The 142,912-nt window shown below is 51.5% G+C and overlaps 1 protein-coding gene across 1 annotated transcript; it reads right to left on the reverse strand.

Annotated features, from left to right (window-relative positions):
- Positions 1–20,190: 20,190 nt before the first annotated feature.
- LOC128829306 (vasoactive intestinal polypeptide receptor 1-like) lies at positions 20,191–90,950 on the reverse strand. Its single transcript, XM_054014681.1, has 13 exons — positions 90,874–90,950; positions 79,784–79,862; positions 56,566–56,673; positions 54,101–54,201; positions 53,075–53,172; positions 42,374–42,506; positions 42,089–42,242; positions 39,744–39,804; positions 37,437–37,503; positions 37,153–37,244; positions 22,917–23,046; positions 20,868–20,909; positions 20,191–20,283 (listed from the first exon to the last, which is right to left on the reverse strand). Exons 1-13 carry the CDS (start codon positions 90,943–90,945, stop codon positions 20,191–20,193), a joined length of 1,230 nt encoding a protein of 409 aa, XP_053870656.1. The 5' UTR covers positions 90,946–90,950.
- Between the last annotated feature and the right edge of the window lie 51,962 nt (positions 90,951–142,912).

A 142,912-nucleotide genomic window follows, 5' to 3' on the forward strand; every position in this document is an offset into this window, starting at 1 on the left:
TAAAGCACAGTGGCTGGCTACAGCCCCTATGCAGGGTTACCATCTTTTGAAATGCAAAAAAAAAAACCGGCAGCCCCCCGCCCCACAAGACAAGCCCGCTGCAGCCTCAAACCCCAACCACAAGGCAATTCTGCAACCTCCCCACAACAGTATCTAGAGAGATAACACATATAGAGAAGATTGCTGACATCCCACGTCTCCTTACTCTTGTGTGACTCAAACCCTCTTTCACACACCCATGCGGTGCGCTTGCATGTTGGTGTGTAGACAGGTGCTGTATTTCAACGGTTTTTATCTGTTATCATGTAAACTGAGGGAGTGGGAACACTGCAGCATCTCTGTCTGGACACAGACACTTTGAACATTAGCTAGCCTAGTGCAGTGTGACAATAACGCAAGTCTTTAGACCCACGTAAAAAAAACCTGGCGAATTAAATTATTTTTCTGGCAGCTACACAAGGTAGTTAAATCGGAAACAGACTGAGAAAAGTTACAAAGGGCTCTCACAAAACTGGGTGACTGGGCAACAAAATGGCAGATGAAATTCAATGTTGATAAATGCAAAGTGATGCACATTGGAAAACATAATCCCAACTATACGTATACAATGGTGGGGTCTAAATTAGCTGTTACCACTCAAGAAAGAGATCTTGGAGTCATTGTGGATAGTTCTCTGAAATCATCCACTCAATGCGCAGCAGCAGCAAAAAAAGCGACCAGAATGCTGGGAATCATTAAGAAAGGGATAGATAATAAGACAGAAAATATCATATTGCCTCTATATAAATCCATGGTACGCCCACACCTTGAATACTGCATGCAGATGTGGTCGCCCCATCTCAAAAAAGCTATACTGGAATTGGAAGAGGTTCAGAAAAGGGCAACAAAAATGATTAGGGGTATGGAACGGCTGCCATAGGAGGAGAGATTAATAAGACTGGGACTTTTCAGCTTGGAAAAGAGACGGCTAAGGGGGGATATGATAGAAATCTATAAAATCATGACTGGTGTGGAGAAAGTAAATAAGGAAGTGTTATTTCCTCCTTCTCATAACACAAGAACTAGGGGGCCACCAAATGAAATGAAGAGGTAGCAGGTTTAAAACAAACAAAAGGAAGTATTTCTTCACACAATGCACAGTCAACCTGTGGAACTCCTTGCCAGAGGATGTTGTGAAGAACAAGACTATAACGGTTGAAAAAAGAACTAGATATGTTCATGGAGGATAGGTCCATCAATGGCTATTAGCCAGGATGGGCAGGGATGGTGTCCCTAGCCTCTGTTTGCCAGAAGCAGGGAATGGGCAACAGGGGATGGATCACTTGATGATTACCTGTTCTGTTCATTCCCTCTGGGGCACCTGGTACTGGCCACTGTCGGAAGACAAGATACTGGGCTAGATGGATCTTTGGTCTGACCCAGTATGGCTGTTCTTATGTTTTGAACTGGCAAATCCATAAAAAACCTGCCCAGGCCGGTTAAATACTAACCCTATGGGACCATCTGCCAGCAGAGCCTACCTTTTTCCACCCCCAACGTACCCCCTACACTAGCTCTACACCAGCCAGACTCCTCAGTACAAAGGGAATGAGATCTGGAGGGTGACTATGTCTAGCTTGACTAAGGGACTACAGGGGTGGGGAGGAAGAGACCCAGTACTGGACGGGTGCTCGCCCCCGGGAGGAGAGGAATTCCTTAGGATGCTGCAGGGGAAATATCTCGGACAAATGGGATGAGCCTGCAAAGGGTGGATTTAACCGGAAAAGCAGAAAAGGCTTCCTGGGAGCCAGCAGCCTGGGCTGCAGAACTGTGGTGTGGGGCGTGTCGTACAAGTCCCAGGAGGTGGGGCGCTGAATCTGACCAACCAATGTACTAGGCAACATGCTGCAGAGGGATGGCCTACCAGGCCCTCGACGGTGATCTAGAGGCCTAACAGGTCTTTCCCTTCTTTCTTTTCCATGGGGCTCCCTCCAAGTCTGAGCTCTGAAGATTTGCCTGAGATAAAACCTCAATTTCCCTGCTGCAGCTCAAGGGCATTCCTCCCCCGTGCCAGGCCCCTGCCTGGGTCACTGAACGGTAGGCCACAGGGACAGGGTGAACTACCCTCCTGCACCCCCAAAACTGCAGGGCTCCCCTCAGGCTGCTCCTCCATGTGCCAGAGCCAGCTGCCCTCTGGGCAGCAATCGGGTGACTCCCCCTGTGCCTCAGGATCCCCTCTGGGCCGTTCACTACTGCGGCCCCACACAGCTTCCACCGCGAGAGGCGGGAAGCTGGGGGATGGGGGTGTGGAGTGCCCTCTATTAAACTGCCTGCCTTCACATTGGATCGAGAGGAGAGAGATGTAGGGCTGACGGGGAGAGCAGCCTCAGGGAATTAGCCGGGCAGAGGACGGAGGTGTGGGTGGCCATTTTGCTGCTTGTCAGGGTTGGGTTATGCTCTCAGAGTTGCTGTTTGTTTGGTTTGGCAGGCCGATTTTTGAGCTCCGCTATTAGATACCGGCTCGGGATTATTTCTGGACCGTGATTTGAGCTGGGCTTTCAGGCAGCTTTCAGTTTTCTTGCTTGTTTCTATAGAATCACAGAATCACAGACGTGTCGGGCTGGAAGGGACCTCGGGAGGTCAGTGAGTCCAACCCCTGCGCTGAGGCAGAACCAAGTAAATCTAGACCATCCCTGACAGGTGTTTGTCCAACCTGTTCTTATAACACCTCCAGGGATGGGGATTGCACAGCCTCCCTTGGAAGTCTGTTCCAGAGCTTAACTACCCTGAGAGTCACAAAGTTTCTCCTAATATCTAAATCTCCCTTGCAGCAGATTAAGCCCATTTCTCCTTGTCCTACCTTCAGTGGTGATGGAGAACAATTGATCAATGTCATCTTTGTAACAACCCTTAACTGAGGACGGTTCTCAGGTCCCCCTTTTGTCATCTTTTCTCCATGCTATACATACCCATTTGTTTTAATCTCTCCTCATAGGGCAGGTTTTCTAAACTGATGAAGTGGGTTCTAGCCCACGAAAGCTTATGCCCAAATAAATGTGTTAGTCTCTAAGTTTCAGAGTAGCAGCCGTGTTAGTCTGTATCCACAAAAAGAAGAACAGGAGTTCTTCTAAGGTGCCACAAGTACTCCTGTTCTTCTTTTAGTCTCTAAGGTGCTACAAGGACTTCTCATTGTTTTTGCCGATACAGACTAACACGGCTAGCCCTCTGAAACCTTTAACATTTCTGTTGCTCTTCTCTGGACTCTCTCCAATTTGTCCACATCTTTCCTAAAGCGTGGCACCCAGCACTAGATGCGGTATCCAGCTGAGGCCTCACTAGGGCTGAGTAGAGCGGATCAATTGTCTTTCATACAACATTCCTGTTAATACACCCCAGAATGATATTAGCCTTTTCGCAACTGCATCACACTGTTGACTCATATTCACTCTGTGAACCACTATAACCCCCAGATCCTTTTCAATGTTACAACCACTTAGCCAGTTATTCCCTAGTTTGTAGTTGTGCATCTGATGTTTCCTTCCTAAGTGCAGTACTTTGCACTTGTCTTTATTGAATTTCATCTTCTTGATTTCAGACCAATTTTCCATTGTGTCACAGTCGTCCTGAATTCTAATCCTGTCCTCCAAAGTGCTTGCAACCCTTTCCTTTTATAAGCATGCTCTCCACTCCATTGTCCAAGTTATTAATGAAAATATTGAGCAGCACTGGACTCAGAACTGACTCCTGTGGGACCTCTCTAGATACACCCTCCCAGTTTGACAGCAAACCACTAACTGAGTACGGTCTTTCTGAGTACGGTCTGAGTACGGTCTTTCAACCAGCTGTGCACTCACCTTATAGAAATTTCATCCAGACCACATCTCCCTGGTTTGCTTGTGAGAATGTCATGTGGGATGGTGTCAAAAGCCTGGTTAAAATCAAGGTATATCACGTCTACCACTTTATTCAGGTTCGATGGTTTCGTACCCACCAGCCACCAGCAGATGAAGAGACGCCCTCCACTCCATCCAAATGGCCACCAAGCTGCAATTGACCTAGGACTATTTTTGTCCCCAGCTGTTGGGATGGAGAAAGCCACCCCCGTTGTTCTTTGCAGGAGCTGGCACCTTTGGGGGAGGTTCCTGAATGTTCTCTAACGATTTTGCCCCAAGCCAGGAAGCTCTAGAGATGAGATTCTAAGGGGCCATGAAAGCATCCACCTCAAGGTGCACAGTAGAGCTCAGCATGTTGAGCCTACCCCCGAGCACCACAACAGCACTGACAGACACCTCTGCACACGTTCCCTGCCTCAGAACCACAAAGCCTGAATCCTGTGTTACACTCAGGTTCCTTTTCACTGTTCTGGCCTTGATGTAATTCCGGACCAAGCCTCGAGGACATCTCAGCCTCCCTGACCTCATTAGCTCTTGTCACCAGCTCTCCAGATAGGGACCTCAGTTCTTTGTTTTGCAGCAGTAATGGCTTGTGTCTCTGGTTGGTTTTCATCCCAGCTGGGATCGGATCGGCTCAGACCGAGGTCATGTCTACACTACAAAATGAAGCTGACCTAACTTACATCGGCATGCCACCGCCGCAGTAATTACACCAGTTGGGCGTGTCCACACTTTGCTTCTCGTGTCAGCAGGGTGCGTCCTCACCAGGAGCCATTTTATCAATTGCACTGACAGTGTGGGGCCTTGTGGAAAGGCTCCTGGAAGCCATAATAGTCGCCATAAGCAAGGCAGTGTCTAAAGTGACACTGCATTAGCCTAACTCCATTGACTGTGACTCTACACCACTCACGGAGGTGGCGTCATTAAGTTGGTGTTGCAGCGCAGTTGTGTGGGTGGGATCGAAATCTCAGTGCACATTTCCATAGTTAGGATGGCATAAGCAGCCGTGCATGGAAGGGGGAAGTCGTAATTCCATCAGCCTTTTTTTTCCCCAAGCATCAGTTGCCTCTTTGCAGTGCTAATATCTCCCGGGGCTCCAGTCCCTTCCATCCGCACAGCCCCCAAGTGCTTTGCAAACTTCATAGGCAGAAACCACGCCACCCAGAAATGCAGCCACCTCTGGGTGACCCAATGGCCCAGCAATGCTCTGAGAAAGCACCGAGTGCCACACCCAGCTGTAACCGCAGGAGGGAGGTGGAGGATGTTGTGCAATCACCAACCACACCGAGGTATGGCCCACAGCCAGGGGTGCTGGAACAAGGGAGACCAGGGGGCCTGACCTGTCCACTTTTTGCAACAGGACCAGCCCCCTTCCCCTCTCTTCCCCATGAGGTCCACCCCCAAGCCTGGTGGAGCTGCCTAGGCAGTTGTGAGGAGCTGTGCGGACCCTCCACCTGCCCAGGGTGCGGGGGGGCCTGTGAGCAGCTCCCGGCCTGTGTCCCCACCTCCCAGGCCCCCCACTCAAGGCAGGTGGAGGGTCTGCACCAGCTCCCACAACTGACCGGGCTGTCGCTCCAAGGTGCTGCACCCTGGCTGGAGCCGTGTCAGGGTAAGAGCCACATGGGCAGCTATGGGGAGCCTGGGTCCCTACACTTGCCCTGGGTGGGGGGTCCAGGAAGTGGGGACACGGTCCGGGGGCTGCTTTCGCCCACCCACTCTGGGCGGGGGGTTTGGGCTCCCCGGCTCTGCTCTGGCTTCCGTCTTCGCCGGGGGTGGGGCCTCTGGGGGAAGAGGAGGGGCTTTGGGGGTAGGGGGGCCTGCCCCCCCCTACACTTTTGGGAAGGCTCCGCCACCCCTGCCTGCAGCACCCTGCTTTTGCTAGCACACTCCCAGGATCTCCAGTGACCCGGGTTCAATGCTCATATCAGGAAGTGCTAATCAGTTAATTTTCCATCACTTAAGGGGAGCCTGGGTCCCTCCACCTGGCCACTATCCCCACCTAATTTTCAACGAGGCACCACAGACCCACCCTGAAAAATGCTCTGCACATTGCCCTACAGGCTGGGAAGCCACCTGACAACTTGAGATGGGAGCCTATGCCCACAGCACCCTCCCCATCCACTACACAGGGCATCATCACCCCACACTGCCCCCATTTGTTTTCCAAATACTGCCCATGCAGCAGGCTGCTCCAGGGCCTGGCTAGACAACTCAGTGCTCCATGCTGCCCAATCCCCTAGACCCTCCACACCCTCGCCAATGGGCTCGAGGCCCGCTCTGTATTAGCTAGCTCAGAAGGGTGAGGGCAGGTAGGATCTTCCTACAACAAATCACCCGCTGTTCTGAGCTGCTCCCACTGCAGTGCAGCCCCTGGCACAAGGCAGAGCAGTCCCCTGCGCCGCTCTAACGTACTGCAACTGCCCCACATCGGCTGCATGATAGCTTAGAACTGCCAGGGCACGGGTGCTCCAGCCTCTCTTCCTCACACCCCCAATTCACACCTCGTACCCTCAGCCACATCTGCAGCACACCCCTTCCCCAGGAGCTGCTGCTCCTGCTCGGGGAATCCCCCCAGGGGCTGGTGTATGCCCTGCACAGTCCCAATGGGCCACACGAGTATTTAGGTGCCTAACTCGCACTGGTTTCACTGCTTCCTTTCCCCATTCACAGTATACCTCAGAGATGGAGAAGATGATCCCGTGGTGTCTCCTCCAGGGATTTCTCCAGCCAGGTTTTAAACATCTCGTGCACTGAGGATCTGATCTGTTCCCAAACTGACTCCGTCTCCATCAGGATCAGGACCGGGGCACAGACAGAACTGCACTTCCTTCATGCATTTAGTGTATTTATTTGCAGACCTTTTTCTAGTCCTCAGCCCCACCGGGTGGGAGTTAAAACAATTGCCACTGGGGGAATTGACCAAGAGGCCACAACAGAAGTTAAAGGCTGGCTTCCAAAAGATAGTGGAGAAAAGTCTTATGGATCAGGGCAACGGCCCCAGGGATGCAGCAGGTTCCTGGTACACAGGAGGTTCCTGGCCCCTTGCATACACAGCAGGTGCATGCCCCCTGCTGCATAAAACAGGTGCCCAGCCCTTTGCATGCACAACAGGTGTAGGGCCTCTGATGTACACAACAGGTGCAGCACCCCTTGCATCTGAGGCGGATTCATAGCCCGTGCATATACAGGATGTGCATTACTGCTTGCAGAGTTGGTAGTTGCATGGCCCCTTCTGTATGCAGCGGGCACGTGACAATTGTCATTAGGTGTGAGTGAGTCCCATGCAGAATCTATCCAATCTGTGGTTTCATCCCTCTTTCATCCCCTTCCTTCTTGTCTTTCTCAGTCATCCTCTCTCTTTTCCCCCCTCCCCCTCCACACGCCAGTCCTTTATTTCCCTTCTCCCCGTCTCCTAATTCTGCCTCTCTTTACCCCCCGCCCTCTCGATGTTATCCCATCGCCCGGGGGGGATCGGCTGCCTGTGTACACACCACACGCTGCAGGCTCAGGGAATCTTTGGCTGGGAACTAGGAGAGGATTCGCAATGGCTTGAAATGGCGTCTTCTCCTGGCACGGCACCTTATGCCCTTTCGCAACAGCGCAGAAATTGTTCTCTCCTCGCCACCTTCCCCGCGAGGGGCTCTTCGCACTTTCCCACGGGGCCCAACTCCAGCGCCGGAGAGGGCCAAGGGATCTCTTCCACAAAAGGAGGCGCAGCAAACACTCCCCACCCAGGGCAGCCTGAAGACCTTTCATGCAACCTCCAGCTTGGAGTGGCCAAGGTTTATATTTAGAAGGCGAGGAGGAGCAGCCAGGAGCCGGGGGATTTCTGACTTGCAAGCCGTGTTCTGAGCGGGGTGCTGAATTCAGCGAAGGAAGATGGACCAGAAGTGTAATGTCGGCCCCCACCCCTTCATGGGAACAGCCAGTTTGCAGTCACTGGGGTCTGGGTCCTGGTGGGATTGGTTAGTCCCCAGAACTCTGCTTGCTGCTTATTGCCTCTCTCCGCGGGGCCCGTCTCCTCTTTCCCTAACCAAGTCTGGAGCCAGGCTCGCCTGACGGCAGAAAAAGCACAACCAGGCGGTCTTTCTCCAGACACTGCCGAGCCCCCGGGACGGCGCCGGGCTGAGTTCCCAAGAGCAGGGAGCGAGAGTCCTCAAGCTGCGCTGTCATTAGGCAAAGCACAGGGAGAGCGGGGGCTTGTTAGTTTGTACCAACCCCCGATCTGTGCTACTCTGGGGGGGAAAGCTCCGAGACACTGACCGGCTGCCTGGCAGCAAGCCAGGGCTTAATCGGTGACTTACTTTTCGATGGAAAAAGCAGCGTCCCAAGGAAAGAGCTTTTAGGGGCAGATTGTCACTCTCCTTCGACTCCAGAGTGTGAGTGGCTTTGGCTCCGCTGGTGCCTGCTGGCCGGACAGCTGCTGCTGTCAGATGGTCACGAGTGAAACCTGAGGACCTGAGGGGTTCTTCAGGTAGCATCGGTCTCTCTCGGCTCCGGCATTCGCCCTCTGGGCAGCCAATCAAGTGGGAGGCAGTTCCCCTGACTGCAGCCCCATCGCAGGGTGCTGGAGAGAGGGGACAGGCTCCCTGGCGCGTGCACACAAGGGGGACCCCTCAGCCCAAGCGGCTCCTGAGTGATCCATGGGGAGCAGAGTTGGGAGCAGTTCACTAACTGCATCCCAGCGAAAGGCCGATCCAGCCAGGCAGCCCCTTGGCTCAGGGCAGGATCTGCTGCCTGGTGAGGCCGCTTCAGACTAGAGCTGGGCAGCACCTGGTTTTTTGGTGCAAGAGCCAGGCCAAACTATAGAAAACAAATCCAGTTCCGGCCGCGCCACAATGACATTTTCTTTTCATTTTTCAGTGAAACGAAACAACAAAATTCACTTCAGCCCAAACCGAAAGGCGTGTCCTGGGTTTGAGTTTGGTACCGTCTTCTTTTTTAAAAATAAAAGAAAATGGAAGTCAAATTTCCAAGTGAAAGGTAGTTTCAAATCGAAGGCTAGAAATGTTGCATTTTGATTGTTTCTTCTTTCTTTTTAGGGGAGGCAAAAAAATGAACTTGGCATAAACTATTGCAAACGATTACAGTTGACCTAAAGATGTGCTTTTTGGGGGGGAAAGTTTTTTTTCCCCAAAAGTGTGGCCCAGTTCCCCTCCCAACTGAGTCTGGCACCTCAGGGATCCCACAAGTTGGTACCAAACAGGAGTGGGGTAAACTAAGGCCATCAGACCCCCTCCAGCTGTTCTAACATGAAGAGAAATGGCATGCAAACAGGCAGGGCAGTATGACGAGACAACTGTTAGGTAGGGGGTGTTCTGAAGCCACTGCCCTTCATGCCGACCAATACTGTCTCATTGCCTCCTTGCCCTGCCCTGTCTGTCCGTGTCTGTCCGCCTGCCCTCTCTTGTTGTACACACCGATTGTCAGCTCTTTGGGGCAGGAACCGACTTTTTGGTGTGTGTTTGGACAGCACCTGGCACAACGGGGGGCTGGACCATGGGTTCCTAGCTGCTACCTGTATAGAAAAAATACATACTAATGGCTGGAGGGTCAGGCTGTAGATTGAGAATGTACCAGCTCTGCTCGGATCCAGGTCTAACACTGAATGGCTCCCAGGGGCCAATTCTCCTCTCATTGCTCCTGAAAGAAGCTGTCTGGTCTCAAGGACAGTCATGCCGCAGCACCCAGCTGTCTGAGGAAACCAGGAATCCTGGCCCAGAACAAACTCAGGTCTTATGTTGCAAGCCCCATAAATGGATGTGCCTCAGTAAGTGCCCCCAGAAGCAATGAAACCCTACAAGGGAAGGGGAAGGCACCGAGAGTGTTCTATAGAATAAAGAGGCTGCTCATAATATCGAGCTCTCATATAGAACTTGTTATCAGTTAATCTCAAAGGACTTTACTGAGGAGATGAATCTCATTAGCCCCATTTTAGAGAGGGGGAAACTGAGGCACAGATCAGCAACATGACCTGCCACATCTTGAATACTGCATGCAGATGTGCTCACCCCACCTCAAAAAAGATATATTGGAATTGGAAAAGGTTCAGAAAAAGGCAACAAAAATGATTAGTGGTATGGAACGGCTTCCATATGAGGAGAGATTAATAAGACTGGGACTTTTCAGCTTGGAAAAGAGACAACTAAGGGGAGATATTATAGAGGTCTATAAAATCATGACTGATGTGGAGAAAGTAAATAAGGAAGTGTTATTTACTCCTCCTCATAACACAAGAACTAGGGGTCAACAAATGAAATTCATTGGCAGCAGATTTAAAACAAGCAAAAGGAAATATTTGTGCACACAACGTGCAATCAACCTGTGGAACCCTTTGCCAGAGGATGTTGTGAAGATAAGTTCATGGAGGATAGGTCCATCAATGGCTATTAGCCAGAATGGGCAGGAATGGTGTCCCTAGCCTCTGCTTACCAGAAGCTGGGAATGGGCGACAGGGGATGCATCACTTGAATATTACCTGCTCTGTTCATTCCCTCTGAGGCACCTGGCATTGGCCACTCTCGGAAGGCAGGATATGGAGCTAGATGGACCATTGGTCTGACCCAGTATGGCCGTTACTATGTTCTAATGTTTTGCTAGAAATTTTAAAAATCAGGACTGTTTAGAGAGGCCCGGGGAGCAGTCCCTGCTCTTCCCGACTCAGAGGAATCTTTGAATCAGGCTGGGCTAGGACCCGAACCTGGTTCTCCCACAGTCCAGTGAGCTATCGCCAGGCCGTGGGGACACAGACTCCTCAACTCAGGGTTTGAGCTGAAAAGTAACATTCGGACACAATTCGGTTGTCACAGAAGGTTTGGGGCTTGTTCCACAGCAGACCAAAAACAAATGTCAGAATCTCAAAAGTTGCTGTGAAGTGGGACTATCACTCACTAGGCAGCTCTACTCACCAGTGCCCGGCTCCCACCTCATGCTCACCACCAAGAGGTGCAGGGCACTAGTGTGCACTGGATTGGAGAGCAGCCTGTGACACGACAGGACAAGCTCAGCACTGTGCAGGCTGAAATGTGAATGGGAATATTGGGTCCCCCTTCCTTCATTGCCTGCTTGCTTTCCGCCCCAAGAGCACGGGGTGTCTCCAGGGTCCTCACTGGGGGCTCAGCATAGCTCTGCGTAGACCAAGGCTGCTTTGGCCTGGAATGGCCATTCTGAACCAAAGCAAAGGAAGCCACATGGATCTCACCTTTCAGTCTTTGGAGCAGTTTCTGCTTCGCCACGGCACTTCCCCTGGCTCAGATTAGGGGTTGTTAGCTAAGACTGTAAAGCAAACTCATTAATCTCTCTCTCTCTCTAAGTTGTCTTGGTACCACTAGTTGGGACACAACACCACACCCAGAAGGTGTGTGGGTTACAATGCCAGTTGCAGCTTTGTGACTGGACCAGTGACAGCTCCTGTGACCCAGACCGGGATAGGAATCAGCTTCCCAAGGCAAAGTAAGTTATTTAGTACAGCCCCCGGAGTCCCTCGGCACACGGCGAGCTCTACCTGCACTCCCCTCCCCTCTGCCAGGCAGAGAATATTCCCATTGCAAACACCTGCATGCATCTCCTGAAAAATGAAGGGCTAAATTCTACTCTCAGTACAACGAGCAGGGATCCAGTGGGGGAAAGGCCCCGAGAACACATAGGACTGGAAAGCCTTCCCTGGCTACGCTGGTGTGTCTAACTCTCACAGGATGCAAAGGGGACAGCAGAGCTCTCACTCAGGAGAAGCACAGACACTAGGTCACCCAGGTCTTCCAGCAGCACAGGTGAGGCACGTGTGCTCCCAGCGCTGCCTGGCCTCCAGGTGTCTCTAGCTGCCTGTGGAGCTGACTGCCTGTGGGGCAGAGGGCTGCCTCCAGGACTTGACTGGGATCCTGTCTAGCTGCTGGCGAGAGCTGCTGTGAGTACCCTGCCCAACCAGCCACAACGAGAGGGGCCAATGGGAGAATGCAGCAGGCCCAGGCTACAGGTTGTGAATGCACCTGATAGGGGCTTCCCCAGGTGCCTCAGCGTAACAAGTTGGCTTGCCCTTCCAGGGCCGCCCAGAGGATTCAGGGGGCCTGGGGTCTTCGGCAGCGGGGGTCCTTCTGCTTTGGGACTTTGGGGCACTTCGGCGGTGGGTCCTTCACTCACTCCGGGACCCGCCGCCGAAGTGCCGCCGAAGACCCAGAGCAGAAGAAGCCCTCTGGGTCTTCAGCAGCGGGTCCTTCACTCGCTCCGGGTGTGTTTGGTGGCACTGAAGGATCTGCCGCCGAAGACCCGCCGAAAACTCTCGTGGGGGCCCCTGAAAACTCTCATTCTCATGGGGGCCCCTGTGGGGCCCGGGGCAAATTGCCCCACTTGCCTCCCTCCCCCCCGGGTGGCCCTGTGCCAGCCTGGCCTGATTGCTGAGGAGGAACACCTGAGGGGGGTCAGGTGCTCCCCCTACAAACAGCAACAGTGGACTACAGTGGAGGAGGGGATTGAGAGGAGCCAGAGCAGAGGCAGCACCAGCAGAGAAACCTGCAAAGGGAATCACTCCAGGCAGGAAAGACTTGGCAGTGCCTTAACCAGAGGGTAACTGGTTCTATTGTGCTCGGGAAATTGCAGGTTTATTTTGAGTTTAGTTTCTGTCAATAAACCCAGACCCCAAGAAGGGGCCTTGGGAACAGCTGCAGAAAAGGCTGCGTGAAGATTATTTAAGAAGCTCCTTGAGGGGGAAACTGAGGCAGGCAGCCTATAGTGTGACCTCAGACCCTGAGATGGTGTACAGGAGGCAGCCAGCCTGGTGACTGTCAGCCATAATGAGGAGGGGGGAAATGGCCAAAGGGAGGTGGCCCTCAGGCCAATGGAAAATCCTGCCACGCTTGTCCCAGCTCCAGCTCCAACCAGCCTCACAAGGACTTTCAGTGAGCTGGGCTGCCTGGCAGCCATGCCCCTTGTGAGAGGGAACCAGATGCGTCTGAGAGAAAGCAAGAGACCTTCTCCCTGGTCTACCACGGGGAAGCCTTGGGCAAAGGCAGGAGGAGGCGAAGGGAAGAACCTGCTCCAGAACACCTGTCTCCAGTCATTGCCAGTGGTCACCCTGCTGCAGCCCAATGGAGAAGAGTGTCTCCACCCCTGGAGCAGCAAAGCACAGAGTGCACCCAGCATGGTCGCAGCTGTCCCTGGTACGTGGAGTCACCCATGTGTCTTTCCTCGTAACATCATGCACCTGGCTCAGGCCACGCTAATGAGGCTTGTTGGGTCTCACTGTGGGGTGAGAGTACCTGAGGGTGCCCATGAGCCCTGGCTGAATCCTCCCATCTTGGGCCCTGCTCTCCTGCCGATGGTCCGTACTCAACAGCTACCCAGTCACTTCAGTCAAGGCAAAGGGAGTCAATGCAGGTGTGGCAGGTCCCTGTTGGTCACCACAAGTCAGACACCAGCTCTCGGTGCTTATTGCTGGCTCTTCTGGCCTAGCAAGCCAGCTCCTAGCATGGCCATGGGGCCCATCAGCAATGGCACAGACGCGTCACTCTGATCCATTAGAGCAGTCACGTCCACCCCAGGCAATTCTTCACCCCCAGGGCTGAGCACCACGTGGCGAGGAAGGCTCACGTCCCCCACCAAGTCGGGTGGGGGCGCAGCCGAGGGACAGATGGGGGTGGCGCAGAGAGGGAGAAGATAGGTCCCACGTACCCGTCAGAGGAGAACACCTGTCTTTCCCTACCCGCCTCCCAAGGGCAGTGACCCTTGTTTGCTCTCCTGCCTCTCCAAGGGCAGGCTCTGTCTCGTCCCTCAGAGCAGCACACACTCCTCTCTGGGGCACCAGTCAGTCACATTATAACTGCATTGACCGAGGTGTTGAACTAAGAAGATTCCAGGGTGACAGATTTCAGGCTGTCTCCCCCAAGCTGTGCCTTGCAGCTTACAGCTGGTCTGTGCTGTCTTCCCAAAGAATCCCTGGAAGACACTGGCCCTTCTATATAGTGGTGATGCAAAGCTCCTTGTCCTTTCCAAAGGCACCCTGTGCTACTGGTGCCTGGCCTCCCATTAGCCCCTGCCTGGGCATGTCTGGACTTGCTTCTTCCACCCTAACCCTGTTGGGAGCCTCCTTGCTGCAAAGAAATCCACAACTTTGGCCTCACCCTGACCTTAGAATTGCCTGGCTTTCTAACCGTTATTTTGCTGATAATGTTTGTGGAAGGCTTTTTCCCCTGTATACTTAGACTGTGGAACTCCCTGCCACAGGATGACAAAAACATCGCAAGAGCCAAAGTAGGACTGAACATTTATATGGATCACAAGAATAGCCAGAGGGCAATGGTTAATGCTAACAAGGAACACTGGAAAGGAGGAAAAATGTCGTGGTTCAGACTTTAAATCAGTTTCTAACTATTAGGGACCAAGACGAGACTTATTCTGGGGGGCAGATTATCCCACATCGGCTACTTCAGGTTTCCTCCTTTGTCCTCTGCAGCAGCTGGTCCTGGCCTTGTCAGACACAGGGCACTGGACTGGCTGGACCTTGACGTTTCCACCTATTCCCAGCCTTAACTTTAGTTTACCTTACCAACGTGCTCAGTCTAGAACTAGAAACGGATGCCTGGCCGCGTTCCCTGAGTACACACATCCTGCAGAGAATATCAGCTGCACCACAGGAACGTTAATGAGCCCTGGTGAAGGGTCTAGCAAAGGCCATTCAGAAGATACCCCTCCTTTGTGCTCCAAATGCTGCCATAGTCCTGCAGGCGCTGCTGTGAGACAGGCTAGGACACGGCGAAAGGAGGCCAAGCTGAATGGCGCTATCCCTGCTGGATCCCACAGACACAACGGGTAGGAGCACCCCGTGCCAGAATCTGGGAGCGAGGCGTTCACACGACTCTCCCCCTCCCATGTTGTTGCTCGTCACATGGCAGACTCTTAGCAGCTGGGCGTGCGCAGCACCAGGCCCAGTGAATGCCCTGTGCAGGCTCCGGAGCGGGACGTCTGGGCACGCAGAACAGACTTGCTGGCTCCCCGTGTCCCAGCTGCGAGCTCCGCGGGACAGCTGGGTGCTGAAATGGGCTTGTGGCACATCACCAGTCAGCAGCAGGTGACTGGGGATGGGAGCATACAAGGGGGAGGGAGAGAAGCACTGGACGTTTCTGGCTCAAATAAAAGCCGGCCTGTGAGTGGGACCTTTGGCTTATCCCCCATCCCAGTCTGCTCATTAACCCCCTAGCAGCCTGGTCTCTGGGGCAACAAGTGGGGAAACCCTGGCTCCCCAAGCTCTCCCTCAGTGCTGGGTGGGACCGGGTGCCAGGCACCTTCCTCTGCAGGTGCTCTCAAGTCCCCAGAAGAAACACTCATTGACTGCTCAGGACAGCAAGAAGAGGGTAGCAGTCAGTGCTCCTTGGGGGTTGGACAGGGCCCTCCACTTCAGCTGCTCGGGGTACTGCTGCTCATTCCACAGCCCATGCAGCTGTATCCAGTGTCAGCGCTGGCTGGACTGCGACAGGCTCACAGTGCCACCTGCCGGCTCCCAGCAAAGCCCTGCACCGCTCCCCGCACTAAGGACGCAACCCAAGCAGCCGAAGGGTCTTGTGAAGCCAGGAGGCCGCAGCGTGCACTTGCCAATGAGGCAGCACCAGGAGGTGGCTCAGGTCCTTGTACCACCAAGTCATCTAATGCTGATGCCTGAGCCTTGTCTGTACCAGGGCCTTGAACAACGCCCCCCCCGCCCCTACTCCCCCCCCCCCGAGGGGCTGCCCCCCGCAGGAAGAACAGCCTGGAAGCAGCCTGGCGTAGGTGAGAACTCAGGGAGTCAGGGCCAGACTGGTCAGGGCAAAGAGTTCAGCAGGAGATTCACTGAGGCAGGACCATGGCCCAGGCTCCTTCCCGTTCATCTGTGGATTGGGCCCAGTGTGCATCAAGGAGAGGCTGGGCCACCCAGAGTAACCTGCAGGGCCCTGGGGCCCCAACCCCCTGTCACTGCAAGAGCCAGGGCATCAGTGGGAATTGAAGCACACAGCAGGCCAAGCAATGCAGAGTCAGGGTCTGTCTGCACTGGAGCGGGAGGGGTGGATGTACCCACGCTAGCTCCACTGGCACTAGTGCGTGAAAAGTAGCAGTGTCGTCGCCCCATGTATGCTCCCTAGGTCTGTACCTGAGTGACTAGCCCATCCCACTGCTGGTGTCTGAAAATTACCCCCCTTGCTCCAGTGCACACGTCCCGTTAGGGGCTCCCACAAGTGATTCACTACCCACTTGCCTGTGTGTGTTGTGTCCTTCCTCTGACACCTCGTCTTGACTTAAAGATGGCGAGAGACAGGGAGTGCACCCCATCCTTGGACAGGTGCTGCTGTGGGTTAGCTCAAGCTGCAGAGGGCCATGCTCTCTGTGTCGCAGAGCCTAGGATTGGTCATTTGCTAAGAGCGTGAGAACAGTTGCTGCCAGGCCCCTTTGCGACGTGGTTCCATTGTCGGGGAAGGTACGTTGACACCTGCAGACGTCTGTGCTGTGTGGCCAAGTTAACACTGCTGCGGGGAAGCCGACATTCCCGACACCCTGCCCCTAAATTCCCCAGCCTAGCACAGCACAGCGGTAGGTCTTTGCATTGAAATCACTCCTACGTGCACAAATAATTACAGAAGAAGAGCTTTTAGTCACCCGGGCTATAGCTATGGCTACAGAGTGTGGCAGTACGGCCTAGTGGGGAGAGCACTGGGTTGGAGTACAGAGACCTGGGTTCTAATCCCAGCTCTGCCACTGGCCTGCTGAGTGGCTGGATCACTAGAGCTATTGATCTGGGCACAGGAGTGCGCTAATCTGTCTAGGGAGGAAGTGTGGCCTAGTGTATAGTATACAGCACTGGGAGTCAGGACACCTGGGTCCTGTTTCTGGCTCTGCCATGGGCCTGTGGTGACCTTGAGCGAATCACTTCGCCTCTCTGTGCCTCAGTTTCCCTGGCAATAAACTTGGGATAATAAAACTGACATCCTCAGTTAAACACTTTGAGACCTACTGATGGAAAGCTGATTGATCAGGGCTGGCCTAGCCCCAGGCCTTTAAAGAGGCAGGCCAAGGGGCCACAGGAGCTGGTTGTGATACTATGTCTGTATTAGATACTTACTTGCCACTCTCCCACATCCTAGCAAGGCAGGGCAGGACTATTATCCCCATTATACAAATGGAGGGGGGGATGTGACTCTCCAGCAGGCTGGGGACCCTTGGGAAGCTGTACATGGGCAACACTGATTTTATCTCAGGCTGGGCAGCAACAGGAAAAAAAATAGAGACATTGAAAATCAGCGGCCACGTCACTGTGTAGCTCAAAGGCCAGACTTTGTTGTAGCTTTTGGCTCCCTCTAGGACTGAGGTGCTGAATGCCTGGGCTGTGGGGGCTCTTCTGAGTGGGCCATAAAATTAAACAGTTTCATAACCCAGGAGAGAAGAAATCATAAACAGCTCAGGGATTAGGGAAGCCAGCGGCATGGTCTCACAAAGGACAAGTCTTGCTGGACAAACGTGACAGGGGCTTTGCAATGTTGTTGTAGCTGTGTTGGTACCAGGATACCAGGCTCCAGGTACCAGGAGCCAAGGTGGGAGACAGTCACAGCGTTGGTGGGTGAAGGGTGAAGGGTGAAGCCCTTGACACAGGATGTATCTGGGACATCTTTTCAGAATGCCCAGTTGGTTACCTACACAGGCATTTCTTTGGCACCTCTAGAGCAAGAGACAAGAGCGGCTGACGCTGTAACACAGTAATGTCTGAAGCAGCTTTATTACATCAGCATATAAAACAAGCCCAGAATAGGAACGGCTGGCACAGTTTAACTCCTGCCTGGTGCCCCTTGTAGCCAATGATTTTAGTTTATTATCCAGTTATTGGGTGATGTTATGATTAATTACCATGTCATGTTATATATAAGCATTGTATGGTAAATCGAGTTAAGTTGTAGGATGATAGAAGTATAAACTTGAACAGTAGTTAGAGGGAATCAGGGATTAGATAGCTAAGTAAGAAAGGCTGAAATGCAAGACTTGTAGGCTGAGACCTGCAAGATTTTAGCTTAGCTATTTTAGGCCCTGGAGCTAAGAAATGCTGACAGAAGTAAGTGACTGAAGAATAACCCGATGCGCTGAGGTGATGGGAAAAGAGGCACTAAGGGGTAACATTGCGAAAAATTAGCTGGAAGATTAATTTTAAATCATAAAAATGTGGTAGAGGCACATCTGTCTCCCACATGCATCTGATACAGGTTGTGCGTCAATGCCAATGAGAATAAAGAGAACCTACATGACCTAGACATGACCTTTTTTGGATATTAGGAAAAACTTTTTCACTAGGAGGGTGGTGAAGCACTGGAATGGGTTCCCTAGGGAGGTGGAGGAATCTCCTTCCTTAGAGGTTTTTAAGGTCAGGCTTGACAAATCCCTGGCTGGGATGATTTAGTTGGGGATTGGTCCTGCTTTGAGCAGGGGGTTGGACTAGATGACCTCCTGAGGTCCCTTCCAACCCTGATAGTCTATGATTCTATAGAAATCGGGGTCCCTTCTGTTTTTAGAGGACCAATAATGAAAAAGAGGGGTGACACATGTACATGCACGGACTATAAGTACAGGCAGAATCACATTATAAAAAGGGGGTGCCCGGAGCGGGAAAATTGAGCTTCCTATGGGCAAACTCCAGCAGGAAGCATCCCTGTACTGGTGATCAATCCATGAGAGACCCACCAGATCCTAATGCTGTCTAGGAGGATATGAGTCTGGCTGCAGTTAGAACTGGTGCCTGGATCGATCTAGGTGTTGTACATGCTTTGGTAACATTAATAAAATGGATACAAGATAATAAACCTTCTTCTTGTGATTGTCTGTTACTTGCTTACGGCTTCATATGTTCCTATGAGCGCTAGAGCTAGAACGGGCAGAGAGAGCTCTGCTGAACTGTGGCCGTCAGAGCCGAGCCCTCGATGGTGTAATAGAACAGCACTAAAATTACCTTTAAATAAAAATAAAGGCTACATACACCCTGATGGTGTGGGAAGACTGGTGATGATGATGGCTTGACACAGGGCCAGATTTTCAGAGGCATTCAGCACCCAGTGTGCACCCAGCCTGTGGTGCTCAGCTCTGGGGAGAGCCCAGTTCAGTGTCTCACCAAATCCTGCTACAGGGCGAAATCAACCCCATGCACAGGGCCTGCATGAAGCCAAGACATCATTAAAAGCCTAAAAAAGTGGGACTGAAGCAGGACCTCGCCCTAATGCTGGCTTCTTGCACAGGAGCGAACCCTGTCCACTCTGATTCCAACTGCCGGGTGTGGGAAGCCTGTCCTGTGGGCAGGGACAGGGCTAAAAGAACCAAAGCCAAAGGGTGACGTATCAGCCAGCGGTAAACAGCAAGGCACACAGCTGGGGATGTGTGTTGTGCAAGGGCAGGCCTCAGCCAACATCTTCATTACTGGGCTGGGCAGAGGGAGAAAGCCACATGCTGACGAACTCTACAGATGGCACTAAGCCAGGAGGAGCTGTGAGCACCAAGAAGAGGAACAGGAATCACAGAAAATAAGATTCAGCTTGAAAACATGCAAAGCCACCCGAGAAAAAGTGTCTTGGGGGAGAGGAGAAAAACCTGCCAGTAATCAGGCTGAAATGCCTTGGGAGTGAGTGTAAAGGACAAACACACTATGGCAGCAAAAGAGAGGCCTTCGGGGCAGGTAGCGCATCATGGTGCAGGAATACAATTGCCTTTCTCTATATGGCCCGGGCAGGTCACATCAGGCAATGCTGACAGCTGCATCCCGTGCAGCTCAGGACCAGAAAGATGGAGAAAACCCCCAAATATTTACAAGAAGGGTAACACACCTGCTAAGGAGACTGGCGGGTTGGATATGTGTGAGGGATGTGAGTCACAACAGCTGAGAGCAGGGTGGGGGCCCATGGCAGGGAGGGAGAAGAGTGAATTAGAGCAGTGCATGACTTATAACTAGGAGGAAGGCAATGAATGGAGAATACAGCCTGACTCTCTGGAAATTTTTCCCAAGTGCAAAATCTTTGCCTGTGTGGCATTTCCCCGAGGGAAAGGGAGGAAGGTCTGTTTCTTGGGATACTGAACACAAAGCTGGACAAAGCCCTGGAGAATAGAATGCAGAGTACGACCCTGCAGCAACCTCTGGGGAGGGGCTAGAGTGGATCTACAAGGTCTTTTCCCTCAGTCCCCATCTCTGTATGTTTGGCCAAGGAAGCTGAAACAAACTGGGTGGCAAAGTGGAATGCAAGGCACTGCCCTACTCCCCGCTGGGGCTGCTGCTGCGGGGCACGGAGTAGCGGTCAGGCTTTGGGAAGCTGTTTATCACCAGCTCTTTCCCTTCTCAGGCTGTAAAGTCTTGGGTCACCAGGTTGAAGACATTGCTCTCCATGGACGACTGCCATTTGCCCCAGTTCCTCTGGATCTCAGCCTGCACCTGGAACAGCCCAGCAGAGAAGCACCTTGGAACAGCGCTGGGAAAAGCTGGGCCTTCCCCACTTTGAGCTCCACTTCAACCCATAGGAAATGGAGGCCAGTACCCAGACCCCTCCCCCGAGGACTCATTCAGGTTTGGCAAAGGGCTTTGAGAGCCTCACAGGGAAGGGTCCACAGGGATGCAGAGTCTCATATCTACAGGCCAATGAAAGGTGGCTTTTTACATCATCAGCTCAACTGATTTAGGCTCCCAGTGTCAGAAACTCCCTCCCCTTGCACTCAGGGAGCTCCCTTTAACAGCTACAGATGGCAACAGCTGGTTGGGCTGGAGCCTAGGAGGGACGTGGTTATAAGGACACAATCCCTGTGCTAGACACCGCACTGGGGAGGTTCATTAGAAAAGCCTCCTGCCCTGCTAAAAGGAACCTTGAGACAATGCAGTGTGTGTATCCTTGTGTGTATATGTATACATGTGTGCACTGCATGTATCTGTGTGCATGTGTTCACAAGTGAATTTGTGTGCACAGGTGCATGTGTTTGTGTATGCGTGTGTGCACACGTGTGTGTTGAAGGGAAGTCACTCACCTCCCCATTCAGGAAGCAGTACAGCAGAGCCACCAGGAACCCCTGAAATACAACAGCAAGGGAAGAAGTTTCACAAAACAAACATGTTGCTGCATTTCTCCACCCTCCTGGAAAGCCCCAGGACTAGACTCCTCCCAGGGGAGTTGTGTCTGGCCCCACATGGCCAGCTCTGAAACCAGAGGGCAGATGAGCCCAGGACCTGCCTCTGGGAGCCTTTCTGAGACCCTATGAGCTAGGTTCGTTATTTGAGAATGGAGGTGGGCTTCTGATGATGGGCCCACCAGATCTGCCCTGGGACTTTGTCTCCTACTGTGTTTGCCTGGAGGGATCTGCTCAGAATATGGCCACCGCCAGAGTGGATGAGGGGGTTCTAGGCCTGCAGACAGGAGTCTCTGGGGGAGAGCGTCCCTGAGGGGTTCAAGAGGGCTGCGCTGGGAGGCAGGTCTTCCCATTTTATCCCCGAACAGAAGACTGGCTGTGGCCTTTGGCTGGTGGTCTCTGGGCAGTGGGCCACAGTATAGGTGCATGCATATTGCTTAATAGGGTGGATCTCTCTCTTTGCTTTGGTCTCCCTGAATTATAATTACACCCTCCCTGTGCTTGATGCCAGGCTGGGGAGGTTCACTGGAAAAGGCTCCTAAGTGGAATTCGGGTGCATTTGTGGAGTTTCTAAGTTGCCGGAAGAGAAGTTAAAGAGTCAAATGTCTGAGGCTCAGAAGATTAGCGCAAATCTGAATCAGGGCACCAGAAGGTGAGGAGGCCAGAATCGGGCGGCACTTCGGAAAAGACGGGCATTAGGAGCCACAGCTAGACAAGGCCAGAGAGAAGCTCAGTGATCACATCTGGCCTGGCCTGGTGTTCATTCTTTTCTATCTTAGGTTTTCCTGTGGCGCTCATTACATCACATCTAAGGGCTGGACGAGTGCAGTAGATCTTCTCCTCCTGGTTTCAGCCATGGCAGGTAAGCATGAGCCTGCAGGTTTTTCTTGCAGCATCTTCCCAACTAAACTTTGATTTAGTCTAATCTTCTAGAGTAGCTCATTCCACATAGAGTGCCGTGTCTCCAACTCTTGGATGTGATGCTCTAAACTTGGTTAGTTGTGTGGCCCGGAGGAATGCAGAGGTCTCATAGAGTCCCGGATGCAGAGCTGGTTTCTGATGTAGCTGGGTCCTGATCCACGGAGGGCTTTGGAGATCAAGACCAAGGCCTTCTGTGGTCACCAGAAGTGAAATGGGGACCAAGGATGGGTGCAGGGTGCTGGGGTCCCACTGACCTCGGCTCAGATCCTCAAAGGTATGTAGGCTCTCAACTTCCATCTGAGCCACTTCTCATGTGCAACACAGGTATCAGCTGAAGAGGGAAAGTCTCCTGTATCTTATTTACCTGGGTATCCTCCATGCAGAGAGAGGGTCCCTGATGCTTGAGACAAAGAAGTTGGCAGAAGTGGGATGCAAATTTCACCTCTTAGTCGCCTAGCATTGTGGGTAACACAATATGGCCGTTTTATTGATGCTGTTACAAATACTGTGTGGATGTTTAGCTAAAGAAGGTGGTTGCTGCTGTTTGGGCTTAACTATTCATAGCAGCCACATGGAGTTTATCTGGCTGGTTTGCAGCCCTCACAGCAATGATACATTCTGTTCCTTGGTAAAATAGGGATTATGCCTGGGGATTCTGGGTAATTGCATCGGGGGAGGGAATCAGGGTAGTACTGAGCTGGTTACAGTCACACTCTGGCTGTTAGTTTGACATGCAGCGAAAGGGTGACGCTCCGTTTGCATTCATGGACAGTCAGACGTCTTCTTCGACTGTATTCCCCCCTCTTATTTTGTAGTTGTTCTCTTTCTTTAAATAAAAAAATAAGAGCCCATTTCCTGCCTCTGTCAGCCTGCGGCATTCCCCTCCCTGCCCTGTTTTGATGTGTGGACAGTGCACAGGGTGCAAGGGGCTGCACATGGGTGGCACAGGGAGAGAGAGTCTGGGCCCATGTTCACAGCTGTGGCTTCTGTTATTGCCTCTCTGTGCCAGCTGCTCCCTCACTCTCATACCTGATAGGAGCCAAGAACCAGTTCGAAATAGAGTCTTGCTTCAACGCCAATATGTTCCGGGAAGAGGGCGAACACCACGTAGTGAACCCCAAAGAGGGGGATGAGAAGCAGTGTGGATTTTGCCAGTCTCCTGGGAAGAATCAAAGTGACAGGTTCTGGTTATACAAGAATCGCTGTGTTCGCACTGTTAGTGAATTAAAAATGCTCTCCCCTCCAGTATTCAGTTTTAATACTTTCCCAGGTAATAGAGCTATCGGGAAAGTATTAAAACTGAATAGTGCATCTGGCCTTTCTACATCCGTTTAAGTGACACCTCACTAGGTTTGTTGCAGAACAAGTGTCACTTGGGGAGGGGTCAGGAAAAGTGACCCAGTAGTTGGAGCCATGTTGGTTCCAGGATATTAGAGAGGCAAGGTGGGGAAGGTGATATCTTTTATTGGAGCAACTTCAGTTGGCGAGGCAGACAAGCTTTCAAGCCACACAGAGCTCTTTTTCAGGTCTGGAAAAGGTCCTCAGAGTGTCACAGTTAAATACAAGGTGGAACAGATTGTTTTGCATAAGTAGTTAACACACTTCAAGGGACCATTCAAGGTGAAGTGGCCTGTTAACATTCCTCCACTCATAGGGGGAAAAGGAGAGAGAAAAAATGAAATTTTTTCAGTATTCTCCCACAGTATTCTTGCCGCCAAGTTAAAGAAGTATGGGCTGGATGAATGGACTGTAAGGTGGATAGAAAGCTGGCTAGATCGTCGGGCTCAACAGGTAGTGATCAATGGCTCCATGTCTAGTTGGCAGCCGGTTTCAAGCAGAGTGCCCCAAGGGTCGGTCCTGGGTCCAGTTTTGTTTAATATCTTCATTAATGATCTGGAGGATGGTGTGGACTGCACTCTCAGCAAGTTTGCAGATGACACTAAACTAGGAGGCGTGGTAGATACACTAGAGGGTAGGGATAGGATACAGAGGGACCTAGACAAATTAGAGGATTGGGCCAAAAAAAACCTGATGAGGTTCAACAAGGACAAGTGCAGAGTCCTGCACTTAGGACGGAAGAATCCCATGCACTGCTACAGACTAGGGACCGAATGGCTAGGTAGCAGTTCTGCAGAAAAGGACCTAGGGGTCACAGTGGACGAGAAGTTGGATATGAGTCGACAGTGTGCTCTTGTTGCCAAGAAGGCTAATGGCATTTTGGGCTGTATAAGTAGGGGCATTGCCAGCAGATCGAGGAACGTGATCGTTCCCCTTTATTCGACATTGGTGAGGCCTCATCTGGAATACTGTGTCCAGTTTTGGGCCCCACACTACAAGAAGGATGTGGAAAAATTGGAAAGAGTCCAGCGGAGGACAACAAAAATGATTAGGGGTCTGGAGTACATGACTTATGAGGAGAGGCTGAGGGAACTGGGATTGTTTAGTCTCCAGGAGAGAAGAATGAGGGGGGATTTGATAGCAGCCTTCAACTACCTGAAGGGGGGTTCCAAAGAGGATGGAGCTCGGCTGTTCTTAGTGGTGGCAGATGACAGAACAAGGAGCAATGGTCTCAAGTTGCAGTGGGGGAGGTCCAGGTTGGATATTAGGAAACACTATTTCACTAGAAGGGTGGTGAAGCACTGGAATGTGTTACCTAGGGAGGTGGTGGAGTCTCCTTCCTTGGAGATTTTTAAGGCCCGGCTTGACAAAGTCCTGGCTGGGATAATTTAGTTGGGAATTGGTCCTGCTTTGAGCAGGGGGTTGGACTAGATGACCTCTTGAGGTCCCTTCCAGCCCTGATATTCTATGATTCTATGATTCTATGAAATGTTGAGGGGAGGTGGTGTTAGTGGGTTAGTGTTGTAATAAGCCATAAATCCAGTTTCTCTATTTAGTCCATGATTTTTAGTGTCTAGCAGTTATGAATTTAAGCTCCCACACTTGTCTTCTGAAGGTTGTGCAGGTCGCCTTTGAGGATGCGGCCTGAGAGGTCATACACAGAGTGATCGCTTTTTGTGAAGTGCTCACCCACAGGTGAAAGGGTATTTTTGTCTATCATTTTCCTGTGTGAGTTTGTTTGAGAGCGTAGTGATTGGTTTCACCACAGTGTTGTTGCTGGGGCATTTAGTGCACTGGATGAGGTACACCACATGTGATAGGCATGTGTAGGACCCATGGATCTTGGAAGGTGTATCATCATCATAGCCATGGGCGGCAGGTTTGTATAATTTTTGGTGGTGACCAATCGGAGCTGTCCCATCTATAGGACGGATCGGGGCAACCGCCCTAGGCTCTGCACTTTGTGGGGCCCCGTGCTTCAGGGGGATGAAGGGTCCAAGGTGGCCTGGGGGGTTAGTGGGGGGCCTGGTGCTGGCAACAGCGAGCAACCTGGCCCCAGCATGCCCCGCTACACCCTGCCTCTTCCCACCCATCCCCCACTCCACCCCATCCCCCAAGCCCCTGCCCCTGAGCAATGCCAGGAACCAGCGGGGTGGAGCAGAGTGGGCTGGGACCGAGTCACTTGCTGCTGCCAGCACCAGGCCCCCCCGCTAACCTCCCAGGCCGCCCTGGACCCCCTGTCCCCCTGATGCACAGGGCACCACCATGTTGCGTGATGGACACTTAACAAAATTACTGGACTTAGTGATGGACATTGTGGGGGGAGGGTATTATGTCATTCAATCATTCAACCCATAAAATAGCACACAATTTTCCTCATTGGAAAAAAAAACAGTAACCTAGATAATAATAATAACAATAATAATAACAATAAATTCAATTAATATAATTAATGAAAAATTTGTGTATATGAGATTATTATATGAGAAATGAAAATGAGCTTTGGGATTTTACAAAGCACTTAAATCATTTAAATACATTTGGTACCCTGAATAATGATAACACTTCTTGTAAATCATATAAATAGGGAACCCATGGTCCCCTTCCCTCACCCCATTGCTAAGGCACAGAGGTTATTGCTGGCTGCCCTAGGGCTGCAGAAAACCCTATGGGCAAAACATATGGAAAGAAGAAAATTAATTTATACAGAGGGCTGAAGGGGACTACCATAGTGCATTAATTAACACTTAATAAATACATCAAAATGAAATACATTACAGAGATAAGAACCTGTAATGACAGACTTTACTTCATGAGAAGCTCCAGAGAAAGAAGACCCAGACGGAGTAATGGTAGGGGGAATCCTAGGGAGACCAAAGGGGCTGATAGAGGGAGCAGAGAGAGAACAAGGATAGAGGCAGAGTCACTGCGGGGTTGACCAAGTCTTCTGTCTCTCCCCTGTGGGTGGAGACACTGATCACTATCACTATAGGAGGGAGCAATAGAGTGGAATGCCCAGAAGAATTAATGACTTGAGGACAATTTCCTGAAGGGACCCTTACCCTTGCAGAGCTTTTCTAGTTCCGACAGTTACATTTCTACACAGGGTGGTTTGGCCCACAGAAATAAACATCTGCACATCTTCCATGTGTTTTTGGACCAATAGAAAAAAACAGGTACAATTCAAGTGACTTTTAAAATTGCCTTTGAAACCGAGTTAACAAAATAAATGAGCTTATGAACAACCAGAAAATATACTTCTTAAGTGAAAAACTATAAATGGACTTCTTTGTGAAGAAATTGTAAGTTTTCTTAGCCACAAACTGTCTGGAACGGAAGAGTAGACTGAATTACTTGCCTCAGTGAAATTAAATCCCATGCACTGCTACAGACTAGGGACCGAGTGGCTAGGCAGCAGTTGTGCAGAAAAGGACCTAGGGGTTACAGTGGATGAGAAGCTGGATATGAGTCGACAGTGTGCTCTTGTTGCCAAGAAGGTTAATGGCATTTTGGGCTGTATAAGTTGGAGCATTGCCAGCAGATCGAGGGATGTGATCATTCCCCTCTATTCGACATTGGTGAGGCCTCATCTGGAGTACTGTGTCCAGTTTTGGGCCCCACACTACAAGAAGGATGTGGAAAAATTGGAAAGAGTCCAGCGGAGGGCAAAAAAATGATTAGGGGGCTGGTGCACATGACTTTTGAGGAGAGGCTGAGGGAACTGGGATTGTTTAGTCTCCAGAAGAGAAGAATGAGGGGGGAATGTGATAGCTGCTTTCAACTACATGAAAGGAGGTTCCAAAGAGGATGGATCTAGACTGTTCTCTGTGGTAACAGATGACAGAACAAGGAGCAATGGTCTCAAGTTGCAGTGGGGGAGGTTTAGGTTGGATATTAGGAAAAACTTTTTCACTAGGAGGGTGGTGAAGCGCTGGAATGGGTTCCCTAGGGAGGTGGTGGAATCTCCTTCCTTAGAGGTTTTTAAGGTCAGGCTTGACAAAGCCCTGGCTGGTATGGTTTAGTTGGGGATTGGTCCTGCTTTGAGCAGGGGGGTTGGAGTAGATGACCTCCTGAGGTCCCTTCCAACCCTGATAGTCTATGATTCTAAATACCCAGAGAATTGCTGGGCCTGTGATGATGATGCCCAGAGCTTGCTCCCTGTGGCTCCCCCTCCCCATGCTGTGGGGGCACGGCCAGGCAGGTCTGCATCTGCAAGCAGGTGCCCTGCCTCAGGTGCAGCCCCCATTGGCAGAGGTGGCCAATAGGCTGGGAGCCTCCCAACCAATGGGCTGGGGGGTAGGGGGAAGGCAAAGGGGGAGATTGTAGGGAGCAGGGGAGGCAGGGGGAGGGGAGCTGTCTCTGGAGGCACAAAGGGGGGACTCTCTGGAGAGGGGTGACGGGGACACAGGGGCCGGTGAGGGTCTTTCAGGGGGGGCAGAGGGTTGTGTGAGGCGGGGGGGGGGAGTGATGGATGGATCCAGCTCCAGCCCGGGTCTACTCTGCAGGGGAAGGGGTGTTACTATAGCCCCCCAGGAAACCCCTCTGTACTGTGTATTTTATGCCAGCCCCGGGGTGCCCATCGCTGCTCCTTTCCCCTGCCCCTGGATACATCTGTCTGTCCCCACAACCCCCTGGCTGTGCCTTTGTGTCTCTGTCTGACAGTGACAGACTCCTGGGGCTGAGAGCCACTGCTTGCGGCTCCCTCCCCCCCGCTGTGGAGACGCAGCAAGGCAGCTATGGCGCCGTCCCCCGCTACTCCCATTGGCCAGGTTCCTGTAGGTTTTATGATAAAAGATTGCCACAGTCTTAAGGCATGACCTAATAAAGATTTTCAGATATGGGACCACCGCCAACTCATGCCAGGCTGACTGTGGCAACCATTTTAAACAACATTGTCATAGTCATCAAATAACATTGGTCTACAGTTGGAAATACAAGGGATGGCTTCTTGGTGTTGCCTCAGTGTAACTTTACAATTGGTGTAAGGACACATTTTGGACTAATTTTGATCGTCAACATAGTCTTGACCGAATTTAATCACATTTCTCTTTTTTCTTTCAGATGCTACATTGGTAGTGTGAAAGCTGCTTGGTGATTGGCTATTACACAGTAGCAAAAGGTATTAGATTATTACTGGCTATTACTAGTGCTTCAAAACGTGTCAGAAAGATACAAGCTTGTGTGTGCGTTGTCAGGAAGACACAGGTGCAGCGTTGATTAAGTCAGCAGAACCACAAAGAGAGCGTGTTGGATATAGCTATCAAACTCTAGCAGAAAATATCAGCTGTTTCCATAAACTGAATTCACTTCCCCTATCCACAGACGTATGTAGAGTAGATGATGGTGGTATTGAAGTGACATTGAACAAGAACAATGGACATTGGCATAAAACCTGCTACGGCAAGTTTAACAGGACCAAACCACGAGGGCTGAGTTAAAAGACAAAAAAAAAGAACTGAGAAAGCTGTGGATCACCCTGACGAACTGCAGAAGAAATACGCAGGGTTAAGTGACCAACACAAAGGACCTCCAGAAAAAGAAGCGTGCTTCGTTTGTCAAATGACTATACATCAGAAGACCACCATGAAGCTTCTACCCTCAGTCTGGGTAGCCTGCAAGTGTGTACTTCAGCTGCAAGGCCAGAGCTTGCGTGCAAAACTAAGTGCAGGGGACATAGAGGCCCAAGAGGCAAAGTTCTGTGCAAAATGTTTGATAGCTCTCTACAATAAAGTTGGGAAGAAGAAAACTGAGCAAAGCAACACAACGAAGATGTCACAGAGATTTGCCTTTGCTGAAGTGACAACATACATTGAAGAGGCAAGACTGAATGAAGATGTGTCTCCAGTGTTTAAACAAGCAGACCTCCCTAGGTGCTATACAGCTAGTAGAACACTGCTGGGTGCCACTGGCTGGGTGCATTCACAGCGCTAAACCAAAATCCCACATCCCAGATCTCCAAGCACACAAAGGACGTGATGCACTCCTTGCCTTCAACCAGGATTATCGGACATGCCCAACAAAAAGCATAACAAGGAAGATTGTGACAAAGAAGCACTTCACCTGTCCCAAACAACAACAAACATTCAAAGGGACATATTTGAAATGAAAAACGCAGTTTACTGGATCATTTGATCCAGGATGCCAAGGAAAGTCTGTGCCTGGTCACTATTGGCAACGATGTCCGTGATATTGGATGGTCCAAACATTAAAACTGAGTCCGAACAAGTTTCCATTTGTCCAGCCCCCCTATTTCGGCACAGCTGGTGCAGTGCAACAGCAACATCCGTTGCCATGAAGGAACAGAAAGGTTGTACCACAACAAAGCTCAAGCAATACCTTTCCCAGTCTACACTGGTTTGACACTTCATGCACAGACACAAAAAATAAGTGAGCTAGTAGATACATTTTTAAACTGGGATTGCCCATCTCCTAAGAGAGAGCACTGGCTATCTCTCCCAGTATGGCAAACCGTGCATGCCAGCACTTTGACGAAGAGAATATAGTCAGTCCTCTAAAGCTTTTGGTGATCTGTTCACTACTGTGGTCATAGATAGACGACAAACCCAGCTCCACCACAGCAACCGACTCCTTCCACGGAACTGGGATATTACTTTTCAGCATCCCAGTGCTCAGCTGGAGAGAGCTGTCTGGGGAATTCCCAACTCAGACTGTGAGACTGCAGCATCAGTGAAGAACCTTGAATCTCTCACACTTGTCCCTCCATTGATTGTGAAGAAAACCAGTGCTCCCATCCTTTCTGCAAATGGTGAAGTCAAGACTGACTGCCAACAGATTACCCAAGCCCTACAGGAAGAATGCTGCTGGCTTGAACCGGTAAGACAAGCAGCCAGTCTGGATACCATCAATGGCAAGCAAGACATTTCCTGGGCAGCTTACCATGCCAAACAGCCAGTGCCAGACTTTGGCTCAGCCATCACTGCTCTTCTTTGCCCCCTTCCAGCTGACTCCAAGTCTGTGGCAATGATCTGTCTTGCCATGGATGTGATAAGGAACCCACACCACGTGCCAGTGTTCACTGTGGATCAGCCCCTTTTCACCATAACCAAATGATACTAAGCCTGGCCTGCTGGGTATAGAGAGGACAATTTTGCTATTATGCTGAGTTGTCTTCACCTGGAAATGGCAAGTCTAAAGCTGACTGGAGACTGGCTAGAAGACAGCAGATGCACACAAGTCTTTGTTCAGGCCCCACTGGCCTCCCTAGGAATGGTCAGCTCCTTCCTGAAAAGTGTCTCATGTCACACATACTAGGTGTGCCCACCAAGTAGCTACCAGCAAGCTACTTCTTGCTCCAGAATGTATGCACACAGTACACAAGGTCTCGGGGAAGAGGAGTCCCCCTGGGAAATGACAAATGGTGTGACAAGTGAAAATGAGAAAACCCAGGGTTCTGCTTCTGGCATACCACACTTCATCTGGAGCTTCTTATATTGACCTATGTGCTGTCAATCCAACAGGCCAACTTTGCTCTATAGACGGAATGCCTGGGCAAGCTCTCACCCTGGTTCTTTGCCTTAGATCATACTAATTATGGTTGTTGGGTGCCGAGATAGGAGAAACCTTCACATATCCTGACACAGCTAAAAGGGAAACTGTCAGGTTCCCAAGACACAGCATGTTTTCTCTGCAATCGCACTTGACCAGACTCATGAGCAAAATAATGCCACAATCAAAGGGGCTGGTGGAGCTGCTGGCCTAACACAAAGTCAGAAGCCCTCTGGTGCTGGATGATAGCAGGACCAGAGGTGGCCAGGTTGAGAGGAGAATTTGAAGCTGTAGCGGAGAAAGGAGCCCCCTGAAAAGGTCTAACACAAAGCACCATGAGCAGGTGAAAGGTGCCTAGGTTTCTTTTGCATAACATGTCAAGGCACTTGTTGAGGTCATAGAAGACATGGGCAACCCTTTCTCAGAAGAGAGTGTAGACTTAGTTAAACTGGTCACTAAAGATATTGCAGACCCAGTTGTGATTGCGTTATGGAGGTTGAGAAGATCAGGCAGCAGCGGTACACCATGTTTGTAACAGGGATTGCAAGACAAAGCAAAGCCATCAGAGCCTAGCTAACGAAATAAACCGCCCTTGTTCAGCAGCCCCCTGCAAGGGAGATCTCCAAGACCATATTGCAGTTTTCCTCCTTGACAAATGACTGCTCCCCTTCTCGGACCTGTACATACCTTGCCAAACACATGATGGTCACTGGGATATTTCTCTTAGCGTGAGAATCAGGCATGCTCCCTTTCATTGTCTCAGATGGGCAAACTACAGCTTGGCAAGCAATCTGACCTGATGGCTATTCTGGAAGGGCTATGTTCAACTGCAAGATACAGCTCCGGCAGTAGATGCCTTAGTTTTTGAGGGGGCAGCTCTTGTGAAGATGTTGAAACCCATTGCTAGCAACATGTTTGCTGACAATGCTATGAACATTTTTATTCCCCACTTCGAGACACAGCTACAGTGTTGCAGGAGGGTGGGATGTTTGCATTGCCCACAGTCTCAAGGCCCAGACCAGAAGCAGGAGCAGAAGGGAGTCAAGAGGAGCACCAAGCCTTGCATCCCTCTACCACTAAAACTGGCAAGAGTTTCTGTGCATGAATGAAAATAAAAATGAATCTGCTGCTTCCTTGCATAGTCTATTACACAGTTAGCAGTAGAAGGCAAAGAGCTAATTACCACGGATGGTCAAGATGTACACCACAGCCCTACCTGTGATAAGACCAGTCTTTCCCCAGGCAACCATAAGGGAGCAGATAGCAGAATGATGCTGCTGCATTCAATCAAAGAGGTACTCCAGTGTTCATATGCACAGTTGACCCCGATGGCATAGTCCTTACTGTCACATGTTATGTTATGTTAGCAACAAGAAGAAAGTCAAGGAAAGTGTGGGCCCCTTACTGAATGGGGGAGGCAACCTAGTGACCGAGGATGTGGAAAAAGCTAATGTACTCAATGCTTTTTTTGCCTCTGTCTTCACGCACAAGGTCAGCTCCCAGACTGCTGCACTGGGCAGCACAGCATGGGGAGAAGGTGACCAGCCCTCTGTGGAGAAAGAAGTGGTTCGGGACTATTTAGAAAAACTGGACAAGCACAAGTTCATGGGGCCGGATACGCTGCATCCGAGGGTGCTAAAGGAGTTGGCGGATGTGATTGCAGAGCCATTGGCCATTATCTTTGCAAACTCATGGCGATCAGGGGAGGTCCTGGATGACTGGAAAAAGGCTAATGTAGTGCCCATCTTTAAAAAAAGGAAGAAGGAGGATCCGGGGAACTACAGGCCAGTCAGCCTCACCTCATGGAAAAATCATGGAGCAGGTCCTCAAGGAATCAATTCTGAAGCACTTAGAGGAGAGGAAAGTGATCAGGAACAGTCAGCGTGGATTCACCAAGGGCAAGTCATGCCTGACTAACCTAATTGCCTTCTATGAGGAGATAACTGGGTCTGTGGATGAGGGGAAAGCAGTGGATGTGTTATTCCTTGACTTTAGCAAAGCTTTTGATACTGTCTCCCACAGTATTCTTGCCAGCAAGTTAAAGAAGTATGGGCTGGATGAATGGACTATAAGGTAGATAGAAAGCTGGCTAGATCGTCGGGCTCAACGGGTAGTGATCCATGTCTAGTTGGCAGCCGTTTTCAAGCGGAGTGCCCCAAGGGTCAGTCCTGGGGCCGGTTTGTTCAATATCTTCATTAATGATCTGGAGGATGGCGTGGACTGCACTCTCAGCAAGTTTGCAGATGACACTAAACTGGGAGGAGTGGTAGATACGCTGGAGGATAGGGATAGGATACAGAGGGACCTAGACAAATTAGAGGATTGGGCCAAAAGAAACCTGATGAGGTTCAACAAGGACAAATGCAGAGTCCTGCACTTAGCACGGAAGAATCCCATTCACTGTTACAGACTAGGGACCGAATGGCTAGGAAGCAGTTCTGCAGAAAAGGACCTAGGGGTTACAGTGGACGAGAAGCTGGATATAAGTCAACAGTGTGCCCTTGTTGCCAAGAAGGCTAACGGCATTTTGGGCTGTATAAGTAGGGGCATTGCCAGCAAATCGAGGGACGTGATCATTCCCCTCTATTCGACATTGGTGAGGCCTCATCTGGAGTACTGTGTCCAGTTTTGGGCCCCACACTACAAGAAGGGTGTGGAAAAATTGGAAAGAGTCCAGCGGAGGGCAACAAAAATGATTAGGGGGCTGGAACACATGATTTATGAGGAGAGGCTGAGGGAACTGGGATTGTTTAGTCTGCAGAAGAGAAGAATGAGGGGGGATTTGATAGCTGCTTTCAACTACCTGAAAGGGGGATCCAAAGAGGATGGATCTAGACTGTTCTCAATGGTACCAGATGACAGAACAAGGAGCAATGGTCTCAAGTTGCAGTGGGGAAGGTTTAGGTTGGATATTAGGAAAAAAATTTTCACTAGGAGGGTGGTGAAGCACTGGAATGGGTTACCTAGGCAGGTGGTGGAATCTCCTTCCTTAGAGGTTTTTAAGGTCAGGCTTGACAAAGTCCTGGCTGGGATGATTTAGTTGGTCCTGCTTTGAGCAGGGGGCTGGACTAGATGACCTCCTAAGGTCCCTTCCAACCCTGATATTCTAGGATTCTATGATTCTATGATATGTGCAAAGACCTCAGATCCCTGCACTGTGGATTGGACGTGTACCTGCCCACAAGACAGCTTCTTCACTCGGCCCAAGCAAGTCAAAGGCATTCCCAGTGTTTCATGCTGATTCGGGTTGTGACGCAGCATCTGCTTTTTCTGGAAGAGGAAAGAAATCTCCCTGGGTGCCCCAACAGGCATCTGTCCCCTGTTTCCACGAGTTTGTCTGCTGCACCACAGTTTATGGCGGATGGAACGATGTCTCTGCTGCAGTGCCTAGTGGTGCCTCTGCACGACAGGACAAGTGGCACAAATGCTGCTGGTGTGGCCCACAAGAGGCTCTTGAGACAAGGGCAGAGCTATGGAATCCCTCCACTGACCAAACCTGCACTGGTTCAGCACAGTGGGCGAGCTGCATACCAAGCAGGACGCTGCTGGGGTCAGACTCCTGAGCTCCCCTCCCCCAAGGAATGGAGATGGCTGGGAGGCACTGAGGGATGGAGCCCACTGTGGACAACCCTCCCGGAAGCACAGGATTATTGTTGTGAACTCCTAAGATGGGGCTGCAAAATGGGGTGCCAGGCAAGGCGCAAGCATGGCAAGGCAGCACTGAGCCCTTGTGGTGGGGAATGTGATGTTTGAACATACCGAAGACTGTGAAAGAGACTTTCTTGTTTCTTATTTGTTTTAGGCTGCCTATTTACGTACACTGCCTTTTCAACCTTTGAGACACAGCGATATCCTGCTATACCAAGATCAGTCGGGAATATTGTTATTGGCAAGGAGAAATGTAACTTTCAGTTTGTGAACAGAAACTTGTCAACGTTCTGTGTTATTTTTCTATATAACTAATATTTTAGTAAATATTCCCTGGTGACACGCTACAGAGCATGTACTGAAATATCAAGAACTAACAATCTCAAGCCATTGCAATTCATTGCTTTCATTTTCAGGACACCTAAGACAATAGGAGTATAAATGTACAAAAATAAAACCGCACTGGGATGGTTTAATTCCATAAACGATCAGTATCAGAAAAATAGCAAGTAGGAAAAAAAATGAATTCTGAATTTAAAATGGCTGCCACAGCCAACATGGCATGAGTTGGTGATGACTATCTGAAGATCTTTATTAGGTCATGCCCTAAGGTTATGGCAAATTTCACGCTTTTATCAAAAATCCACAATTTTTTTAGAAATCTGATTGGCTTTGGGGCCCCAATTCAGGAAGGCGCTTAAGCCCATGCCTGAGAAGGAGTTGGCCCATTGGAATCCATGCCTGGGGATGTTAGTAAATGGGAAAGGGTTCAAACAGAAGCTGCAAGGATGATTCTAGGTCTGGAAAAGACTGAAGCACTCAGTTTGTTTCATTTACCCAGGAGAAGCTTAAGAGGTGACTCGATGATGATCTATAGTGAGTTTCTGAAAGTCAAAAGCTCTTGAATCTAGGAGACAAAGGCAGAGCGAGCTCCAGGGGCTGGAAGCTGAAGCTAGACAATTTCAGACCAGACATACGGTGCAGTTTTCTTAATAGGAGGATAATTAAACATTGGAACAACTTACCCACTCCCTCTCTCTAAGCTTCAGCACCCGAGCTCCAGCCCCAACTTCAAAGCACTGTCTCTACAGCTATGAGCCCCACTAGCCCAAGTCTGTTGACCCGGACCAGGAGGCTTACTCCAAAACGCTGTGTAGATGGACCCATACGGACAGTAGGGTCTGAGGCCGAAGGAAGGGCGATAGTAACTGCCATGAGGCTGTGCACTTGCTTAACTCAGCTCATGGTGGTTCTGCATTTTCTAAATGGGTTTGATACCATTTCTGTCAAGGGATGAAGAGGGTCAAGTGGGTTCCCGAGGGAAGAGTTTTAAGGAGACGCTTGGAGGAAGACAGTGAGAGGAAAAATGTACCGCCCCAATATTCAAACTACAGCTTCTTGACACAGCTCTGGCAGAGAGCTCGAGTGTGACACCTGGCATGGACATAAGCCATTTTCAGTCCTCTGTGGGGGCTTTCCTTGTTTGGGTTTGATTTAGCAAAATGATAGCTTACAACTGCTGGAAAATTCTGTATTGAATACAATGTAGAAAATATTATGGCTACAGGCGCCACTTGGGGCCTGCAACTCTCTCATGTGAGCAGTTTCATTTCACGTTTTACTTGCATGCGTAAAGGATGCAGGATCGGGCCCTTTCAGGCTGATTAGGCCTCAACTGGAGTATTGTGTCTGGTTCTGGGAGCCACATTTCAGGAAGGATGTGGACAAATTGGAGAGAGTCCAGAGAAGAGCAACTAAAAGGATTAAAGGTCTAGAAAACATGACCTATGCGGGAAGATTGAAAAAACTGGGTTTGTTTATTCTGGAAATGAGAAGACTGAGAGGGGACATGAGAACCATTTTCAAGTACATAAAAGGTTGTTACAAGGAGGAGGGAGAAGAATTGTTTTTCTTAACCTCTGAGGATAGGACAAGAAGCAATGGGCATAATTGCAGCAGGGAGGTTTAGGCTGGACATTAGGAAAAACTTCCTGTCAAGGTGGTTAAGCATTGGAATAAATTGCCTAGGGAGGTTGTGGAATCTCCGTCATTTTGAGATTTTTAAGAGCAGGTTAAACAAACACCTGTCAGGGATGGTCTAAATAATTCTTAGTCCTGCCATGAGTGCAGGGGACTGGACTAAATGACCTCTTGAGGTCACTTCCAGTCCTATGAGTCTATGATGGTTGGAGATGTAACTATCTAACCTTCATGCAGTATTAAGGTAGGTTTTTTAAGACTTTATGGCCCAAAGTTTCTACTGTGGCTGAGATCCATGTAGCACTGGGGATCTATTAGGGGGTCCTGATAAAGCACTGGATTTTATGAGCTGATGAGCACAGACCCCATCACAAAGCCTCCCTCTTTGGATAGCACCTCACTGGAGTTACCACTACTTAGCATTTTCTGTTCTGGTCCTGAATCCATGACATTGATTGGGGACAGATATATAAATTGGCGCATCTCCATTGCAGTCAATACTGATACAAACTAGGGATCTGGCTCTATCTGTAGAAGATCAGTTTCTCTGCAAGCTTTGGAAAGCTCTGATACGGGGTTGAGGTGTCGTACAATCACACCCCTTATGACACCCCAACCCTGTATCAATCACACCCTGTACGGCACCCAACCATAACAGCCACTGGTCTGATGAAATGCAAATCCTTGGGAAGGACCCTGGCTGGCCAAGCCAGGCCTAAGCGCTATGCAGGGGAAGGGATCACATTTCCTGGGACCAGACTACTGGGGCAGAGAGTGTTAACGCTTTGCTTACATATACTGCTGCTTGTAGTTTTTGCCGACGTCAGGGGATCGAATCTTCTGCACTAACATTCGGATCACATTCAGAAATATGAGGAAGTTCATCTTGCAAAAGGAAGAGAAGGTTTGTCTCAGCCTCGAAATAGAACTGACCACCCAACGACATTCCGGAACCCACAGGCTGGACTCCTCCATCTCCCTGCAGGCATCCCAGCCTCCCAGGCACGCTGCCCGTCCCTTCTCACGCCACTCGCCTGGCAACCCACGCGTTTACAAAGTAAGACACGGCATACTCACAAAGATGGCAAAGAGAATGGGAGCCTTGATCACCCACCAGTACAGACTGGCATAGTCATCCCAACACCTAGGAGAGAGCAGGGAAAGCGCAGAAGCATTACCAACTCATTGTGCTTTTGCTCCCTGCGGCAGGGGTTCCTGCAAACAGCTCTGGCCTCCATGCGATTTTGGAGCTAACATTGGCACTCGTGCGGGTCTGGATGCCTCGGGTGCTGCTAACGAGCTACAGAGCCTTTCAGCTGTCAGTCACCAGCCCGAATCCAGTCCAGCTCAGCAACTGTGAGCAGCTGTTCCCAACTAATGGCTGTTTGGTGGCCTCGTATGCGTCTGACAACTCACAGCCTTATCCATCATGTTGCAAAGTCGCCACCACATTTTGCACATCTGTAAGCTCTTCAGGGCAGGGACTGTCTGTGTCTGTGTGTGCGCATGTGAGATCTGGGTTGGGTCCTACAGTGAGACCTCCTGCAGTGGGAGCCACAATTGCCTTGCACACTATCCATTGTGAGTTGGTGGTGGAGTAACTGTCACACACACAGGAGGGGAGGGGGGAGTTCAAAACTCAGACAGAGCAAAACACACAAGTGAGTCTTCGTTTAAAATCTCACCATTTTTTAGCCAATCTCGTGATTTGGGAGGGTGGGAGGGGGAAGAGAGGGCTCCACTCATTATGATGCTGTCAACACTTGGGAAGGTCCCTCCTAGCCCAGCCCAGGACAACTAGGAACATTAGAGAGGCAAGAAAAATGAAACACGGCAAGCGGTCACAAAGTGGTAGAGAGGGAAGGGTGGAGCCTGAAATGAATGGGGGAAGGGTCAGGGAGATGAGCGTGGTCACCACTGGCAATGGGCTGGGAGGTGGGCGTGGCCATCTAGCTAACCTTCTGGGAGAGTCATGTCATTTTCACATTGCCAATTTTTTCACCACAAAACCAGAGGTTCGGGTGTGAAAAGGCAGTGCAGCCCACTGGGAAAGCAACCTGGGGCCAGTCCATTATCAGTACTGCTTAGGGTTTGTCTGCGCAGGGAAACGGACCGGCATTGCTAGAGCAGAAGAGCTATTAGTCCTTCTCAGGCTCCCTTCTTCTCAAAAGTCACTAGTGGATCCCCACAACCACCCGCGAGGTAGGCCAGCGTTATCTCTGCTGTACAGGGCCCGGGTCTTCTTTTCAGGGAAGCCCCTTGACACTGCACTGGCACTTCAATTCATTCTCATGTGGCCAGGGCCAGCTCCAGGCACCAGCCTAGCAAGCAGGTGCGTGGGGCGGCCAATGAAGAGGGGCAGCACGTCCGGTCCTTTCGGCGGCGGGGCCGTCACTCCCTTTGGGAGCAAAGGACCTGCCGCCGCGATCGCGGCTTTTTTTTTTTTTTTTGCGCTGCTTGGGGTGGCAAAAATGCTAGAGCCAGCCCTGCATGTGGCCAGCACGGCATAAAGGGGCCTGAGACTACATGAGAACCCAGCCCAGCAAGTTTAAATGAGTGCCCATGTTCTAACCACAAAGCTTTGCAACTCTTCGAGGCTGGGACGCTGTCCCTAGTGTGTATGTTTGTACAGTGCCCATCGTGAGGGGGCCTGATCCTGACTGGGGCCTGTGGACACCACCAGAACAGAAAATAGAGAATAAAGCAGCGTTGTCCCTCTCTCCTCCCCTCTTTCGTTCTGCCAGTCAGTTTGGGCAGCCCCAGGGTCCATGGTCGCTCTGGGGTGGCAGGAGCCCATAGTGAAATGCTGGCCCCATTGAAGTCTGTTAAAGCCCTCACTGACTTCAGTGGTGTGTCTACACTGCACCTGGCAGCAAGCCTCCCAGCCTGGGCCCACAGGTTCACATTAGTGCTCTAAGAATAGCTGTCTAGATGCTGTGGCTCAGGCTCCAAAGCCTTGGGGGGAGGAGGTGTTAGAGCCCAAGCTCCAGCCTGAGCCATGTCCAAGCAACGCTTGCACAGCTATTTTTAGAGCGCTTGGACTAGCCCCAGATCTCAGACCTGGGCTGGGAGGTTATCCAGCAAGACCAGGATCTCATGTGCAGGATTTAGAAGCCTTGGCATGGTCAGGCTGGGGGGTCTTGGGGGACATTCCCTTTGACAATGGAAATCAGTTTTTAGCTGTCGGAGCAGGAAACCCCCCTGGATTAGCTGTTGGAGCAGCGCCCCCCACCCCTGGGGTGTGTAATGGCTGCTCTCTAGACCTGGAGGCTCCATGTCGCTCATCTGGCTCCAGTCATGCCCCACAGGACCTGAGCTCATTGGGGACGCACAGGTTTTAATGACGTCCCTAGATAAAGGGGCTGGGGGATGGGCAGTTCTTACCCATGGTTGTCGTATTGTAGCCGGGTGAAGATCCACAAACTCACAATGAGCATAGGGACACCTGCAAGGAAAGAGGCCAGTTGTTCTCCCACAGGATGGCAGAGTCCTATTGTGACTGAAGGAGGGAGCTTCCATTCTCCCCCCCCCCCCCGCCCGAGCATGGATAACAGATCCTGGCAAATCCACAGCACTTCCATCTCCAATGGGAGAGAGTCTCTCCTGCCCCTCTCTGCCCACCACAGACCTGGTGTCAGGGAAATTGATGCTCAGGGGATGCTTCCCACGCTGCTCAAAGCTTGAACCTCTTGGTGTGGAGCGTGGGACACGGTGTGGCATTCGTGGGCAGGATGATGTGGAATCATAGAATATCGGGGTGGAAGGGACCTAAGGAAGTCATCTAGTCCAACCCCCTGCTCAAAGCAGGACCAATTCCCAACTAAATCATCCCAGCCAGGGCTTTGTCAAGCTGGGCCTTAAAAACCTCTAAGGATGGAGATTCCACCACCTCCCTAGGTAACCCATTCCAGTGCTTCATCACCCTCCTAGTGAAAAAGTTTTTCTTAATATCCAACCTAGACCTCCCCCACTGCAACTTGAGACCATTACTCCTTGTTCTGTCATCTGCCACCACTGAGAACAGTCTAGATCCATCCTCTTTGGGGGGATAGCTCAGTGGTTTGAACATTGGCCTACTGAACCCAGAGTTATGAGTTCAATCCTTGAGGGGGCCACTTAGGGGCAAAAATCTGTCTGGGGATCGGTCCTACGTTGAGCAGGGGGTTGGACTAGATGACCTCCTGAGGTCCCTTCCAACCTTGATATTCTGTGATTCTTTGGAACCCCCTTTTGGGTAGTTGAAAGCAGCTATCAAATCTCCCCTCATTCTTCTCTTCTGCAGACTAAATAATCCCAGTTCCCTCAGCCTCTCCTCATAAGTCATGTGCTCCAGGAGGTACACTCTTCCTGCTGACGGCCATGCCGACCGCTGGAGAGCTGGCAGAAGAGGTTCACGATGCCAGGCAGCCACCACGCAATCAAAAAAAGGCAGCAATACATGGACTCATACATGACAGTATGGTCCAGTGGTTAGAGCAGGAAGCTGGGACTTTGGGGAGGCTTGTCCCACTGACTTGTCATGAGACTCATTGCTGAACCACTCTGTGCCTGTCTTTCCACCTGATCCAGTATGAGGCACCTAACCCTGGCCCTGCCCACAGCTCCTGGCTCTGATCCCAGCAGCTGCAGCTGCTCCTGCTAGAAGCTACATGCTCCTCTGTCCATGATAGTGAACATGGGATCCATCTATCCATCCCCATACACTCCCATCCGTCTACTCTGATCTTCCTTTGTGAAGCATGTTGAGATCTTCAGATGGTTGGTGGCTGAAAAATCTGCCATATTTTCATCTGTCCTGTCTCCCCCATGACCCTGCCCTATACACAGGCCCTTGATGTACTACATCCCCTCCAGCAGCATCTGGGTCCTTTGTTGTGCTGGGTCAGGAGTGGGACTTGAAGTTTTTAGAACAAAAGATTTTTTTCATTGAAAAAACAGCCTTTTACCGAATTCTTTGTGATAGACTGTCACCATTAGCTACACTGTCTAGTCTGCATGACAATTTTAGTGACTTCTTTGTCTACGCTTTTTTCAAAATCATCATGGACATTTTTCATTTACCAGTTCTTTAACAAACGAAATATTTCAATAACAATTTCTATCAAAATGTCAATACAAAAATGTCATGAAAAACAAAAAGTGGGCCCATTTTAGACTCCCTGCAGCAAAACCAACTTCAGCTCCAGTCAGTGGGGTTGGCCCACACCCAGCCCACCCTGTGAAAATAACAGTCAACCTAAAGAAAGGTGGGCTCTCTCCAGAAGGACTAACTCTGCAGAGAACTCATACATTATGGCAGCATCCAAGGGCCCCAGTTGCTAGATGGTTTACAAACATCTTTGCCCCAAAGATCCGGGGCGAAATCCTGGCTCAGTTGAAACCAATGACAGAACACCAGTTGTTCTATGTTAGATAATTACATGCCCCCACAATTAACAGTCTTTATACAAAGCAACAGAGGGTCCTGTGGCACCTTTAAGACTAACAGAAGTATTGGGGGCATAAGCTTTCGTGGGTAAGATGCAAGTCTTGCATCTGAAGAAGTGAGGTTCTTAAGTGAAGTGAGGAAGAAAAGTTTTCTACAAAACAGTTTCAGCTCTGCTTCGGTGTACAATTGTCAGCTAATGGGCTGCTCTGGGAAGATTCCTAGAACCTTTGGCCCTTCTTTAACAGTCCTCGCTATGGACATCCCGGGTTTAGTGCATTTCACCAGCATTCGCTTTACTCACCCCAGCCGATGAGGGTGTACCACCAGAAATACCTCTTGTCAGAGGTGAAGGTGAACAGCAGCAGTGTTTGCAGGTACATCCCCTCTACGAGGAGCCAGTAGAAGTTGGCCAGCACTGAGTACTGGAAGAAGGCAATGGCCACTTTGCAGTTCACCTAGTGAGGGAGAGAGGAAAAGGTTCACATGGGCTCTTCTCTGGGCCTGTTCACCAACAGGTTGATGCAAGAGCACCAGGCCAGCCCTGTCCCTGGAAGGAGCCAACCCCATCTGCTGAGTACCCTCTTACTGTGGACATGGTGCAGTGATCGATGGACTCATCCGCGAAGAGCACGGAGTCTTTGATGAGCACGGCAGCTCCCCGCGTTAGGAAGGAGGCGAAGAAGTGGATGTGGATGGAATTCCTGGTGCAGTGAAGCTTCCTACAGAAAGAAGAGGATCCCAGTGACTTGGAGCTGGCTCTGCATTCTTCATGGCAAACAGACATACGGTCAGTGGCCAGCTTGCCACGGCCTTCAACCCTAAGGGCGCAATTCAGCACAGCCCACGGGAGCTTGTGGAGCTGCCCTAGGGATGAATTTGACACGAAATGTGATTGAGATGGATACAACACCGAGGGCCATTACTTCATAGAGTTTAAGGCCAGAAGAGACCATTAGATCATCCAGTGCGACCCTCTGCATAGCACAGGCCGTTACATTTCACCTCGCTCCCCATGTACGGAGCCCAATGACGTTAGCTAAACTAAAGCGTTTCAGTCCTCACAACACTGAGCAGTTGTGCGGCGCCAGCAAAGACTTGGGAATGGACTGGGTGAGATATAGCTGATGATCACCGCAGTCAATCTATGCCCCAGGCTACAGAAGAAGGTGCCCCTCCCCCGCTCTCCCCCAATATCCCTCCATTCTGCTCTGGGGAAAATTCCTCCTGACCCCAGATCTAGCAGCTCAATTTGCCCCTGATCATGCGAGCATGACCCAGCCAGGCATCTAGGCAAAAGATTTTCTGAACCATCTCAGAGCACTGGCCCACCCCGTCTGGTGTCCTGTCACCATCTGTGGCCAGTCCTCGATTCTTCAGAGGAAGGCCAAAAAAACCCAGACACCTCTGGCCCATTGTGCATGGGATGGGGAGGGAGGAATCCTTCCTGATCCCTGCAAGTGCCCAGCTGACGCCCGCAGACCTTGTCTAAGCAAGTGCATCTCTACTGACTGCAAAGGGTGTCACCCCACTTACCGCAGGGTGGAATTGGATCCAGTGAGAGCAAAGGAGATGGTTGTTATTGCTGAGCCTGGGGAACGGGAAACAATCTCTGTTCCACTCCCTGAGGCGAATTAGACCCAATCAGCTCCTCAGTGCACACAACAGAGCTCTGTGCTATGCTCTTCCCAGGCCCAGCAGTGCTGGGCTACAACCAGGCTCAAGTGGCTGGTGGTGGAGTACCCAACCAATACAGTGGAACCAAGTGATGGTCCATAGGAATGTCACCACTGGAGCGGTGCCCACAGCAGCTCACCCGCTTGTGAAGCGCATCAATTGCATGCCAGCCCCTGGTTCCTGGCACCATGATGCTGCCTGGGGCTGTTTCACTTGATGCTCCATCTTGGTCCTGTGCTCTGATGGCCATGCGCCATCTCTGCTCACTTCCCTTGCGGCCATGCCCTTGCTGTCCTGTCCATGTGGAGTGCATAGTTTGGGGATGGCGGGCGGACAGAGCACAAGCGCCTTTTCTGAGGACAAGAGTTTAGTAGGGTTCCAAAAGGACTGGACAGTCAGAGATAGGGAGAACTCCCACCGCTCTGTCAGCGAGGACAGAACAGCTAGGAGCTTAGGGAGGGATGTAAACCTTCCTTCTCCAGAGCACTGTCCAGCCTCTGACTGATGGGATGTCAGAGCTGGGTTGTGGGCAGCTGGCCCAGTGGCTAGAGCCAGAGCCAGATTTCAGGAATCAAAGTCGTGGGTCGATCTGAGGTCAGGAACCAGTGGCCAGTCTCAGGAGCCAAGGCCAAGTCAGGAGCCGAGACTTGGGGCCAGGAGATAAAGCCAAGGTCACAGTCAGAAGCAGGAGACAAAGCTGGGTCAGAAAGCGGGCATCAGAGCCAGGAGGGAAAAGGCAAGATCAGGAACCCGAAGCAGTGCAAGGAAGCAGGGTCTGTACCAGCAGCTAGCTGGGGAACCACCTAGTTGCACAGACAAACTTCCTGTAGCCACCCCAGGCTTAAGTAGTATGTCTGGGCCAATCAGGAATGGCCTGTAAGTCAGGCCCACCACGGGTGGCATGTCCTATGGTGTAGGCTGCTAAGGCTTATGACCTGCCAAGTGCTTCCACTACCGCAGCTGCTAATGCTAGCATGGAAGTGGTTGTTCCCTGGAGAATCTGTAGACCCAGGTTCTAGACCCAGGTCCTTACATTGTGGCCACTCTGGGGCATTGCTGGCCTTTTGTGAAATGCAGGGACATGTATGTGTTGGGCCAGATCCCAGGACTGCTCCTCAGGAACATACCCATCCCAGTCCACAAGATTCCATGATTTACCCCGCTTCATCTTGGAGCACCGTATGACCCAAGCTAGGTATTCCTTATGGCCCTGGCAGAGGGGGGATGCGTATGGCTGGGAAGCAGGTTCTGCTGAATGGTTTCAAAAGGGAGATATGGGAAACAGGTGTCAAGTATCAGGGGGTAGCCGTGTTAGTCTGTATCTACAAAAATAACAAGATACCTTACAGACTAACAGATTTATTTGGGCACATGGAGACTCCATGTGTCAGTATATAATGCCTGCATCTGTAACTTTCACTCTATGCATCCTAAGAAGTGAGGTTTTTACCCACGAAAGCTTATGCCCAAATAAATCTGTTAGTCTTTAAGGTGCCACCAGACTCCTTGTTGTTTTTATGGAAAACAGGGTGTATTTTGAGCAGTCTCAGCAAGCGGAGTTTAACAGTGACGGAGTAAATTAGTAAACCATGTCTAGCTGGCAGCCGGTATCAAGCGGAGTGCCCCAAGGATCGGTCTGGGACCGGTTTTGTTCAATAACTTCATTAATGATCTGGAGGATGGCATGGACTGCACCCTCAGCAAGTTTGCAGACGAAACTAAACTGGGAGGAGTGGTAGCTACTCTGGAGGGTAGGGATAGGATACAGAGGGACCTAGACAAATGAGAGGATTGGGCCAAAAGAAACCTGATGAGGTTCAACAAGGACAAGTGCAGAGTCCTGCACTTAGCATGGAAGAATCCCATGCACTGTTACAGACTAGGGACCGAATGGCTAGGCAGCAGTTCTGCAGAAAAGGACCTAGTGTTACAGTGGACGAGAAGCTGGATATGGGTCAACAGTGCACCCTTGTTGCCAAGAAGCCTAACGGCATTTTGGGCTCTATAAGTAGGAGCATTGTCAGCAGATCGTTCCCCTTTATTCGACATTGGTGAGGCCTCATCTGGAGTACTGTGTCCAGTTTTGGGCCCCACACTACAAGAAGGATGTGGGAAAACTGGAAAGAGTCCAGCGGAGGGCAACAAAAATGATTAGGGGGCTGGAGCACATGACTTATGAGGAGAGGCTAAGGGAACTGGGACTGTTTAGTCTGCAGAAGAGAAGAATGAGGGGGGATTTGATAGCTGCTTTCAGCTACCTGAAAGGGGGTTCCAAAGAGGTTGGAGCTTGGCTGATCTCAGTGGTGGCAGATGACAGAACAAGGAGTAATGGTCTCAAGTTGCAGTGGGGGAGGTCTAGGTTGGATATTAGGAAACACTATTTCACCAGGATGGTGGTGAAGCACTGGAATGGGTTACCGAGGGAGGTGGTGGAATCTCCTTCCTTAGAGGTTTTTAAGGTCAGGCTTGACAAAGCTCTGGCTGGGATTTAGTTGGGAATTGGTCCTGCTTTGAGCAGGGGGTTGGACTAGATGACCTCCTGAGGTCCCTTCCAACCCTGATATTTTATGATTCTATGAGTTGGCAAATCTGAAATGGTCTGAGATATCAGTGATCTCCTTCACGAAATGTTTGGTGTGAAGATGTTTGGTGGATAGTCAAATCTTCTGGCCTACCTTGAATTCTATGCCTGCCAGTCTCTGGTGATCTTCCTATCATTTGTAGTCTTCCTTTGCCTCTGCCAGGTGTTCCTTGAGTTCTTCCTGGATATAGTGGATTTGCTGAACCATATCACAGGCTGCTGAGGTGTGGGAGGCAATTGGGAGTATGAGGTAGAGGCATCACTCCTCAAACCTGAACTTGATTGTGAGTGCAAACTTTGTTGAGAATCTTGTATTTTTTTCCAGGAGGACAGTTTCAGAAAATAGTAGGCAAATGGATGCAGTATCCCTAATTGGTGAAAAAGGGGCTTTGGCTTGTGGAAACATGGTCAGCATTGTTATATGCGAACTTGGGATATGGGAAGAGAGTGGATTGAAACAACACTCCAGCACTCCGTTTACTCTTTCTGTTTGACTAGGTGTGGTACACAGATGACATGCAGATACGGATGTTTAATAGTTGGAGAATCTTGCACCAAAAACTGGAGATGAACTGGGACCCTCTGTTAGATCTTATGTGGTCAGGGATGAAAGACATGTGCAAACAGAAGTTGAGCTGTGGCTGTGGGCAGTTGGGCGCAAGGGAGGAAGTGTCAACAGATCTACTACCATGAGCATAGTGATATATCCATTCAATTCAGGGAGTTCTTTGATAAAGTCCATGGTGGTCATTCCCTAGGTTTGAAAGGGCGTTTCTAGGAGCATAAGGGTGCTGAGGGGTTTTATGCACAGAACTTGGGCATGAACACATATATCGCTGGAGTTGATATTGATCCAAATATTTGTCTACCTCTTGGGCCACCAGAAGAGGCGAGAGGTTAGACATAAGGTTTTAGAGTGACTGGAATGGCACACTGGGGACATCGTGGCATATCTGGAACACTTCCAACCAGGGGCACCTTTACAGGATGTAGATTCAGCTGCTAACATAGCTTATTCCATCTATCATGGTATGCAGTCTCTTGGTATTACCTCCGGGTTGCTCTGGGGAGGCTGCAACCTTCTGAGCCAGCAGGTCACTTTGGGAAGCCAGCCAGATCAGAGTAAGGAGATCCTGTTGCATTGCATCATTGAGGAAGCTATGGGGTTTCAGGAGGAGGGACTTTTCCCCAGGTAGGGGTTTCTTCCTCCTTGCAGTACTGTCCTCCCCTTTGCGCAATAGGACGTCCACTTTGCCATTCTTGGTTTCCAATTGATATGCGATGGTGAAATCAAATGGGAAAATAATAGTGCCCAACAGAGCTGTCTTTGTTTCAGGGCTTTGGTCTTATATAAATATTCAAGGTTCTTGTAGTCTGTGTATACCTATATTAGATACTGCCCCTCTTCCCCCTCCCCCTCGAGGTAGTGGCATCACTCCTCAAGTCTGAATTTGATTGTGAGTAGTTCTTTGTTGAGAATCTTGTATTTTTTTCCAGGAGGACAGCTTCAGAGAATAGTAGGCAAATGGATGGAGTAGGTGTTGGGGCCTGTGGCTCTGGGAGAGTGCTGCCTCAAAAGCCACGTTGGATGCATCAGCTTCTACTACAAATGAGCAGGGTGGTTCTACGTGTACCACTGTGGGACCCTCAATGAAAGCAGCTTTGAATCACTAGAAAGAGAGCTGAGTCTCAGATGTCCAGGTGAACTTGGCAGGCATTCAGAAGAGGGCCATAAGGGGTGGTATGTGCCTCAAGAAGTCTGAGCTAAAGCACTGATAAAAGGTTGTGAAGCCTGTGAATCATCATACCTCTGACACTCCATGGGGGCACCCAGTCATGGATAACCTCTTTCTTTTTGGTATCTATTGGATGCCTGCTGTGAAGAGGATGTACCTAGGAACACCAGGGATGTCTAGTCAAATGAGTAGGTCTCAGGTTTGGTGTACAGGCCATGTTTCTGGAGCCTCTCTGGTATGGCCCAGATGTGCTGGTCAGTCTGTTTTAGTCCTCTGAGAAGATGAGGATATCATCCAGGTAGCCTACCACTGGGCTCTTGGTATAGAATATCCTTGAATGTGTTGTTAATGAAGTGCTGAAAAGTAGCTGGGGCATTAGTGAGGCCAAATGGCATGACTGAATATTCAAAGTGTCCATGGGGTGTTTGGAAAGTGGTCTTCCACTCATCCCTTGCTCGGATGTGTACTAAATTGTAGGCCCTTCAAAGATTCTGCTTGGTGAACACCTGAGCAGATCATACGTGGTCCAACAGTTCCAAGATTAGTGGCAGAGGTTATCTGTCTCAAACCATCACTTTGTTTAGTGCTTGGTAGTCTACTCATAGACCTTAAGATCAGAAAGGATGATCATGATCATGTAGCCTGACCTCCTGCACTTTGCAGGCCAGAGAACCTCACCCACCCACTCCTGTAATAGATCTCTAACCTCTCGATGAGTTACTGAAGTCCTCAAATCATGGTTTAAAGACTTCAAGTTACAGTGAATTCACCATTTACACTAGTTTAAACCTGCAAGTGACCCATGCCCCATTTTGTGGAGGAAGGCAAAAAACCCTCAGGCGCTCTGCCAATGCGACCCAGGGGAAAATTCCTTCCTGACCCCAAATATAGCGATCAGTTAGACCTTGAGCATCTGGGCAAGCCCCACCAGCCAGATACCTGGGAAAGGGACCCATCTCTCTTCTTTACAGAAAGAACAGTAGCTCTGGCAGGAGATGTTGAGTGACAGCTGAATCCCTTAGCTAGGTTCTCCTGGCTATACCAACAGAGGACTATGAATTCCAGCTCTGACATCGCATAGATCCAGCCATGTGGAACTTTGGTCTGGGCTGCAGTCTATTGGACAGTTGCAGTCTCAATATGGGGGCGGTGCATCTGCATTTCTTTTTTCAAAGATGTTGGCATAGTCTTGATATTTTTTAGGAACATGGAGGGTCATCTCTGAGGAGCGTATACTCTGGCTGATGACTCAGCAGGGGGTCCAGACAATGCTTGGGTTGCTGTTGTGTGGCAATGAGACCCAGGGTCCAGGGATTTGTGGTTCACAGTGCACAGGCAGACCTACCTGCAGTATGCGGAAGAGAAGATAACCTTTTGCTCTCAGACGGATGCATGGATTGGTTACGCCAGCCAGGTTATGCCAAAGATCAAAGGGAAATGAGGGGAATGGATTATACTAAACTGCAATACTTCTTGGTTCCCCTGTATCACAGCCTCTGTTCACAGTGACACGGTCTCCTGAGTCACTGGTCCTGAGGAAAGGAGGGTCCCATATATTGTCACCACAAAACCAGGTGTGGTTTCTGTTGGGACAAGAATTCGCAGAGCCCAGGCCATCTCTGCATTCATGAAGCTGTCAGCAGCACCAAAGTCAATGATGGCCCACTGTGGGAGAATTCTCTGGGCCTTGCCTGGGATGTACAGCTGAACCAGCAACTAGTGGTGTGGTGAGAGTCTTAGTGACCCGGGACAGGTCCCAGACAGGGTTTGGGAGGCATTCCAAGGGGTAGCTCTGAGGTTTTGTGCAGGTCTAGCTCACCTACGGGGCCTGGGATCATTTGTTCCTGACCCCTGCTAAGTAAGGGTTCTTAAGGGATACAAAGCAAGTGTGCGGCGCACCTTACCATAGTAACAGAATAGATTGTTGAAGAAGAAGAACAGTGACGATGTGACAGTCAGCCACCTTCAGGTCAGGTCCACTTGCATAGTTTCAGGATTCTGGTCTGGAGGTGTTGGAGTTGGACCACTCTTCTCCTCTCTTCGCTCATGCAGCCAGTTATCAATGTGAAGAGTCAAGTCCATGAACGCAGTTAAGTCCATGGCAGCCTTCACCTGAGCTAACACATGTTTGATCTCTTGGCTGAGCCCTGCCCTGAACTGGCACAGCTGGGCTGCCTCATACCAATCGGTACATTCAGGAAGATGAGGAAACCAAATGGCATATGTGGCAGCCAGCCTCGACCTTTGCTGGAGTTTCTCAGTGGCAGCTGTGGCTGAGTGGGTGAGATGGAGGATGTTAAAGATGGTAGAGAAGGCTCTTAGGAAGGCATTTGCTTTGCTGCCCTGCTCCAGTAAGGGAGAGGCCCAGTCTAAGGCAGGCCCAGTCTAAGGCATCTCCCAACAACAGCCTTATCACCATCCCCATCTTGGCCTGTTCAATGGGGAAGGCCTGAGGACAAAATATGAAGAGGAAGCAGACTGGTTCATGATGCCTCTGAACTTCCGCTGGTCCCTGTCAAACCGTTCGGGCAAAGGCATGGCGGGGCTTTGTTCTGGGGACACGCTAGTGCCCCAAGCTTGGAATGCAGCATTTCCCACCTGCACATGGGTTACCTGGTCACATCAGATTCTATTTTCTGACAACATCTGCATCACTTGAGCACGTGAAGCCTGATTTTCTGCCTATATTTAAACAATCCACTCCGGCATATCCAGAGACCCTTAGACTTGTCTGGGCGCTGAAACGCCTTCTTTCCTCGCCAGGGCGTTGGATGCAGTGGGGTTAGATGGTCTGTGCAAGCTGTCAGAGCCAGGTCGTGGGCTGCCGGCCTCATGGCTAGAGCCAGAGTCAGACCATCAGGAATCAGAGTCGCAGGTCAACGTGGGATCAGGAACAGAATCTGAAGTTGAGGCCAAGTCAGGAGCCAAGAGGCAGGGCCAGGAGGTAAAGGCGAGGTCACAAACCAGAAGTCAGAAGCAGGCGACAAAGCCGAGTCAGAAACCGGGTATCAGAGCCAGGAGGGAAAAGCAAGTGTCAGGAACCAGAGTGAGGAAGCTAGGTTGGTAGCAGCAACTACCTGGGGATCCACCTAGTTGCACAAACTTCCTGTATCCTCCCCAGGCTTAAACAGAATGTCCAGGCCAATCAGCAATCAGGAATGTCCTGTTAGTCAGCCCACTGTGGCTGGCACAGCCTACGGTGTAGGGACCTTTGAGGCTCGTGACCTGCCCAGTGTGTCCACTGCCATAGCTGTTAGGTGCTGGCATGGAGATGGTTGCTGCCAAGGACTCTGCAACCCCATCTTCTTGACCTGCTGCTCCTTACAAGGGGTGAGGAGGAGACTTTTCCTAGGGGCAGGTTATCCCACTGTGCACCTTCCTCTCAAGCAGCTGCTTCTAGCCCTGTTGAAGACAAGACCCTGGCCTAGATGGACACTGGTCTGATTCAACCTGCCACACCCCAGATTCCTAAGCAGCCCCTCAAACTGTATCCTGTTTCCCTGGCTTGCCCTTGTCTAGCAAGGCTGTTTGTCAGCAATCACCCAGCTTTCTCCTCCCTTAGCTTCTTTACCTGGGGAATACTTGGGGCATAAGTGCTAGATGCCATTAATAATTCCACCATATAAGCAAGCTGGGAGGGGGAAAAAGTTAATTTTTAGATCTATACCCAGGGGGCTTGAACTCTCAGCCTTTATAGCAAGAGGGCAGCTGTATCCGCACAAGGCCCCAACACTGAAGAGCTCTGGTTGCTAATTAGCTACAAGATGCATGTCTGTTAGCCCACAGCTACAACAGACAGAGCACTCTGAGGACAGAATCATTCAAACATTGCCCATAAAGACTGCAGAGTTCAGGTCACACCTGTTCCCCTGGAGGCCGTTTCGCAGAGGGGCTTCACTTCTTCAACTAGAACTGAGAAGAAAAACATGAATTTCTTTCATCTCTGACGTGATGTGAGTGACTGACGCTTGGCAGTGTCAGGGTAACGCCAGCTGGGTCTGCAGGAGGTGGCAACAGGAGCTACTCACATGACTCTGAATAAGAAACAAATGTTCCAGATTCCACTTCTATAAACTGTCCCGCCTAGGCTGGGCAGTGCTATCTGGGGATTTATTATTATTCAAATAGCATCTAAGTCAGGGGTTCTCAAACTGGGGGTCGGGACCCCTCAAGGGGCCGTGAGACTATTACCTGGGGGGTCGCAAGCTGTCAGCCTCTACCCCTAACCTTGCTTTGCCTCCAGCATTTATAATGGTGTTAAATATATGAAAAAGTGTTTTTAATGTATAAGGGGGGTCGCACTCAGCGGCTTGCTGTGTGAAAGGGGTCACCAGTACAGAAGTCTGAGAACCCTTGATCTAAGTGAATTGTGTCTGAGTCCACCCTACCTTCACCTCCTGCCATCATGGAGATGAGCGAGAAACGCTGCCAGATCAGAACGCTGGAGCTCACCTGCACTTTGCACTGGGATGAATGACAGCTCCAAGGGCAGGTCAGTGGAGAATGGGGCCCTTCGTAGCCAGTGCATCTTGGACTCTGTATGGAGTGGAAGGGCTGATCCTGCACATACTAGGTTCTTGGAGGAGCATGGACTGGAGCAGTTAGCCCAGGGCATTGTTTGCACTGCTGTGGCCACATCAGGCAAAGCTAGCATGTGTATGTCTCCCCAAGCTGGAGATTATCCCCCCAGCTCCAGTGTAGATGGACCCTGACCCTGCAGCAGATGGGAGCAACCAGGGCACCGGAACGGGGGGGATAGGTGGCCATGGCCCCACCACTTTTAAAACCCTTTTTTACCGGCCGTAAGGAAGATTGATGGGGAGAGGAGGCAGAGAGGAGTGAGCAGGGAGGAAGGGGCAGTGCAGGGGTGGGGCCACAGTTCAGGCAACAGTAGCCCTCCCACTTTAAGGAAGCTTCCCCTGCTCCTGGGAGCAACCTGTGACTGCAACAAGCCACTACCACCTGGAATCAGCAGCCTGCAGACTCAATGTCCCCACTCTGTATCTGTGCATTGGTGGGTCAAATGGGGGGCAAATTCCCCTTTGCCTGTAAGCACCCCTGTTTCCTCCCATCAGTAAGGGTCTCTTCCATCTCCCACGTTCTCCCCATGCTCCCACGGGCTCAAATCCACTTGCTATAGCCCCTGCTCTCGTTGGCTTCTGTCACTTCATGGCAAACTCCTGGACCCCAGTGGCTGTGAGCAACTGAGACCTGGATCTGGCCCGGCAGCAGGCAGGGTGTTCGGCTACCTCCTGCCCTCCCACAGTGCACGGAGCTGTTAGGACCACAGCCCTACCTGAAGCAGGAGAAGATGCCGATGGCCAGGAGCAGAGCAGCCAGGGAGGTGGAATAGCCACAGGTATAAAGCACCTTCACGGTAGCAAAGTAGGCCCCCTGAAAGAGAAAGGCACAGCTGAGTTAGCAGGTCAGCGCGGCAGTGCCAGGCAGCTGTGCGGGCACTAGGGCATGGCTGTGGAGCCGGGAGCACCACTGACTCTCTGGACACGCTGCTCCCTGACGCGCAGTGGGGCGGAGAGGTGGGGTGGAGTGGAGGGAACATGCTGCTGACAGACTTTGGGTCTTGCTGTGTTCATGCCATCATCTATGAGGGCCCCAGGGGACCAGGCCTGCCCCCTAGAGCCCTCAGCAAACGGCGCACCAGCCCCAGGGGACCTGGCCTGTTCCCTAGAGCCCCCAGCATCCTGCCCACCAGCCCCAGGGGACCCGGCCTGCCCCAGAGAGACCCCAGCTAACCATCCACCAGCCCCAGGGGACCTGGCCTGCTCCCTAGAGCCTCCAGCTAACCACCCACCAGCCCCAGGGGACCTGGCCTATCCCAGAGAGACCCTGGCTAACTGCCCACCAGCCCCAGGGGACCTGACCTGCCCCAGAGAGACCCCGGCTAACCATCCACCAGCCCCAGGGGGCCTGGCCTGCTCCCTAGAGCCTCCAGCTAACCACCCACCAGCCCCAGGGGACCTGGCCTATCCCAGAGAGACCCTGGCTAACTGCCCACCAGCCCCAGGGGACCTGACCTGCCCCAGAGAGACCCCGGCTAACCACCCACCAGCCCCAGGGGACCCAGCCTGCCCCAGAGAGACTCCAGCTAACCACCCACCAGCCCCAGGGGACCTGGCCTGCCCCAGTTAGTGGAGCTCAGTTTGGTGCAGATGTGGGCTCTCATCAGTATTTAATTAAATCTAGGCTGGTTCATTTTTAACCAACTATTCCATTAAGTGGCAAACCCCAGAGCCCCCTGCGCAGCCTTGCAATGGGGATACCAGCCCCCGCCCCACTCCTGGCCCAGTCTTGCTGCACTTGCCTTGGCTTCTGTGTCCTTATTGCTGCCATCCAGCTCGCAGGCATAGTACGGGGGGCTGGGGCTGCTCCAGCCAGACTCTGTGCAGTTCCTGCGTATCAACACTGCATCGACAAAGTGAAGCTCTTACAAGGACCTTTCCCTCAACCCCCAACCTCCTTGCCAGCACCCAGATCCTGCCCCGGCCCCCTGTAGTGTTTCTGCTTCGATGTCAGTTTCTGGTTCTCAGCCATGCCCCTGAGGCTTGAAGCTGGGGGCCCCATCCTGGATGCCTGGCGCTGACAACCCTGCTGTAACTGGAGAAGAGGGATTTGGAGGGCACTCGACGCCACTCATGCCCAGCAGCGCGGTGCAGGGGGCAATAGCATGGGGTACTCTGTTCAGAACTGCCTTCCCCAAGGAGGCCTTCAAATAGGGGAGTCACCAGTGCCAATGCGAGAGGGGCTAGGGACTCTTGGCAAATGGTGTGGCCCCATGGGGCAGGACGTCAGCCTACAGGAGTCGGGATGTCCCAGACCACTCAGCACTGGCCTAACCCTGCTCCAGCTGGTGGCATTGGGAACAGTAAAGCCAATACCGAGAGCTTTTGGGAATCCCACCTAGCACAGAAGAACTAGACTGGAGGCCATCACACAGCCCTCTGTGTAATGCCTATGGATTAGCCCCAACATACATCACACAGCATATATACATCCCAAAGACCATTTCATCACAGCCTCAGTTGCTGGTAAGATTCTCAGCAAGTCTCCATCTCAGCTGACCTGTCCCAGGCCTACGCTCTGACCCAAGGCAAACGTTTATCAAAGCCCCAGAGCATTAATAAATTATACTCATTTGCCCCTGCGGCCGATCAGTCAGTTTTCTTTGTGCTCTGACAATGCTGAAATGGGTGCACTCAGAACCTCGCTTGGCTGCAGTCAAAGCCCAATAAGGGACTCTTGCTTTGCTACTAGGACAGAACAGCTTTGAAATAATGATAATATCTGATTCATATCTAGCACTTCTGAGCAGTAGATCTCAATCTCACAGTGCCAAGGAGGTCGGCATCATTATCCTCATTTTACAGATGGGGAAACTGAGGCACAGAGCAGGGACGTGATTCACCTAGCAGAAGAGCCAGGAATAGAACTCAAGCTTGCTGTGCCCCAGGCCAACATTCACTCCATTAGGCCCCACTGCTGCCTACAGGTAACTGTTTTAAGGTGCATGCCCAGGGCCCCACTGCCCATCAATGCAGCTGTCCGGAGCCAAAGAGTCACACTGCACACGTCAGGAGATGTGTGCATCACACCAGGCTGAGAGGAAGCAGAAGAGCTTTGCTCTCTGGTGGCCTTTACATCAGACCTTCCTGCCCCCAACTCACTGTGATGATGGTGTTTGGAATTACCTCCTTCTGCCCTGGTCCCTGCCCCTTTAAGGTGGGCTGGAATTTGAGAGGCCTGCCCAGAAAGGTGTGGGGAACTGGGCTGGCACTGCTAGGGCCCAGCACAACTGGCAGCCTCTCCACTGTCCACGGCAAGTGTCCGGCTCCTAACGGTGCACAGCACCCCAGAGTGTTCAGAGCCAGAGTGTGCACTAATTGACTCCAAGGGGTGACTCGATCCCATGCAGCCTCTTCTGACCCTGTTATGAGCCTGGAGCCCTCTCTCTCTCTCTGTGTTTGTCTCTCGCTCTGTCCAGAAGGGTCACTCCACGTGCAGGCAGACAGAGGGACTACCCTGGGAGGAGCCCTCTCCTTCACTAGGGAAGACCCTGGGAGTGGGCTGCTGGGTGGCTAGACAGCCCCTTTCCAGGCATCAACAGTGGGAAAGGCCTGGCTAGTTAGGGGGCTGGCAGGATTAGAGATCCCACTTCTTCTTCCAGCCCAGGAGAAAAGGGGTGCCGGGGGAAAGACAGGGGTGCATGCTGAAGCTGCAGAGACTAAGGGCTGGAGGACTGGTGCTAGAAGCAGCCTGTGGGCCTGCTCCACATGGTGCCACAAGCCAGAATCAGCCAGAGCCCAAAGGAGAGGAGGCACCTGACTGTTGGATGGATGACAGATGCTGAAGGGGCACTCGCGCTGTGTCTCTGCTGATGAAGGGTTGGGGTGATTCCTGAGTCCCTGCCCTCCCCAAGGGCAATAGGAGCAGCCTTTGCTAGAACTGAGCAAATCACTGATTGAAATGTTTTATTCAATCAGAAACTGAAACAGCCAAAGTGAAGCTTTTCGGCTTTTCAAAAATATTCTTCCATTTTTTTTCTATTCACTGAATTCCTCCCAAATTCGGGAACAGTTTCAGAGTCCCGTAAAATACATTTTTGTGCAAATGCACTATTTGCTGAAAACAGTTCACCCCCCAGCTCTAGTCGCCATCCCCAGCAAGAGGTGGGAGTGAGGAACTAGCTACCTGAGCACAGAGCCCCCAGCACAGTGGCTTTGAGGGATACCGGCCCCTTTACTAGAGGGCTGTGGGGTGCCAACACCGCACCTTGAGATTTCTTGAATACTTGAAGGACCTCTTGACAGGTCACTGCTTGGGACTGGCCAATTGACACCGCCGGCCAGCAGCTGACGCCATCCCACTCCCTCAGGCAGCCTGGGAGAACCAAGAACAACATTAGCATTGGGGGTGGAAATGAGCAAGTCACCATGTGGCATCTGGAGAGCGTAGCCATCATTTGGTGGGGACCAGGGCAAGTCACCCCCAAAAGAGAAAGGGGTCTCCTCATCAGCTGCTACCCCATGGCCTCCCCTCATTAGAACACAGCATCCCCACCTGCAGAGCGGGTTACCCAACCGCAGTTCCCTTCTCCCAGTCCTGGGCCAACTCACTGCAGTCAGTAAAGGAGAAATTTCACACCAGATCCTCAGATAGGTGTTAGAAATAAAACCACTGCTGTGTCAATGTGCTGTCATTTAAAGTGAAAGCCAAAGGCAGGTGAGGCTACAGTAGCCTCAGAATTTGGATGGTGGCTGCCCATCTCTGAGAGCGGGGGTACAGTTGCTCTATAAGAGGAGAGCAGCTGCACTGTAGCAAGCTAGTCTTTAAAGATTTGATCCCCCTGGCTCCTTCCTCATCTATGCAACCCCCCTGTGGGAATTAGGATGCATGCAGTGCAGGGGGTGTGCAGCAGACTGGGTCATTCACCTATGCAATGAGGATTCCTAACTCCATAGGAAGCCAGACAAAATACAGATCCCCTAAAGCCAATGGGAATAAACTCTGCTCAAAGGAAGAACAGGAGTACTTGTGGCACCTTAGAGACTAACAAATTTATTAGAGCATAAGCTTTCGTGGACTACAGCCCACTTCTTCGGATGCTCAAAGGAGCAGTCATTTCTTTTCTTGAAGTCTGACAACAGCTGGATTGGCTAAGTCAGGGTCATGCAGCCCTTGACAATCACCCAGTAGTCCACCCAGTACAATACCAAGTACTGTTATTCCCCATCATACCGATGGAGGCACTGAGACCCAGCAGTTAAGTGACTGTCCCAACACCACACAACTCAGTGGCAGCCCCAGGACTAGAACTGAGGAGCTTGTACCTGCCACTGTTATGTGTCTTCTGCTAGACCATGGCTCTGGGGTGGAAAACAGCTTCTTGTTTGCAAAGGGAAGTCATGCAGTCAAATAAGGTTCCCCCCTAACAGCTAAGCTACAAGATCCCCCAAGAGCACATTCACTTTCCTATAGTCCTCGGTGTTGGTTGGGTTTGGTCTCATTTGATGGCACTAAGAATAATTCTGTCCTACTTGTTTGATACCATGGTTACCACTGACAGTATGTTGTGTCTCATGCTCTTTATACCACATAAATAATGCGAAGAAACCATAGGGTACAGCTGGGTTCCACAGAACCATATGTACCAGAGCTGTGTGAAAAGCAAAGTCTCTGTCCTAGGAGAAATTCTGATATTTCAACAGTTTTTTGGTCCCAGATCAGGGCAAAAATGAAACAGTAAAACTTTCCTTGGAACAAAGAGTTCAGAAAAATTGTAATTCATAAATGACAAAAAAATTGTTGAACGCAGTATAGTTGTAGTTATGTCAGTCCCCCGATATTAAAGAGACAAGATGGGTGAGGTCACATCTTTTATTGGAGCAACTTCTGTTGGTGAAAGGGACAAGCTTTCAACCACACAGAGCTCTTTCTTGGGTCTGGGACTGGAAAAGGTACTCCCAGCATTACAGTTTATGGCTTATTACAACAATCTGTAACCCATTAACCCCCTCATTTTGTCCTATGACTGCAGAGGTGTAAATGGACCACTCTCCCTTGAATGGGCCCTTACAATATCTGCTAACTACTTATGCTAAACAATCTGTTCCACCTTTCATTAAGCTGTAACACTTTGAGTACCTTTCCCAGACCTGGAGAAGAGCTCTGTGTGGCTCGAAAGTGTCTCTCTCTCACCAACTGATTGGTCCAATACAAGATACTACCTCACCCACCTTGTCTGTCTAAAATGTTTTGTTACAAGTCAGTTCAACATTAAACTGCATCTGCTTGATATACTGCAGTTCATCATATGGGCCCAGCTCCCAGGCCACACTACATCTCCCATGATGCACCAAAGTTATGGGATTCCCATGATGCAGCACTGTGGCTTTATCAGAGGGGAGACTTTGGTGCATCATGGGAGATGTAGTCCAGACAGGGAGCCCAAACTACAACTCCCATGAGGTACTGTGACAGCTCATGCAGACAAATTAATATCGAACTGGCTCGAAACTAAATGTTTTGATTTAGTTCAACAAATTGAAATGTTTCAATTTGGGCCAACCTGAAACAAAATGTTACATTTGGATTTTGTCAAAGGAAAATCAAAAAAGTTCAGCAAAATTGAAATTTTTCCGCAGAAAATTTTGATGTTGTGAAAACTGTATTTCCGTCTAAAAAAAAAAACATTTTGATGGAAAATTTCTGACCAGGTCTAATCATAACAATAATAATAATACCTAGCACTTATCTAGCACGTTTCATTAGTAGCCCTCAAAGTGCTTCATAAAGGAGGTAAGTATCATTATCCTAAGCCAACTCTTGTGTTTACTAACCCTACGCAAACATGGCAGGCCTAGCTACCTAGAGCAGCAGGATGTAACTGGTTTCCGGAGCTTCTAAAAACCAGAGGACACTGTGAGCACCACAAAAGGGCTCACAATCTATTTAAAGTGATATTACCCTATTCCTATACATGTGTGGTGCCCAACCTTATTACACAGGAGAGCCTCATAAATCTAAGCATAACCTTGTGTGGGCCAAATAGATTCTACATATTTTAATATTTAAAGTCACATGCATTGATATATATATTAAGTTCAGCTCATATCATAGAATCATAGAATATTACAGTTGGAAGAGACCTCAGGAGACCTAGTCCAACCCCCTGCTCAAAGCAGGACCAACACCAACTAATTCATCCCAGCCAGGGCTTTGTCAAGCCTGGACATTCCACCACCTCCCTAGGTAACCCATTCCAGTGCTTCACCACCCTCCTAGTGAAATAGCGTTTCCTAATATCCAACCTAAACCTCCCCCACTGCAACTTGAGACCATTGCTTCTTGTTCTGTCATCTACCACCACTGAGAACCACCGAGCTCCATTCTCTTTGGAATGTCCCTTCAGGTAGCTGAAGGCTGCTATCAAATCCCCCCTCACTCTTCTCTTCTGCAGACTAAACAAGCCCAGTTCCCTCAGCCTCTCCTCATAAGTAATGTGCCCAGCCCCCTGATCATTTTCGTTGCCCTCTGCTGGACTCTCTACAATTTGTCCCACATCCTTTCTGTAGTGGGGGACCCAAAACTGGATGCAATACTCCAGATGTGGCCTTGCCAGTGCCGAATAGAGAGGAATAATCATTTCCCACGATCTGCTGGCAAAGTTCCTACTAATGCAGCCCAATATGCCATTAGCCTTCTTGGCAACAAGGGCACACTGCTGACTCATATCCAGCTTCTCATCCATTATAATCCCCAGGTCCCTTTCTGTAAAACTGCTGCTTAGCCAGTCAGTCCCCAGCCTGTAGCGGTGCATGGGATTCTTCCGTCCTAAGTGCAGGACTCTGCACTTGTCCTTGTTGAACCTCATCAGATTTCTTTTGGCCCAATCCTCTAATTTGTCTAGGTCACTCTGGACCCTATTCCTACCCTCCAGTGTATCTACCTCTCCCCTCAGTTTAGTGTCATCTGTGAACTTGCTGAGGGTGAAATTCATCCCATCATCCAGATCATTAATAAAGATGTTGAACAAAACTGGCCTCAGGACCGACCCCTGGGGCACTCCGCTTGATACCGGCTGCCAGCTAGACATGGAGCCATTGATCTCTACCCGTTGAGCCCGACGATCTAGCCAGCTTTCTATCCACCTTACAGTCCATTCATCCAATCCATACGTCTTTATCTGTATTTAGATAAACAATACTGTACATAGAAACAACCTATTTACACACTTGTGTAAACTAAAATGTAAACATGATGAGAAAACGCTAATGAATCGGCTGTTAGTATATTGTGTTGAAGCAGTTCTGTGGCCTTATGAAATGCTCTGGTGGGCCATGTATGGCCCGCGGGCCATAGGTTGGGCACCCCTGCTATGCATGATATAATCATCCTGTATGAAACCAAGGGCTCGCCAATGCAGCATAAGTTTGGGTTAGTTATTGGACTCTTCGAGCACGCAGGCAGCTGGAATCATCCCTGCAAAATCAGAAGTGTTCCTGCTATCCAATGTAGAGGAATGTGATTATTTCAGATATGGACTGACTCTACTGCCCTGAACCTTTAACCTTGGCTCTGTGGATGAGGGGAAAGCAGTGGATGTGTTATTCCTTGACTTTAGCAAAGCTTTTGATAGTGTGGAAGCAAAAAACAAAAAACTGACAGGAAGGGGATGCAATGCATGACAGTTTGTTAGCAAGAGTTAGGCTAACTGTAACCCTAATAACGCGAGATTTGTAAAAGCGAGGAATGTGTGAGGTGAGTGGGAAAGAACTGTGTGAAAAATTGTTGCAACCTTGTATAAATAATATGTAAATAATATGGAATGTAGACTAAAAGTCTACATTAGTAAGCAAATCTCAAAATAACCTATGTATAAACAAAATGCAGCTGTTGCTCATTATTGTCTATAACAAAAAATATAAATGCTCGCTGTAATTGTTTACCTGTTAAAAAACCTGCTTAGCTCTCTCCCTCTATAAAATTAATAATAATAATAAAAAAATAAAGCATCTGACTTGCTGTACCCAAACAAAAAGTAAAAACTGTTATTCTCCAACAATAGGGTCTCCCACAGTATTCTTGCCCCCGCTCCCCACCTAGCTACGCTACTGCCTGGAAACCCCTCCATTTTGTCTTCAATCCTGTTTCTGACCTCTGGAGGAACCTTGCTACAAACTGAAGCTCTGAACAAAAGCCTGATTGAGCCATCCCAGCTGGGGATGTTCCAGAGACTTGATTTGAGCCTGCAGTTTATTCCATTACTGCTACAAGCCTGAACTTTGCCATTACTGTATGTAATTGATTCCATTTAACCAATTCAACTCTCATCTATATTTCTTTCTTTTTATGAATAAACCTTTAGATTTTAGATTCCAAAGGATTGGCAACAGCGTGATTTGTGGGTAAGATCTGATTTGTATATTGACCTGGGTCTGGGACTTGGTCCTTTGGGATCAGGAGAACCTTTTTTCTTTTACTGGGGTATTGGTTTTCATAACCATTTGTCCCCATAACGAGTAGCACTGGTGGTGATACTGGGAAACTGGAGTGTCTAAGGGAATTGCTTGTGTGACTTATGATTAGCCAGTGGGGTGAGACTGAAGTCTTCTCTGTTTGGCTGGTTTGGTTTGCCTTACTAGTAAAGGAACCCCAGCCTTGGGCTGTAACTGCCCTGCTCTAAGCAATTTGTCCTGAATTGATACTCTCAGTTGTGTCCCGCCAGAGGCAGCATCATTACAGCCATACACTTTTGCTAGGGCTAGGATAGATCCTCAGGCACAGGGTGGGATGCGTCATATGCAGTCACCAGCGGGCTCCACAGTTAGGGCCGGCTTTTCCACACAGCTCAGCATCCAGTTGCTGAGCACTTCTGAGAATCCAGACACGTCTTTAGTTGTCTGGGTGGGGACTGAGCATTTCTGGGCCTCTGGCCCAGGAGACAGAGCTCTGGAATTGTCAGTTCCAGAAGGTGTGTTATGAGGTGCCACGAACACAGCCGTTCTCAAACTGGCTGGTCATCTGGTGCTGGCTCCTCGTTTCCAGCTGCAAACCGGCGCAAGTACGTGGCATCCTTGCCTGAGACTGCTGGTTCATGGCAGCATGTTATGGGAAAGGGGATGGAGCCACATGACAGTAAGCAAGTGGGCAGAGGAGACCTGCATGATTGTGAATGGGAGGTGCGCACAGTACAAGCTCTCAACTATGACATGGCCTGGATTATGAGAGGCCCTGTCACAGATATGCTTTCACCTCCTACCCCCGCTGGAGTGCTTCCCACCAGCCCTGCCCTGCCTGCACTCCCCCCATCACACCTGCTCCAGGCAGCTGGCAAGGTCCATTCCTGGCCCCCTTGCTCACCTGGCCATGGGGTCTCTCTGCATCCAGCAGCCTCAACAAAGGCCCCCTTTGCACAGAGCTCCCCCTACCACACTGGGACCTTGGCAACAGGAGGAGGTTGGTAACATCTCTTTAAGGTGCTTCATTTTCGGTTTTTACCAATTCTTACCCAAAAAGTTTTACAAAAGCCATTATTCATCCAATTTTCACCCAAATGTTTGACATGCCAGAACTCCCCGGACCCAGCTCCCAGCTCTGGAAGGCGAGAAGGCGGCTCAGGAACCTCTCCTAACAGAGCAGAGGTTCAAGTCAGACATTCTGGAATGACTCGAAGCTGGTGTACGTACAGTTGTCAATCCACCCCCACCGCATACTGACTCTGCAGAGAGCACGGATGGTTATCTGCAGTCAAGCAAATAAACGTCAGTGAACTGATTTTCATGCTAACATGGGTTGAAAATGAAAATCGGAACATAAGAACATAAGCAGGTTTTTTTTAAGTTTTGGAAAAAGCAAATGCTATTTACTCAGAAAACTGCTCAGTGAATTGTTTGCACCGATTTTCACCTGCATTTTAATTTTTGTAGTAAACACTGATACATTCCCCGGAAATTTTAAAGAAAATAAAAAGCAAAAATGAAGGGCCTGACGTGCTGTACACTGAGCTCTGCAGCATGGGTCAGCAGCTTGTTAATGGCAGGCAGAGCAGGTTTGCACCAGAAATTTACTATAAGTGTTACCCCCCGCCCCAATCCTTCCTCGGCCTGTGATGGTGGGGGATCTTGCCGGGCAGGAGCGGGGAATGGGGAGGAACAGGGCAATCTGTGCATTCCTTTCCCTATTCCAACCTGTGTCTGCATAACCCCAGAAGGAGGCAGCACAGCTTAGCAAAGAGACTCCCCAGCTGGCAGTGGCCACGCTTTGCTCCTCCCAGCTCTGCTGGGCGCTATGTGTGGAGAGCAGAGCATCATGGGTGCCCCGTGTCGTTTGGAGAGGGGGAAAGAGTCTGCTCACCCAGGGTCATTTGGTTGTTGCACCATCCTCTGTAGTAGCTGGTGTGACACTCTACATCCCAGGGGAGCACACTGTGACCTCCATCTTCATCATTTGCATATAATTGTGATATTGCATACAAAGCATGCCCTGTAAGGTGTCATGGTTTCCCATGGTTATGATCTGCTGAAACCCACTATTCCATCTAAATATGTGCATCATTCATGCATATAAAGTTATGAGATTGTGTTATATGGTTGTCACTAAAATATGCTGTGGGTTTGGGAAGTGCCCAGATACTGGATCCCCAGGTGTCGAACAACCATCAACAACATTGTCCAGCAAGGGAGCTACAGTTCAATGACTCACCTGCATAAGGTCACACCTGGGGAATTGCTCAACCTTGCCTGGGGACTCAGCAATGCCCCCAGACATGCCTAGATTTGTGTTCTCCAAGCGCATGGACTAAAGGTATAAAACAGAACACAGTGGCCCCATGCTGGGCATTTTCTCCTCTCCCACACCTAGGCTGTAAGCAACAAGGAGATTCAGAAGACTGAAGACTCCAACAGAGGGGACTGGCCCAGGTGTCAAGGGTGAAACCTGTGTACTATGAACTGCAATATCCAGTGGGGTGAGAAAAACTGCTTAATCTAGATGTTGCCCAGTCTAATAGGGTTGAGAGTTTAGACTGGGTGCTTATATTTTATTTTATTTTGGTAACCACTCTGACTTTTGGCCTATCACTTATAATCACTTAAAATCTATCTTTTGTAGTCAATAAATTTGTTTAACTGTTTATCTCTACCAGTGAGTTTGCCTGGAGTGTGCAGTAAATCTGCTCAGGTTTGCAAAGGCTGGTGTATATCCACTTTCCATTGATGAAGTGGTGAACCAATTAATAAATCTGCACTGTTTGTCTTGAGCAGTGCAAGAGGGTGTATTCCCGAGGTACAGTGCTGGGAGCTGGGCGGATTTGGCTGGTGCCTTTATCTGTGTGATTCATGAGTGTCTCTGGGAACATTCATGCAATCTAGCTGGGAGTGGGGCTCCACATGCGGTTGTGCTGAATGATCACAGTGCCTGGAGGGGTTTGCTGCTGGTCGCTAGCAAAGCATTGTGAGAGTCAGCCCAGGCTGGAGAGTTTAGGGGGCACAGCAGTCCCACCGTCCTAGGCTGCACCCTGGGGATTGCGTCACATCCAGCTCTGGGCACTGTTGGGCACAGGAGCCTGAGTGGCTGGGCCTCGGCTATGGTCAGGAATGGCGATTCCTGAGCTCCTGCCATTGGATGCAATCCGGTCCGTGCCAAAAGCAGATAAACTGCTGCTCAGAAGGGTCATGAGCCCTGCAACTGGCAATCTGGGCAGGGAGGGTTCAGCAGGATCCAATGGGGAGAAGCTCTGACAGAGCCCAGGAATTCCCCTCCATCTGTCTAGGAGCCCTCTCCATGACATCACTGCCCAACCCAGCCACTGGGGCATCTGCCACCCTCACACACGTATCCTACCCTTTGAGTGGCTGCGCCACTTCCTTCTGCCACCAAGAGCCTGCACAGCTCGGAGGGGAGAGCAGCAGGGAGCAATGAGGGTAGTGGGCAAGTAAGCGAAGGCTGACAGATTTGTTGCCGTAATAAGCCTGGTCTTTGTTCAGTGAGTGATGGGAGGATGGTTAAGGAAGGAGAGGAGACAATGAACTCAGACAAACACTGTGTGTGTTTGTGTCCGGGTCTGTGTGTCATGTGTGCATGCACTGATGTTCATGTGTTTCTGTGTGTGCATGCATGTGTGAGTGTGTGTCATTCAGTGATACCAGACTCGGGAAAGGATGAGCCCTCTCCACTCCGGGGGCCCCTCACTAATGCCCACTTCGTTAGCAGGAGCAGGGGCAGCGAGTTGTATGGGCCCTTGGTGCCTGGGCTCCAGCAATATTCAGGGCCCGGGGGCCAGGCTCCACCAATGTTCGGGGTCGGATCTCTCCCCCATCCCCGCCTGCCACTCCACACGCTTCCCCTGAGTGTCCCCTGGCCCCCACTTGCTGCCCCCAAGCACCTCCCCCAGACCATCCCTGCCTCTCTCCTGCAGCTCCACGCTGCCTCCGCTCTGCTGGCTCCCGGCATCAACTGCTGCCGCAGGGTCCTAGTGCCCCTCTCCCACTAGTGCCAGGGCAGGCTGACCCTGACCCTGCCCTTCCCTTTTCCGGCAGGACCCTCCACGAGAACAGGAGTCCCCCCCACCCGCAGTCACTGCTCCTGCCCCATGCTGGACAAGGGGCAGCCCTACCTCCCACCCCCAGTGAGGCTACAGTGAGGGGCAGCACATGTGATAGCGTCCCCCCCCGGTACCTACCACCGGGGAGGTGAGGGGGCTTCCTGGACCTGAGAGGAGCCCTAGGAGCACATGCATTGACAGTGGTATGAGGTGAGTGTGATGCAGGGGGGAAGAGGGAGGCCTCTCCGCTGGAGCTCGCTGCTGCTGGCGGGGAGAGGGCTGGGGGGAGTCCTCCTCTCTGGCCTGCCTGCACCCCAAACTCCTCATCCCCAGCCCTGCTCCAGCCCAGAACCCTCACCCCAACCCTCTGCCCTAGCCCTGAGTCCCCTCCCACACCCTTGCACCCCTCATCCCCAGCCCCACCCCACAGCCCTCACCCCTGCACCCCAACCCTCTGCCTGAGCCCCTCCCACACCCCAAGCCCCTCATCACCAGCCCCACCCTAGAGCCCTCACATTTTTACATTATTTAAAAATATATACAGTAACTCCTCACTTAACATTATAGTGATGTTCCTGAAAAATGCTACTTTAAACGAAACGATGTTAAGCGAATCCAATTTCCCCATAAGAATTAATGTAAATGGGGGGGTTAGGTTCCAGGGAATTTTTTTTTTGCCAGACAAAAGACTATATTTTATATATATACACACACATATACACAGTATAAGTTTTAAACAAACAATTTAATACTGTACACAGCGAAGATGATTGTGAAGCTTGGTGGAGGTGGTGGAGTCAGAGGGTGGGATATTTCCCAGGGAATGCCTTGTTGCTAAATGATGAACTAGCACTTGGCTGAGCCCTCAAGGGGTAACACGTTGTTAATGTGGCCTCACCCTCTACAAGGCAGCACGAATGGAGGGAGGGGAGACAGCATGGCAGAGAGAGACAGAGACACACACCCTGTGAGTGTGAGAGAGAGAGAGAGAGACATTGCCCCTTTAAGTAGGCTGACCCCACTGCCTTTTTAAGTAGATCAGAAAGTTGAGACAGCAGCTGCTGCCAGCAAGCTCCCTCCCTTCTGAGCCCTGTCATGCCCCTCCGCTCTGTGGAGATGGGGGGCAGGAGCGGGGGAGGGGGAACACCCTGACATCAGCACCCCTCTGCCCCCCTCCCCCGCACAGCAAGCAGGACGTTCACAGGAGCAGCTCCAAGGCAGGGGGCAGGAGCAGCACACAGCAGTGGGGGAGGGACACCTGAACTGCCCGGAAATTGGTAGCTTGCTGGGCAGCTGCCACACAGGGAACTTAGGGGAGCTGCTAGAGGGGCTGCCCGCCCACCCTGGTTCCAAGCCCCCACCAGCTAGCTCCAATGGGCTGCTCTTTCTGCAAGCAGTGGACAAAGCAGGCGGCTGCCAAACAATGTTATAAGGAAGCATTGTGCAACTTTAAACGAGCATGTTCTCTAATTCAAAGGTTCTCAGACTGTGGTATGTGGACCACCAGCGGTCCGCGAGCTCCATTCAGATGGTCCGTGAATAGTCCCCTCTAAGGTGTGCGCCTGGGCGGCCACGCAGAAGAGAATGAAGAGCCATCCACCTAATTAGTGAAGCCGTGCAGGCATGGCTCCGCTAATTAAGTGCCTGGACCTGGAGAAGATGCACATGTAAGGTCAGGTGGTGGACTTGGGGCGAAGTGGGAGGGGGCAGTGGTGTGAGAAGAAGGGGGGGGGGGAATTTGGGACGTGCAGGGCTGCGGCAGCCAGAAAAAGAGGTGACTTTCCCCAGCTCCAGGGCTGCGGCTGCCGGGGAGAGATGGCCTCCTTCCCAGCCCCAGCTTGAGGGCTGCTGCGGAAGGGGAGAGAAGGAGAGAGACCACCCCCCACTCCTTCCCAGCCCCAGGGGAGAGAGGGCACATCCATCGCATTAGAAAGGTTAAGACTACTGATATTAAAATATGAGTTGTGTGCTATTATGTGTAGAACGAAAACCATTAATTATTATTAAGGGTTTTTTTATATCGCACTTTTATCCAAAGTGCTTGACAATAGCTAGCTAACGGTACAAACAACATTTGGAAAGATGATTAAGTGGTCCGCCGAGACCCGCAGCGATTTTCAAATGGTCTGCGGAAAAGGTTTGAGAGCCCCTGCTCTAATTGATCAGCATCGTAACAACACAGCAGCGTTAACCAGGACGACTCTAAGTGAGGAGTTCCTGTATATTAGCTTACAAGGCAGGAGTGGGGGGGGCGGGACTTGGACCTGTTCTGGGCACCACCAAAAACCATACAAACCTGCTGCCCCTGAGCAGGAGTCAGAAATCACTAAGCTGCCAGTGCCCGCATCAGCACCCTACGCTCCCACCCAGCCGCTCCCCACAGCCACCCTGCAGCCTCCTGCCGCCGGGGCCAAGGAGACACAAAGCAGCGGCTTAGCCCCTCAGCAAATGCCCCTCTCTGGGGGCTGAGTTGGCTCCTCCTGCTCTGTGCAGGCCCTGCAGAAACCCTCCAAGCAAAGGGGGCATCCTGGGGCAGATGGCAGGTTGGCCAGAGCAAGGCGGGGGCAGCTTGGGGGCAGGAGGAGGCATGGCTGGGGCAATTCTGCACCTCAGATATTCCCTGGCTGCAGCAAGGCCCAGAGACCATGGCATCTGGGTCACAGGCCTGAGGCTGCACTGGTCTGTGCTGGGGGTCAAAGACAGAACCAAGGAGGCAACCCCCTCAGCCCCTGCAGCAGGCCTGGCAGGTACATGGACAGGCTGGGCTGGGTGCCACTACCCCCTATGAACCATCCAAGCCTCTGAGTGATTCTGAACCAGGAACAGAGAGCTGCCCAGCACCAGCTCCTCAGCCCAGGATGAAGGGCAGGTGTCTCCTCTCCTTCCTGAACGTTCCTGCAGCTCGGTCTCAATGGGTCTCATCCCTGACATCCAGCATTAGCTCTAGAGTTGCCAACTTTCTACTTGCACAAAACTGAACACCCTTGCCCTGCCCCGCCCCTTATCTGAGGTCCCACCCCCTGCTTACTCCTGCCCCCCCTCTCTCTGTCGCTTGCTCTCCCCACCCTCACTCACTCGGTCATTTTCACCAGGCTGGCTTTGGGGGTTGGGGTGTGGGAGGGGGTGAGGGTTCTGGCTGGGGGTGCAGGCTCTGGATGGGGCTGGGGATGAGGAGTTTGGGGTGCTGAAGGGTGCTCCAGGCTGGGATCAAGGGGTTCAGAGGGTTGGAGGGGGATCAGGGCTGGGGCAGGGGGTTGGAGCACGGGAGGGGATGGGGGGTGAAGGCTCTGGGTGGCGCTTAACTCAAGCAGCTCCCGGAAGCAGCGGCATGTCCCTCCTCTGGCTCCTAAGCGGAGGTGCAGCTAGGCGGCTCTGCATGCTGCCCTGTCCACAGGCACCGCCCCCACAGCTCCCATTGGCCACGGTGTGGAGTGTCCTGGCTGCCCCTTCGGGGTGGTGGGGAACATGCAGCTGCTTCTAGGAGCTGTGTGGAGCCACACCAGGCAGGGGTCCTGCCTTAGCCCTGCTGCACTGCCGACCGGACTTTTAATGGCCTGGTCAGCAGTACCAGGGTCCCTTTTCAACCAGGTGTTCTGGTCAAAAACCAGACCCTGGCAACCTTAGATAGCTCTGTATGAGGGGAAGCATCATCCACCATCTCTCACTAGGATGCAGCTCAGGACAGTGCCCTGGTCTCACAGCTTTCAGGGACGTGTCCTTTGGAGGCAACACTCCCTCTTTGGTCAGCCTCTGGGATGTGGCGTAGGGCTGTGTCAGGCCGTGGGATGTGGCGTAGGGCTGTGTCAGGCTGCGGGATGTGGCGTAGGGCTGTGTCAGGCTGCAGGATGTGGCGTAGGGCTGTGTCAGGCTGCAGGATGTGGCGTAGCGCTGTGTCAACCCGCGGGTAATGGCGCAGGACTGTGTCAGCCTGGGAGACGTGGCATCAGGCTGTGTCAGGCTGCGGGATGTGGCATAGGGCTGTGTCGGCCTGTGGGATGTGGCATAAGGCTCAGTCAGCCAGCAGGACATGGTGTTGATCGGTGACAGGCTGTGGGATGTGGCGTAGGGCTGTATCAGGATGTGGGACATGGCATAGGGCTGTGTCAGGCTGTGGGACGTGGCGTAGGGCTGTGTCAGGCTGCGGGACATGGCGTAGGGCTGTGTCAGGCTGCGGGACGTGGCGTAGGGCTGTGTCAGGCTGCGGGACGTGGCGTAGGGCTGTGTCAGGCTGCGGGACGTGGCGTAGGGCTGTGTCAGGCTGTGGGATGTGGCATAGGGCTGTGTCAGGCTGCGGGACGTGGCGTAGGGCTGTGTCAGGCTGTGGGATGTGGCGTAGGGCTGTGTCAGGCTGTGGGATGTAGCATAGGGCTGTGTCAGGCTGTGGGACGTGGCGTAGGGCTGTATCAGGCTTTGGGAAGTGGCGTTGGGGTTTTTCAGCCTGTGGGACATGGCATAAGGCTGAGTTGGCCTGCAGGACGTGGCGTTGGTCGGTGCCAGGCTGCGTAACATGGCGTCGGTCAGTGTCAGCCTGTGGGACGTGGCAGAGGCGTAGCGAGCGCCCTCCATACCCTCCGACTGGAGGGGGCCCTGCAAGGAAGGGGGCCCCTAAAAGTGGCAAAAAAATGTAAGGTATAACTAGGTAAGTGACATTTATTGACACTATTGCACAATCCATGTCGGTTTTACTGACAAAACCGTGAAGTTATTATGATACATCATAATGCTATTGGCTACATCAGTTGTCTGTCGGTCAGTTTCGAATTTTAGTTGGACCCATTCAAAGAATGTGTATTTGCATTCATAATGGCGGTCGGCGGATAAATGTTATTAATTTAGTTGTTTAATTTTTTATCGTTTGAAATGATTCGTTTCCAACGCAGAAGCGTGCTTTGTGATGTCTAAGAGAACGTATAAGAGCGGGGCTAGTAAACAAAAGGCAGCAAAAGATGCCGAGAAAGAACTTGAGAAAATTCCAAAGTTGTCAACGTATTTTGCGCTGCAATCCAACGTACAGGTACAGGCACATGAAACGGACAGTGCTAGCAGCGACGAATCGTATCCAGAAGTATCCAGAAGTGCTTCAAGTGAGGTCGAAGGTGAAGCCAGTTGTTCTACCAAACAAACTGTGACAGATATTCCAGCTGCTGCCGGGAAAGACGTATCTGAGTCTGAACCACTGACTGATGTTCCAGGAGAATGGCCGTCTATAATATCGGACAGGCAAGTGTGTGACATTGTTGCATGTGGCCCACCGCAGCAGAATGAAAGTTACGAATTTCCATTTAACGAGGAAAGACGGAGGTTCACAAGTACTCATTTCTATCGAACCATGGCAAATGGCGAGAAAATAAGACATTCATGGTTAATGTACTCAGTTCAGAAAGATGTCATTTTTTGTTTTTGTTGTAAGTTATTTGGCACTGGCGACATACCACTACGTCGTGGAACATCTGCTTGGAAAGCACTGTCAAAAAGACTTCAGCAGCATGAAACAGGCAAAGGTCATCAAGACTGTATGGTGAAATGGTTTGACCTTCGGTCAGGCATAGTAAACTGTACATCTATTGACCAACTCGAATTGCAGGCTTTTCTGAAAGAAAGAGATTTCTGGAGAAATGTTGTCAAACGCATGTTTGATGTCATTATTTTCTTGTCCGAAAGAAACTTGGCATTTCGAGGAAGTAATGAAAAGCTCGGAGATCCTTCGAATGGCAACTTTTTGGGACTGTTTGAATTGCTTGCAAAGTATGATACTGTCCTCAGCGAACTTTTACAGAGGATTAAGAAGGCAGAGACACATGTTCAGTACCTCAGTCCACAGATCCAAAACGAGCTGATTCAACTTGTTGCCAGTAACATTCAAGAGGCCAACATAGCGCAGCTTAAAAAAGCAAAATATTATTCAGTTATTTTGGACTGTACTCCCGACGTGTCACATGAAGAACAGATGTCTGTGGTGTTACGCTTTGTTGAATGCAACGGTGAAGATGGTGTCAATATTTGTGAAGCGTTTGTTGGTTTTCTTAATGTTCATGATACAACTGGCGAGGGCTTATTGGAAGCGTTTCTTGAAAAGACAAACAACTTAGGAATAGACATTGCTGACACGAGAGGCCTAGCTTATGATAACGGCGCAAATATGAGAGGAAAGAATAAAGGAGTTCAAGCCCGCATGCTAGAAATAAATGACCGTGCCTTGTATGTGCCATGTGGAGCTCACACTTGGAATCTTGTGATCTCAGACGCGGCAAAGTCATCGAAATATGCCGTTGACTTTTTCGGTGTGATTAACAGAATATACGTTATCTTTTCTTCTTCACCTTCACGTTGGGATATACTTCAAGAACATATGCCAATATCTGTTAAAGGGTTATCGGACACTCGTTGGGAGTCGAGAATTGATTCTGTGAAGCCATTGCATTATCACCTTGAAGAATTGTGCAATGCTTTGTCATCTTTGCGAGAATATGCGCTCGAAAAGAAAGTTGGCAATACAGCAACAGAAGCCGGTGCGCTTTTAGACCATGTTACTACATGGCCTTTTGTTCTGACTGTGTACACGTGGTACGATATACTATTTCACGTCAATAAAACCAGCAAATTAATTCAGTCACCAGATGTGTCAATTGACGTACTGCAGGCAGAAGTCGGTGCTACAAAGAAGTTTTTGGAAGACTATCGAAATACAGGATATATCTCTGTGGTCACAAATGCACGTGAAATAGCAGAGCATATGGGTATTGAGCAGGTGTTTCCAGAAACCAGGGTGCGACGTAAGAAGAGAATGTTTGATCACGAATGTGCTGATGATTCGAGTGGTCTTTCTGCCGAAGAAAAATTCAAATCACAGTTCTTTCTTGTTCTCACTGATCAGGCCATATCTTCTGTTTTGTCGCGATTTGACCAACTCGTGGAGTGGTATAAGTTGTTTGGATTTCTGTACAACGCTAACAGCCTGAAGCAGTGTCACAGAGAAAATGAACTGGAGAATCACAGCAAAAATTTTGAAAGAAAAATGGGAGACATTGATGCCAACGAACTCATAATGGAATTGAATCGTTTTATTTATGTCATCGAGAAAGAGAGAGGACTTGTCACGGCAAACAATTTTTTAACGTACATATACAAGAACAGCCTTCAGGAGATATATCCGAATCTTTGCATTTGCATCAGAATTCTTCTGACCACACCAGTTACTGTCGCTGGTGCTGAAAGGCGCTTCAGCAGAATGAAACTGATCAAGAATATCCTGCGCTCAACCATGACAGATGACAGGCTTTCTGCGCTTGCAGTTATCTCAATCGAAAACAAGATTGCCAGATCTCTGGACTATGACGCATTGATTAACCAATTTGCGGAGAACAAGGCTCGAAAGAAGCGCTTTGCATAAATACAGAATACATGTACACTGTAGGCCTATGTATACATAAGATGAACCCTGTATATTGTATAAAATAAATACCGCATTCCAGTTTCTGCATTGTAAGGGGCCCCGCCCAGACATATGTTCGGAGGGGGCCACGTTCTTTGTTGCTACGGCCCTGGGATGTGGCGTAGGGCTGTGTCAGGCTGTGGGATGTGGCGTAGGGCTGTGTCAGGCCGTGGGGTGCGGCGTAGGGCTGTGTCAGGCCCTGGGATGCGGCGTAGGGCTGTGTCAGGCCGTGGGGTGCGGCGTAGGGCTGTGTCAGGCCGCGGGATGTGGCGTAGGGCCGTGTCAGGCCGTGGGATGTGGCGTAGGGCCGTGTCAGGCCGTGGGATGTGGCGTCAGGCCGTGGGATGTGGCGTAGGGCCGTGTCAGGCCGTGGGATGTGGCGTAGGGCCGTGTCAGGCCGTGGGATGTGGCGTAGGGCCGTGTCAGGCCGTGGGATGTGGCGTAGGGCCGTGTCAGGCCGTGGGATGTGGCGTAGGGCTGTGTCAGGCCGTGGGATGTGGCGTAGGGCTGTGTCAGGCCGTGGGATGTGGCGTAGGGCTGTGTCAGGCTGTGGGATGTGGCGTAGGGCTGTGTCAGGCCGTGGGATGTGGCGTAGGGCTGTGTCAGGCCGTGGGATGTGGCGTAGGGCTGTGTCAGGCCGTGGGATGTGGCGTAGGGCTGTGTCAGGCCGTGGGATGTGGCGTAGGGCCGTGTCAGGCCGTGGGATGTGGCGTAGGGCCGTGTCAGGCCGTGGGATGTTGGGTAGGGCCGTGTCAGGCCGTGGGATGTGGCGTAGGGCCGTGTCAGGCCGTGGGATGTGGCGTAGGGCTGTGTCAGGCTGTGGGATGTGGCGTAGGGCCGTGTCAGGCCGTGGGATGTGGCGTAGGGCTGTGTCAGGCCGTGGGATGTGGCGTAGGGCTGTGTCAGGCCGTGGGATGTGGCGTAGGGCTGTGTCAGGCCGTGGGATGTGGCGTAGGGCTGTGTCAGGCCGTGGGATGTTGGGTAGGGCTGTGTCAGGCCGTGGGATGTGGCGTAGGGCCGTGTCAGGCCGTGGGATGTGGCGTAGGGCCGTGTCAGGCCGTGGGATGTTGGGTAGGGCTGTGTCAGGCCGTGGGATGTGGCGTAGGGCCGTGTCAGGCCGTGGGATGTGGCGTAGGGCTGTGTCAGGCTGTGGGATGTGGCGTAGGGCCGTGTCAGGCCGTGGGATGTGGCGTAGGGCTGTGTCAGGCCGTGGGATGTGGCGTAGGGCTGTGTCAGGCCGTGGGATGTTGGGTAGGGCTGTGTCAGGCCGTGGGATGTGGCGTAGGGCCGTGTCAGGCCGTGGGATGTGGCGTAGGGCCGTGTCAGGCCGTGGGATGTTGGGTAGGGCTGTGTCAGGCCGTGGGATGTGGCGTAGGGCTGTGTCAGGCCGTGGGATGTGGCGTAGGGCTGTGTCAGGCCGTGGGATGTGGCGTAGGGCTGTGTCAGGCCGTGGGATGTGGCGTAGGGCCGTGTCAGGCCGTGGGATGTGGCGTAGGGCCGTGTCAGGCCGTGGGATGTTGGGTAGGGCTGTGTCAGGCCGTGGGATGTGGCGTAGGGCCGTGTCAGGCCGTGGGATGTGGCGTAGGGCCGTGTCAGGCTGTGGGATGTGGCGTAGGGCCGTGTCAGGCCGTGGGATGTGGCGTAGGGCTGTGTCAGGCCGTGGGATGTGGCGTAGGGCTGTGTCAGGCCGTGGGATGTGGCGTAGGGCTGTGTCAGGCCGTGGGATGTGGCGTAGGGCTGTGTCAGGCCGTGGGATGTTGGGTAGGGCTGTGTCAGGCCGTGGGATGTGGCGTAGGGCCGTGTCAGGCCGTGGGATGTGGCGTAGGGCCGTGTCAGGCCGTGGGATGTTGGGTAGGGCTGTGTCAGGCCGTGGGATGTGGCGTAGGGCCGTGTCAGGCCGTGGGATGTGGCGTAGGGCTGTGTCAGGCTGTGGGATGTGGCGTAGGGCCGTGTCAGGCCGTGGGATGTGGCGTAGGGCTGTGTCAGGCCGTGGGATGTGGCGTAGGGCTGTGTCAGGCCGTGGGATGTTGGGTAGGGCTGTGTCAGGCCGTGGGATGTGGCGTAGGGCTGTGTCAGGCCGTGGGATGTGGCGTAGGGCCGTGTCAGGCCGTGGGATGTTGGGTAGGGCTGTGTCAGGCCGTGGGATGTGGCGTAGGGCCGTGTCAGGCCGTGGGATGTGGCGTAGGGCTGTGTCAGGCTGTGGGATGTGGCGTAGGGCCGTGTCAGGCCGTGGTATGTGGCGTAGGGCCGTGTCAGGCCGTGGGATTTGGTGTAGGGCCGTGTCAGGCCGTGGGATGTGGTGTAGGGCTGTGTCAGGCTGTGGGATGTGGCGTAGGGCTGTGTCAGGCCGTGGGATGTGGTGTAGGGCTGTGTCAGGCCGTGGGATGTGGTGTAGGGCCGTGTCAGGCCGTGGGATGTGGCGTAGGGCTGTGTCAGGCCGTGGGATTTGGTGTAGGGCTGTGTCAGGCCGTGGGATGTGGTGTAGGGCTGTGTCAGGCCGTGGGATGTGGCGTAGGGCTGTGTCAGGCTGCAGAACATGGTTTTAATATGGGCACAGGGCAGCACTTGTGGTCTGAGCTAGGAATCTGTGTCCTCAGCTGTTTCCCTGCAATGAGCTGTGCTGGAGTACACGACTCCAGGAGCTCATTCACAGGCCATAGCATTGCTGACAGGTTAGGAATGAATCTGCCTAAACAGTGGATCATATTTTGGATTCTTGTCAGCTCCAGATGGATTCAGGAGGCTGCATTTCCTTTCGGCCTTTTACCGTCTTCACGCTGGGCTTAGGCTGGGCTCACTCAGAGAGCACCCCAAGCAGTTTGGCTGTTTCTGGCTCAGCAGGCAGTTTTCTGAAATTCATAACAGACCATGACTGTTCCGCTTCTGTACGCCCATCGTACTAGGCCGTCATCCACGTGACTCTCCCTCCCCGAGGGGCAGTAACTAGAGGAGCTCAGCCGCCCCACTGATGGCAAAGGAAGGTGGGGGAGGTTGGAGCCAAACAAGGCACCGTCTGGGGATAGAGAATCCGTTATGTGGAAACCCAGAGCTCTTGCTGACCCTGAGGAATGTATCGCATTTTTATCCAGCTCATAATGGAGGAACTTCAGGGCCCTTTCCAGGGAAGCCACTGAGGTCATTTTAGGAATTTCTCTTTCAAACCCCGATTCTCTGTGCCAGCCCCCCCCTTCCTGAGCCTAAAGTGTTCTGCAGCCTTTGGCTTGGGTTAGTTTGCAGGGCTGGGGCTTCTGCCGGTTGAGTTCACAATGTTCGCTAGAGGCCGCGTGATCTGGTGCATGGGGCAGCACTGCAGAGACCTGCGTTCTCAGCCTGGCTTTGCTGCTGGGTGACCTGGTGCAAGTTGCTTTGTCTCTGGCTCTCCTCCCACTCTTTGTCGGTTCAGAGAGTGAGCTCGCTGGGGCAGGGTCTGCGTCTCACCCCATGCAGCGCCTGGCACGATGGGGCCCTGGGCTTAGCTGCAGCTGTTCTAATACTAGTAACAGAGCAGATTGTGAGGCTCTTGCCCATATCGGCTTGTTCACAGTCCGATGTTCCTCTTGATTGTCCTCCTCCCGAATGTATTTTCTCCCCCTTGGTCCCCAAGCCATCCTCCAGCTAGCACAGAGCCCTGCAGTGTGTCTCCTCAGCCACATGGACTATCTCCATCCTGCGCTTCTTCCCACAGAACAGCAAGTCAAGTTCAAGTTCTCAGTCCCTATCTTCAAGGCGCTACAGGACCTGGGACGAGTGTATCAACAAGAGCTGACAGCCCTGAGATGAGGACAGCGCAGGACAGCTCTGCTCCTCTGGCCCCACAGAACTTTCTGTCCCAAGCGGGAAGTTTGAGCGCTCTCGGGGGGCAGCCCCGACTCTGAAATGAACCCCCAGAGGAGAGAATCCTCCCCACCTCCTGGTCTGAACACCAGCCACGCCTCTGTCCGGCCTTCATTGACACACATACAGCAGCGTGGACACATTGAAACAAAGGCCTACCAGAATGACCCACTCCACCACACCCTTGCTATCCCCATGGGAAGGGGATGAACTAAATGGGACAGAGGTTAGTCCTGTCACGTAGTGCACAACTGGAAGGGGCTCGGATACCACAGGGATGGGGTGGGATGAGAATATGCCTTGATGTGAGTAGACTCCCCTCTGGGTTAGCACCACCCTGAGACACTGTCCCCGTGACTAGCGCCCCAGGCCAAGAAAATGTGAGCAGCCCTGCTCCAGTGCGAGGAAGGATTGGTGGGAAGGGACTGGAAACGTGCCAGATCTTGTCCCCAGAGCAAGGAACAGAGCTGGGGTCCGGGGCAGGAGCAGTGGTTATAATAGGCCACCACCGACCCTGCCGCCAGACCTCTGGGCTGTGGTGGCCCCGCCTCTTCCCCTCCCTACTGGGAGTGGGCTTCTGCCAGAAGATTTTGCTTATTTATCATGCGCCATGCAGGTTCCTGGGCGGCTGAAGAGGCGGTATCTGCTGCTCAGCTTCCCGGGTCCCTTGGACTTCCCAGGGAGATTGCTGCTGAACCGGGAAGCTGAGTAGCAGATACCACCTCCTCTGCCATCCTGAAACCTGTGTGGCACATATAAAAACTCAGTGTTCTCCGCCCGCCACTGCCTGGCTGCTCCTCTCCAGCACTGCACCCCCCTCTCCGGTGCCCATAAAAACCACCCTGGAGGGACCAGGCACAGAGAAAATCCCTCCTCCAATCTACACATCCACTGAGGGGCTGGGACAGAGCCCTCTCTGAACAGACACACTGAGGGGGGGATGGCCAGGAACAGAGCCCCCTACACAAAACCCTGGGGGGCAGCTAGAGTGACAGGTTAGGAGCAGAGCACACCCCACAGACCAGAAGGGAACCAAAGCTCCCCCCAAACACCCAGCGGGGGGAGACACAGCCCTCTCCCCCACCCTCAGCTGGGGGGGAACAGCCCCCCACTCTCACACACACAAGTGGACAGAACCCTGCGTGGTACTATCCCTAGCCCCCCATAACGGCTCTGGACCCACCCGCCCCAGGGTCAACGCATGCCCCTGGGCCCCACTCTCCTCCCGTCTGCCCCCAGGCAGCAGCTCCCTTCTGGGAAGGGTTCATCCGAGGCAACGGTGAGTGTGGGCACTGTAGGGGCAGGGGGTGCGTGCCTGCAGGTGCCCAGCCAGAGCGCAGGTTTGGGTTGCCTCGGATGAGCAGCCAGGCACACGTGTGGGAGGGAATGGGGGCTCCGCTGCCCTGAGGGTCACTGGTCTGGCTGCCCATTGGGGATGAAAGTGAACGTAGTAGCACACACCAGGCAGGTTTGCAATGCACACACTGTAATTAATGTAACCAGCACAATATACTAGTACAGCTGTTCACATTTTATTCCTTGCTAGCAAACAAATGCTGGAACAATCAGCCGTGGGAGGAAAGGAGGGTCGCACGCAGTGAGTGGGGAGGGGGCCAAGCGGGGAAAGGGGTGGGGCCATGGGTGGAAGAGGTGGGACAGGAAGCTAGCCTCCCCAAGTGGAAGCTTCACCTGCCACCCATGGTCTGGAAGTTAAAGGTCACCTGTCTATGCACCCTACCCTCCCTGCAGTAGACAGACAGATGCTTTTACTGCCTCCTACCCCGTTTGCAATGTTTGTTTAAAAAGCAGAACATCAATTCTTGAGCCCAAATCCAAGAGAAAATGAATGCTTTCTTTCCCCTAAGAAGGAGTGTGGGCACCGGCAAGAGGCTTTTCCTCCAACAATATCCTTCTAAAGGGCTTTGCTGAACTTAGATGAAAACTTCCCCAGAGTGAGGAACTATTCAGGTTTTGAAGTATTGTGGGGTGTCTGTCTTTGGCTGCCTGTGTGTGCGCTGCACAACTGTCGGGAAGGATTTCAATGATGCCAAGGCCACATACCCCCAGGCACAAACGCTGATGACCCACAATTAACTCGTTAGCCTTGGCACAGCAGAGCAGAAGTTCTAAGAACATCTTAGCACCTAGGAGCCTGTGACAGATCTTCAATACAGCTGGCTAGAGAAACAGAAAGAGCCTGATCCCTGACTGCCCAGTCAACTGGCATGAAGTTGCGGCAAGGTTTCGATAAAAAAATACGACCACTTTAACCCAGACAGATCTCCAGCTCCATTCCCTGCCCATCTCTGGACCTTTGCAACCCCAGCTCTATCAGTAAAAGTGACCTGCAAAGGAGCTTTCTTTTTGTAAACTGGATTTGTGACCCATTTGTTTAAGTCTTTTTAAATATAAAAAGGGATTAAGGAGTTAAAAATCAGCACCATAAGATCCTTGGTTCTTTTACTTTAAAATATCTGGAATGTCAGTCTGATCTACCCTGGTTTTCTGCAGGCCTCGCTGGGGTCTCCAATGTATACTGCAGACTCTCTCATCTTCACTCAGGGGCCAGTGTTGGTGAAACTTTCACCGAGGCATTGGAGTCAAGTCCTTCCCTTCTCCACTAGAGACCTCGCCCCATCAGAGAGGCTTCAGGAAGCCTAGTGATGCTGGAACTCACTCACCTTTCCAGCTGGAAGACTCTGGAGACTCATTGCTTTGGTTTTCCCTCCTGATTGTTTCCAGACACTCAGCCTCTCGTTCCTGTAAATGCAGAATGATGGAGCACTCTGGGTGGGTCGCCTGCACCTTCAAGAGGAAACGGACAGACACCAGAACACAGGGTGTTAAAAGGCTTTCACTCTTAACACACCCATGCCTTCTGTTCAAGGACAAAATATTCCTGTGTGTCATATTTCCACTAGCCTCAACCCCAGGCAGTCCTCGCGGTGCGGCTACCCTTTATCCCTGGTTTTGTCATATTTCTTTTGCTTTATGGTTTTTGCTTGGTGAACAGTGTTAACAAACATGACTATCATCATTTACAATACATTTTGAGTGCCCTGTGTTTAAGAGGTCTCCTCTGAGAGCCACGGTGCCATACAGAGAATCTGAGCTTTCAAGATGGAGCCATTTGAGCCCTTTACCAGGGGAAACGGGGGTGGGGGAATGGACGGACAGCAGAGTATTTGAAACCGAGCAAGAGAACAAAATATATTAGAGACAGAAAAAACTATTAGGTCATGTCTCTCACATTCCTCTGTCAGCCAGGACAAGGTTGTTCTCTGCAATAGATTTCCTAGTTCTTGGTCCTGTCCATTTTAACAGGTTTGAAGAGGAGACACCTGGGTAGTTGTAGGAAGGCAAAACCTTTCTCTTATTCCAAGACAAACCAGTGGGAAGATGTCTCTGCAGTACAGGTACAGGGGGTTCATTAAAGTTTCAGGCTCTGTCATCTGGACAAGTGCTGAATGTACAGGATAGCGAGACATCTGGGAGAGAACTCTCAAACACATTTGGATATCAGGATCATTCCAGAAAAGTCCATTGCTGGCATATTTTTTTAAAGGACAGGAAGGTTATAAACCTTTAATGAGATTGGACAGTTACATAGCCTACCACATCCCTAAGCCTCCCAAAGCAATTCACAAACTCTGCTCGGTGCCAAAGGAGAGAACAGTAGGCAGGTTGCGAAGTCAAGCATGCAGAAGCTAGGAAATGCCCATTCAGCCCCCTTGGGCGCGTGCATCACAACAACATCTTTATTAACATTGCCCTGTTTTTTCCCCATCTATTTTTACAGCAGCAGAACTGAGGTGCAGAAAGAGTAAGGCCAGTGTTTGAAAAATGCCCAAGAATTCTGCATGCCCAACCCGAGACACCTCAAGTCTGGTGTTTCAGAGGCACTAAAGCATCCACAGCTCCACTGATGTTGGAGAGGCCAGAGTTCAGTTCTTCGGAAATCAGTCCTTAGGTGTCTCAAACTGGGTGCCCAGATTAGCCTTGCCATGCCTCAAATTGAGGGTCAATACAGTACAGAACGTGAGGCACTCAGATACTATGGTAACAATAAAAATAGAAGATAGATAGATAGATAGATAGATAGATGTGCATGCGGATAGATAGCTAGGTAGTGAATTAGCCCTTGCACTCAGCAGAAACTGAAAGGAAGAAGGTCTAAGGCCATATGGGCATCTGCTAATTGGTTCTACAGTGTCACCATTTGACCCTTTCCTGCTCTGTTCCAATGGCTAGTATGTTGGCCTAGCCATTAGCCACTCATGCAGAGGCACAGGCAGTAAGTAAGGTCAGTCATTTCACCTCCTCAAGTAGTATTAATTTCTTTTGGGTTTTACACAGGAACATGGGCATTGCCAGACTGGATCTGAGCCGAGGTCCACCCAGTCCAGTATGCTGTCTCTGACAGCGCAAACAGCAAATACTTCAGAGGAAGGCATTGGAGACCCCTCCCTAGCGTGTGTGGGCTAAACTGCCCCCAGGAAGGTCTCATCATAATCCCTAACAATTAGAAACTGTTTTAAAATGAAAAAGGACATTGTGCAAAAAGTGGAAACATGACCAAATTGATCAGAAGGGGTATAAAAGAACAGTACCAGTACGTAGGGACAAAATCAGACAGGCTAAGGCACAAAATGAGTTACACCCAGCCAGGGACATAAAAAGCAACAAGAAAGGGTTCTTTAAATACATTAGGAGTGTAAGCAGGGTCAGGATGAGCTCTACCCTGACATCTGGTGGTGAATTATGACTAGTGTGGAAAATATCTTCAGGGGCTGAACTTGTTTGCATAGGCACACCCACCCCGCCTAGCATGAGCCCACGGCAGCCCCAAATGGTCACTTTGGCTGCTGTGGGATCCCCAATTTCTCTGTTATTGGGGTAGAAGGAATAAAGTGTTGTTACCCTGATTATGTGAATCAAGGACAATGAAACTGTTTTATGACATGTGACAGAGTTCCTCCTCTATCTTGGTGGGTCCTGCGCTTATTGGAGGATTTTCTTGCCTCAGAGATTCACCATGTGGGTTGGGGAACAGCCAAGAGACCTTCCCCTCTGGAAGAATCCACAGTCCAGGTCAATTGGGAGGCTTGGGGGGAACCCGGGCCCACCCTCTACTCCAGGTTCCAGCCCAGGGCCCTGTGGACTGCAGCTATCTATAGTGCCTCCTGTAACAGCTGCATGACAGCTACAACTCCCTGGGCTCCTTCCCCATGGCCTCCTCCAAACACCTTCCTTAGTCTCACCACAGGACCTTCCTCCTGGTGTCTGATTACGCTTGTGCTCCTCAGTCCTCCAGCAGCACACCCTCTCACTCTCAGCTCCTTGCACCTCTTGCTCCCAGCTCCTCACACTCACACCACAAACTGAAGTGAGCTCCTTTTAAAACCCAGGTGCCCTGATTAGCCTGCCTTAATTGATTCTAGCAGCTTCTTCTTAATTGGCTTCAGGTGTCCTAATTAGCCTGCCTGCCTTAACTGGTTTTAGCAGGTTCCTGATTACTCTATTGCAGCCCCTGCTCTGGTCACTCAGGGAACAGAAAACTACTCATCCAGTGACCAGTATATTTGCCCTCTACCAGACTCCTGTACCCCACTGGTCGGGGTCTGTCACAGACAGAGGGTCTCACCATCACCTAAGTAGCACTCACTAGACGAGGGACATGGGTTCCAAAACCCAGTGACTTGAGAGAGGTTGGGGGCAGATATTTGTACTTGGTGATGTGGGCCCCTTCTGTGAGCCTGAAACATCAGTTGAACCTCCTCCTCTCTCCACTGTTGAATGTTAGAGCTAACTTTGATTCTATTAGGAGTCTAGTTACAGGCTGCTGAACTGAATTCACTTTGGGCCAATGGTGCACCAGCACCGGGGCTCCCCTACTACAAGCTGAAATCACAAAAGAGCTAAAGTTACTAAGAGCTGAGATCACTGAGTGCTGTGTTAACTAGTGGGGGAGCCTGAAGCTATATTGCTAAGTGGCTGGCAGAGCAGCTAGCAGACCGGAGCCTTGCAGGGACGGTTGGAGTGGCCCAAGGAACAGCGAGCAGAGAGGAGTGGAGCTGTTTGTGGGGACGGCTGGAGCGGCTCACGGGTCGGTGAGCAGAGCGGAGCAGCTGGTAGAGCAGAGCAGTTCGTGGGATGGCAGGAGCAGCTCACGGGACAGCTGGTGGAAGTGGACTGGCTCGTGGTGAAGGCTGCAGCGGAACCCCACAGAGAGGCGGCCAGTCGGCCTCGGATCACGTAAGGTGCCCCTTAACACCCTGCACACACCCCTTTGAACTCTGGGCCTGCACTGACCAGGGATAGAGACTTTGGGGGTTGTTGGACTTTTGGGACTTTGGATGATTCTTGGGTTGCTGGACCCAAGAGACTTTGGGGGTGTTGGACTTTTGGGACTTTGGGTGATTTTTGGGTTGCTGTTTCAAGAACCAAAGGGAAAGGACACGGCCCAATTTGCTGGGGCGGGCTCATGGTTTGGTCTATGAACTCCAGTTGTGGTGTTTTCCCAATTTAATGCTATGTCGTTTACCTGATGTTATTAAACATTTTCTGCTACACCGAGACTCTGTGCTTGCGAAAGGGGAAGTATTGCCTCTTTGAGGCACCCAGGGGTGTGTGGAAGATTTTCCCAGGTCACTAGGTGGGAGGCTTGAGCTGGTTTTGTGTTACGCTGTTGGGAGGGGACCCCTATGTACTGAACCCGGCCCTTGCTGCTATCAACTCGGCCTGGCAGAAGGGTTACAGGAGCAAGAGCAAGACAAAGGAAAATGTAGGTCCTCTACTTAGGAAAACTAATAATTGACATCAAGAAGGCTGAGGTGCTTAATGCCTATTTTGCTTCAGTCTTCACTAAAAGATTAATTGTGACCAGATACTCAACCCAATTAATATTGACAACCAAGGGGAAGGAATGCAAGCCAAAATAGGTAAAGAACAGGTTAAAGAATATTTGGATAAGTCAGATGTATTCAAGACAGCAGGACCTGATTAAATTAATCCTAGGTTACTTCAGGAACTAGCTGAAGCAAATCTCAGAGCCTTTAGCAATTATCTTTGAGAACTCCTGGAGGGTGGGAGAGGTCTCAGAAGACTGGAGAAGCGCAAACATGGTACCTATCTTTAAAAAAAGTGTGTGGGGGGGAACCAGGAGGAGCCAGAGAATTATAGACCAGTCAGCCTAACTTCAATACCTGGAAAGATACTGGAGCAAATTATTACACAATCAATTTGTAAGCACCTGGAGGATAATACGGTTATAAGGAACAGCCAGCATGGATTTGTCAAACCAACTTAATTTCCTTCTTTGATAGGATCACTGACCTAGTGTGTGAGGGGAAGCAGTAGCCGTGATATACCCTGATTTTAGTAAAAACAACGAGGAATCCTTGTGGCACCTTAGAGACTAACAAATGTATTTGGGCATAAGCTTTCGTGGGCTAGAACCCACTTCATCAGATGCATGGAGTGGAAAATACAGGAGCAGGTATAAATACACAGCACATGAAAAGATGGGAGTTGCCTTACCAAGCGGGAGGTCAGTCTAACGAGACAATTCAATTAACAGTAGTATACCAAGGGAGGAAAAATCACTTTTGTAGTGGTAATGAGAATGGCCCATTTCAAACAGTTGACAAGAAGGTGTGAGTAACAGTAGGGGGAAATTAGTATGGGGAAAATTAGGTTTTGTAATGATCCAACCACTCCCAGTCTTTATTCAGACCTAATTCGATGGTGTCCAGTTTGCAAATTAATTCCAGTTCTGCAGTTTCATGTTGGAGTCTGTTTTTGAAGTTTTTTTGTTGAAGAATTGCCACTTTTAGGTCCGTTATTGAGTGACCAGGGAAATTGAAGTGTTTTCCTACTGGTTTTTGAATGTTATAATTCCTGATGTCAGATTTGTGTCCATTTATTCTTTCGCGTAGAGCCTGTCAGGCTTGGCCAATGTTCATGGCAGAGGGACATTGCTGGCACATGATGGCATATATCAGATTGGTAGTTGTGCAGGTGAATGAGCCCCTGATGGCAGCTGATGTGGTTAGGTCCTATAATGGTGTCCCTTGAATAGATAGGTGGACAGGTTGGCACCGGGGTTTGTTGCAGGGTTTGGTTCCTGGGTTGGTGTTTTTTGTTGTGTGGTGTGTAGTTGCTGATGAGTATTTGTTTCAGGTTGGGGGGTGGTCTGTAAGCGAGGATTGGCCTGTCTCCCAAGGTCTGTGAGAGTGAGGGATCATCCTTCAGGATAGGTTGTAGTTCTTGACTGTAGTGCCGCTTTTGATACAGTTCCGCATGACGTTCTCATAAGTAAACTAGGGAGATGTGATCTAGATGAAATTACTCTAAGGTGGGTGCCCAACTGGTTGAAAGAACATACTCAAAGAGTAATTATCAATGGTTTGCTGTCAAATTGGGAGGGTGATGGGGTTTAACCCAGGGGTTAAACCAACATAGTTGCTCTAGGAAAACCTCTGCACCCCTGACACAGAACTTCCTGCAGACACACACTCAAAACCAGAGGCACCTGGCATGCTACTTTTCAAACAACAAAGACAATTCCCATGCAAAAACTTAGCTACAGTTTAAGCTGCTTTGTGCAGTTCTAGAGCAGACATACAGGACCACTGACCACAGCCATCAACTCCCTCAAATATTAATGACGAAGGATATCATAAGGTTCCATCACAGTTTTGACACAAGTCTTAGTCTCCAGTTCACACTCAGAGACACCTTCTCTCTGAGCAGCGTCCAAACGACCCTAATTCTGCCCCTGCTCTAGTATTTTATGGGCAGATCCAACGTCCACTTAAATCAATAGTAAACCTCTTTCTGCTGACTTTAATGGGAGTTGGACCAGGCATTTTTAGCATGGCAAATATGGATCGCTGACGATATGATTAGTTGTCTCACCATGGACTAAGATGCCATTCTGTGAGTTGCTGTCCAAATGCAAACCAAGAGACAGTCCCTCCGTACAGAGTTTACAGTCTGAGTCCCGGCTATTTGAGCTCTGGTCAAGTGAAAAATTCTCGAAGTTATATTTGTTCTGTGGCATCTAGTTGCCTCGTTCATTATGGCACATACAATTCCTGCTTTTACAAAAAAGCTATCGTTTTATGATCTGGTGTGAGAGGTCTGTTTAATTCAATGTTCATTATATTTGTCTAATTAGCAGTGCATGGAATTATTTTGCTCAGTGGGAAAATACTGCAGTTTGGACGTGTTTCTATGGTACAAAGCTGGGCACTCTCAGGAACATTAGTTCTCCCTTGGTGGCTTCCGGGAGCACGCAGTGTCCCTAGGATTCAAGGACGAGGAGTTCAAATCCACTATGCAGGTGCTGCATATTCTGGGTGCAGCTGTGCTCTCAACCCGCCTTTCTGTTTGCCCGTTGCAAACAGCGGGGAGTATCGTGTGCATGTGAGGGCAGATTCCGAGTCTCTCACTAGATCCCAGTAGTCTGGAAGGCACTGGTGAATTTGTGCATAGCTGTGTGAAAAACCAGCTTCTCACAACTCCGCATGACTGAGAGGCTGACGTAAAGTGCTTGTGCATAGTTCTGAGAGGAAGCTACGGTTTAGTCACAGTGAATAGCTATTGTTTGGTTGCAGCGTGTTTGCGTGCGTGTGTGAATGGGAGGAGGCGGGACTGGTTCATGGAACCTCAGCCCATGGTTTAATGTTTGGGGGCAGGGGAAATGGCTGAGTTCAGTGATCCTCTGAATCATGCTGAACCACCCGAACAGCACCTTACAATGTGCCCTTTAGGATTAGACTGCAGTGATGAGGTAGGTAACCCATCCTTGCTTATAAAGAATTAAGTTAAGCCCTGTGCAGGGCCGGCTCGAACTTTTTTGCTGCCCCAAACAGCAAAAAAAAGGGCCGCCCTGCCGAGCGACCCCCCCCTCCCGCGGAATGCCGCACCGCGCTGCCCCCTGCCACCCCAAGATTGGCCGCCCCTTACCAGGTGCCGCCCCAAGCATGTGTTTGGATGCCTGGTCCCTGGAGCCGGCCCTGGCCCTGTGGACTTCTGGGAGGTTTGCACAGGTGAAAGTGTTTGGTCCCAGACATCATGGTGATGGGTGTGTTCAAAATACATGGCTGGATCCTTCACCAGCTCAGCATTTTCCATCCCTATTCATGGGGATGGAGCTTGTCTCCAGAGCTTCGGAGCCTGCTCGGAGCCCTGTATCAGCATGTTGAGCAGACAGCCGACAGGCTCTCACGACGTGACCTACAGGGGTAGGGCTGAGCTGTCACTCTGATCTCATCTCAACCCAGCTGTGCAGAGACTCCAGGGAGGGGGCAAGTCAGGTGGGGGGGTCTTCCTTATTGTGGGCCTGATCCTGCACAGTGCTGAGCTACCCCAGTTTGCACCTAAACCAATGGGAGCTGAGGCTTCTCAGCTCCGCCAGGGGCTGCTGAGCATGCTGTGGGATTGGGCTCTAGAAGGACTCCCCACACTGCACAGCACCGTGGCATCTGCGGGACCCTGCATGCACACGTCCTGCTGGGATTGCTCCAAGCCTTGGAGGCAGCGAGCACGCAGTGGCCTTGCTTCGGAAGCTTGTTCTCTCTTTCTATTAGCAATTACTTTCAACTGTCATTTCCAGGAAGCAGCTGCTGCTGAGTTTGTCCTGGGGCAATTCAGCAAGTGCCCCTTTGGGGGGTCACTAACTGATTCCCTTCTCTATCTCTAATGCCGGGATTGTCAGGTGCAGGAACCAATCCGGAATTTGCAAATGCAATACAACTGCCCTCCCTCCAGGAATGTGTTAGTGCTCTCCTTGTTCTGCTGTGCAGCCCAGACATGCGGCTGTTGCAAGCACACATTTCTCAGGGCTGGCAGCAACTGCTGTTGTGATCGCTCCTGGGGTTCCCCATCCCGATAGCGATTGTTTGGCATAGGGGCTGAATTCTCTCTCGCCAAAGGACAGCAGGGAAATCTCCCAGCTCCCTAAGAAAGGTGATCCTAGCTCTCAGCATCAGCCATTCATAACTGTGAGTCACCTCTGCAGCTCTGTTACTAAAACATAAAGATCAGGGTGAGGATGGCAGCAGAGTTATCGGCTGGAGGTAGAGTTAAGGTTACTGTGAAAGTTCGGGTTCAGGTCATTTTAAAGTAACTCCAGCTGGGTTAGTGTTGGAGTCAGAGACCTTAGGTTTTGGGTTAGGGTTCAGGGGACCTGACAGCACCTCATGTTGGACTTCCCTAAACTCAGAGACTGCTTTCAGGTCTAGTGGCCTTGGTACCCAAGAGCTATCTTGGGCCTTTAGTCACAGCCCTGAACAAAGCACGATGGGTAAGACACCAGGCCTCAGAGACAGGCCTCCGCGACACGGCTCCCTCCCTGTGCCTTGCTCCTGTCGTGTGCTGGGGACATAGAGCGGCAGTGAAGCAGAACACCACAGCTGTGCTGACTGGCACAGCTGTGGGGGAGCCACGACTCCGCCCCCCTGCCACTCCCCACCTGCTCTAAGGGGGCACAATAGGCACACAGGGCTGCCGGGGAGTGGGCAGCTGTGGTGCTGACGCACGCAAGGGCCCCGGTTCACAGCACGTCTGGGGAGGAGGCGAAGGTGGCACCATTGTGCCGCCCCTTTGGGGACTGACGTGGGCCCCAGTGCCATAGAACATGTCAGGGCAGCTCTCGCTGATGTGCTGCTTCCCAGGGCCCTGATGGACGCCGAGGAGCAGAGACTTTCCGGATCGCAGTGTATCCCCCCACACCCTCTCCCTACCCCACTCCATCCACTCTGACAGCCCCCTACGCTGGGGTCTGGCAGCAGGTGGGGACAGAGGGGTGGGGGAGCCCCCTCACCCAGGAGCATTCCTCTCTGCACCACCAGAGCAGCTTGCAGGGGTTCTAGGCCAAGGGGGACTTGGCCCCGCGGGCAGGGGGACCGTGTGCAGAGTAAAGCAGGTCCTGGCTCCCGGGGAGTCTGCCCAAGGCCTGAGGAGCCCAAACCAAGCTGAGAACGGAGAGCTGGTCATGCCCTTTGCTGCAGAATCCCCCTCCCCTGCCCAGCCCTGGAATCATAGTGCCCCGTGCGCTGGGCCTGGGCGGATGCTGCTAGCAGGATGGGGGTTCATGGCACTTCCCCACCCTTTGCCCCTGTGGGGGGGCCAGGTGCTGCCTGGGGGCCTTCCCAAAAGGCGAAGTGGGGAGGGTTGGCAGGCAGAGCTGGGCTGATGTGGAGCCGTTCATCCAGTGCCCCTCTGGTGTGCAGGATGCCGGTGCGGGACCTTCCCCTCCCAGTTTGCTCCCCCCTCCAGGCAGGGCTGTGGAGGGCGGGGGGACAGGAGAGTCTGTCCTTTGCTCTGGTGATCTCAGGTACCTCTGCCTGGGAGCGAGGCCGGAACAGAGAGGACAGAAGAAGCTGGGATTTCGCTGCTAGCCTGGGGCTCAGAAGACCCGTGTTCAGTTCCGCGCTCTGCGACGGACTCCCTGCATGACCTTGGCAAGTCACTCTGGCCCAGAGCCAAAGGTAATTAGGTGCCTAATTAGATGGGAGTTCAGAGACTACCTACCTTGGTGTCTCTGGGCCTCAGCTCCCATCCCTGCAATGGGGAGAACAGCCCTGCTGGCCCCTGGGGGGGGGCAAGGCTAAATACATTATAGTCTGCGAGATGCCCAGGTACTTCTGGGATGGGGCTCAGACGAGAGGTCTCTAGTTATGATTCCCCAAGTCCCTGGGGAGGGTCAGGGGTAATTCAGGAAGAGCAGAGGGGCTGCCTCCAGAGAGGGCAGAAGCAGCTGCCAATACAGGCTCTCTGTAGGAGCCTGGCAGTGCCGGCTTTTGCCTGCCCCACTCCTTCCACCCTGCTCCCTTAGGCCCCAGGGCCAGCAGCTCCCGAGCTCACTGGGACATTGCTGGCAGCCCCGGCCTGAGACCTTAGTGGCAGGTTTGTTTCCATTCAGTGAGTTCTGCCTCACTTCACCATCATCACATTAGCCAGCGCACAAAAAGGCAGCCTCAGCTCAGAGCCCCCGGGGCGCACCTAGCCCTGGCAAGCCCGGCTCCCGGCTCCTCAGCTCTCTAGCGGGGCGGGGCGGGGGGGGGACGGTCTTTTGTTCCTTGAAAGAGAAAACTCTCTGTGCGCTGCAGGGCAAAACGGAAAGTGTCTCTTTGGCCTGTCCGTCTCCAACCCTGCTGCTGAGCTGGTATTTCAGAGACTTCCCAGCCAGCCCACTGCTCCAGAACGCCCGGGGAGGGGAGTCAGAGAGCAGGGCGGGCCCCACCTGGCAGAGGGCTCTCGGGGAGCTGCCCCAAGGGCATGCAGACCTCTCCCATCCCACTGGGGAGCCCCAGAGGTGAGCCCTGCTGTCCTTGCTCAGCCACTTTTAAGTGCTGCTCTGGGGAGAAAACAGCCTGAGGAACCCCTGGGGGAGGGGGATTGAAAGAGGCGCCGGGGCTCTGACCTGCCAGGCCCTGAGGTGCCGGGGATGAACTGCCAGGCCCAGAGGCGCCGGGGCTCTGAACTGCCAGGCCCAGAGGCGCCGGGCTCTGAACTGCCAAGCCCTGGCACAAATTAAGCCCTGGGGACTGGTAGGCAGAGAAATGGGAGCCAACCTGGCACTGGTTGCCCTGTGGCACCGTGCCATACAGTGATGAGAGTGGGTGGCTAATGCAGCTCCGTCTGCCAGCGTAGGTGCTGCCCTTCCACCCATCACAAGCCCTCCACTGCCCCAGGCAGGCGGGAGCCTCGGCCCAGAGCACTGGCCCGGGAGGAGATTGTGGAGCATCGGCACTGCACTTACCGGTGTGAGTGGGATCGCTGCCAGCAGGAGCAGCAGCCGCCAGACCCCAAAGGGCTGCAGTGTTCCCCGCATCTCTGGAGCAGGGAGCCACTTCTCCCCCTGCCTCTAGGGGTCAGCCCCGAGGACAGGGGATTAGTCCAGCTCCTCTTTCATGTCCCTGCCTCTGCAGGGGCAGTGCTGTCCCCTGCTCCTTCTCCAATGGGATCCACCAAGTGTGATCAGGGTGCCTGGCCTCAGTGATGACCCTGGCACGCAGCTCCCTCTGCAAGCCCAGCTCCCGCTACATGCCTAGCTCCCTGCACACTCAGCTCCCCCTGCACACCCAGCTCCTTGCACCCTCAGCTCCTTGCACGCCCAGCTCCCCCTGCACACCCAGCTCCCTGCACCCTCAGCTCCTTGCACGCCCAGCTCCCCCTGCGCCCTCCCTGTGCACCAGATCAGCCCAGTCCCTCAGGTCCTGCTGCGCCCTGGCACTTGCTCCCTTCTGCCCCCCTGGAGTCTTCTGCCAGTTCCTTCCTCTGTACTCTGCTCCAGCCGAGCCCCTGTGCCTCCGTCACACACCTAGCTCCGGCTGCTCACCCAGCTCCCACCTACCCCTTTGCTCCTTCCCTGGGCCCTGGCCCCAGCTCCCCTTCCCTGCCCAGCTCCAGCCAGTCTCTGTCTCTCCCAGAGACTGCATGTGACAGCTCCTGTATCTGGTAAAATGACAGGCTCCACCCTCCTCTCCCTCCTCCCCACGCAGGAGGCTGGATGGAAAGTGCAGGGATTGGGGGACTCCCAAGCTGAGTGCTATCCAGTGCAATCTAGGGCCTGCCCCCACTGCTGCCCCCCCCAAGGGGTGAGTCCTTCCCCGGCACTCTAAGCTTTCCCTGGTGATCTAGAGGTTCCAAGCTGAGCTATCCCAGGCCCACACGGGGACGGGGAGCCCCTCTGCATCACCAGGCCTGGGGTTTTCTGGTGCGGCCCATTGGTCAGAAGCCAGAGGGAGAGGGACCCCAGCCGGGAGCTAGTGCACCCTAGAAGCCGTACAGCCCTGGGGAGGGGGCTGCCTGGGGCGCCGAGCAATGTACGGCATCGCCAACCTCAAATGAGCAAAAATCATGAGTCAGACCAAAAGCATCAGGAGATTGGCACAAAACATCATGAGACTGAGGGGCAGAAGGGTAAGACTGTCACGTGGGGTTTTGTGTCCGTCTTTTGCTTGCTGAACTTCCCGGCCCGACGATCAGTGTTGCCCTTGTTCCCAAACATACTGGGTAGAGGGATTATGGCCCCTGCTGCAGGAGCTCTCACCCCCACTATGTTTGCCCGGCCCCTGCCCAGCAATTAACCCTGCTTCTACCCAGCCCCCACCCAATCAGCTCCCTGCCCTCACCCCCAACTCTGCTCCTCTGGGGGCTCTTCACCCCCCAATCCCAGGCCTGAAGCGATGCAGCGGGGTCCCCTTTGCCCCCTCCAGGCAAGGGGGGGGCTAGCTCCACAGGCTCTTCACCCTCTCCCCCCACAGCCAAGCTGTTGTGGGTGGGGGGGGAGCAAAGGAGTCATCCTCAGCACACAGGAGGGGAGGGGAAGAAGGGGGCTGGGCTGCCCTGAGTTGCCAGGCTCTTTCTGCTCCCCCTCCCCTCTTGTAAGGATGGGGTGGGTTGCTGATGGGAGGGGGAGGGGGAGAGCGCTTAGGGTGACCACTTGTCCCTTATGTCAAGGTGCATTGAAATGGATTACAATTGATACAAGTGCCAGTTGAAACTCATGGTAATTGCACTGCGTGGCAGGGCAGGAGAACCCCAGGCTGGAGAGACAGGTGCCTGTTGTGCTATGGGAAAGGACATTGCCCTTCAACTAAAGCTTTGTCTCGTCTGTTTTGTGTGGTTTTTCCTTGTTTACATCCAAGAGCCGTGGTCACCCTAAGAGCGCTGCATCTGCAGGCTCCCCACCCTGGTGCACGTGTGTGTCTTTGAGCTGCAGGCACACCCCGGAGTGCAGTATAGACACACCCTTAGTCCGTGAAGGAATTCATGCTGCAGAGTGCATCTCAATAACAGAAGGGGCGAATGCAGGGCCAGATTCCCCTGCATTACCCTTGGAGAACCTCACTGGTTTCCCTGGACTGACGCTGGCCCAGAACTGGAATAACACAGGGGAGGAACACTGGGGTGTGATCATTATTAATTGTATTGCAATAGCTCCCCCCAAGATTGGCCCCCCATTGTGCCAGGTGCTGTACACATATGCAGGAGTTGACCTGCGGAGGGAGCTAGTGGGACTCTTCCAAGCCCCACCCACAAACCAACCCCTGCCCACACCAGTTGTTTGGCAGACCAGGATATACCACTTCCAGATGCTTTAATGCTTATCCATCTACTGGCTTTCAAGGGGGCAGAGGTTGCATTGTAAGTGCTTTGGGGCAGGGGCAGTTTCCTGGTTATATGTAGTGAAAAGACCATCCCTGCCCTCAAGGAGTTCCCAGCTGACCCCACTATGCCTGGAAGCCAGGAGAAAAGACAAGCTGGACGTGTAAATTGCAGATCCCCTCAACAACCTTAACACTGCCCTGGCACCCCACTGCCCTGTGTATCACGTCAGATCTGGGGTACCAGCCAGTTTTTCTCAAACCCTATGTCCAGGAGACGTGGCTGATGGGGTCTCTTAGCTGTGGTGGTGCCACAGACATCACCTTCCCCAGGCAAGACGGCCAATTCTGCTACTGCTGCTGCTGGTCTGCCTGTGCTTTTTCAACTGCCTCTCCTACATGCGGGGGGGCAGCTCCAGGGGAACCTCTTCACCCCGTTCCCAGGCAGTGGCAGATTTAGAGTCAGCCCCCCCACAGGACCCAGCCAAGAAAAAGAACATTCTCTCCTATCTCCCCTGCTCCCTGTTTTTCATTCTTCTTTTCTTCATCCTCATCTTATATTATAATAGGAAGTAAATGAAAATAAAGGGAGGTACCTAGCTAGTTCCTGTAGTCTAACTTTTTTTCCACAGACCACTTGAAAAGTGCTGAGGGTCTCAGTGAACCACATAATGATCTTTCCAAATATTGTTTGTGCCGTTAGCTAACTCTTGTAAAGCGCTTTGGATAAGAGCGCAGTATAAAAAACCATCGTAACTTTTCCTTGGGCCACCGGAATGGAGTTCTCAGACCCCAGTTTGAGAACTTCTGGTCTAGATTACAGCTTATATTTGCATTACGCTAACGTGAAAAATGTGTAAAAATAAAAGGTATAGATGATGCACGTAGGGAAAAATAAAAGTTAACGTCCTCTGGATAAATTTGAAAAAGAAATTATTCAGGTAGCTTTTTTTCTACCCTTTTTCTTTACAAAATCATCAGTTAAGTCCTCATAAGTAATATTTTGAAAAGAGGCACTTTCAATTGTATTTCGTGAAACCGCAGCTTGTGTGGTTGCAGCAGAGCACTGGGAGAGCTCCCAGCACTCTAAATAAAACACCTCCACCAGGGGTGTCACTACCAGCCCTGGGAGCGCGATTCCAGCGCTGGGGCACTGTCTACACTGGCGCGTTACAGCGCTGAAACTTGCTGCGTTCATGGGGGTGTCAGCAGAAAGTTGCAGCGCTGTAAAGTGCCCATGTAGATAAGCCCTAAGACAATCAGTTTAGTCGTAGGACAGATGCACTCTGTTCTCTGGAGAAACTCCAAGTCAGTCAGGCTGTGGGGCCAGCAGCCCCTGTTCTGCACTGCCAAGCATGGAATCAATGCCTTTTGTTGTGTCCTTCCCACATTAGGTATTTTCTTATGTGCAAACATTTGTCTGCATGAATTGCTGCATTCTGCTCTCTTGGGCTGCACTGGCAGGGGTGAATGAGAACAGTACTGAAAACCCACCTGAAGGTGAGGGGCGGCACGGGTCCATCGTGAGCGTCCTGCTGCCTCCGTGTGCTCATCTCTGCTTGCCTCCCCCGGCCGGCCCCTCCGCCTGCGGGCTCTGCGCTGGCTCCTGCGGCCAGCCCCAGCCCCCGGACGGTCCCCTTGCCTGCGGGCTCTGTGCCGGTTCCAGCGCCCAGCCTCCACTCACCAGGCAGCAGGGAGAGGCACAAACGCAGGCTGGAGGACTCAGGGCTTGTCTTCACTACCCGCCTGGATCGGCGGGTAGAAATCAATCTCTTGGGGATCGAATTAGCATGTCTCGTCGGGACGCGACAATCGATCCCCGAATCGATGCTTGTACTCCACCAGCCCAGGTAGGAGTAAGTGCCGTCGACAGGGGAGCCGCAGCGGTCAATTTGCCGCCATCCTCACAGCGGGGTAAGTTGGATCGGATACGTTGAATTCAACTACGCTATTCACATAGCTGAATTTGCGTATCTTAAATCGATCCTCCCCCCAGTGTAGACCTAGCCTCAGAAGGAGCAGGGGGCAGCCACACAGCTGACAGCTGGAGAGAAGTGGCAGTTTCCCATTCAAAGCACCACTTCTCTCTGGCCGGCCGCGCAGCCGCCCTGTGCTCCTCCTGCATCCTCCGGCCCATGTTCGCGGCACTCGCTGCCACCCATACCTTCTGCCTGCTCCCCTGAGGCTGCAGGTGAGCCCCCCTCCCTGCTCTCCTGCCCTGCACAGCTTCTGCACCCGCAGTCCCCCCAACCCCCGTGGAGCAGGCTGCCTGAGTGCCCGACCCTGGGGCCCCCTGTCATTGCCAGGGCACGGTATGTTTCACAGTAAATCTGCCCCTGCTCCCAGGCCTGTGGAGGGGTCAGCTCTGGGGTATTCACCAGCCCCAGGCCTAGGGGCAGAAGGAGTCGGAGATAGATGAGGACCTGCAGAGCCACTGGGAGCTGCAGTTTCCCAGACAGAATCCAAGGGCTAATGGCTTTGATAGCACTAGACCTGGCTGGAAAATGAAAATCTTTTTCCACAAAACTTTTTCTTCTTTTTTTTAGAATTTTTTTAGATCCAAATCCAGGATGAAACTTCAGAACCGCCACATGTTTCATGGAAAGGGATTCAAGAAAAGTTCCATTGCAGGGGACTCAAAAGAGAATTTTTCAACTTCCCAGTTGCCCACCACAAGAGTCTTCCAGCCCAGCTGCCAGAGATGCAGAGCGTCCAGCCACTCTGCCTCCCCCAAAGGTCTGGAAGGTGTGTGTGTTTGGGGGAGGGGGGTGATGAGGCAGAGCGCTGGGGCACTCTGAGTATGTCTACACTGAAGCTGAGCGCGTGCCTCCCAGCCCGGGTAGAGAGACACATGCATGGGCGGCACAGGAACCACCTAGCCCTCTGCCCTGCCTCTCCCACCCTAGGCCATGGCCCTTCCCCACCCCTTCCACACACACCCTCAGCTGCTGGAGCCAGAGGAGCCCCAAGCCCCCCACCATAGTTGGAGGAGCCCTGTCCAAGCCGCCCCGAGCCCCGACCCACCTGTCCTAGCCACCTTGAGTCCTGGGTTGCCCCCCCCAAGGTGCCCTGAGTCCTGGCCTGCCAGCTGGCCCAAGCATCGGCTCACCCGCTCCAGCATCTCCAAATCCCGGCCTGCTGGCGGCCATGGCCCTGCCAGCTAGCCCAGGCCCTGAGCCCCTGATGGCTTCAGGGGAGAGGCAGAGCAAGGGTGGGAAGAGGAGCAGTGTGGACGGGGTCATGGGGGAAGAGCAGGATGCGGGAGCGGGGCCTCAGGGCAGAGCATGGGCAGGGCCATGGACTGGCTGTCTGGGGAGGCTTAGCCTCCTCTGGCCTATTATACCCACTGCCCATAGACACACACTTGCTCCGCTCAAGCCAGCCTGCTAAAAATAACAGTGTGGAAGCTGCTGCAGGGATGGTGGCTTGGGCTAGCCAGTCAAGGTCTGACCCTGCGTCGGGTGGGCTTGGACTCACGTGACTAGCCTGAGCGGAGCTAGCGCAAGTCTATCTACCCGAGGTCACTGAGCCAGCTAGAAAGGTGCTGGAGGATTCGGAAGTGGTGGAGACCTTGTCAGAACAGCTCTTAACGAAGGGCAGGGAACCTTTGGGCATACATGAATCAGCCGCAGGCTAATTGACGCACATTCCATTGTTAGCTAGTGCCTAGAGAGCCTGACACAGATCAAGGCCCAGTTGTACTGAATACTGCAGAGATTCAGTCCCTGCCCCGCAGAGCTTCCAGTCTAAACAGATGCAAGTCAGAGGGAAAACGAACACCCAGAGGCAAAGTGACTTGCCCACAGCCAGGACTAGAACCTGAATCCTAGGCCAGGTTATTAGCCACTGGATCCCCTAAGTGTATTGGAGCCTATTAAAGGGATTAAACAATTAATTTACTGACTTTCTGACTGGTTTCTGAAAAGTCTTGCAGAAGTGGGAATGTGTTGGAAGCATGGAAAGAAGCAGAAATAGAGCTGCTCCTCAAGAAGAGAACACATGGTGATCCTAGCAATCGCCACCACCTAAGACAAAATTCTATCCTTAGTAGAATAGTGGGACAAACAGTAAAAATCAAATCACTAAAACTCTCCAAGATGATGGAACCGTGGACATTAGACTGTCAGCTCTTTGAACCGGAGCTGTGTCTCTGCAGTGCCCCACAATACACAGCGTAAGGATCTCTTACACCCACAAAACCTGTGAAAAGAACCTTACCTCTGCAAAGTCCAGCACCCAACAGTTAGGAAATGCCAGAATTAAGGTTGCCCATGCAGACCCCTCCTGCCAAATTTCAAGTTCTTACTCCAAAACATGGAGGCACTAGAGCTTCTCGATAAAACAGTTGTAAGAATTTTTTTACCATGGACAAAACAATGTGTTCTTTCCCTAACCTCATGTATGGTAATGGCTAAACCACTTGAGCTGAAACTTTCCAGAAACATTCAGCCGAAGGCTGACACCTGGCATGGACAATTTCAGCCCAAATGGTTACAATTTGGTAAAGTTATAAGTGACTGAAAACAGAGTCTTATAATGCAAGGTGTCAGGCAACCTTATCCAAACGTGGAGCAATAAAGAACACATTCTGCCAAACGAATTTGATTGCATAGAGCTGAAAAATCAATGGAGGAAATGCTGGAGAGGTAATCTATTTGGATTACCGTTCAGCATGGGAAACAGTATCGCATGAAATCTTACTCACAAAAACAATTCAATTTGGCTTGGCAAAGAGGATATGGATTGAAAAACCATCTGAAGGAGCGCAAACAAAGGGTTCTGATGTATGTCCATGTCTAGATGTAGTGGGAGGGCTCTGTAGGGACTGGTGTTCTGTTCAGCCTTATTTAGCATCTACATAAATGATGTGGAAAAGAAAATAAATAGCACGTTAATGAAATTCCTAGACAATGCTAAATTGGGAGGTGTTGAGAATGCCAGCAAGGCCAGAGAACTAACACACAGGGCTCTGGAGAGGCGATATCAAATCTGGAGAAAGACAAGCTAATGCACTTGGAAGGAAATGATCCAATCCTCCAAGAGCAGCACTAGCAAATGTCCGGCAGGGCCAGTGCTGCCCAGGCCCAGTGGAGAGTGAGATGAGCTAACAGATCTTTAAGTCTCTGATTCCGTGAAATGACCAAGGCTGAGGGCAGCTGATGCAGCTGTGCGCTTTGATGAAGACGTTCTAAGCTGACGGGAGAGAGCTCTTCCGTCAGCTTAGTTACTCCACTTCCATGAGAGGAAGTAGCTATACTGGTGGGAGAAACTCTCCTGCTGACGTGGCGCTGTCTACTTAGGGGGGTAAGCTCGGTATAGCTAGGTCACTGGGCAGGGTGGATTTTTCACACCCCTGAGCGGTGTAGTTATACCGAAGTAAGTGTGTAGTGAAGACCTGGCCTGTGTCGACACTAGAAACACTACAGCAGCACAGCTGCAGCACTAGTGTAGACACTACCGTGACTGAAGGGGTTCTTCCATCGGCGTAGTAAATCCACCTCTCTGAGAGAGGATAGCAAGGTTGACAGAGTTCTTCCACCAACACTAGCTGCATCTACACCGGGCTTAGGTTGGTTTAACTATATCGCACAGGACGTGAAATGTTTCACATCCCTGCGCCATGTACTTAAGCCAACCTAACTGTGTAACATAGACCAGCCTGTAACTGGAAGAACTCTTCATGGGAACTAGCTGGCATCAAATGGCAGTCTCAGTATGTCACTCATGGAAATCCACACCCCCGAGCAACATAATTCTACCGACCTAAACACCAATGTAGACAGCGCTATGTCAGTGGGAGGGCTTCTTTCACCAACAGAAGTTGCATCCGAAGAAGTGGGCTGTAGTCCACGAAAGCTTATGCTCTAATAAATTTGTTAGTCTCTAAGGTGCCACAAGTACTCCTGTTCTTCTTTTTGCGGATACAGACTAACACGGCTGCTACTCTGAAACCTTTCACCAACAGAGTTACTGCCTCTTGTGCAGGTGAATTAACTACACCAACAGGAAAGCTCTCTCTTCCTTTGCTTGAGATTGCAATAACATTTTATTATCATTGTTAGATCAAGGGGGTTGGATTCTAGATGGGTTTGGCACCAGGATCAGCAAAAGAACCACTCCTGTGCCCCTAACAGTACATAGGCTGGCTACTAAATAAGAGGGTATTGTAAAGCTGTCTTTGGTGGCCTTGTCTACACTACAGCCTATGTCAGAGTGTGCAAACCATCCCGATGTGCAGAAAGAATAGCAAATGTGGTAGGCAGCCAGCTTGGCTTAACAGTGAAATCTTCAGTGAGCTTAAACACAAAAAGGAAGCTTACAAGAAGTGGAAATGTGGACAGATGACTAGGGAGGAGTATAAAAATATTGCTCGAGGATGCTAGGGTGTAATCAGGAAGGCCAAAGCACAACTGGAGTTGCAGCTAGCAAGGGATGTGAAGGGTAGCAAGAAGGGTTTCTACAGGTATGTTAGCAACAAGAAGAAGGTCAGGGGAAGTGTGGGACCCTTACTGACAGAGGATGTGGAAAAAGCTAATGTACTCAATGCTTTTTTTGCCTCTGTCTTCACAGACAAGGTCAGCTCCCAGACTGCTGCACTGGACAGCACAGTATGGGGAGGAGGTGAGCAGCCCTCTGCGGAGAAATAACAGGTTAAGGACTATTTAGAAAAGCTGGACATGCACAAGTCCATGGGGCCGGATCTAATGCATCCGAGAGTGCTGAGGGAGAAGGCTAATGGCATATTGGGTTGCATTAGTAGGAGCACTGCCAGATCAAGGGAAGTGATTATTTCCCTCTATTTGGCACTGATGAGGCCATATCTGAAGTATTGTGTCCAGTTTTGGGGCCCCCCACTACAGAAAGGATGTGGACAATTTGGAGAGAGTCCAGCGGAGGGTGTCGAAAATGATTAGGGGGTTGGGGCACATGACTTATGAGGCAAGGCTGAGGGGAACTGGGCTTATTTAGTCTGCAGAAGAGAAGAGCGAGAGGGGATTTGATAGCAGCCTTCAACTACCTGAAGAGTTCCAAAGAGGATGGAGCTAGACTGTTCTCAGTGGTGGCAGATGACAGAACAAGGAGCAATGGTCTCAAGTTGCAGTGGGGGAGGTCTAGGTTGGATATTAGGAAAAACTATTTCACTTGGAGGGTGGTGAAGCACTGGAATGGGTTACCTAGGGAGGTGGTGGAATCTCCATCCTTAGAGATTTTTAAGGCCTGGCTTGACAGAGCCCTGGCTGGGATGATTTAGTTGGGATTGGTCCTGGTTTGAGCAGGTGCATTGGACTAGATGACCTCCTGAGGTCTCTTTCAACCCTAATCTTCTATGATGTCGGCAAAACGTATGTCACTCCAGGGTATAAATATTCCACACGCACCCCTGAGTGATATAAGTTACACCAACATAAGCATTCATGTGCACAGCGCTATGTCGACGGGAAAGCATAGCCTCTGTCGCTCATAGAGTGGGGGTTTTATGCCGGGAGATCTCTCGCCCAGCACATAGTGTGTCTTCACCACACACGCTGCAGCACATGACTTAAAAATAAATAATGTCTCCAAGCCATTAATTTTACTAATTAACATTTCTTAATGAAGTAGCAAATCATGTTGTCTGTTTCTTCAGGAACGGTGATTAAATTTAATCCTGGTGATTAAATAGTAAGTCAATGAATCACTTAACATTACTTTTACTTCGTAATTCAGCTACTTCAATACAAATTACTATTTAAATCAATCACTCAAATATAAAATGGTTTCCTAGCATTTCATACGACATTATTACAAATCTCTGACATCCTTTTAATATGTCTAAATATTCAAAGCACTGATCCTGCACTTATATTTACATCCGGGGGTTCTTTGGCCCAGGCAGAAACCCACTGACTTCCAGAGTCTTCCTACACAAATGCAAGTACGCCATCAGGGTCTTCAATCTTTTTATTTCCCAAAAATACTGATCAACAGTATAGACTGTTAAAAAAACCAATCAATAAACAAATATCTGCCAGAGATGGTCTAGGTTTACATAGGCTGCCTCAGTGCAGGGAGCTGGACTTGATGATTTCTCCAAGTCACTTCCAGCCTGACCTTTCTATGATACTCCGTTAATAACACCTGTGACGCTGGCAGCCCAGGGGCCGGCTCATGCTGAGGTCCCCATTTCCCAACTGCACACTAACCGGTATATAGCTGGAATCAGTCTGTCTCACCTGTGGGTTAATATCGACAAACCAGGTATTAGAAGGGTTTAGTGTTTAACCTTTATTGTGCCTGGGAGTTGCTACCTGCATTAATCTCACTTCTAGTACCTGGGTTCCATATTGTGCTGTAATATTTGAGTGGTTGTATTGTGAGCCTCTGGAACGAAAGGAATCACCATACAGGAGAGGGGCATTAATTAGTGTGAGGAGCTGCTCTTTTACAGAAATTGTTATGTCCCTCCCAAAAGAGGAGACCCGTCCATACCAGATGCGTGCTGGGTGGATCTTACAACTGGAAACTCCCCACATCTGGATTGAGAAACCATCAACAAAAGGACTAAAGACTCTTATTGTTCTGCTCTCCTCCCCATGAAGAGGAGCCCTGCCAATGGGCTCTTTCCATCAGCTGAGTTTGCAACTCAGAGAACCTGGCAGGATAAAACCTCCAAACCAAAGGAACTAGGTATCTCTATGCTGCTTGGGATCGGGGGAGTTGTTTCTAGGCATAAGCAAGAGATTCCCCGCTGCTTAGTCCTAAAGGTCAAATAGAGTTTGCTGATTATAGAGCCCTGAGATTGGCACTCATACTTTTGTGTCACCGTTGGGGAGCATTACTATACCCAGCAGAATAGAGACCTTGTTAAACAACAACCACTTCAGACCTAGCTACATTACAACAGACCTGGATTAAATTAGACTCTCAGTAGCTCAGTGATCCCTTAAAGTGCCTATCACCGCAATCATGGTGACTGACTTGTAATTCAGTTCTCCCTCCTCCCACCCCTCCCCATCCCAATGTGGTGCAGAAAAAATCTAGAGCCCCCCGTATTGGAAATGTAACCATGGTAACGTGTTCAAAGCAATATGTACTCCTGGGGAATTCTGTACCACTTCACACGTGCAGAATTTATGTGCAGCACAGAATTTTTTTTCTCAGCAGAAAATACATTCTGCTAAGAAGTGCTTCAGTTATGCCTTTCTCCCACCAAGGGCCACTGTGGTGCCCGAACAGAGAAGCTGTGGATAGGGAAGAGCAGAGGCTGTGTTCCTCACAGCACCCTGCCCGTGGGGTCAGGTCAGGAGGCATGAGTTTAGGGGGACAGACAGTGTGGGGCACATGGCGCTGCTGAGGGGTCACAGACTGGGGTTCAGAAAAGCTTGTGGACAAACTGGGGTGGGGTCTGAATGGGAATGGGGGTGCTGAGCCACATGGAGACAGGGGAGGGAGTGGCTGAGTGGGGATGCAGGGACACATAGGGACAGGGGGAGGAGGGGTGGCTGAATAGGGTTGCAGAGACACATGGGGACAGGGGCAGATGTGCCTGACTGAATGAGAGATGATAGGGGTCAGCCAGGGTCTGTATGGGGAAGGCTCCCTAACAATCCCCTCCCCCCCCAAAAAAAACCTGTTCCAGACTTTTCCCACTCACACCCAACAACCCTCCAAGTTCACACCCAGGGTGCTTCCCAGTAATCAGTTCTCTCTCCCTCAGCTCCTCCATTACCCACGACTCCTCCAAACCTTTGCACTGCTTCTGAGGGGTGCGGGAAATACATTTCTGTACTGTAGTTTAAATGAATTATTACTCAAAATTCTGTATCAACATGCCTAGTAAGGAACTTTGTCAAAAAACATTTTCTGAATCTTTTTTGTTGTCTGTATTGTTATAAACATACTTGCTGACAGGTATTTTGAAATAAATGACCAAACTAATTGAAAGTGGTGTGATTATGTTGTGTTATTGTGACAAATAAAATATGCAGAATTTTAAAATATCGTTCACAGAATGTTTAATTTTTTGATGCAGAATTCCCCCAGGAGTAAATATGCAATACACTGTGTTAGAACTGCCTCTACCAGCTTTCTGCAAGTTTCAGGGCATTTAGTGCCCCCTAGTGGTGAGATCCAAGGCTGACTGGCCTGAGACTTTCCAGAGGTAGGGAAGACACCTATATTAAGGAGGTGCTGGCCGTGACAACATAATTACTGCACTGAGCAATGCATTTAAAGCACCAGCTTATTCCCCTGAATTTTACCAGCCCCACAGTATGATAAAAACTATAATCAACACATGTTTTTTAGAACAGTCTGTTACGCTTCACAGAAATTCCCCGGGGCTCCAGCCCTCCTGTTTCTCACCGTGAGCTCTGCCCAACAAGCCCAGCTGAGACAGATCCCTGGCCAGAGGCTTTGGGCCCCCTTCAGGGATCAGTGCACCTCAGCCAATATTTGCAGTGATACCAGGCAGCCTTTTCAAACAGACTAGGGTTTATTAGCCAGCTGGAGCACAGCCTTGGGAAGTCCTTAGGTTAGCAGAGAGGAGCAAAGGTGAAGAAGACTGAGTTCAGACAGGCCAACTGTGACATTCCCGACAGTACAATCTGGATAGATGAACAGCTGTTCCTCTTCAATCTCCATTCTGGGGTGTTTTTCACACTGCTTCACTGTGAGAGCTACCACTCCTGGTCTGCTCACAAACAGCGTCCAGCATGTAAACCCCAGTCCCAGACTTTCCCCCAGAAATGTGCAGCTTATACTGCCCAGCACCAGCCTTGGTAATACGAGCTCATAGAAAGCCTGTCATTTCATTAACAGAAAATGATATGCACAAATCCTGTTATCTCAAATGGAGGCTCCCAAACACTTCAGTCCAAACACACTGTCTTAGATAAAACAATAAAACAATACAGAAAGAGAGATTTTAAGTGATTACAAGTAATGAGTCATAAAAGTCAGAATTGAGCGCAGGCGGACGGATGGGTGGGGGGGGCACTGTCTTGGCACTGGGTCCCCTTCTGAGTGTGGGCCTGGGCCCATGGTGCCATTGGCACCATAGTAAACCCGCTACTGCTAATATCTAACTTAACAAGCTAAGTGAATTCCAAACGAAAGTCTCTCTCTCACCACATGTTCTAGCAGTCTTGCTGGCTGAATCTTGAGGCCAAATCGCTCCCCAGCCCAAAGTTATTTCCTTTCTTGTTCAAATGTTGTTGATGTCATGAGTAGAGATGAAGGGACAGATCATCTGGAGAGTTTATTCCCCATTTTTATATATCTTTTCCTCCTCTTTGAGAATCATCTCCAGCTGGGGGCCAGGAGACAGAAAGTCTGTGGGGTGGGAATTTCAAGCTGTTTCTTTGCCAACATGTAAATTTCTCACTCACACCCTTTTTCCTTCCAAAGAATGGCCATTTAACGAGGTGATAGTCCATTTGATTATGTTAATCCTGTCTAAGGCATCAGTTTGCCTTTTGTCTCTGAGGGACTGGTTTGTGCCTGCTTTTCTAAACTTGGAGCATGTCTCTGTAAAGTCATGCAGTAGAATTTTATAACTTTACATACACTATCGCTGCACATATTTTACCAGTATAATAATGTTCAGCGGATTATGAGTTTTCAAATGACACCTCGCAAGGCATACTTTGTACGAAATGTATGATTGTCTTGAAAAAAGGATGAACATAGGAGTACAGACTGTCACACCAACATCAGGAATCTACCCAGCCAAACTGATGTAGAATCCATTTTGCCTCTGGTTCCCTCTCTGCCTCTTTGTCAACCCCAGGTGAGAGCTGCTATTATCTCCACTGTCCTTGGACTCTTTCTGGGCCTCCCTGGAGCTTGAGCCTGGTTCTTGGCTTAATCATCCTTCATGCAACAGATGGATCTTGTTTAACTTCCCAACCTTTGGCTAACCTTGTTTTTACTGCTCCAGGTCACTTATTGCCAGTTACTCCCAGTGCATTTGGTATCCCATGGTTACTCCCAACTGTCCCAGATCCTAGCAAACCCCACTTCCTGGCTGCTCTCTAGGACTGCTGTGAGGGGAACCCAAGCCCCTGTGCTCTGGATCCCCATGGTGTTCATGCTCATGGAGCCTGACTGGAATCCAGCCACTGCCTAGGTACACTCCCAGACCTTCCATCTGGCTTCCCCCTCTGAGTGTTGGAACCCACCTCACCAGAGGAGCAGGTGATCCCATCAGGCATCTGTATAGGAGCTCACCGGAGGGGACTGGGAGAAAGAACCAGATGAAGGTGAGAGATGCTGCTGCAGGGGCAGGGTAAGCACTGGGGCGGAGGACCCCCCCCCATCTGCCTGAGAGAACACAGAGGATCCCCCAAGGACTCCCAAGGGAAGGGCGAGCTAGCAAGGGACGTGGTATTTAGGGAGTTCTGTGTGACTTGTACGCTCCTGGGCTTTACATGGAAAGTTCAAAGTGTGTCTGTGTGCTGCCAGCTTCCCAGCTGGAGCTCTGGCAAAGGGGTGTGTTGAAGTACCTGGGAGTCTGAAGGGTCAGCATTGCGCCCAGATTGTGGAGAACCCAGCTAGGACACACGTCAAGGAAGGCCCAGAGTCTCATTGTGGGAATCAGGGAAGGAAAATGCCTCTACAACAGCGCTTGCTGCCCAAGGTATATGTGCAATAATCAGGTTCAATGAGGCACATTCAAAAAGAGGGTCAGGTCCCCTGTCCCTCCAGGGAAAAGAGTCAAAGCCTCCGCATTAAGCAGCTGATAAGACACCTCATCTGATCTTAGCCCCAAAGCTAAGAAACAAACAGCACCATTTTCTCCGTGTTACTATCTGCCCTTGAAAACCAGCACCTTCCCCCACAAATGCAACTCCAGGAATGGTAACATGCTAGCCAACTTCATAGCTCACTTCCCTGCTCAGCTGCCTCTCTTGACAGCCGATGGTGACTGATCGACAGGTCAGTTCTTCTGCTGTAGGTTGGTGCAAAGCCCTTACTCAAACCAAGTGTATTAGGCTTCATTTACATTGCAAATGTAGGTTGCAGAGCACATAGGCTTACCCGAGCCAATTTTAATCTAGCACGCGCCCAGGGACCTGGTGTGAGGAATTGGGACTGTTCTTACTGTGGTCTTTGAATGCTGACAGGGGAGTGTGGCTAGGATAGTCTGCATTGGGGGATGGGAGACTGACCGACGGAGAATACCTGAGTATGTAATACAATATGAGAACCCAAGAAGGGGTTAGAGGCCAGGTGACACCTTTGCCCGGGAAACTGAACAAAGACTGGAGAAAGAGTTCAGAGCTGGCTGGTGACATGGCTGGGAGGCAGACAGGGCTCTGACCTCCCAAGGGGGCTAGGGTGCCCTGGGACCCCAAAATGGACCTAACTGAGGCAGGGCCGGCTCTAACTTTTTTGCCTCCCCAAGCAAAAAAAAAAAAAAAAAAGAGTGCCACCCTCCATAACACACCCCCTTAGCACTGTGCCACCACCATGCAGAGTGCTGCACTGGCAAACCCCTCCACTGCAACACACCCCCAACCCCCCACAGAGCATGCCAGCCCCCTGCAGAGTGCTGCCAAACCCCCCCCCCCAACTCCCTAAATTAATGGAGATATCCCATCTCCTAGAACTTGAAGGGACCTTGAAAGGTCATCAAGTCCAGCCCCCTGCCTTCACTAGCAGGACCAAGTACTGATTTTGCCCCAGATCCCTAAGTGGCCCCCTCAAGGATTGAACTCACAACCCTGGCTTTAGCAGACCAATGCTCAAACCACTGAGCTATCCCTCCCCCCTGTGGAGAGAGGTGGTGACCTGAAGAAGGGCTGGCACACTAGGGGCCTCCCTGGAACGGTGGAAAGCGGAGAGCACAGGCCGGCGAGTGACCAGCAGGAGGATGTATGCTAAACGCCTTAAGAGCGACCTGGTGGAGCTTGCAGGCAGAGGGGCTGCGCATTGGGAGGTCCACCAAAGAACAGCTAATTGCCCAGCTGGAGGAGAGGGATCACTTGGATGAACCAAGCCCTGTGCCTGAGGGCAGCCGCCCGGTGGATGCAGCGTGGCCCTGGGGCCTGACGTGGCTGGGAGGGGTCAGACTGCTGCCTAGGACATCCCGAGACCCTGCCTACCTATACCTAGGGGAGGGGTTGGGGGAAGCCCAGCGAATACCGAGGGCACCCTGACCCTGGCGGCCAGCAGGGGTTTGTCCTGGCGGAGCTCCCCGTCCCGGGAGCGGATGCAACTGGAATATGACAGGGAGCTGAGACTGAAAGAGTTCGAGTTAAGGCAGCAAGAACTGAAGCAGGAGCAGGAAGAGAAGGAGAAACAATGTCAGCATGAGTGGGACCAACATCAGCATGAGCAGGACCAACGTCAGCATGAGGAAACCAACGTCAGCATGAGCTGGAACTGGCCAGGCTGAGGAGGAGTGGGGCCCTGGCTGCGGTGAGCGAGGGGGGACCCAAGACTGCAAAGAGCTTTGATAAGTGCTTCCTGGCCCAGCGTAAGGAGTGGGAGGACATGGATACCTTCCTGACGGCCTTTGAGAATACCTCCGAGCTGCTCCAGGTTGACCCTGCAGACAGGCTCCAGTTTCTCATCCCCTCACTGGACTCCACAGCCAGGGAGGTGTACAGCCGACTGAAAGGGGCGGAGACAGGGGACTACGAACTGTTCAAAAAAGCCCTGCTCCGCGAGTTTGGGCTGACCCCTGAGATGTACCGGAAAAGGTTCCAGAGTCAGCGTAAAACCCGTGAGGTCACATACCTACAACTAGCCAACCGGGCGCAGGGGTATGTCCACAAGTGGACAGCTGGGGCCCAAACTAAAGAAGACCTGCTTGACCTATTTGTACTGGAGCACCTGTATGAGCAGTGCCCATCCGACCTGAGGCGATGGTTGATGGACCAAAAGCCAGAGAACCCACAGCATGCAGGCCTGCTGGCCGACGAGTTTGTAAACAGTCGGGCAGGGGATAACTGGGAGGAGTCCCAAAGGAGCAGGCCCGCCACAACGCAGAGAGAGAGTCACCATGGGACCTCCCAGCGGGGAAATACGGAGAACCCCCACCAAAGGGAAACATCCAACGTCAGGTCCATACGAACCACTCGAGGGGACCCACGGGACATGGGCTGCTATCACTGTGGCCAAAGAGGCCACATAAGGGCCCAGTGCCTCAGGCTCAGGGACAGACTGAGCGGATCCAACCCACAGAGGGTTGACTGGGTAGAGACCCAGTCGGACGAGGGACAGCATTCCCAGGCCAGGGGGGCTGGCAGCGTACCACCTGCTAAGGAGAGAGGAGAGATCCAGGCCAGCTCCTCTGGGTGGCTGGATGCTCCAGACTCAGGGTTTTTGGTTTACAGGGTAGGCACGGGGCGGTCCCTGCAGAGCGAGTACCTTGTTCCCCTGGAGGTGGATGGGAGGAAGGTCAATGGATACTGGGATACGGGTGCAAAGTCACGCTGGCCCGGCCCGAGGTGGTGGCCCCTGATCGGGTGGTGCCTAAAACCTACCTGACCCTGACGGGTGTGGGTGGGACCCCAGTCAAAGTGCCCATGGCGAGGGTACACCTGAAGTGGGGGGCCAAGGAGGGCCCCAAGGACGTGGGGGTGCACCCGTATTTGAGGTGTTGATGGGGGGGACCTGGAGGACTGGTCAAGGAACCCCCAGGGTGCCCTGGTCGTGACCCGTAGTCAGAGCCGGTGAGGGGCACTGCGCCCTGACAGCAGGGAAGATACCTTGCCCAAGGCGCAGGACCCTAACCCGGTGAGGAGGGAACACCCAGGGACACAGCTCTGAGAGACTGCGGCCTCAGACTCAGCCAGCGAGAGAGAGCAGGTGCCCATCCCTGTCCCAACTGCTGAGTTCCAGGCTGAGTTGCAGAAAGATCCCTCCTTGCAGAAGATAAGGGACCTGGCCGATCTCAATGCGGTACAGACCATGGGACGAGGTGGCCGGAAAAGGTTCCTGTGGGAGAAGGGGTTCCTGTACCGAGAATGGGCTCCCCAGGGAAAATGGAGTCAGGGGGGATCAGGAGACAGCTGGTGGTACCCCAGAAGTATCGCCGCCAGCTGCTGTACCGGGCCCATGACATTCCCCTCTCAGGGCACCAGGGAACCTGGCGTACCCAGCAGAGGCTGCTACGGAGCTTTTACTGGCCTGGGGTCTTTGTTACTGTCCGACAGTACTGCCGATCCTGTGACCCCTGTCAGAGGGGGAGGAAGGCCTGGGACAAGGGGAAAATGGCCTTAGGACCCTTGCCTAGCATAGAGGAGCCTTTCCAGAGGGCGGCCAGGGTAAAAAGGAGGGCTCTGAACCAAGAGAGCCCGAATCACCAACCTCCAGACTGGAACGCTGGGAGAAGACCCCAGCCCAGTTGGAACCCCAGGGGTATTGGGGTGGGAAAAGGGCACAGGCCGCATAAACGCTCCCACATGCGAACTACGAGTGTCATCGAACACCCCCGACCTAAGGGGGGGTGTGAAACTGGAGGGGCCTGGTGTAATTCTCACCAAGGAATGGGAGGGATGCGGGGGCATCCATGGGAACGGGGGTAGGTTCGAACTTCCCCGGGTCACTGGCAAAAGTGACCCCGCTCAGTTCAGTCTCGAAGGGGGGAGAGATGTGACGAACTGGGACTGTTCTTACTGTGGTCTTTGAATGCTGACAGGGGAGTGTGGCTAGGATAGTCTGCATTGGGGGATGGGAGACTGACCGACAGAGAATACCTGAGCATGTAACATGAGAACCCAGGAAGGGGTTAGAGGCCAGGTGACACCTTTGCCCGGGAAACTGAACAAAGGCTGGAGAAAGAGTTCAGAGCTGGCTGGTGACATGGCTGGGAGGCAGACAGGACTCTGACCTCCCAAGGGGGCTAGGGTGCCCTGGGACCCCAAGATGGACCTAACTGAGGCAGGGCCGGCTCTAACTTTTTTGCCTCCCCAAGCAAAAAAAAAAAAAAAAGAGTGCCACCCTCCATAACACACCCCCTTAGCACTGTGCCACCACCATGCAGAGTGCTGCACTGGCAAACCCCTCCACTGCAACACACCCCCAACCCCCCACAGAGCATGCCAGCCCCCTGCAGAGTGCTGCCAACCCCCCCCCCCCCCCCGCTCCCTAAATTAATGGAGATATCCCATCTCCTAGAACTTGAAGGGACCTTGAAAGGTCATCAAGTCCAGCCCCCTGCCTTCACTAGCAGGACCAAGTACTGATTTTGCCCCAGATCCTTAAGTGGCCCCCTCAAGAATTGAACTCACAACCCTGGATTTAGCAGGCCAATGCTCAAACCACTAAGCTATCCCTCCCCCCTATGTAGGAAAACAACTGTGTGATCCCGGGGGACTGCAATTTGAGTGACACATGCTGCAGGTCTCATGCTGCCAGCACTAAAAGGTCCTTGGAAATAATATAGATGACAATTTCCTAACTCAGGAAGCATTGCATCCAACATGGAAGCATTCTATATTAGACCTAATCTCAAGAGACAAAGGGGAGTTAATCAAAGAACTAAAAATTAATGGTAGTTTAGGTACAAATGATCATAACTTTATCACATTTATAATGTGCAAACAGAATAAAGTCCAGACCTGTTATATATATACATATTAGCCAAATCAGCTGGGAGGAAGAATTTAATTAGAAAAATATGAATGATAATTGGGAATTGTTTAAGAACACTTTGCTAGATGCTCAAAAAGCCACAATCCCATAACTGAAGAAGTCCATATTGGTTAAAAAACTGACCTAGCTTAGAGGGGAAGAAAAGGCAGCTATAAAATATAATATTATAACAAAATGGAAGAAAGGGGAAGTTAATAGTAATGAATGTAAATCTGAAGCTGGGACTTGTAGAAAATTGATAAGTGAAGCAAAGAGGCACAAAGAGACATCTATAGACAGCAGAGTTAAGGACAATAAGGAGCTTTTAAAGTATACTAGGAACAAAAAGAACACTAACAATGATATCGGGCCATTACTAGATGGAAAAGGTAGAATTTTCACTAATAATGCTTGGGGAAGTGGCTGCACCCCTGTCATACTCTACAAGACTAGAAAAGCCAGCTGTCATTACTGCAGCGCAGGGTTCTTATGTGGCATTTGCCCCTGTGTTTCTTTGCCACTTGCACTGTTTCCAGGCCTGCCTCTCCCCTCTGCCCCATGGTCTGTGCTTTGCCCTGGGAAGCTCTCTGCCAGGCCTGTGCAGGCCTTGCATTGCAGGGGAGGCAATCCATTATCTTCACAGTATCTTCTTCCCCTTGGCTCTCCACTGACTCTACATGGCTCATTAGCAGCTCTAGCCATCAAAGGCCAAAATTGTCACCACCTGAGCAACTGTGCATCTAATTGCTATAGCATTGAGATAATGTTCTGTAACACAGAGTGAGAACTGGTGTGTCTGTGCTGCTGGGAGCAGAAAGGTCCCTCACACCGCGTGCTTGCCTCTTCGAGCCTTCACAGGTCACTCCCCACATGGGCCTCCAGCACCTGTCCTCTCCTGGCTCCAGAGACACCATTCTGCCCCTCTGTCAGGGTCATGTGATTTGTTGTGGGAATTTGGAGCCCCGAGAGGCTGCCTCTCCAAGCTTTTCTCCGAGAGCACAAAGGCTAAAAACTCATTGAAATGAAGCCCAGAGTCTCATGTGATCACAGAACTTTGGGAGCTGGGGCTTTCAGAAAAACACCCAAAACGGTGAGACTCACAATAAAATCATGAGCCCTCATAATGCTGCAACAACACCCAAATGCCTCCCCTGCCCCACTTCCTCTTCCCTCTGGCTATTAGTCACTCCTAAGACTTTTTAGCTGTTCTTTGCCTCCCCGGAGTGGCTGGGAGGCAGATCCATGGAAACACTCTCCAGGTAAAAAAGCCCTTGATCATTCACTGGCTCTGCCCTCCCCATCCCCACTGCCTGCCTATCACCCATCCACCCACGGACTGTCAGCCCCAGCTGTTCCATTGCACCCTGCCCCCAGATTCCAGGTTTAAAGTAAGTAGTTCTTTGGGGCTGCTGCCTTGTAGATGAGCTCTGTGTTCAGGGCACCTGCCACACCCCTTCCTCATTTGCAATGGCCCATCATGCAGATACATGGTGCCCAGCTGGGATCAGTCTTTAACAGCTTGGGGAGGGAGCCAGAAATGTAGCAAGTGAGTCTCATCAGGGCTGAGTAGGGTGACCAGACAGCAAATGTGAAAAACTGGGATAGGGGGTGGGGAGTAATAGGAGGCTATATAAGAAAAAGACCCCAAAATTGGGACATCAGGTCACCCTAGGGCTGAGCTGAAAGAGCAGGATCTTCAGAGGGAAACTTCTGGGCTCCCCAGCAAGGCACTCCCAGCTCTGTGCCTAGTCCCTGTGTGGGGGAGAGATTTAGGCCCATTGGACACAGACTTCCAGATTCAGAGAGTCACCAGGGGCCCGTGGCACACAGCGTTCCAGGGTCAGGGAGTGGCCAGGGGCCCATGGGAGGCGGTGTCCTGGGCTCAGGGAGCAGCCAGGGGCCCGTGGGATGCGGCGTCCTGGGGTCAGGGAGCAGCCAGCAGCCTATGGGATGCAGCTACCTGGGGTCAGGGAGTGGCCAGGGGCCCATGGGACACAGGGCCCTGAGATCAGGGGCGACCAGGAGCCCATGGGACATGGCGTCCTGGGATCAGGGAGCAGCCAGCAGCCTATGGGATGCAGCTACCTAGGGTCAGGGAGCGGCCAGGGGCCCATGGGACACGGCGTCCCGGGGTCAGGGAGCGGCCAGAGGCCCGTGGGACGCGGCGTCCCGGGGTCAGGGGGCGGCCAGGGGCCTGTGGGACGCGGCGTCCCGGGGTCAGGGAGCGGCCAGGGGCCCGTGGGATGCGGCGTCATGGGGTCAGGGAGCGGCCAGGGGCCCGTGGGATGCGGCGTCCCAGGGACAGGGAGCAGGCAGGGGCAGTTCTCTCTGTGGCCAGTTTAATTTTAGAAACATGGAGTTCTCTCCTTTTATTTCTATTAAAATACCATTAGTTGTCTTCTCGTTCAGGTGCTTTTCCTGGTTCAGAAGGGAATGTTATTAAGCAGATAATCAGCCTGACTGACTCCAAGCCCAGATGGGATCTCTGAATGGACAATACAGGAATTGAGGCAAACACCAGAGGGAAGAACCATGAGTTCTGAGTAAGGTGTGGGATCCTTACAATGGAGAGTGTGTCACACAGTGCAGGACTTCCTGGCAGACCTACAGGCCTGGTGAATAAAAGGCAGCACACAATGGATCCAGGGCGCTAAGCCAGGCTTCATGCAAAGCTCGGAAGAGGTAGGAGTTGTCTGTTTGAATAGAAATACCTGAGTGACTGCTGCAGGGAGTGGGAGGAGGAAATGGGCTGTCACGCAGCAAACTGTGAGTAATTATTAATGGTGCAGCTCTGAAATGAGGGGGAGGCAGTAAGTGGGGGCCCACGGGGATCACGCTGGGACCTGTATGTCTCAATTAATGATCTGGAAAGCAGTATAAATGCCATATGGATTAATAGCACAGAGGAGCCCAAACTCACAGAGCTGCCAACCAGTAGCGAGGAGAGATCAGAAGCTCAGATTAGGGTGGTGAATTTAGTGACAGCTGGGTGGGTAGAAAGGAGGGCGGTGGGCAGATATGCCTGTGCTAGGCCTGAAGCAGACAGGACAGTCAGTGGGGTATAAAATGGGGAATAGCTGTTCAGGGCCAGATTTTGACACCTTTCCTCTGAGTGGTACCTTCCTCCATCTGGAGCACGCTGACTGTGGGTATGGCAGGGTGTAAGGGCGTAAGGCTGGCCGGTAGGGAGCAGTAAGGCAGGGACAGGAAGCAGAAGCTGGTCTTGAGGCCGAGTCCTTGACCTGGGACTCAACAGGTCTGGCTTCAGCTCCTGGTTGTGCCCCACACTCCCCAGGTAATGGTGTCAGCAAGTCACTTCGCCTGCTTCCCCGCTGACCTGCCCCCTCAGAGAGCCAGACATCAAATCCAACCATTTCACCCTCTCCCAGGAAACAATGACACGTGGGTGTGATAAATGAAGGGGAGGAGGAGTAGCTCCCTTTTATGGACACCCAGCAAGCCAGTAGCTATAAAATCCCTCTTAATAGCTGTTCTCTAATTGCTCTACCTGTAAAGGGTTAAAAAGTCTCACTGCTATGTATAGACAAAAGGAAGTGAGTGGGCACCTGGCCAAAAGAGCCAATGGGAAAGCTAGAACTTTTTAAAATTGAAACAACTCCCCTTTTGTCTGTCTGTCTGTTGTCCTCCCGGGGAGAGGTGGACAGGGCAGAGCTATGCTGTAAGACGCTTGGGTCAGGTATGAAAAACCATCAGTATCATATCTAGAAACTACTCATTTGAAACCCCAGATATGTAAGTAGATCCGGGAATGTCTAGGAAGACGCGATTAGGTTTCTCTCTTTTATTTCTTTATGGTTTGTTGATTCTGCTCCGCTAACCCCAGGTGCTTTTGTTTTGCTTATAACCTTTAAGCTGGACCTCAAGAAAACTATTCTTGGTGATTAATCCTTATATTTTTTCTTTTTAAATCTAGCAGTAGCCTGAGTTCCCAGATGCATTTTCTTCCGTTTTTTTTTTTTTTTTTTTAATAAAATTTACCTTTAAGAACAGAATTGGAGTTTTGTATCTTAAGAGGTTTGTGCATATTTTTTTTAATTAGTTGGTGGCAACAGCTGATTTCTTTTTTTTCCCTTTCTCAGCTCTTCCCCGGGAGCGGGGTGGGGGTGAAAGGGCTTAAGGGTACCCACAGGAAGGAATTCCCAAGTGAGCCTTCCTGGTCTCCCAAAGGGGTTCTGCACTTGGGTGGTGGCAGCATTTACCAATCCAAGGTCAGAGAGAAGCTGTAACCTTGGGAGTTTAATGCAAGCCTGGAGTGGCCAGTATTAATTTTTAGAGTCCTTGTGGGCCCCCGACTTCTGCACTCGAAGTGCCAGAGTGGGGAATCAGCCTTGACATGGTGGCAGAGCATTTTGAACCAGAGGCACATACCTCAGAATTTTAAAAGGACACATTTTTCCTTTTGACAGCCTGCAAAGCCAGGGAGGTTTCTTTTCTTTTCTTCTCTTTGCTGCCTGAGGGGAAACAGGCATGAAAGGATTCAGCCTGCAAAGCCAGGGAGTCCAACAAGCAGTTTAATTTTTTTTTTCTAGCTGTGTGGCAACGAAATAGCTAGGCTAGAGTAGTGTAGCCCTGTGCATGAGTTTGCGGTCGGGCACTGAAAGCCTAGACCAACCAGTCTTCCCAAAGCGGCACACCATGGAGAAGACAGACCCAGATCAAGCCCAGATATCCAGCGCCATGACAGAAATGCAGAGAGGGGATGGGGGACCAGAGATTTCCCTGGAGGGAATGGTCAGCCCTCCCCAACCCAAGATCCAGGTACCAACATGGAGAGATGCTCTAAACCCACACCGAATTCTAACTGCGGAAGACAGGCATTTCTTCTTCGAGATGAAGCGCTTGGAGGCAGAGGAGAGGAGAGAGATGAAGCGCTTGGAGGAGGAAGCGGAGGAAAAGCGCTTGGAGGCAGAAATGGAGGCGAAGCAGAGAAAGAGCTGAAGCACTTAGAGCTGGTGTGACGTTATTGACATAAACTGTGACTGTATAGATCATTGTTGCAACCACTGTTATATATTTGCAACAAATATTGGACAAAGGTTGTCGTGTGAGGTGTCTATGAAAAGGTTATGATTATGCTGTCTGTATGCAAGTTATGAATATTGGCTATGTACTTGTATCTCAATGTGTTTGATTCTAAGTAGCATTAGTGAAGCATTTGGTCAGCTTATTGAGAAAGGAATTTTTAGAGTAAGTGCCCAATCAAGAAACACTTAACTGACAATGGACTTTGCTCTACATCTGAGCTTTCCAGGGACATTCAAGGTAGCATGTGAGCAATGGCTGCCACCTGCAAACTGAGTCATGCATGGACATGTGACTTACCCATATGGCTACAAACTCCATCTTGTTGCTGTGATTTTGAACAGGAGAACAAAGGGGTTTCCGCCTACAAGAGAGAATATAAAAGGCCCTGGAAACCCCTCCATTTTGTCTTCAATCCTGCTTCTTACCTGTGGAGGAACTTTGCTACACTGAAGCTCTGAACAAAGGACAGAATGACCCATCCCAGCTGGGGATGTACTCCAGAGACTTGATTTGAACCTGCAGTTTATTCCATCACTGCTACAAGCCTGAACCAAGAACTTTGCCATTACTGTATGTAATTGATTCTATTTAACCAATTTTAGCTCTCATCTATATTTTTCTTTTTATGAATAAGCCTTTTGATTTTAGATTCTAAAGGATTGGCAACAGCGTGATTTGTGGGTAAGATTTAACTTGTATATTGACCTGGCTTGGCCCATTGGGATCGAGAGAACCTTTTTTTCTTTTACCGGGTAATGGTTTTCATAACCATTCACCCCCATAACGAGTGGCACTGGTGGTAATACTGGGAAACTGGAGTGTCTAAGGGAATTGCTGGTATGACTTATGGTTAGCCAGTGGGGTGAGACTGAAGTCCTCTCTGTTTGGCTGGTTTGGTTTGCCTTAATAGTAAAGGAACCCCAGCCTTGGGCTGTAACTGCCCTGCTCTAAGCAATTTGTCCTGAATTGATACTCTCAGTTGTGTCCCTCCAGAGGCAGCATCATTACAGCTGGAAAGGGCTAAGCTGGGTCAACCAGGTCACCCTAAGAGTCCTCTTCCAGGTACCGCTCCCCATTCCAAGAGATTCCCCACAGACAAGGTAGGCGATGATAGAGAGGTCTTCTCAGAAAATTCTGAAAGGGCCAGCCTTGGGTACAACATCCCTCCAGAGCAGTATATGGTGACGCTGAGGCCACAACTCAGTGGACCTTAGCAGAGGTGGCAGCTGAAATGCCTAAAGAACACATGAACAAGTACGAACTTTTTAAACAAAAGGCCAGAATTAGGATGGGGATAACACTCGAGCATGCCTGTTGGCGGTTCAGAGCCCTAAGGTGGAAACCAGATGTGGCATTTTCCCTACACGCATACCACATTGTAAAAAATTGAGATGCCTGGATATCAGGAGCAAATGTTAAGTCTCTGGAAGATTTGTCTCTCCTAATACAAATGGAGCAGTTCTTAGAGGGTGTTCCTGAGGAAATAGAAAGGTACATCCTAGATGGGAAGCCCAAAATTGTAATCAAGGCGGGGGAGATCAGAGCCAAATGGGTGGAGGCGGTGGCGGCGAAGAAAGCTAGTAGCAGTTGGTGGGGATACCAGAAGGGACAACCCAAGATGACACCCCACCATCGGAGTCAGCCCAAGGCCCCATCTCGCCAGGAGGAGCCCTCCACACAGCCAGAGAGACCCCCGATGCCCTCTCGTCCCACCCCCACTCTCCAACCACCCACCTCACCCCAGCCCACAGCCAGCCGGGCAATGCTTTAAATGTAATGAGCTGGGACATGTGAAGGCCAACTGCCCCAAGATCACCAGCCGCCTGCAACTCATCACCCCGGGATCCCGCCGAGAGCCTTCAGGCCCAGATGCCTCGCAAATACCCCCAGAGCGAAGGGAAACTGTGAGTGTGGGTGGGAGGAATATTACTGCGCGGAGAGACACTAAAGCACAGGTAAAAACAATGAGGAGTACTTGTGGCACCTTCCTGACTAACACATTTATTTGGGCTTAAGCTTTCATGGGTGAAAACCAACTTCATCAGATGCATGGAGTAGAAAATACAGTAGGAAGATATATATACATAGTACATGAAAAGATGAGTTGCCTTACCAAGTGGGGGGTCAGTTCTAACAAGACAATTCAATTAAAGTGGGCTATTATCAACAGGAGGAAGAATCACTTTTGTAGTCGTAATCAGGGTGGCCCGTTTCAAACAGTTGAAAAGAAGGTCTGAGTAACAGTAGGGGAAAATTAGCATGGGGAAATTTAGTTTTTAGTTTTTGTAGTGACCCATCCACTCCCAGTTTTTATTCAGGTCTAATTTGATGGTATCCCTGGTGGATCCCAAATTCATCAATCCAGAGGCCCAAGTTAAGACCAACTCTTTTAACTTGCCTACAGCCAAGTTGCCTGCCCAGTACAAGGGCTGGTCAGGAATATTGTACTTTTGCAGTCTATGATGATTATCCCATTCCCATGCTGCTGGGAGATGACTTACCCAACCATGTGAGGCTAACAAAAAGGGCTGGGATGGTCACCCGCAGCCAGGCTAAACAGGCCTCCACAGCGAACGCCATTCCTGAGCCTCCTACAAGGACCCAGTCTGTGTCCCTTGATACCACAGGCCCAGGGACCCAGCCAGAGGTGGTGGAACCAGACCCAAGACCAGAGTCTATGGCAGCGGTTGTAGATCCAGTTCCTGGGACCCAGCCAGAACCAGCCCCAGGATCGGAACGGGTGGAGCAGTCAGCACCAGAGCCCGTGCCTGCAACCCCACCAGAGTCAGGGGAGCCAGCCCCAAAGGGCGCCACAGAGCCTGCACCTGCAGCAGCAGCTAAACCGGCACAAGACGCTCAACCGGAGCCTGAAATACAACCTAGTGCACCAGTGGGGAGCGGTTCACAATCGACGGAGACACCCCATCACCTGCATCGCTTCCAGTGGGACCAAGCCCAAGTCCACCACCCAACAAGGAACTAATGTCTCCAGCATCAAGGGAGCAGTTCCAGGAAGAGCAGAAAGCGGATGAAAGTCTCAAGGGAGCTGGGACGGCAGTACGGAGTGACCCACCCCGCCTCTCAGCTTTTCTAATAGGTCCAGATTTGTTGTAGAAGGAGGACTCTTATAAAAGGAAACCCTCTCTGGTGGACACAAGGAGGACTGGCATCCTCAGAAACAGTTGGTAATTCCAACTAAGTATAGGGAAAAGCTCTTGAGCTTCGCCCCTGATCACCCAGTGGCCATGCTGGGGTGAACAGGACCAAAGACCGTTTGGGGAAGTCATTCCCCTGGGAGGGAAGGGGCAAGGACATTTCTATCTATGTCCGGTTTTGTGAGGTGTGCCAGAGAGTGGGAAAGCCCCAAGACCAGGTCAAGGCCCCTCTCCAGCCACTCCCCATAATTCAGGTTCCATTTTCGTGTGTAGCTGTGGATATTCTGGGTCCTTTCCTTAAGAAGACACCCAGAGGAAAGCTGTACATACTGACCGTCATGGATTTTGCCCCCCAATGGCTGGAAGCAGTAGCTCGAAGCAACACCAGGGCTAAGAGCGTGAGCCAGGCATTGGCAGACGTTTTTGCCAGGGTAGGTTGTCCCTCCAACATCCTTATGGATTCAGGAACTAACTTCCCGACAGGGATCATGAAACGTCTTTGGGAAGCTCCTGGGGTGAACCACTTGGTTGCCACCCCTTGCCACCATCAAACCAATGGCCTAGTGGAAAAGTTTAATGGAACTTTGGGAGCCAAGATACGTAAATTAGTGAATAAGCACTCCAGTGATTGGGACCTAGTGTTGCAGCAGTTACTCTTTGCCTACAGGGCTGTACCACATCCCAGTTTGGGCTTTTCACCCTTTGAACTCGTTTATGGCCACTAAGTTAAGGGACCATTATAAAAGGTGAAGCAGCAATGGGAGGGGGTTACATATTCTCCAGGGACTAACATTTTGGCCTTTGTAACCAACCTGCAAAACACCCTCAAAGACTCTCTAGTCCTTGCTCGAGAAAACCTACAAGATGCTCAACAAGAGCGAAAGGCCTGGTAAGATAAACATGCCAGAGACCGTTCCTTCAGAGTAGGTGACCAAGTCATGGTCCTAAAAGCGCTCCAGGCCAATAAGATGGAAGCGTTGTGGGAGGGGCCATTTATGGTCCGAGAGCACCTGGGAGCTGTTAATTACCTCATAGTGTTCCCAGAACCTACCCTAAAACCTAAAATATACCATGTTAATTCTCTAAAGCCCTTTTATTCCCAAGAAATCAAGGTTCTCCAGTTTACAGCCCAGGAGAGAGACAACGCTGAATGGCCTGAAGGAGTCTACTATGAAGGGAAAAGCAATGGTGGCATAGAAGAGGTGAGACTTTCCATGAACCTTGGACATAAGCAGCAGCAGCAAATCCAGCAGCTGTGCACCAGCTTCATGCCAATGTTTTCAGCCATCCCAGGATGGACAGAACGGGCGCACCACTCCATTGACACAGGTGATGCTCGCCCAATTAGAGCCCAATCCTACCGGATGGCTCCTCAAGCCAAAACCACCATAGAAAGGGAGATCAAGGACCTGTTACAGAGGGGTGTAATCCGCCCCTCTGAGAGTTCATGGGGCTGTCCAGTGGTTCTGGTTCCCAAACCAGATGGGGAAATCTGCTTTTGCGAGGACTACCATAAGCTAAGTGCTGTAACTTGCCCAGAAAACTATCCAATGCCACGCACAGATGAGCTATTGGAGAAACTGGGATGTGCCCAGTTTATCTCCACCTTAGACTTAACTAAGGGGTACTGGCAAGTGCCGCTAGATGACCCAGCCAAGGAAAGGTCAGCTTTCATCACCTATGTAGGACTGTATTAATTTAATGTGCTCCCTTTTGGACTACAAAATGCACCCGCCACCTTCCAGAGACTCGTAGATAACCTTCTGGCTGGATTTGGGGAATTTGCAGTCGCCTACCTTGATGATGTAGCCATATTCTCAGATTCATGGGCAGAACACCTGGAACGTCTCCATGCTGTCTTCCAGCGCAAAAGGGAGGAAGGTTTAACTGTTAAGGCCAAGAAATGTCAAATAGTCCTAAACAGGGTAACATACCTTGGACACCAGGTGGGTTAAGGAACTATCAACCCCCTACATGCTAAAGTAAATGCTATCCAACATTGGTCTGTCCCTAAGTCAAAGAAGCAGGTACAATCCTTCTTGGACTTGGCCGGGTATTACCAGTGATTTGTACCACACTACAGCCAAATTGCCACCCCACTGACCGACCTAACCAGGAAAAAACAGCCAAATGCAGTTCAGTGGTCTGAGAAGTGTCAAAAATCCTTTAACCGGCTTAAGGTGGCCCTTACGTCTGACTCTGTACTAAGGGCCCCGGACTTCGACCAACCTTTCGTCGTAATCACAGATGCATCCGAGCGTGGTGTAAGAGCAGTTTTAATGCAGAAAGGACCAGATCAACAATTGTATCCTGTTGTGTTCCTCAGCAAAAAACTTTGAGAGGGAAAGCCACTGGTCAGTCTCAGAAGAAGAATGTTATGCCATTGTGTATGCTCTGGAGAAGCTACGCCCATACATTTGGGGATGGCATTTCCACCTGCAGACTGACCATGTTGCTCTGAAGTGGCTTCACACAGTCAAAGACACTAACAAAAAACTTCTTCTGTAGAGTTTAGCTCTTCAAGACTTTGATTTTGAATTACAACACATTTCAGGAGCCTCTAACAAAGTGACTGATGCACTCTCCTGGGAAGGTTTCCCAGAATCAGCCGGGTAAAAATGTCCCTGTATTCTAAGTCATTGTAGTCCTTAAAAAGTGGAAAATACTGTTTAGTTCTTCATGTAATTATTAGTAAAATTAGAGGTGCATGTATCTTATTAACTCTGTTTTCTTAAACAGCCAGGAAGAAATCCAAGCTGGTGTGGACCTGACCTGAACCTGGTCAACACCATCTCTGATTTGAATGGTATGTGATAAATGAAGGCGGGGGGGAGTTTTATGGACACCCAGCCAGTAGCTATAAAACCCTCTTAGTAGCTGTTCTCTAATTGCTCTACCTGTAAAAGGTTAAAAAGTCTCACTGCTCTGTATAGGCAAAAGGAAGTGAGTGGGTACCTGGCCAAAAGAGCCAAGGGGAAGGCTAGAACTTTTAAAAATTGAAACAACTCCCCTTTTGTCTGTCTGTTGTTCTCCCGGGGAGAGGCGAACAGGGGAGAGCTATGCTGTAAGATGCTTGGGCTAGGTATGAAAAACCATCAGTATCATACCTAGAAACTACTCATTTGAAACCCCAATATGTAAGTAGATCAGGAAATGTCTAGGAACACATGATTTAGTTTCTTTTTTATTTCTTTATGGCTTGTGGGGGGAGGGATAGCTCAGTGGTTTAAGCATTGGCGTGCTAAACTCAGGCTTGTGAGTTCAATCCCTCAGGGGGTTATTTAGGGATCTGGGGCAAAAATTTGTTTGGGGATTGGTCCTGCTTTGACTAGATGACCTCCTGAGGTCCCTTCCAACCCTGATATTCTATGATTCCTCTGGGCTAACCCCAGGTGCTTTTGTTTTGCTTGTAACCTTTAAGCTGGACCTTAAGAAAGCTATTCTTGGTGCTTAATCCTTATATTTGCTCTTTTTAAATCTAGCAATAGCAATAGCCTTAGTTCCCAGTTGCATTTTCTTCCTTTTTAAAAATAAAATTTACCATTTTTAAGAACAGAATTGGAATTTTATGTCTTAAGAGGTTTGTGCACATGTTTTTTTAATTAGCTGGTGGCAACAGCTCATGATTTTTTTTTTTCTTTTTCTTTCTCAGCTCTTCCCCGGAGGCAGGGTGAAAGGGCTTGAGGGTACCCACAGGAAGGAATTCCCAAGTGAGCCTTTCTGGTCTCTCAAAGGGGTTCTGCACTTGGGTGGTGGCAGCATCTACCAATCCAAGGTCAGATAAAAGCTGCAACCTTGGGAGTTCAATACAAGCCTGGAGTGGCCAGTATTAATGTTTAGAGTCCTTGCAGGCCCTCACCTTCTGCACTCAAAGTGCCAGAGTGGGGCATCAGCCTTGAGAGCAGGGCAGGGCGATGGGGAACCAGCCCTGTGACTCCAGGTTCCCCATCTGTAAAGGAAGAGCAGTCACACTCCTTGTCCTCACTAGGATAAAATCACTACAGTGGATGAGGAGCTCAGGCGGGGACAGCCATAAAATGAGACCGAGAGTGGGGGGGAGGGGGGGGGGAGTATAGTGTCTAGAAAGCGACACAGGAACTCGTCCTGCAGTTTTGTGGCACAGCCAGGCCTGGGCATGGAGAGAGGGTCTCCCAAAGCCATGGAGTTTAAGGCCAGAAGGGACCATTAGATCATCCAGTCTGACTTCCTGTGTAGTGCCCACCATTCAATGTCCCCCGGTAAAGGCCTCTGGCCTGGCTGTGCATTAGATGGGGGGCCGTGATACTGCTTTGGGAGCCCTGCTGGGATGGGGGCAGCATCCTGGCCTCCCCATCACAAAGAGTCAGGGAAAATGCTTGGGTAAGTGCCTGTGAGGAGATGCTGGTGGGACAGCGCTGGGCATTCACCCTTCACAGCGGGCATGTGACATCAGTCATGTGCCAGTCAGGGAGCTCTCTAGGCTGCAGGGCCTGTCCCAGCCCAGTTCTGGAGGGTGGCTGTGTGGAGATGGTTATTGGGACAAGGGGGACAGGGACAGTTCTAGGGGTAGGCAAACCAGGCGGTCACCCTGAGTTCCAACTTCCAGGGGGCATCGCACCACTGTGCCACAGGGCATTTGCTCTACTCTGATTGGCCAACTGTTTTTGCTCTGCTGCTTGCCTGGACCTCCCCCCCCCCTTCTCTGCTGGGGGGCTGGAGCTGGGGGGCAATAGATGATGTGAAGGCCTTTGTGCTTCCGCAGCCCCGTAGGCTGGAGGGCTGCAGCCTGCCTTGAGCACGGCTGTGCGTCTGCACTAGTGCCAGCATCAGACAGGAATGGTTTACGAGCCGCCTGCCATCTGCCGGGGATATTTGTTCAGATCAAACCACAGTCATTTGGAGGCACAGGGGGAATATGAGTAATGCAGCCCAGAGCCAGGGTTGATGCCGAAAGAGACGATCCATTCACAGATCCCCCACAACTCCTCAGAAAGTGACTGTCCCATGCAAGGGCTGAGAACACAGGGCCTTGGGAAAGTGTGATGGAGAGACAGGGGGTGAGGGCACTGCGAGGCTGGGAGTCATGCCTTGCTTCTGTCCTAGGGCTTGTTTTCCCGCCTCGAAGTGTTCAGACCCCTCACTGGGCTCATCTGGGACAGTGTGCCATGGTGCTCTGGAAGATGGGTTAGTGCTCAAATGCTTCAGTCTTTGCAGGAGTGATGAGCCTCTGTCGCCCTGCCAGAGAGTGCCCCCCCCCCAGCATGCCCAACCCCCCCTCCCAGAACATGCCCAGCCCCCTCCAGCATGCCTGCTTCATACAAGAAAGCCTGGGACCCCTCCCGGAGCATGCACCTCCCCCCAGCACTTTACAGCTGGTCACTCAGTCATTTAATTTCCACAGCCCCCCCGCCTCATTAAAATCATTTCACAGAACCAAGGCAGAGGAGGAAGTGACTTGTTTGTGACACAGTAAGTTGGTGTCAGAGCTGGGAACAAGGGACAGGGTTGCCAATGGGGAAGGGGACAAAGGGGCAATTATAACCCCTAGCTCCTCTGGGTAGATCTCAAAGGGCTTTGGAAAGGAGACTAGTTTGATTGTCTACGTTTTACACATGGGGAAACTGAGGCACAGAGCAGGGAAATGACTTGCTCAAGGTCACCCAGCAGGCCTGTGGCAGAACCAGGCCTGACACCTAGATCTGTTGGCTCACAGTCAAGTGTGCTAACCACGAGGCCACACTGCCTCCCACTGAGACTGGGGTGTACAGAGCAGTGGGGGGAGCAGGTGAGATGGGGCACAGGTGCATGCAGGGCTGCACAAGCCAGGAGCAGCAGCTTGAACTTGTTACAGAAGAAGAGCAGGGGTGGGATGCAGAGATTCAGGGGAGGGCGCAGAGGGAAAGACGTGTTTTAGGAGGATTTAGTCAGCATTCCCTGGCTCACCCACCATTCCCATATTGGAGTAGGGTGTGGGTGGCCTTAAGGCAGGGGAAGGCAAAGTCCCAGGAAGACCAGCCCCTCTCCAGCCAAGGCATTGCAGCAGCTCTTCACCTGGCAGGCTCTGGACTAGGAACAAAGTGATAAAGAACGGAGCAAAGTCTAACCCAAGACCGCGAGCTGTGTCCAGAAGCAAAATGACAGCAGCCAGCACATAAGAGCCTCATTAAGCTGGTGGAAGAGTTCAATTCTCTATAACGGGATCAGCAATTCAGGATGAGCCTGGGGCAGGGCTGGCTGCAGGCACCAGCCTTCCAAGCAGGTGCTTGGGGCGGCAATCTGCAGCGGGCGGCAGTCCGTGTGGTTTTGCCCCCAAGCAGCGAGCCGAATTGCCACCGGGGCCGGCAGGGGCAGTCCGTGCGCCGTTAGGGCGGCCCGCGCGTTTCTGTGGCAGCGACAATTCGGCCGCAGCTTCTATGTTCAGCTGCCCACGGCGGCAATTTGGTGGTAGCTTCTGTCTTCCAGCTGAAGCTGCCGCCGAATGGCCACCGCCGAAACACGCGTGCCGCCCTAACGGCGCACGGACTGCCCCTGCCGATGCGGCGGCAATTCGGCTCGCTGCTTGGGGGCAAAAACAGTAGAGCCGGCCCTGGCCTGGGGATATTGATGTAATGCACCAAAGACTGAATCGACTTAGTTCCTGCCCTCCTGGAGGCTGAGCAAAAAGCACACTCTGGAGTCATCCTCCAGTGGGCGAGGAAGAGGCAGGAGGCGTCACAAGACAGGACATCAGAGGGGAGCTGAGGTGCTTATGAGGGGCTGACGAGAAGATCTGAGGAAGAGCTCTGTGAATCTAGAACAAGAATCTTGTTCCTTCCACCCACAGAAGTTGTTCCAATAAAAGACATTCTCTCCCCCACCTTGTCTCTCTAATATCTGGGACCGACCCAGCTACAACATCACTGCAAACATCTTTGCTCTTGAGCCAATCCCCAGTGTCACAGCTTATTCCCATAGCCCCTTTGAGGAGGTTAGCTTCCATACACACAGCCGATTCCCTGCCCATTCCTGGTGGGCATCTCATCAAACTTCCAGCAAGTACTTTTCTCCTAAGAGTCATGGCCACCATGTCATCATAGGTGACCCTTATTAGCTCTCTCTCAACTGCCTTCAATGCCTCTACCAGAATGTTTCATTACCATGCAAATGGAAGCAAACCTTTTTGCAGGCAAATTGTTACTACAGAGTAAAGCATATTAACCACCAAGATTTATATAGCAGGCTCAGTTCATAGCAGGCAGGCTGGGCTCTGCCGGATACAGGGGGTGCTCAGCATGGTAATTAAATGTGCAAATAATACTCAATTGGGAGTTATAGCAGAAGCCAGCGAGGGCAGAGAAATAATCCAGAAGGGCCTGGAGAAATTAGAAACATGGGAGAGAAAATTTAATCTTGCAGGAAAAAAAAAAAAAAGCAGAATGAGATTCAATGGCTGGAAGGTGAAGCTAGACAATTTCAGAATAGAAATAAATTGGACATTTTTCACAGGGAGGGTATTTATCCATTGGAACAGCTTACCCAGGAACATTGTGTATTCTCCATCACTTGCCATCTTGAAGTCAATACTCAGAGATTCATAGACTTGAAGGCCAGAAGGGACCATCATAACCAGGTGTCTCTTTCTAAAAGATACTCTCGAGCTCAACCAGAAGTTATGGGCTTGATTCAGGAATCCCTGGGTGAGGTTTTCTGGCCTGTGCTACACAGAACAGCAGCCTGGATGATCACAGTGGTCCCTTCTGGCTTTAAAAATCTATGAGAATAGTAACAAAAGGTGAATTAGCTTGGAAAAATGCAGCTAATAGACCAGCGTCATGGCTGGAAGCATCGTGCAGGGAAAGGCCAGGTGGTGCTCTCACCTTCGAGAAGCACAGAGAATAGATGTGCCATAGACTCAGACTACAGGGACCTGACGCTGCCCATGTGGGGAGGGGATCCCTGGACTTTACCTTATGCAAGGTATGTGGCCAGATCGCCATTGCAGAAGGAGCAGACAGCTGATGCTTCCCACCCCAGAAGGCCGGAGACTGGCTGCCTCTTTAGTACTGGGCCTCAGGTCAGATTGGGGTCAAGGAACCAACTGGAGAAGACCCTCCCGCCTACCTCCTTTCCAACCCCCTGCTCCCCAGTGGGAAGGGTGCATCAGCAAGAGATGTAGGGACTCTCCTGCCTGGGGGGCGCTCCAGTGAGCCTGACACAATGAAGTGCGGCTGCCCAGGGGAGGAACTGCATGGATGCCAAAGGCATTACACCCGTGCACAGCCCCGGGGCGTGACTAAATCCCTAGGGGCAGGTTCCCCAGACCAGTGCTGTGAAGCTGGAATGCAAGAGTGTGCAAGGAGCTTTCACACACTCAGCTCCTCCCACTAGGTCAGTCGCAGCTCACTCCTCCCTTCCCCGAACGCTTTGCACCTGGAAGTAGGGCACATGAAAGGGCTCACTATTATCCCAGGCCTCATGAAAGCATCCCTTTGTACAGAGAGAACAACACCCATAGATCCTTTGATCCTTGCGGGGGGGGGGTCCAGTCAAGGGGGGGCTAAGTGGGAGGAGCAGAGATGCCACGTGTTGCTCCCACTCTAAAGGGAAAGAGACAGATCCGAATATGAAGGGCCCTGACAAAATTATCCTCTTGAGAGATCACTGAGCAGACTCCCCTCGTCCCCCACTCTACCCAGCCTTCCGTCGGACCCCTTTTCACTCCTGGGCAGCCCTATAGCTTTGCAGACACCTCTCCTTTTCTTTGTGCCTTATAGGAGCTCCCCAAGGCAAAGTGTCCTAGAACCAGAGTGACAGGAAGGCCCAGTGGTTAGAGCACTAACTGGGACTTGACAAACTCTGTCTTTGCTGTTCCCTTGTAAGCCAATGATCTGTTTGGCCGTGACTCTGTCTTAGGTCCTTATCTGGCCCCCTTCACTACAGTGACTGACTGTCCCAATCTTTAATGTATTTACCCTCCCAACCCCCCTGTTTGGCAGGGCAGGGCTAGGAGGCCCCTAGGGGCAGAGAACCAGAGGTTCCCAGGGTCCCGCAGGAAGTGTGTAGCACAGCTGGGCACTGAACCCTGGTCTCACAAGACCTAGTGCACTAACCACTGGACCATGCTGCCTTTCTGTCTTAGTAGCCCAGGAGCTATGGAAAATCCCACCAAGCGCATCTTTAGTGCCTGGTACCTTTACAAATCTGACCCTCCTTGGATGCTAAGAGGTTCTGGTCCCTGGAAGTGGGACGCAGTAGGAGCCGGGCGATTGATCTTGCTTCATGTTAGCTCGGCCTCTGAAATCGTTCTTTTCGGTCACTTTTCGGGTTTGCTGATATGTGGCCTGGCTTTTGAGCTGTTTTCCCCAAAGCTCAGGGTGACGGCACTGTTGCTGGTGCGTGGCTAACCCTGCGGGCGCAGGAATGTGCACCCGGAGCCAGAATGTGAACCCCTGCCTCATGCTGGTGAGTGTTTCCTCGTATCAGGATCACCCTCTGTCCCTAGCAGGATGCTGGGCTACATGCTTGTGCCCTCTAAGGCTAGGAATGCCAGAATGAAGGCTGCATGCACACCCTTAACTCTGCCCCCTGTGTGTGCCTGCTTCATTTCAGTGCAGGGATTTGCCAGAGCCAGGACCTGTGTCTCTGGGGACACAATGCACTGGGAGAGCCCTGCTGAGACGTCTTCTCTGCCTCTGGAGCAGGTTTGTTTACACATGGCATCTATAGTAAGGAGCTATGCTGGCCACCTACTGCTTTCCTGCTCCCTGGAGGGTTGCTCCCATCCAGCCCTTCCTCCCCAGTCGCCCCCCCTGCTCCCAGCCCTGCCTCCCCAATCAGCCGCCCTCTCTCAGCCCTTCCTCCCCCCCATCCAGGCCTCACTGGTAAGCTCTTTCCTTCACCATGAAGCCTGGAGGGAGACTCCACCACGGGTGTAGATCATCCAACAGCTGGTATGTAAATCCTGGAGACTGAGCTGCAGATTAAGGTCTTGCTGAGTTGCTCATGCGTGGGCAGCTATGAGGCAGCCATGTCACCTTTGCCACTGTGAGAGACGTTCAGGGCAATGTGTTTCTAGCTGTTCCTCCACTCCTCTGCCAGGACTGCTCGTGACAGCGTCTGCCCCCAGGAGACCTAGCGTCCTGGGCTTTCTGACGGGACCAGGGCTGGGGAGGAGAATAGAGTGAGACCAGGGGGCCAGGTGTGGGGTAATCAGGGTAGGGACTGGGATGAGGTGGCAGGGGGGGTTGGTGAGTTGGGATGGGAGTGAGCGGGAGTGAACATTAGCTAGCCCAGTGCAATGTGACAATAATGCAAATCTTTAGACCTACGTAAAAAAATTCGGCAGATTAAATTATTTTTCTGGCAACTGCAAATCCGTAAAAAAACAGCCAAGCTGGTCAAATACCAGCCAGGTGGTAACCCCAGGTGGGGGGGGGCATGAGGTGAGGCTTTGAGTTGGGTGGGGTTGGGGTGAGGTGGGAGGGGGGGTTGGGGTGAGGTGAGGATAGGAGTTGGGTGGGATGGGGGTGGGGGGGTTGGGGTGAGGTGGGAGAAGGGGTTGGGGGTGAGGTGAGGATGGGAGTTGGGTGGGAGTGGGATGGGGGGTTGGGGTGAGGTGAGGCTGGGAGTTGGATGGGATTGGGATGGGGGGGTTGGGGTGAGGTGAGGCTGGGAGTTGGGTGGGATTGGGGTGGGGGGGTTGGGGTGAGGTGGGAGGAGGGGTTGGGGTCAGGTGAGGATGGGAGTTGGGTGGGATTGGGATGGGGGGGTTGGGGTGAAGTGAGGCTGGGAGTTGAGTGGGATTGGGGTGGGGCGGGGGCAGGCTGCAGCAGGCCGGCTCGGCACTCAGCGTGGGGCTTGCCCTCCAGAGGGATGCGATGGGGCTCAGGCTAGGGCTCAGCCACTCTTCCCCTCCTCCCACCCCCAGTCCTGCCTCCCCCCAATCGCCCCCCCGCTCCCAGCCCTTCCTCCCCAATCACCCCCCTGCTCCCAGCCCTGCCTCACCCCAATCGCCCCCCCCGCTCCCAGCCCTTCCTGCTCAATTGCGCCCCCTGCTCCCAGCCCTGCCTCCCCCCAATCGCCCCCCCGCTCCCAGCCCTTCCTCCCCAATCACCCCCCCGCTCCCAGCCCTGCCTCACCCCAATCGCCCCCCCCCCGCTCCCAGCCCTTCCTGCTCAATTGCGCCCCCTGCTCCCAGCCCTGCCTCCCCCCAATCGTTCCCCCACAGGTGGTAGCAAGGTGCCTCCCAACCCTGGTCATCCCCGGGAAGCATCACACAGCTGGGTTAACGTTGCTGATTTGACTGCTCCCAAAGATTCCAGCTGCTCTTGGGCTATTTTCATACTGGCCGCTGTTTCCAAACATTGCTTCATGCTCTTACAAGATCACAGCTGACATCAGCTCAGACTGCTGCAATTCCTAAAACCAGCAACAGGAATTCCTGACACAGCAAAGCAATGTCCAAGTCTCCTAAAATACGATTAACAGCTTCTTATCGATCTTCTAGGAGCTCCATGCACAACAGTCAGCAAATAGCTTGGCGTTAGTCAGTCGAACCCCTTCTGTTGCTCTAAGCTGAATGGCCTTTCTCGCTCATTCTCACCCAGCTCTATAGTGAGGGGTTGTTCTTTTCCTCTTGGCAGATCTGATAGAGTTCATGATGATACAAAATGCCCAGATGCATCAGGTGATCATGAGCACCATGACGATGGCTGCACTGACATCCTTTGGATTCAGCCCAGATCCTCCTGCTGCCCAGGTAGGTGCGTCTGCCTGGGGACGAGACTGTCACGCTGTCTGAAGTAGTCCACCACCATGAGCACTTGCCTCAGGGCAGACTGTCAGAAACCAGGGCAGACACCCCCAGCTGGCGGTGTGGTTTCTAATTAGATTACACCAAGCCGGTAACAAATGTGAACTCCTGGATCACTATCCCAGTCTGACCATGGAGTCACAGAAGTCCCCTTGGACTCTCCAATCTATCTTGCCACCCTGACAAACTGGACTTTGGGATAAATGGTCACTTACCCCCAAAATCACACCACATTCAGGTTGCTTCCAGTCCTGAGAGCCCAGTCACTTACCCCAGATTAACTGGTACCCTAGATCTTACACCAAAGACAACACCTGTAGCCAATTCTATAGTAAAATAACAAAAAGTTTATTAGCTAAGAAAAAGGAATGAGAGTTATTGAGAGGTTAAAGCAGGTACAATATATGTACAGGTGAGTCACAGTCTGTAATTCCAAATGGTAGTAGAGATGTAGTAGTCTGCTAGTTTCCCAAAAGTCTCTCAGGGCTACCCAGAATAACTCTGGGGATCTCTGTCTTGTCATTCAGTTATTCTGCCCTGTTAAGATCCAAACAGTCCAGAGATGAAGGATTCCCCCTGCCAGGGTCACTACCCATGTGGGCTCTTCCTTTGAGAACTGAGAGTGAGAAATGCATTTAGAGTCTTTGACCTCCAATCATCACACAGGCAATGACCACTTGCTTTGAAATTAGCACTTTCCTGTTAAAATTCGTCATTTGCATGCCACAAGGCTTCTTTCTCATTTGGTGGGTTATTTAGTTACAAGGGTATGTAAAGGGCTCCAGAGAAGTAAAAACCATGCACGTAACTTCCCATTACTTGTCATGAAGTTTAAACACTCTTATACATTTAACAATCACTTTGATCTATACTAATACACAAGGGAATTGGCCTGGCTTCCAGACACACATTTGTAAGCATTCAGTGAGGCCTGGGGCTTTGGCAAGAGCTGGCCCCTAGTCTGTCAGCATCACAGAAACACTGACTAGAACTTGACCTGAGTTCACTGCCTGAGCCACTGAGCTAGGTGCAGATGGTGAGTAAGCCCCTGTCCTAGCAGGGGAACGTAAGTAAGATTTTAAAATTCTTTCCCTGGAATAATCTAAGCCTTGTCTACACGCAGAGGTTGTACTGCGCTAGTTATACCAGTGAAGTTAAAGCTATGCAATCTCCCCCCGCCCCCCCAGCATAGATCCAGGTATACCTATACTGAGGGCAGGGCTACACTTAAAAAGCTGCAGTGGTGCAGATGTAGCGCTTTAGTGAAGATGCTACTACGAGCTTCTTCCGTCAGTGTAGTGAATTGACCTCCCTGAGAGGCAGTAGCTACGTCGACAGGAGACGCTGTCCCACTGACACAGCACTGTCTACACCTGGGGTTTGGTCAGTGTCCCTACATCACTCACAGGTGTGGATGTTTTACACCCTGAGCAATAGTTATACCAATGCATGTTTGTAGTGCAGACCTGGCCCCTGATAATCACCTGTATACAGGTAGAACTGCGTCTGCACTGGAGGGATTGTGTCACTTCAACTCTGCCAGGATAGTTAAAGGAGAACAACTTTCTAGTGTAGACAAGGCCTGATTCTCTGTTTTTCTGAACTCTGTGTGTTCATTTATTGAGTGCAAAGTGGGGACGAGATGCTGCCATTCTGAGACAGGAGCATTTGACACCCTCTTTGCCCTGGTATTAATGGTACCGCATGGCGCAGGGATATGGAGAATCAGGCCCTGTGGCCCAAATTCTAATCTCACGTTACACCCCCTGCAACAGCCCTGAAGCCAGTGGAACTGTGTCACGAAGGGCTTGACCATGGTGGGTTAGTCCGCACTAGAGGGGGGTGAAGTCTAATGCACACTAGTGTGTTACACACTAATGGGCCCTTGTGAATGCTGCTGGTGCACACTGAAAGTTCCCTAGTGCAATACCATTTGAAACAGGCCATTAGCACGCACTAGGGACCTTTTAGTGCACGCTAGCAGGCTCCGCACAGGCCAGATGGTGCACAACACACTAGTGCAGAGTAGAATTAACACCCCTCTGGGCGAGCACACAAGCAGACAAGCCCGAAGGGTTATGTCTACACTGCAGTCACGGGGTCTGATGGCAGCCTGTGTAGACATTCCTGAGCTTGCTTTAATCGAGCTCACTCGGGAACTGGAGCAGCGACACCAGGGCAGCTGCCCAGATAATTATCCAGGATCCCTGGTGGGTTTTTACAGGCTGCTGCTGTTGTACCTGAGCTAGCTAGATAAAAGGTACTGGGTGTGTCTAGTGCAGTGCAGTCAGACCCTCAGACAGAATGTGGCACCTCCCTTTAACCCTCAGGTCCCTTCTCTGACTGTTGTGTGGCAGCTGTTTCATGTTCCATTGACAGGCCAGGACCACGTTGCTCAGTGCACCGTGTTCCCTTCCCACTCTGCTCCGTGACAGCCTTCTGCTGCCTGGCACCTTCCACCGCTGCGCACTGAGGCGGCAGCCCCCCGGTGCACTCTGTGCTCTCATTCCAGCCTGACCAAGTCCAGGGGAACGCAAAAGTGACTACAGCCTCCTGCTTGGTCTGTGGGACACTGGGTAGGAAATGATGTCTTACGCCCTCTGTACTGGGGAGATGATTGTTCCCTTTATATCCCACAAATCCGAGCGGGTTGGGCAATCCCTGCTCCCTCCTGGCCTTGCTCATTACAGGGATGTTGCCACGTAGTCCAGGGCAGGCAGCAGCAGCTTCCTTTCCAGGGGCCTGATGGACATCCTCCTCATCGAGCCAAGGAGGTGTGGCTGTAGGCCCAGCGCTGGTTGTCATGAGCGAGGCCGGAGGGCGCTCTCCAGGGCTGTTCCCCTCCAATCTGCAGGCAGTGGGACGCCATCGACCAGGGGAGCCCACCCTGGCTTGGGATCCTTGTGGATCTAGATTGTGGCCCTGGAGGGTGACGGTGTGTTTGAAAATGTGTCTCTCTGAGCCAGGCCCTGTGGGGGCCTTCCCTATGGCCTCCCCTGCAGCCCCCGGGGCAGCGCTGGCTGAGCCAGGAGTGCTGCGAGCTGCTGCTCAGCACCTTCCCCGCTGCCCACCTGTGCATGGTAGGGAATGGAGGGGAGCAACTCTGCCTCCAGCCGAGACGTTGCCTGTTGGGGGGTGCCTAGCACAGGGTCGCTCCCTCCCCACACAGCCCTGCGGGGCAGACCAGGAGAGGGGAAAGGGGGAGAAGCTGAGCCCCAACAACCAGTCACAGCTCCTGGTTCTCTACCCCAGTCCTCGTGGGTGGGGAGTGTGGTGCCCACCTGGGGGCACTGTGTGCTCCAGCCTCCCCATGCTGAGGCTGTGGGGCACCCAGCACTCTGCTGGAGCCCCGCTGCTAGCAGGTGGTTTCCTTTGCGCTGGGAGCAGGACAGCGCAAGGACTCTGTCCGTACATTTGGATTGGGGCCCCTTGGCCCTTCAGAAACAGGCTGTCTGCCCTCAGACTGAGGGGGCACAGAGCATGTGTTGTAGGGGGCATCATCTGAACTCCTCCCTCAGTGTGTCTGTCTCACTGCACTGTGGAGCAGTCTGTGATCCCAGGCCCCGTCCCTCCGGCGGGCCCCCTGGCTGGACGGGCGTGCAGGGCTCCTGAGTTTCCATCTCTGTGCTGCTCTGGGCCGCATTCTGGTCCCAGTTATAACAGTTTAATCCCCATTCCTGTGAACGGCCCACGCAGAGCTGCAGTCATGTGAGTGGGGCTCTGGACACCCATTGATCAGCAGGGGCTGTGTCCCCCACTGCCCCTGATTCACAGAGCGTGTGAGTCTGCTACGGCCCCACCGACCCAGCCTTGCTCCTTAGCCCCTGCCAACTCATGTTTTAGCTCTGAAGGTCTTGGATTTGACCCCCGCTGTATCAGCCAAGGTGGTGGCTGGGACACGCAGGCAGATTGGCCGCAGACTGGAGCTTCAGGCTGAACCAGCTCCATAATGCCCATCGACATGAGTGTAAGCACAGCCCTTGCAGGGCTGGTGCTACCATTAAGGCAAACTAGGCAGTTGCCTAGGGCGCCAAGATTTGGGGGCGCCAAAAAGCCGTGCCCCCAATTTCTTTTGTACAGCGTTCCTGGGCTGGGCTGCCAGCAGCACGCTGACATGTGCGGCTCAGACTCCCTCTCCCAGCGCAGCGGCCGCTCCACTTCTCCTGCCTCCCAGGCTTGCGGCATCAATCAGCTGTTTGGGGCCGCAAGCCTGGGAGGAGAGGAGAATTAGAGCAGGGGCAGCGTGCTCGGGGAGGAGGCAGAGCAGAAGTGAGCTGGGGTGGGGAGCTGCCGCACAGCTCCTCAGGGAGGGGGAGCTGCCACGGGGGGGGGCACCTCAGGGCAGGGGGGGGAGCTGCCACGGGGGGGCACCTCAGGGCGGAGGCGGGGGCGGGGAGCTGCCACAGGGCTGGGGGTGGGGGCGCAAGGTGGAAGTTTCGCCTACGGCACAAAACTTCCTTGCACTGGCCCTGGGCCCTTGGTGCACAGGCTGGCTGTGCACAGGGCTGCGTGTTCACTGAACAACGAGGACGGAAGCAATTTATAAACATAACAGCCCTGCAAAGGATTTAATTTAATTTAATTTAATAGTTGATTCAAAACACATTGATTAAATATTTCATTCCCACAGGGACAACAAATGTTGTTTCCCTTTTGGCAGACACAGCAGCTGTGGCCAGTGTTTGTTGCTAAATAACTGTCATATCCCTGATAATAGCCCACCTTAATTGATTAGTCTCATTAGAGTTGGTATGGCAACACCCATTTTTTCATGTTCTCTGTGTATATATATCTTCGTACTGTATTTTCCACTGCATGCATCTGATGAAGTGGGTTTTAGTCCACGAAACCTTATGCCCAAATAAATTTGTTAGTCTCTAAGATGCCACAAGTACTCCTTGTTCAGACTAACACGGCTACCACTCTGAAACCTGTCATATCCCTGATTCCTTCCCATTCCTCTGTGGCCTGGACGAGGCAGGGTCCGGTGTGAGTGTGTGATCTCTGAATTGAACGCTGATTCGGGAGGCGTATGTGCCGGTAGGCCGGCTTAGAAGGCTGCTGTGTTCTGAAAAGTGACTAAATGGTTCCAAGAGGGTAGTTTCTATGATTCCAGATCAGATGTGAGTGAGTAGATCAAATGTGATCAAACAAACAGATGTTTCACTAGCTTATAACCTCATAGACCCATAGGGCTAGAAGGGACTGCAAGATGCAGGATTCCCGCCTGCAAACTCCCCTGGGCTCCCAGAGTCAAGCTGGGTCCCTTCCTTGCTTTCCATCACCAGTTTTAACGCCAAATCAGGCCCTCCAGGGCACCTGTGCAGCCCCATTGTCTTCAGTGGCTCTTGCCCTGGTGGAAGAGGCTGGAACTTAGCTACCATTTCTGCGGATGATGCACCAGGAGGAGCAGACTCCAGCTCCCTCTCCCTTAGCCTCTGTGGGCGGATGGGAGGGAAGACCTGGGTTTTGTCCCTGTAGCAGGTAGATCTGACTTTGTGCTACAGGAGTAGCTGAGTTTGAAGGGCCCGTACTTGCGAAGATTGCCAGGATGTCTTTGGTGAACTCGCCGGCATTAAAGACACACATTGCTCTTGATTAAAACGTGAGGTAACCCCACGAATTGCTCCACCCAGGAAACTTCCAGGGGACCTTAGAAACCAGACTCAGCTGAATTTAGAAGTTACGGTATAGGAAAGCCAGGGGTCTGACGGGGTACATCCAACGGCATTGGTAGAAAAAACCAATAAGGTTCTGCAGACATGCCTAGAACCAAAAGAACATAATGCAGCTCTCTGCTCTCCGGGAAGGTATTTATAGACTGTTCCAGTCATCTGTTAACTTTCACTTGGATACCCTAGACTGAGCTTCTGTAGCTCTCAGCGTGAGGCAGATTTGCCAGACCTCGAATCCTTCTTGTGCCTCTTTCCAAATTTGTCAACATGCTTTTAAAATGTGGATGCCAGAACTGGGCCCAGGAGTCAGTAATGGTATCAAGGCTGAATCCCCACTCCGAGTGCAGAAGTGGGGCCCACAAGGATTTTAAAAATTAATACTTGCCACTCCAGGCTTGTATTACACTCCCAAGGTTACAGCTTTTCTCTAACCTTGGCTTGGTAAACACTGTCACCACCCAAATGCAGAAAACCCCCTTTGAACCCAGGAAGGAGCACTTGGGAATTCCTCCCTGTGGGGTACCCTCAAGTCCTTTCACACCCCTCCAGGGAGGAGCTGAGAAAGAAAAAGGAATTTAGCTGTGGCTATCAGCTAATCAAGCAACATGCACAAACCTCGTAGGACACCAAAAATCCAATCCTGTTCTTAAAAAAGGTATATTTTATTAAAAACAAGAAGGAAAAAATTACTTCTGGAACTATTCAAATCATTTCTTCTAAGTATGGAAGATGAATTTTCATACCTGGTTCAAGCCTTACACAGCATTGCTGCTCCGTCCCTGCAGCCCAGAGAACAACAGACAAAGGGAAAGTTTCTTTCCCAATTTTAATAAGCTCTACCTTCCCACTGGTTCTTTTGGTCAGGTATCCACTCCTTTTCCTTTACCTGTGGGCTTGTTAAGCCTTTACAGGTAAAGCAAGCAGAGAACAGACCAAGAGGGATTTTACAGCTAACTGGCTGGCTGGGTGTCCATCAAAGGGAGCTACTCACCCCCCCTTCATGTACCTCAAATGGTCTCCCCAATCCTGTATACAGAGGTAATGCCACCTCCCTGCTTCCACTCTGCATTCTCCTGCATGCACAGCACAGGACTGCATTAGTTTTAAGTTGCAGCATCACACCGGGAGCTCAGGTTCCAAGGGAAGGGCAGCAAAGGGCTGATAGGATTTTGAGGATAAATAGTTGGCTAAGGGAGTGGTGCTATAAGGAGGGCTTTGGGATGTATGGCCACTGGGAGGCTTTCGGGGACAGACACCTGTTCTCGCGGGATGGGCTTCACCTGAGTAGGGAAGGAAATAGACTTCTGGGAGGGAGGCTGGCTCATCTTATCAAAAGAGCTTTAAATTAGGAAGTTTGGGGAGATGGTTGGGAGATGCACAGTTAATCTCCACGCCAGTTTCCGGTATTGGAAAGCTGAGTGTAATAAGAGGAGACATAGCCGGGGAGATGAGATTGGACATAGGAGGGACAGGGGGGACGAACACAAAGAGGCCCGCAACATACAGTGCTAGTAATGGGAGACAGGCTAAACGACATACATTAGGCTGTTTGTACACCAATGCGAGAAGCCTAGGTAATAAAATGGAGGAATTGGAGCTCTTGGTCCGAGAATTGAAACCGGATATCGTAGGAATAACTGAAACGTGGTGGAATGGCAGTCACGACTGGAACGCAGGTATGGAGGGGTATGCGCTGTTTAGGAAAGACCGGGATAAAGGTAAAGGTGGGGGGGTGGCATTGTATGTCAATAGTGAAATAAGCTGTAAAGAAATAATAGTGGATGGAATAGATAACACAGAGTCCGTCTGGGCGATACTCAAGCTGGGTAAAAGTACTACTAGAGCCTCTCCGGGGATAGTGCTTGGGGTGTGCTATAGACCGCCGGGATCGACCCAGGATATGGATAAGGAATTGTTTAATGTATTAAGGGAGGTAAATACTAATAGAAACTGTGTAATTATGGGGGACTTTAACTTCCCGGATATAGACTGGGGAACAAACACTAGTAGCAATAATAGGGCTCAGATGTTCCTAGATGTGCTTGCGGATCAATTCCTTTATCAAGTGGTAGCTGAGCCGACGAGGGGGGAGGCCATTTTAGATTTGATTCTGGTAAGTAGTGAGGACCTTGTTGAGGAAGTGGTAGTGGGGGACAACTTGGGCTCCAGTGATCATGAGCTAATTCGCTTTAAACTAAATGGAAAGAGTACCAGAATTAAGTCAAAGACTAGGGTTTATAATTTTAAAAAGGCCAATTTTAACAAATTAAAGGGACTGGTAAGGGAAGTGGATTGGGCAAACGTATTAAGGGACCTAAAGGCAGAAGAAGCCTGGGATTACTTTAAGTTAAAGATGCAAGAGCTGTCAGAGGCCTGTATCCCCAAAAAGGGAAAAAGATTACTAAGCAAGAGACTTAGACCGAGCTGGATGAGCGACCAGCTGAAAGGGGCGATTAGGAAAAAACAGAAAGCGTACAAAGAGTGGAAGAGGGGAGGGATCAGTAAGGAAACTTACCTTAGCAAAGTCAGAGAATGTAGAGATAGAGTGAGAAAGGCCAAAGGCCAGGAAGAGTTGGACTTAGCGAGGGGAATTAAAAGTAATAGTAAGAGGTTTTACAGCCATATAAATAGGAAGAAAGCAAAGAAAGAAGAAGTGGGACCGCTGAAGACTATAGCCGGAGAGGAGATTAAAGATAATCTAGGCATGGCGCAATATCTCAATGAATATTTTGCATCGGTGTTTAATGAGGCCAATGAAGGTATTAGGGATACTAGCACCGTTACAGAGGGGCATACAGGATGGGGGATTACCGCATCCGAGGTAGAAACAAAACTAGAACGCCTTAATGGGACTAAGTCGGGTGGACCGGACGATCTTCATCCGAGAATATTGAAGGAATTGGCGTGGGAAATAGCAGGCCCATTAGTGACTATATTTAATGAATCTGTAAACTCGGGGGTAGTCCCGTTAGACTGGAGAATAGCCAATGTGGTTCCTATTTTCAAGAAAGGGAAAAAAAGTGACCCGGGTAACTATAGGCCTGTTAGTTTAACATCAGTAGTGTGCAAGGTGCTGGAGAAGATTCTGAAAGAGAAACTAGTTGAGGACCTTGAAGTTAATGGCAAATGCGATAAATTACAGCATGGTTTTACGAAGGGCAGATCGTGCCAAACGAATCTGATCTCCTTCTTTGAGAAAGTAACGGACTTATTAGATAAGGGAAATGCGGTGGACCTAATATACCTGGATTTCAGTAAAGCGTTTGATACAGTACCCCATGAGGAACTATTGGTTAAAATGAAAAACATGGGGATCGATATGAAAATCCAGAGGTGGATAGGGAATTGGTTAATGGGGAGAATGCAGCGGGTCGTATTAAAGGGTGAATTGTCGGGTTGGAGGGAGGTTACTAGTGGAGTGCCTCAAGGTTCGGTTTTGGGACCCATCTTATTTAATCTATTTATAACTGACCTCGGGACCGATTGCAAGAGTGGGCTGATAAAGTTTGCGGATGATACGAAGGTGGGAGGAGTTGCAAACTCGGAGGAGGATAGGGATACTCTGCAGGGAGACTTGAATGAGCTTGTGAATTGGAGTATCAGAAATAGGATGAAATTTAATAGTAAAAAGTGTAAGGTGATGCACTTGGGGACGAATAATAACAATTTTAGTTACAAGATGGGGACGCATTGGTTAGAAGTAACGGAAGAGGAGAAGGACCTAGGGGTCCTTGTGGACCGCAGGATGACTATGAGTCGGCAATGTGACGTGGCGGTGAAAAAAGCCAATGCGGTCTTGGGATGTATTAGGCGAGGTATATCTAGTAGAGATAGGGAGGTCCTGCTTCCGTTGTATAAGGCGCTGGTGAGACCTCATTTGGAGTACTGTGTGCAGTTCTGGTCTCCAATGTTTAAAAAAGATGAACTCAAACTGGAACGGGTGCAGAGAAGGGCGACTAAGATGATCAGAGGAATGGAAAACCTGTCGTATGAAAAGAGATTAGAGGAGCTTGGGTTGTTTAGTCTGACAAAGCGAAGGCTGAGGGGGGATATGATTGCTATGTTTAAATATATCAGAGGGGTTAATACAAGGGAGGGAGAGGAATTATTCCAGTTTAGTACTAATGTGGACACGAGAACGAATGGATACAAACTGGCCGGGGGGAAGTTTAGGCTTGAAATTAGACGAAGGTTTCTGACCATCAGAGGGGTGAAATATTGGAACGGCCTTCCGAGGGAAACGGTGGGGGCGACGGACCTGTCTGGTTTTAAGATTAAGTTGGATGAGTTTATGGAGGGAATGATTTAATGATAAAACATAGTAGCCAAGGAAAACCAAGCAATGGTACATGAACAGCATAATGGCCAACAAGGGTCAGGCTAGAGACTCTTGCCTATATGCTCGGGGTATTACTGATCGCCATATTTGGGGTCGGGAAGGAATTTTCCTCCAGGGTAGATTGGCTGAGCCTCTGGAGGTTTTTCGCCTTCCTCCGCAGCATGGGGCAGGGATCACTAGCAGGAGGGTCTCAGCCGATTGAAGTCACTAAAACACAGGATTGGGGACTTCAACGGTAGAGTCCAGGGAAGGGTCTTGCGGCCTGCAGCATGCAGGGGGTCAGACCAGATGATCATAATGGTCCCTTCTGACCTTAATGTCTATGAGTCTATGAGTCTATGAGTTCAGCCGAATCCCGCCCTGGCCCCGAAGTCCAGTTCAGTCACTGCTTTCCAATATACCCCCCTACCCAGTAAGTGGGACCCACATTCCTTGTCCCTAGATGTTTGACCTGACACTTGGCTACATTAAAGCACACATTGTTCAAGTGAGCCCAACTCACCAGGCGATGCAGCCTGCTCTGGAGAATTGCCCTGGCCTGATGGCTATTTACCTCCCCACCAAGGCTGGTGTCATCTGTAGATTTCACTGGCATTGCATTTTGCATGGTGGGGCAACCCACTGGGGCGAGACTCAGTTATGCTGAGGGTTGCAGGGGGAGTAGTTGTTCCACAGGCCCCCACCACAATGCTAACGCTGAGATGGGCCTGCCTGGGCCTGGTAAGGGGAACCACAGGCTAAAATACTGCGTGGCGTGACTGGAGCACGGGCGGAGCCACAAGGGAAGGCTCACTGTAACAGGGTAGTCTTGGTAACCCTGAGCCTGACCCAGGAACCCTGCCTACCACCGGTATAGCCCTGGCATGGAGAACCATAGGAACCGTAACTCTAGGCCAGAAAGTCCTACTGACCCCAGGCCTAAACCTAACCCAGCACAGCCTCCCCTTAAGAACCTTAACCCTAGCCCAGGGACCCCTGTCCTTAGGGACTTAGTGACTCCCCTGTTTGGTCAGCCCCAACCTGTGCCATAACTAGTTGCCTCCCAGCCTAAGGGGGCAGGATTACTTGGGGCAGGGTCAGCTCCAGGCACCAGCTGACCAAGCACGTGCTTGGGGCGGCACCTGGTAAAGGGCAGCCAATCTTCGGGTGGCGGGGGGCGCTCAGGGTTTTTTGTTTTTTGGGTGGGGGGGGGTTGGTCGGGTGGCGCTGGGGGTGGGGTGGGTTGTTTTTGTTTTGGTGGCTGGGGGGGGGCGGATTCGGCAGCAGCACTCCGGGGGGGGGGGCGGCGCGGCGCTCCGCGGGGGGGGGAGGTGTTTGGCAGCGCGGCTCGGCGGTGGGGGTGTTTAGCGGCACTTGGCGGGAGGTGTGTGTGGCGGCGGGAGGGTTCGGTGGCATGGTGCTCCGCGGGGGGGGAGGTGTTCGGCACCGCTCCGCGGGGGCTGGGGGGTTCGGCGGCGCTCCGCAGGGGGCTGGCGTGTTCGGCGGCGGTGGCTGGGGGGGGGGTTGGGGGCGCAGCGCTCCGCAGGGGGCTGGGGGAGGTTTGATGGCGCTCCGCGGGGGGCTGGGAGGTTCAGCGGGGGGGGGTTCGGCGGTGCTCCGCGGAGGGCTGGCATGTTCGGCGGTGCTCCGCAGGGGACTGGGGGGGGTTTGATGGCGCTCCGCAGGGGGCTGGGAGGTTCAGCGGGGGGGGTTCGGCGGCGCTCCGCGGAGGGCTGGCATGTTCGGCGGTGCTCCGCAGGGGACTGGGGGGGGTCGGTGGCGTGGCGCTGGGGGGGTTCGGCGATGCGGCGCTCCGCGCGATGGGGGGTGCTGGCACGGTGCTGAGGGGGTGTGTTATGGCAGTGCTATGGGGGGCGGTACTCTTTTTTTTTGCTTGGGGCGGCAAAAAAGTTAGAGCCGGCCCTGACTTGGGATCAGGTGACAGACGGACACATCTGGGCCTCACAACAGGGCTGCGAGACAGAGCTCGGTTTGGAGGAGGGCTCATGAGGAGCAAGCTGGGCTCCTGGGTGAGGCCCTGAAGGAGGGTTGGGAAGGACTCCAGGGAAGCAGCCAGGGGGCCAGGGCTGTATCCCAGAGCAGGGAAGATGGAAAGAGAGTCCCAAGGGTGGGCTGAAGAAGAGCCCAGGTGGGGCAAGG

The sequence above is a fragment of the Malaclemys terrapin genome, chromosome 25, assembly GCF_027887155.1.
Source record: "Malaclemys terrapin pileata isolate rMalTer1 chromosome 25, rMalTer1.hap1, whole genome shotgun sequence".
NCBI lineage: Eukaryota > Metazoa > Chordata > Testudines > Emydidae > Malaclemys > Malaclemys terrapin.

Bases quoted from the DNA above. Each gene is read 5' to 3' on its own strand.
- LOC128829306 (XM_054014681.1), bottom strand. From the start codon at position 90,945: ATGCGGGGAACACTGCAGCCCTTTGGGGTCTGGCGGCTGCTGCTCCTG. The intron at 42,243-42,373 runs GTAAGAGGGTAC...CTCCCTCACTAG, and splicing joins ATCACTGCACCATGTCCACA to GTGAACTGCAAAGTGGCCAT. The intron at 39,805-42,088 runs GTGAGTAAAGCG...CTTTCCTTGCAG, and splicing joins GTACACCCTCATCGGCTGGG to GTGTCCCTATGCTCATTGTG.